The sequence below is a fragment of the Lytechinus pictus genome, chromosome 3, assembly GCF_037042905.1.
Source record: "Lytechinus pictus isolate F3 Inbred chromosome 3, Lp3.0, whole genome shotgun sequence".
In the NCBI taxonomy this organism is placed as follows: domain Eukaryota; kingdom Metazoa; phylum Echinodermata; class Echinoidea; order Temnopleuroida; family Toxopneustidae; genus Lytechinus; species Lytechinus pictus.
In genome coordinates this window covers 60323204-60462162 of record NC_087247.1, presented here as the reverse complement: position 1 = coordinate 60462162, position 138959 = coordinate 60323204, and the positions used below count along the sequence as shown (strand labels likewise).

The window sequence follows — 138959 nt, the reverse complement described above, 5'->3', positions numbered from 1 at the left end:
TGGCACTGCTGTGTTTTACACACAATAACTTTCTATAGCTTCGAGGTGGGATCGCCAAACTCGTAACAGAGGTCCATCTAAGTCATATTATACAGGGCTCGACACTAGCGCCGGTCCGACGGTCCCAGACCGGTAAAAATTGCTGTCGGGCCAGTAGATTTTCAGAAATAGGAAGATTTACTGGTCCGACATGACCAGTAAAAAATATCATTGTCGGGCCAGTAATTTTTCCAAAAATAGCAAGATTTAAGGGTCCGACATGACCAGTAATAAAAACCATTGTTGGGCCAATAACTTTTCCAGAAATGGTCAAATTCACTGCAAACCATTTCCCCCCCGTTAAATTCTGTCATTCACACACAGAATACACACAGAATGAATCGCACGTAAGTGTTACTAGAGTAGCATACAGTGTACATGTGGCCAGCCACACAACACACGTGGTAAATTCTCTACTGCTGCGCGAGCGAAGCTTGGCTAAACTCTGGCAGAAATCTCTCACAGAACTGTCAAAATTCACGATTCATACTCATGAAAGGCTCTTATAATGTCCATATTTCCTAAAATTTGGAGTAACTCTGTCATTTGTAAGCAGTAAAAGGATAAATTTTCACTTCTGTTTTGGTTCAAACAGATCGGGTTTCGGGTGATATCGTCTGAATACATAATAGCCCCACATATGCATTTATGAGTGTGTTGATACACTTGGTTTCTTTCTTTCGTAGCTATTTTAATTGAGCCAAAAGAAACTGATAAATTATTTGATAGTTTTAGCTTTCTTCCTCTGTTTTCTTCCTATCTTTCTTTCCTTCTTTCTTTTCAATCTTTCTTTGTTTCTTCCCTCTCTTCTTTCATTTTTGTCTCACCTGCATAGCAGAGTGAGACTATAGGCGCCGCTTTTCCGACGGCGGCGGCGACGGCGGCGTCAACACCAAATCTTAACCTGAGGTTAAGTTTTTGAAATGACAGCATAACTTAGAAAGTATATGGACCTAGTTCATGAAACTTGGCCATAAGGTTAATCAAGTATTACTGAACATCCTGCCTGAGTTTCATGTCACATGACCAAGGTCAAAGGTCATTTAGGGTCAATGAACTTAGACCATGTTGGGGGAATCAACATCAAAATCTTAACCTAAGGTTAAGTTTTTGAAATGTCATCATAACTTAGAAAATATATGGACCTAGTTCATGAAACTTATACATAAGGTTAATCAAGTATCACTGAATATCCTGCTTGAGTTTCACATCACATGACCAAGGTCAAAGGTCATTTAGGGTCAATGAACTTTGGCCGAATTGGGGGGTATCTGTTGAATTACCATCATAACTTTGAAAGTTTATGGATCTGATTCATAAAACTTGGACATAATAGTAATCAAGTATTACTGAACATCCTGTGCAAGTTTCAGGTCACATGATCAAGGTCAAAGGTCATTTAGGGTCAATGAACTTTGGCCAAATTGGGGTATTTGTTGAATTACAGCCATAAATTTGAAAGTGTGTTGGTCTAGTTCATAAAACTTGGACATAATAGTAATCAAGTATCACTGAACATCCTGTGCGAGTTTCAGGTCACATGATCAAGGTCAAAGGTCATGTAAGGTCAAAGAACTTTGGCCACGTTGGGGGTATTTGTTGAATTGCCATCATATCTCTATAAGTGTATTGGTCTAGTTCATAAAACGTGGAAATAAGAGTAACCAAGTATCACTGAACATCTTGTGCGAGTTATAGTAGTTTTCAAAATCAGCTCTGCTGCTCTATTGAATCGCGTGATGCAGGTGAGACGGCCAGAGGCATTCCACTTGTTTTGTTACTGTCTTTCTTTTTTAATTTCCTTTTTTTTTCTTTAATTCGTTTCTGTCTTGCTTTCCTTTTGTCCTTCATTCCTTCATTTTATTTGGGGGGGGGGGGATAACGAAAGGCTAAAGAAATAAACTTGCGCCTTTTTTAATGTTTTCTTTATTTTGGGGGACCAGTAGATTTTAGGTTCGGACCAGTAAAAATTTGAAAAACTGGGTATCTACTGGTCCGACATGAATAGGTTGGACCAGTAGAAAAAATGGGTTAGTGTGGAGCCCTGTGACATATAGTATACATGTAGTTTTGACATGCAGTCTCTTCATGACTGCAATATGCAGGCGAGACAATGCTTGGCGTTTGCCTTGTTTCTTTCTTCTTTGACGATGTCTAATAAGCTTATTTTGATGTTAGTGAATGTACTTTTATTAGGTACTTATTAAAGTGACAAAGAACTGTAGATTCCGGCTACTCCAACATCTCTGTATAGCTTACAGTAAAATCAAAATTTCATACACCATGTTCTGACATTTTGCATGGGTTATATTTCCAGGATTTGTTTGTGTCTGACTGGCTTGTTTTTCTTTTTCTGATTTTGAATTTGTTTGAACTACATGTTTAAGTATGTAAAAATCAAGTGGATATTAGCTTATTGAATAAATACCTTTTACTTTTACTACTCCTTCTACTACTACTGCTGCTGCTGCTTCTACAACAACAACTACTACTACTACTTCTTCTACTACTACTACTACTACTACTACTACTACTACTACTACTACTACTACTACTACTACTACTACTACTACTACTACTACTACTACTACTACTACTACTACTACTACTACTACTACTACTACTACTACTACTTCTATTCTATTACTACTACTACTACTACTACTACTGCTACCACTACTACTACTACTACTACTACTACTACTACTGCTACCACTACTACTACTACTACTACTACTACTACTACTACTACTACTACTACTGCTACTGCTACTGCTACTACTACTACTACTACTACTACTACTACTACTACTACTACTACTACTACTACTAATACTACTACTACTACTACTACTACTACTACTACTACTTCTACTACTACTACTACTACTACTACTACTACTACTACTACTTCTATTCTATTACTACTACTACTACTACTACTACTGCTACCACTACTACTACTACTACTACTACTACTGCTACTGCTACTACTACTACTACTACTACTACTACTACTACTACTACTACTACTACTACTACTACTACTATTGCTACTGCTACTACTTTTTCTACTATTACTATTACTCCCAATGATTCTGCTCCTACTACCTCTTTTTCTTAAGAGGTATAACTATTTTAGAATTCTTGCATCACAAGATTAAAGTTCTTTACAGTCAATTTGCATAGCGTTGTTGGATCAAGGGATCGCTATAGGGTCATGTATGTCACTGACAGTGATCTCATTTGATTTTTTTTTGGGGGGTGGTGTGAAGTCAAATACAAGATTTAATAGAACCAATGAATGTAATACTACATATTTTCATTCTACACATGGAGCTATAAATATATTACTTTGAATGAGAGAGTAGTATGTGAGAAAAGCAGAATATATTGCTCACAACCTTTCCGCAAACTCCGAAATCCTATCTCCACTAAATTGAATTCATGCATGAGAAAAACATCAATGAAATGTGGCATCCATTTACAGATTTCGTATCCATCTCATGCCCAGCCGGAAATTGCAGAAAGAGAAGTGTTGGTAAGTGTTTAAATTGAAAGGAATGTTGTCATCTTGTTTGTCATCAGGAGATAGAGGATAACCTTCTCTCTGGACTGAAGAGACTGGTTGATAGTAGAAGTAAGCTGGGAAATTACTATCACATATACTTTATTTCTTGCTCTGCCAGTTAAGAAGGGTAGAGCAGGAAATATTTTGTGGTCAAATGTTATTCAAAGGACGAGATTCATATATACAGATGAATGAATGACAAGTCTAATTTCATGAAGAGTGTTTTTATGATTCTATTGGTTTAGTTTCATATGCTTTTCAGTCTAGATTTTTCTTCTTCAAATCTGATTCATGCTGTTGCTCCTTATTGTAGGTATGCATGATGTAAAAAGAAGCAATTTCTTATAAACATATCCGTAATTTTACTCTATGAGTAACTATTCCTAAAGATTTAATTAATCTCTTAACAAACAATACATCTATTCAGTAACAATCAAATAGCAACAAAGGTAAGATTCATAACTGTCAAGTTCACAAAGTGACGACACATGAAAAAAAAAAACAGTCAAGGAAAATGTACTTGCTGTTTTATTTCTGTAGCTTTGTAAGTGTTCTGCTAAACGCAGTATAGTAACTGCGCTATATAAATGGTCCATATTATCATTTTTTATTATTATCATCATTATCATTATTATTATCATTATTGATATTATTACTGTTATACTGTTTGAATTTTTTGTTTTAATACAATTAAATTAGTTTGAAATATTAAGCAATGAACTTGACTTAATATTTACATGTTTATTCTGTACTTCACTTTTCTCTTCTTTTTTTCCATACCTCTTACTATTCTGATATTATAATTTGTTTCCCCTGATAACCGCTTTTCTCTTAATTTCAACCCTTTCCGTCACTCAGTATAACTTTATTTCTACTTTTCCATGTTTCCCGGCCTGATATCATCTTCTATCTCCATTCTCCACTCCTCTGCTCACTGTCTGCCGATCTCTTAATCTACATGTCAGACTGTCTGTCAGGATCCCTTTGTACCCAGTCTCTCTCCATCTGCCTCTCTTTTTCCTTCTCTCCATCTTTTTTTTTCTTCCTATTTCAGTGAAATGAATGATTAATAGGGCTTGCATGTAGAGCACGAAGCTAGAGAATTCAAGTCAATTTCCGGCTCAGCGTATAATTGATCAGGGTCCTGGTGCACTTCCGATGATATTAGGTTGCCTTCAACAAGGTATATCCAAGAGGCCAGGCCCTTTCCACATTTTCTCTCATTACATTTATGTCTGTAAATACATTGAAGATAGCTCCATATGTCTTCATTCCTCTCTACCCCCCCCCCCCCCCCCCTCCTCCACATCAATCTCCCTCTGACTGTTGCTACATTTTCCTCTCTCTCATATCTTTCCAATCACCATTAAAAAAAAAAAGCTTGTCATGTTTATCTGTGCTATCTATTCTGATTTTGTTCTTACCGGAAATTAATTAGCTTTCTTAAGCCTAACCGCATTTATTCTGATTGCTTCTCAATTTCCTGTTTGAGTAATTCTTCCAGATGTTACATCACATTTTTGTCTTCTAACTTGATTATTGTTTTAATGTTCTTAACTTTTTATTCTTTGAAAACAAAGCAATGACTTTGTTCATTTTTTAATTTCTTTGATATATTCAAACTTATTAATAATTTTTGTCTTAAATCTATTGATTTTCACCATCAAGATGTTTGTTAATGTTTGCAGTTATCCTTTATTTCTTTGACATTTTTGCTGTGATCCTCTCTATATTTCATGTAAATCTGTTTTTTCTTCTCTTCTCCATATTTAATATTCTTTGATTTTCTCCTCTTTCCCATTTCTCATATCTATGCACTGACCCTTCTTTTTCTCCTGTACCCTCATCTCTCTCTCTCTAGCTTTCATGATTCTTGTCTCTCTGGTTCCCTTAGGGATGCATGTATATTTCTAAGATCAATCAGTTATCATCCCTGAGCCAACATCAGTAAAAGGTCAGCGGAAGGAAATGTCTTCTAGACCATGTGATTCATGTTGGCTCAATCTGAAGCCCCAATACCAATCCCTTCATTGAAATATTAAGCAAATCATAAAAGCTGGTGAAATGCCAAAATATGAGCTACATGAATTGTTTTGAGTAACAAGCCATCTGATCAAGCCTCACATGAAATTGTATGGGTTGTGATACCAATACATTGTATAGATAGATATTTTGAAAGACTGATATTTGAAAAACAGTGATAAATAAATCACCAACATTGCCATTTTCGGGAGAGAATCATGCTTGGCAACTTTTATTTGGATGTAGGAAGCAGCACTAGGAGTTTGGTGGGATGAACATTTTTTCACTTCTTCCCTGGATTTTGATTTTCTTTTTTCTTCTTCATCTCTTCTCTTCTCTACTTATTTTCTTCTCTTCTCTTTTCTACTTTTTTCCATTATTTTTTTTCCTTTCTTTTGTGTATCCCCTTTCTCTTTTCTTTCTTCTTCTTTTTTTCATTTTCCCTCTGTTCTTTGTTTTCTCCATTACTCCTTCTTTTCTTTATTGCTCTCTTCTCTCTATACCCTTTTTCTTCTGTGTCTCCAATTCTTTTTTGTGTGCAGAGACAAACCTGCTTTGTGTTTCCTCTAAATATCTTCCAGTAGAATTATATGGTTTCATAAACATTGTTATCTCTCTTTTCCTCATCTGAGTCTTTGTTCATCTGAACTCTCAAGATATTAATAGTTTCTCTGATTAGCAGAAGAAGGTAGGATAATTTTCTTTACCTGTACCATTCTATATTTTATTCATTATTTTGCCAGTAAACTAGAACTAATATCCTGTTGTTGATGGAATCCATAATATCCTCTTTTCAACTCGCTAAAGGAAGATGTAAACCTTGATGAGATTCTTTTGGAGGGATTCCAACTGCTGTTTCATAATTTTGGAAAAAAAATATCTTTGATTATTTCATTTACTCTCTTTCATTTCCATTTCACTTTATGACTGTCGTGGTTTTCTGTAATTTCTCTATTTTTTGTTATTTGGGAAATCATTATTGATACACATAATCGTACTAGTGGTTTCATATCTTCATTTGATAGTAAAAAGATACATTTTAACAGTTTTTATGATATGCCTCACGTATAGTTCCTCCCTGTCAGTTTTCCTCAAACCATTTGTGTATACTAATGAGAGCTAGATGGAACTGTTCATTTTTTTTTACTGATACCTTTCTGGTTGTAAGAATATAGATAGATTATGCAAATACAGCATAGCAAAAATCCATTTGGGCACTCTACTGTACCATACGAAGATACAATTGAAAATATAGCCTGAACTTGATGGAGTTTGATCATTTTGTTACATTTAATTTCTACTCTAACCAATGAGCTACAATTTTTTGTATTTGTCAGTCTTATGTGTCCATTCCTATGAGGTGAGTTTACTTCACCTTTATTTATTAACAGATTGAGGATGCTATTCTATGGTACTCGCAATGCGCTGTGAAAGGTAAAATAGTATGAATCAACTAGTAAAGGAGTTACCAAGAAATCACAGCAGAAATGCAGAATAATCAAGAATCAAGACTGATGTCTTGTGAATAAAAAATGTCTTTTAAAGAATGTATGCTGCGAGATCCAATGATGAAAATTATGATATATTGTTTTGAAAACAATAATTTAACAACATATTTTGAAAAAATCTTGATTTGAAGTATTAATGAATAGTGGAATTTCTCACAATTGGCATAAAACATTCAGATATAAGGTCTCTTCTACATCTTTCCTAATTCAAATAATGAAAAGCATGTTAGCTTATACATTTAATGTAAGTCTATGGTTTCCAGCTGTATGTAGAATGGTATTCATGCAAATTTACATATGCTAATCCTTTTTAAAAATATTTCTGCCACAAAGATATTGATGGATATAGAGATGTGGTTGTTTAACCGTATCACCTGACTTTTATGAAGATAAATCAGATAGTTTATTGTGTGAGACTCCTTTGTATGCCCACATATTTACCTCAGTTGTTCTAATGTGTGAGATATTCTAATTAAAATCTTCTGATGAAAGTGATTCTCATGATAGATTCTTTACCACAGTTTGTGTAGGTGCTGTCTTGTATATTGAATCTCCCAGCTCTTTCATTAATTAAGAACTACTGATAACCAATGAATGATTTTGTTTTGCTTTTATGGGGTTCCACATTGCTACATACCCTCACTCTGCATGGAAAAAATACATTTTTAGCTTATGCCGTGGCATCCGTCGTCTGGCGTCTGTCGTCCGTCCACAATTTCAAAATGCTTCTTCTTCGCCATTTCAAGTCCGATTTCAATTCTGTTTGCTTTATATGATAGTACTAGGTGGGGGATACAAAACTTCTACACAGAATTTTGAAATTCATTAAATATGCTAATTTATGCACATTTTTCAAAATGCACAAAAAATGCTTCTTTATTTGTTGACCGATTTTGATTTTTTTCTTCCATCTGGTAGAGCTTCATGAGGTTTAACAAACGTCTACACAGAATTTTTAAATTCGGAGTAGAAAAATATTTATGCTAATTTATGCCAAATTCATATATCACAGAAAAATGCCTCTTCTTTTATACTTCCATCTGGTAGAGCTGCATGAGGTTCACCAAACTTGTACACACAATTTTGTCTAGATAAATATTTATGCCAATTTATGCAAAATTTATTCATAAATCAAAAAAAAAAAAATTTCTTCATTTGTTGATCAATTTCAATTTAGTTTGCTTTGTATGATAGCTCGAGGTGGTGATACAAAATTTCAACACCGAGTTTTGAAACTCATTAAATACCGGTATGCTAATTTATTCATATATTTTCAAAACTCACAAAAAATACTTATTTATTTGTTGATTAATTTTGATTATTTTTGTTCCATCTGAGAGCTACATGAGGTTCACCAAGGTTCTACACAGAGTTTAGAAATTTTGACTAGAATATTATTTATGCTTAATTTGTATGAAAATTATTAATAGATCACAAAAAAATGCTTCTATGTCATTTCTTCATCAATTTCAATTCTATATCCTCAATTTATGTTACCAATATAATTCACTACAGTGTCAACTGGGCTGAAATTAAAATTGTGTTAAGTTTCGTTGCGAGATGCCGGATGAGCTCCACATCATTGATGTGCTAGTTATGATAATTATGTAATACTGATCATAAAGTATGTGTCAGAATATTTCCTTTCATATTTGGTTCAGTGTATGTGTATGCTATGGGCTATATGAGAATTACTTGTTTTGTCAGAGGTGCTGTGTGTGATGTCATCAGTGCGCACACTATACATTACTTGTGACCCCATCTATGCTTTTGACGTCATTCCTTTCCTGACCAAGATGAAACGTTCCCGCTCTGCAAATCTGGAGCGCTAAAAATACCCCCGAATGCAGGGACTAAAATTCATTAAGCCCCTTATTTGCTAACAGAATGATGTCATAGAGGCACTAGCTGGTGAACTTTAGTCCTGCACAAATGAATTGAGGTAAATAATATGCAAGATTTGTGTCTTCAATCACATCTATGGTTAAGTCAACACTTCAAAATGGGGAGGTTTACACACAGAAGAATTAACAAACAAGGTATGTTGCTTGCTTGTTTACACTATTCAAACTTTAATGATTTCATTACAAGTTTTATGAACGCTCATTTCAAGTGTTGGCAGCAAAAAATTGAGAAAAATTATCTGAAACCGACCATAATATGTGAAATTATCTGCCTTTGAAATAATTATTGTCTAAAATAATCTCATCAATGATTTTAGGTGAATTTTAGTCTTATTTCTGATGTTCGATTAATTTTTTCAACTGTCTTTTCGGATGTCCACCAGGGAAATCAACCCCATACCACTTTTCAGATTGATAGGTGTGATCAGATACAGAGATATATCATTTGTTTAAAGCCTGTCTGTAAGCTCCCAAAAGTGTTGGTCACTATTCCAGGTTATGCTTTAAATTAGTGTAATTCCTTGCAGTGGTTTCCTTCAAAGCACGGAGCTATAAGCTTCCGAAAACATCCAAAAATTGAATACGGAATTGTGTTTTGGAGAGCAGCTGAAGTTTAGGCCGGTTTGTGAAATCACTGAGGATGATATTTCGTATGTGCCCTCGGGATCAGTGCCTCTATGTATTAGAATTAACAATAGCATCAATTTGCTAAATCATGTATTGTACCATCTCAAATCAATTAAATTCATTATCTCTTTGGAGATCTTAGTAAACAAGATATATGTTACAAAAAGAACCCATGGATTGAAATGATGTATTCATATCAGATTATATCATTAATTGTCTTGCTTCCTACCAACTTAGAAAATTACATAATAGAGGATGTTGGTTATCACTTCTTGATAAACATCTCAGTTCTTTTCCATTCAATAGTACTTCCCTTAGTATAAAGATTTTTCACAGTCTTGCTCACCAAATGTTTGTCTCATATGCACTGCAGAAGTGGTTTTCTAATGGTAGTGGTGATAGCTATGGCAATAAGATCAAAATATTAACCTTCAATTGAATTTGTTTAACATTTCACCTTGATTTTGAAAGATGATTATCTTCTGAGATATTCAAGGACATTCTTGTTAGTTTTCATGTAATGTTGTATTATTATTTTTTTACAAAGCGTCAATAAATAAAATACAAAAGAGCACTCTAAAATGTATATAAATGATTCACTAGATTTTTTTTCCTTGGTACTAATAATTTTGCTACCAAATTGTTGTCAGGGTAATATCAGTTTTCCCTCGAATTGTCCAGATAAAAAATATGATAATAGTTTTGTTGTTTATGAACAAAACAGTGCTTGGTTTGAGAGATGATTCCTTTCGTAAATTTGCAGATCTGGAGAAATTGAGAGGAATTTCAGAAATGAACTGATTTCATTTTCAAGTGTCACCACTAATGCTCAGGAAGGAATTAAGTGCTTTTCAGGCTATGAGAAATAATTGCTTCGTTGTGTAACAGGTAATGGATATGTTGTGCACAAATGGAAGGCTGAGTCAAAATGTGCACCATGAAAAAATAAACATATTTCAGCTAAACTATAATGTATAAACTCTTGATAATGAAAATTCTAGATTGTTGATCAATATCAGGGGCGAATCCAGGATTTTTTTAAAGGGGGGCCACATTTTCCCCGAGGAAAAATTATTTGACAAGCAAAAAAAAAAGTTTTAACCAAAAATTAAGGGGATTTCGGCCACAAAAAAATTTGACAAGCAAAAAAAAGTCTTTACTTTAAAAAAAAAAGGGGGGGGCACACTTCTGTTTTAATGGGATTTTTACATTTCAAATTTTAATTGTGCCTCTCAAAGGGGGGATGGGTCCGCTGTGCCCCCCCCCCCCTCCCTGGATCCGCCAGTGGTTGAAATTTAATCATGTATACTTGGATTTAAAAAAACAAGTATATAAATAGCTTCATGTAAAGTTTGAAAAAAATCTGGGAGAGTAATCAAAATAATATTTATATTGTGCTTAATACATTTGTTTCTATGTACTTTATATGATTACCCTGATCAGGAATTCCTTCCTACCAAGATGATGTGAAACAGGATTTCATGTCATAATAAACTAAGAAAAAGGAAAGTGGGGGCATGATATTAGGAGTCACCTATTGCATATGATTGCATGCATAAAACTGTTTTCACAAATATTGCTTAAAGATAAAATTCAATATTACCTGTATCAGGTGTGGGAGGGAAGGCCTGTGGGCCATGGCCATTAAGTTGGCTTATTCTGGTGCGTATTCCCTACTCAGGCTACCTGGTTGGGTGAGCAAGGGTCTAAAAGAAATATTTGTATTCTTGCATTGTACATGCTCTCTTGTTTTTTATTTCTGAAAGTGCCAAGTAAAATAGTAATAATAATAATAATATTCAGACGTCTGATCAGGTAAGTTACATAACTGTATTTCCCTAGATTTCATGTATATTGGGAAGGGATAGGTACATAGGTAGGCCTATAATATTTATATTTTCCTTGGTCTTTGTGCGCATACTGTCTTTGTATATAGAGACGACGCAAAATGTACCTTTGTATTTTCCCTGGTCTCACATCTGGCCATCTGAGAATGCGTAGAAATAGTTATGCATCATATTGATCCGTGCAGCAACAATATACCTCATTGTCACTCAAGATGAAACACTGGATACTGCAACATTTCGATTACGTCACAATGGTAAAGCTTAGAGGCACAGCCTGCACGCTCAACATGAATATATCTCAATTGTCGTGATTTTGCTCCAGATATCTGATTTTCTTTTGGAAAACATCAAATATATTGCCTTTTAAAGAACCGTATTGCCCTCGTCTAAAGACTCAGGCCAATATGATTCTATTACAGGCAATACATTTGATGTTCCCCTCAAGGCCAGTCAATATTATATAAATAACTCAGTTTTTTTTCGAACAATTTTGATAAAATTTTGCTCGTTTGGTTTTTGATATATTTGTTTAGATATAATCATTTTCAGCCTAGAATATCCCTTTAATGATTGCTTCAGAAGTGTCCTTTATGTTGAGGGAGCCCTTTCAAAATGCATTTTGAATAGAAAGGAAGTGGTTTTGTCAGACCAATGTTGTTTTGCTCCTGCTCCTGCATTCACACCTCCTTGCTTTGGCTTTAGACAAACAAAGACAACCATCTTGTAGTCTATAAACCAGGAAGGCATTTCTTTTAAGGAAAACAAAATGATGATTTTTTTTTGTTGCCCCCCATACATATTGCATAAATATTTTTTTATATAGTATTATCAGTGTATAAATGTGTGTGGTTTGGATTTTTTAAATGCGCATTTTTATTGAAAATTTTGATACAGAGGGATTTGTTCCATCTCGGAATTAATTAAATTAGACATAATCCTTCTTAGAGCAAACCTTCGAAGATGGATACAATGCAATTACACAAATAATAATATTTGTCATCAAACTTGTCAAAGATTTTTTTTACTTTTGCTTCTGTAGGTAATTGCCTCTACAATACGTCTTTATTCATCAGTTACTATTTTCATACTTAGACTTGTTTCTTAATAGGTTTGAGACTTTGGTTCATTTAAATGAGCATACATATTAATATGTTATATTCAAACAGATGATCTATTGTACTCGTAAATCATCTCTTTTAAATGCATTATATTGAATTCATCACCCTTTGGTGAATACACACAATCTTCCTGAACCATTCAGTTTTTAAGCCACCTTTATGAATATTGACCTAAGAGAATAATAGTGGTCACAACAAAAGAATTTCAGAGTGCTTTTCATTAAAGCAAATTCCTGAAAGCAAGTCTAGTGATTCTTAGAAGAAATGTGATGGCAGAAGAAGTGTTGTTTCTTGACTTGTCACACACAGGTGTATAGTGGCTGAAGGGTCAATTTCAGTTCATGTAGACACAAAGTATTAGTAAGCACCAAATCTGCCACCAAACACAGAAATAATGAGTTGATTAAATGAAGAAAGAATTCAAGTGCAAATACATCTAATCATAGGCCCATGGTGTAAATCAAGTAACCTAAATAAGCTTCCTCTTACCGATCCTTACAGAGTTTTGAATGTAACATCTTTTTGTTCTTTGGTACCATGACAAATTCATTCTTTAAGTTAGGCCCCTTCCCCCCTTTTTTAGGGGTGGTCAAAATCCATCTAATATCATTTATGTATTCGTTAAGGGGGGGGGGGTTAACCTCGACATAAAATGGCTTGCGATAAAAATTAGAGAATATATAAATGGAGCTTTGGACTAAATGCAAAAATTATGCAAAGAATAAAGGTTGTGTTAGCTCTGGTAAAATTTGATTTTTTTTTATAGAAAAGAGCAGTTTATGGAGTTTCTAGCGCAGGACACTTCATTGGTAGAGAATATTTTATATTCTGAAATGCTGTGAGAAGAGGAAGAAAAAAAAAAAAACATTGCTCTCTATCCTTCATTATATGTTTCTCCTTTTTTTATTATTTTGTTAGAATCAACTTGATGACACGTTTTGGACTACCATTTTCCTACTTATTCATTTACTTTACAATTCTGGAAGTTACTGATGGACATTCAAGGACTGTTTCAAAGAATGATCTCCGTTTTAACTTCTTGTGCTTCTTTGCTCTGTATGTCATTTCATATATTCCTGATTCAATTGACAGATGATTGATTTAATGTTTTTGAGAATTACCAAAAAATACCAAGTAATTTTGACATTTTTAACCTAATCCCTTCTGAACATCTTAAGTTCAACTCTGTGTTGTAAAAAGCATGGACCTACTTCTATGTAAAAATCAACAGTTGTCATGATTAATTCATCTAGATTTCCTTCTTCATAATCTTGTTTGTGCCATTCCTTGCGACCTCAAATTCTTAAAACTGACCACAAAAGCAAACAGCAATACCCATGTATATACCATATAAGGCCTATCTACACCAGCCCAAGTTTTCAAGTCATGCTGTTACTTTTGATGTAGCAAATTATCCTGATCAGAACAATCTTGAGTTTATCGTAACTGAAACAGAATTAGCAGGATATTTCACTAGCATAATCTTGAGATTACAACCTCAAGTCAACTTTGGACTATTTGCAAAATTGCAAGACAATTGGTGACTGATACGGCTATTTTAATAAAAGATCAAGTCCACCCCAGAAAACAGTTGATTTGAATAAATAGAGAAAAACCAAATTAGCATAACGCTGAAAATTTCATCAAAATCAGATGTAAAATAAGAAAGTTATAATGACATTTTAAAGTTTCATTTATTTTTCACAAAACAGTGAAATGCACAATTCAGTGACATGCAAATGTGACAGTCGATGATGTCCTTCACTCACTATTTTTTTTTTTTTATTGTTTGAATTATACAATATTTCATTTTTTACATATTTGACAATAAGGACCAACTTGCATGAACCATATAGTATTAAACAGTGCTAAATCCACAGGTTCAGGGAGGAACTTTGTTTTTTCACTTGACAATGAGGAGAAAGTTATAATATTTCATATTTGATATAATAAAATACAAAAGAAATAGTGAGTGGATGACATCATCAGTCTCCTCATTTGAATACTGACGAGGATGTGCATGTAACTGTTTTGTGAAATTAAGCAAAACTTTAAAGTATTGTCATCATAAAGTGTTATGGATCTAGTTCATGAAACTTAGACATAAGAGCAATTAAGTATCCCTGAACATCGATCCTGCCTGAGTTTCAAGTCATATGATGAAGGTCAAAGGTCATTTAGGGTCAATGAACTTTGATAATGTAGGGGGTATTTGTGGAATTGTCATCATAACTTTAAAAGTTTATGGATCTAGTTCATGAAACTTGGACATAAGAGTAACCATGTACCTCTGAATATCCTGTGTGTGTGTTTCAGGTCACATGACCAATATCAAATGTCATTTCAGGTCAATGAACTTTAGCCATGTTGGGGGTATTTGTTGAATTGGCATCATAACTTTGAAAGTTTATAGATCTACACATGTAGTTAATGAAACATAGACATAAGGGTAATCAAGATGTTTTGCACACATCTTATGTCACATAATCATGGTCAAAGGTCATGTTGAATCAATGGACATAGTATTTTAGTGTCATATGAGTGTTTTCTTTATAGCTGTTTTCAAAGTCAGCACTGCTGCTATATCAAATTGTGTAATGCAGGCGAGACTGCGAGAGGCGTTCCGCTTGTTTCCTTTTTTTAATTGGATCATAATCCTTGATTACTTTAAATATTTCTTTGTACCTCCTCTATCATATCCCTATCTTCTTACTTCTTACTCACAACTTTGGTGTCTTTCTTTTTTATCATTAAATCCAAATCATAGATTTACACAATTACACTGCATCTTGTAAGTGATGGGGTATGTGAAAACATTCAGATCATGTTGAGTTTGCATGTTCCTTTTCACATTTTTAATAAGTATGGTAAAAAGTAGTATTGCCATTCAGATATCCTAACATTAAAAATGATACTTAAAAAAAAATACTGAAAAATGTAGGGGCCTTGTACTTGTATGTAATGTAATTAATGCAATTGATGCAATTCACACTCTTATAGCAAAACTCAGGAATGTTTTAATCTAATTTTTAATAGAGCTATTTGTAACGTCAAAGATATTTCTTTTTTCAGTTATTCTTTTTATACCTTCCATTTTTTAGTTAGCTCATCCTCTATAAAAGCCATCCTTCAACAGCTTTTTTTTCAACATGAGAGTTTTTATGCTTCTTACATCAAATACTACACTCATCACCATACCCAGAATGAAAAATGTGTCTCTCCTGTACATACATGGCAATCGGAGAGCGAGAGGATAAAATGAGATTCTATTCCGGAAGCATTTCGGGAGAGCAGGAGAGAGGATCTTTAGGATGTGAAGTAAATGAAAGCGGGAGAGAGTGTGTGTGTGTGTGTGTGTGTATGTGTGAAGGAGGGGGGGGGGGGGTGAGAGAGAGAGTATACTGTTGACTAGCAGCCAAAGCATCCAGGCGATGAAATATTGAAAGCTTCCGGCTTGAGTGAAAAAAATACCAGCAAAAGCACATTGAGCACGAAACAGCTATATTGACATTAAGAGAAGGGTGATATAGGAGAGAAGCATTGCTTTCTATAAAGTCAGTCTGTCATGAACCAACATCAAACCCTTCTGCACACTTTTGTCTTTTTTCAAAGTGAGATTATATATTTCTCTCCAACTTCAACTGATAAAAACATCATCTAGTTCTTGTATTCACAATAGGTTTTGCGATTTCAGAATTTTGACATTGTGTGGGTGTGGGACTGTGGGTGAGTGTGATGAACATTGGTTAAGATATTCTTAAAAGTATTTCTGTGCCATATGTCATTGATATGGACTTTTACAGTTACATTTTTACTTGAATTTAACACTTGATATAACATCATAAATAATCTATTTATCAGTCTTGGTCCAAATTAAATTGTGTTTTAATGAAAATATTCCAGTTTGTTTGTGTACATCTACATCAAAAGATTGCTGCTTGCTTTATGATTTAGTTTGGAGATATTAATTAAATTTAGATTTAAACAGGCAGGAAGGGAGCAATATTGATAATTAGGGTTGTATCATGACCAGATGCGGTCCGCATCATTTTTCTTCCACAAGTGCAAAATCATTGATTTAATTGAGTTTGATATCAATGGCATTCCTCTTGATTAAAGCTAGAGCAACAGGAAATGCTCACCATATGGTTTGAACTCTTAACCAGGCTTCTCTCACCGAAATGCCATCAATAATCAATCAACATCCGCAAAATCATCCAGCATGCTTCAAAGACCAATGGTACCCATCACAGTTTTCATTTAGAAATTATCAAACCTATAACAGACCAAAAGCAATAACATTATAATTTATCAATCAGATTGTAATTTATTTGAGCAGTCAAATTCATTTATTTCTATATAGGAGGAGGCATGTAGAGAACAAGTTGCTTGATGTGAAACAATGCATCTGCCTTTAACATTTCCGGATGAATATTAGAGAAGGCACTCTATTTAATATACAACTGCTGTGCAAGCAATAGGGGTGCGGCGAATGCTCTGCATGCTTACTGAATGAAGCTAGTCCTCGGTCTGGTCATAATTAGATGAACATATAGAGGAGATAGCCGCAGTTAAAGGGTATTCTGGAGAGGCATATGCTTAGATGTGTATACACAGATAGCGTTCGGCTTACTTATTAATGATCCTGCTCTCTTCTATTATTCATTACCAACCAGGAAATAAGGGATCAAGATATATATCTTGTTTGATTATATATTATTGCTGATTGAGAGATAACAACAATTAAGAATTTGATTAAGTATGACCCCATTTCACTATCCTATGTCTGCACCGTATAATATTAGCATATCTCAAGCTTTAAAGTTTTATGTTGATAAAAAAACAAATTTAGGTACCTAAATGCTATGTCAGAGTGTGAATGTAAATGTGGTGTTAAGAAACAAGTTCTCTTGCATGCCATATATTTATGTAGATATTCTTTACAAAAACAAGAACATGTTTAATTTTACCTCTTACAATCCTTCAGAGGTAAAGTAAAGAACATTTTCCCAAGATGTTGAATGAAAGCTGTAATACATTGTGTTCATTAAGATTTAAAAAAACTGCATTTCTTTAAGTAAACTAAGTGTATGTGAAAAATAAACCTGAGATTTGGAATTTCAAATAAATACTGAACTCTGGGTTTAGATTCAAATCCTTTTTTATTGCAAATGATTTAAATTTGAATTTGTATGATTTAAATGTCAATCCAGAATTTTACTGGTTGCTAACAAGAGTTGATAAAAATTCATTTCAAGTTCTTGATATATAAAGTGTACAACTAAATACAGAATTATTGATTTGGTGAAAGACAGAATTGTATCATTCTAACAACAAATTGATTCAAAATTCAGCTTCTAGATATGTATTCCAAACATATACTGTAAAAAAATGTGGTTAATCATCATTATGCCCTGATGATCAGTAGTACCTCACTTGACATGTTCACATTTACTTCTGAAAAATGATTTACAATTATTCTTGTATTATATAATTCTTGTATTTTTCATTATTGGGTTCACATCATCATTTCTGATTTTGCATGGGATTCTCATTGTAAAAAGACGATTATTAAATTGATAATCTTTTAGTAAAGTTTGTATTGTTTGAAAGTCTTAAACTGGTTTGATGATACTATAATCTCAGAGTCTGCTAGCACAAAGCTCTGTTTCTTAGACTTTTAATTCAAATTCAACAGTAATTGCATGTAAAAGACAAGATGCAATTCATAATTGGTTTTCTTCATATTAACTTGTGATTTCTTATTGCCCAATCCTGATTATAAAGTCTGAGAAGAAGAATGGAATAATGTACATTACTTTTATATTACATTGATGGGAAGATCTCCACATAACTGTACAACTCATGGATCATTGTATCCCCGAACAGAGTTCGGAGGATACTATGGATTTGGCCTCGTCGCGCCACGTCCGCCGCCGCAGAGATTTCCTTGTGAGCGCTCTATCAGCTGCATTTCTTCTCCGATCATCTTCAAATTTGGCATGAAGGTCGAGTATGGTATAGTGAAGCCGCCTATCGATTTTTGGTGTGGGCGGAGACATCGTTGCCATGGCAACAAGAGTTTTTGTGGAAATAGCAGAGATGTCCTTGTGAGCGCTCTACCAGCTGCATTTCTTCTCCGATCATCTTTTAATGTGGCATGAAGGTCCATTATGGTAAAGCAAAGCCGCCAATTGATTTTGGTGTGGGCGGAGACATTGTTGCCATGGTAACAAGAGTTTTTGTCGAGACTGAGGGATCCAAACGTTGTCCATCCGTCACAAACCTTATGACACATAACTCCACAACCGTAAGTCACTTTTCAACCAAACTTGGATGGTAGATGGACTTGGGGGACCTACATGTTATGCTGCAGTTAGAGGTCACATGGTAAGGTCAAAGGTCATTTTAGGTCAACGTTGAAGTTTACATGCAAGACTCTCTTTCTCCGCAACTGTAAGTCACTTTTCAACCACACTTGGATGGTAGATGGGCTTGGGGGACCTGTATGCTAAGGTCATTGTCGCCATGATAATTGTATTTATTTGTCAAATTTCAGTGTGAGCTCTATATATTGCAATGACGGATGACCCGGTGGGTTCGGGGGATACATGTGCTCGGCTGCGCGACCCGCCGAGCATCTCTAGTTTACATACATTTCACCTTAATGTAATTGAAATTGTTTGGGGGGGGGGCACTTCCATTGACGAATGGATACCATGCGTGACCAAAAAAAAAATGTAAAAAGGATCTCTTTTTCAAGATAGGGCATGTTACATACGTAACATAATAATGGTGTACATAACGCACTAAGGGTGTCAAAAATACTAAAATAATGAAAAAAAGGTATATATTTTGCTGGGAAAACTACTGTATGTGTTTACGGTCCAATTTGTGAGGGTATGAAAAGACTAAAATACTTCATGAAGGATGTACTTTTTGCCCCAACACTATGTGTTTAGGGTCCGATTTGAGCGAGGTGTGTGGGGTGGTACTAAACTCAATGATCACGTCCGTGACATAACAATTAAGATATCGTTGTAGGCCCTACTTGTTAAGGGCGTCAATTCAGGGAATACTTGTCTTGAAAGGGTACCGTTTTGTTTCCAATACTTGCTAAGGGTACGGTTTCACATGCCAATACTTGTTAAGGGGTGCATTTTCAGAACATGGAAAATACTTGTTAAGGGTGCTTTTTGAAACCCCATGGTCACGCATGGTATTCACTCGTCAATGGAAGTGCCCCCCTCGGGTACCAGCCACCTCATGTCCTCAACTATTCATATCTGGTCAGGTTCCTAACCCATAATGCATCATTCATAGCAAGCAGTCTTGTAAAATAAATTCATATGAATTAACAGATTAATTCACTACTAATTGCATCCATAATGCAATAACTATACTACCAAGTAGCTGTAAAAGAGTTCTTTCACTTAGCGGAAGCGGGGGAGGGGGGCTTCAGCCTCCCTCTCGCTTTTTTCCAAAACCATGTACAAAAACATAAAAAATTGCCTAATGAAAATGTGTCACATAGACGTCACTTAGGGGCAAGAGTTAACAATTCTTTATTTTGGAAACCTGTGACTGAGGATGAGGTTTTTAATCATCTTGTAACTCTAGATGAAAAGAAAGCTTGTGGTCATGATAATTTACCAGCACGATTGTTAAGAGATAGTGCTGTTTACATTTCAGGTGTCCTGGCATATATCTTTAATTTATCTTTAGAATGTGGGAGGGTACCAGATGAAATGAAAATAGCAAAAGTTACGCCTATCCACAAAAAGGGACCAAAAGATGAACCTGGAAACTATAGACCAATATCTGTTTTGCCAGTGCTCGGAAAGGTTTTCGAAAAAGTAGCAAACGGGCGATTAGTACAGTTTTTAGAAACAAACAATGCTTTTTACCACCACCAGTATGGTTTTCGTAAGAAGTACAGTACTAAGTTGTCATTAATAAATTTGTCCAACACTCTCTTAAAAGCAATTGATGAGAGTAAAGCTATACTTGGGATATTCATTGACTTCAAAAAAGCATTTGATACGATCAATCATAATGTCTTAATCAACAAACTCTCTCACTATGGAATACGCGGTCTCCCGCTTAAATGGTTCGAAGACTATCTTAGAGGAAAATATCAGTTTGTTCAATATGAAGAGACAGTCTCTAAGAAAATGGAAATCACATGCGGTGTTCCTCAAGGTTCGGTTCTAGGACCAACATTATTTTTACTGTATATAAACGATCTACCATCTGTTTCTAATTATTTCAATTTCAGATTATTTGCAGACGATTCTAATCTATTTCATACCTTCCCAGCTGGACAAGATGAAATTGATGTAAATGAAGTCAATATTAACATAAATAAAATACAAGAATGGTGTGTTGCAAACAAGCTTACTATCAACTCTATGAAAACAAAATTCATGTTGATTGGTAGCAGAAGGAAAAATATTAGACTAGCTGGTAAATTGGAAATAGCCGGAGAGGAGATTGAAGAGGTTAATGAAGCAACTTTTGTAGGTATAACAATAGATAAACATCTAACTTGGAAGAACCATATTAGAATAGTTAATTCATGTATACGTAAAAGAGTAGGAATTATATTTCGGTTGCAACATTTTGTACCAAAATATACATTAGTATTATTATACAAGGCATTCATAGAGCCACACATAACTTATGGAATCGAGGTGTGGGGGAGTACTTACAAGAGTAGCTTAAATTGTATATTTTACACCCAAAAAATGGCAGTACGTGCCATCACATTCAGTGAGTGGCGAGCTCATACACGTGTATTATTTCAGAATTTAAAGATCCTAAATGTATTTGAAATGCACAATTTATCTATATGTACCTTCATGTATGACCTGGGTAATAATAACTTACCTCACTCTTTAGTAGATTATTGCGATGTAATAGAGCATAGATACCCAACAAGACAAAAAGAAGGTCGACAAGTACATTTACCAAAATTACGGACTACTCAAGGACAATTCTCTCTATCTTTCTTAGGAAGTGATTACTGGAATAATGTACCATTAGCCATCAAACTAAAAGTATCCAGAAACGATTTCAGGAATTCATTACAAAATCATTTATTAAATCAATAACTTATCATATTGCTCTGTATATAACATAAAATGTTACACTCATAACTTTTTTTTTTTTTGTAGTTGTTGTGTTAAAAAAAAAAAAATACTTTAAAGTTCAATATTCGCCTATATTACTAATATGTGTAGGGGCCAGGCTCGACTAGCACTTGTGCTATTTTCTGGTCCCTTTTATCAGCTCTTAACATATACATGTATGTTTCATTTCTGTAATATTTATATGCATGACATAATAATGTAATATGTAAACATCTGTAAATATGTTGTTATCGTTGGTGAATAAAATCAAATCAATTTTTTACATGGCCAGCCCCCCCTCCACTTTGAAAACCGTTCCGCGGCCCCTTTCAAGGTACTTCGGTATGAGTTAGTTCTTTAAAATGTTCATTGTGGAAAATGCACTTTCGAAACCTGTACGTAGAAAGAAACATGGTGAGAACAGCGCTGGTCATCTAATAAGAAAGTAGATCGAACAGACAGAAAAGACTCCAATAACCTTGGTTTAAATGTCAAATTAATTTGACTGACATTACTTTTATTACGGTTAGGTCTACATGGATACACAATATAATCATATTGAGCTATGTTTCATATTGTGACTTAAAAGTGATTAAAACAAACCCAGCAGAATCTCGCGGGCCGGATTGAGAAGCTCCGCGGGCCGGATCCGGCCCGCGGGCCGTAGTTTGAGAACCCCTGCTCTATAGCCATCCCAGCCATGTCTTAATTTCCTTCAGCACAAAATTTACATTGTCCTGCACTCAACACAGGTGAGGTGAATGGGTACCCGGCAGGATTAATTCCTTGAATGCATGGGTAAGCAGGGGTAATAATGATAATATCATCGTGCCTCGGAATAGAATATTTCGAGATAGATGGTGCTATATAAATGCCTATTATTATTATCATTATTATACATAGAAATGAAACTACAGGCTAATTTATTCTGTGAATTATAATAGTTATCTGGTACTTTTTAAGACAAGCTATTTATGCACACAGTCTTTGACAGACAAGACACAGCTCCCCCCCCCCTTTATAGGAATCTTTTAATTTACAATGTAACCTATAAACTATATGTTGAACTGTAAACTAACTTGAAAGTCTATAAACTAAACCATGGTTGACCTCCATCTGTGTGAAGGAGGTCAGACACAATTACATGTGGATAAAAAATACAATGTTCAATATGGCTTAGGGAATGTTTACTTCACATCAAATTGAGTATGAATCATTTGTCAACCCCTCCCCCAACCAAGTCCATGAGTAAACACAAAGTTACTGCTGTTCAGTTGAATAAAAGAAAAAAGTCAAGCATGGTAATATACTTTTTTTTTCATTAAAGAAAGGCCGATGAGTCACTTTTGTTAGGAAGGATTAAAAAAAAACTGTCATAAAGAATTTCTATCAAGCATGAAGCAAGCTCATTCATAAAGCAATTATGCAAACATGGTGTAGAGGTGAAATGATAACTGTATGATAATAAACTATTGAAATTGCATGGCTTGGTGCCAAAGGGAAATTACATGAAATAAATGCATTAAAATTATGAGAAATAGAGAGACAGAGAGAGAGAGAGAGACAAAAAGAAAAAAGAGGTTGGCATTTCCTTATCTAAATCTTAATTTTCCTGTTAAATGAATGTTTTGGTAATTTTATGTGCCAGTATATATTGTTTATATTTTCAGGTCTATTAATTTATAATTAATGATATGGGTGTGTTACTTGCAACAAATAATGGTTCATTTCCTGACATGAAAACTTATACCCCTTTCATACTGCCCTCTTCATTTTTCACCGGCGAACTTCTCTGCCTCGCATTCCTCACTTCCCCGGCGAAGAAAAAAAATGTACCTTTCGCACTGACATTTCTTCTCCGGCGAAAGTCAACGGGCGATTGGCCTCATTTGGCATTTCCGCGGAACACAATTATTTATTTCCTTTAATTGTGGAGATCTAACTTGTTAGTAAAGTTGTCAAGATGACCGCTAGATCTAGTAAACAGTGTCAGTATTCCCTTGATTTAGTCAGTGCTCGGCACGTGCAGAACAATTAAACGAAAGAAAATTGTAAACATTACTTCTTACCTATTACAAAAAGGTATAAAAAAATAATTACAACATCTTTTGGAAGTATTACGAGAAAAACAAACAATATCACTTTATTTTATATTTTAGCGCATTTTATACATGTAAAAAGTGCTTGATAAATATTGTTAGTAAAAAAATATGTTCGAGGGTATCTACTTGGCCATAGCATTCAGCTGAGCTTGCAACTATCGCGCGCGGAATCTCGGTACAGGGGACTTCGGGAGAGAAAAAATTGACCTCTGACGTCATTAAAGAGGAGAAGTTCTCCGGTTTGCTTTCATACTGGCCTTTTCACCGGCGAACTTCACCGGTGAAGTTCTCCTGTGTACCTTTCATACTGGACACTTTCCCCTTCGCTGGCGAACTTCGCCGGTGAAGTTCGCCGGTGAAAAGCGCAATATGAAAGGGGTAAATGAGCAGAAAGAAAATTGTTCTACAAAAGTGGTGATGATGATGATGATGATAAATATAATAATAACAAAATATAACAATAATAATAATGATAACAATTATGATGATGATGATAATAATAATAATAGTAATAATGATAATAATAATAGAAATGATAACAATAATGATAATGAATGATAATTATGACAACCAAAACAATTTGCAATGTTTTGATGAATACTCTTGATCTTTAAAAAAGTGTGGCCTCTCTCTTGCTGGTTGGTTGTATTGACTCTTGTGAGTCTTGTCCAAACTGCATGTTGGGCCTGTTGCAAGATTGTGGTATAGAAAGTTAAATTTATTCTAAAATGGGTTTACTTTGATATTAGCTATTGTCCATTGTATTGTAACTGCTGTCATTGACGCATTTCTTTCTGAGTAATTCGAGGTAGTCCATTGTAGTAAATCACAGCAAGGTTTCAATTCAAATTAGATATGCTACTACAATTGAAATTGCAGAAATATTGATTGCTTCCTAGGTAAGTGAATAGGTTGGAAATAGTACATGGAGTCAAGTAGACTGCACGCAATAAGCACTGGAATGCAATGCCCAATGACTGTATGACAAGTCAGTCAGGGCCTTTTCACACGTGAATCTCAAATCATTATTGTAATAATGATTGCAAGTCTTTAGAATCATCGGACCTTTCACACGCTCACTCGAAAACTGTTTTAAATTCGAATTCCCAAGGGAAGGCGGTATTTGTCCTTGGTGACTTGTCAGTTAAAGCACTGCATCGCAAATACAAACTACGATGAGTGCATGACAAATGTATTATTTACGGAGGTACTTGAAAGGTCACGTAAGCTCTGTCCCCCAAAAGATGTTTTGGAGTTCAAGCCTTTCACACGCAAAATTCGTACCATAATTTGAAGTGAAACTTAACTAGAATTCACCTCCGGAGTAGAATTTGTGATTGTGATTAGCGTTCAGGATTCTAATCATGGTCTAGTTTGGTTTCACACGTGCTAAATATTTGTCATTAGTCTTTTTTTTCACTGGAATCATTCAAATTACGATTATTTTTACCATGTGAAAGGCGGTAAGTGAGCTGCATGTATGTTGCATTCTATGCATGATTTTTTTGAAGTGAGGGTCATATTATAAGTAACGGATTGTGATCAGTGACATGATTTAATGAATCACTTTACTTCTTTGGGGATAATAATAATTATATCGATGGCTTTAATTCATGTAATACCAGACATATTCTCTTCGTTAGGGCCATTATTGCTAATTTCTTGTTAGCCAGGCTCTGATCTTTCGGGGCGTGGGATGTGCAGGTGCAGCCCTTAAAATGAAAAAAGTCTAATGTTGTAGCATGTAGCATGCATTAATTGCACACCCGTAAAATGTCAAAATGCATAAGGGCATTTTCACCACAGATGGACACAGAGGCAAAAAAATCAAGTTGATATTCATGTCAAATGCTTTATGTTTTTTAATAAAACTAGACCTGAAGTTACTGAGACAAAAAAATTTCCGACTCTGGCAGCCATTTTTTATTTCAAAATGGCTGCCAAAATATGGATACAAATTAGTGTTGAAAATAGTATATTGATACATATTTTGTTTTGACAGATTTTTAAAGAACAGTTTTGATCATGTTGTTTTCGCCTGTGATTTAGCTTGCTATTATAACACTTTTTAAAATCCCACAGAAAGAAACACCAGTAATTTATTCATCTGATAAAAAAACATTGATGAAGTATGTGATATGGTATGTAATGTCAGTTACCGAAAACATGATTTTTTTTTTCTCATTTCCTGGAAAAGAGGATATATTATATGAAACTTGGTAGATTTCCTCTCTAGGTAACACCCCTCCCTTCTACACCAAAATGAAAGATTACCAATTAAAGATGAAGCCATAGGGTACCATTAAATATATGTAATGTCAGTTACCAAGTGGAAAATGTAATGTCAGTTACCGAGATGTAATGTCAGTTACCATGATAAAACGTTGGTTACCAATATTGAAATGCAAATATGTGGTCAATTTTATGGTGAAGAAATATTGTATACTTGTTATTTAAGTCTTTCACTTTAAAAGTCACACCAGAAGGAGCTTGCTATTGACTTTTAAAAGGTATAGTTCACAAGGAATACTATATGAAATTATGAAGGAAGTTGCATTCCCATTGTGCAAAAAAAAATTACTATGAAATTGTTTTGTACATGCGCTTACCAAGTACCTAATTGTTTGTATCAGACAATTTTTTGTTTGGTTTTCGGGGGGGGGGGGGTAGGGGGTACTTTTCCCAACCTATTGCCTAAATCTGCAACATTTTTTAAGCTTAACATTGTGATGAAGGGGATTTCCAGGGTCCCTTTTTTAGTTTCTAGGATTCTTTAGAGCATTGCCTCGCTAAAAGTAAATTCCTGGTTTTTATACCTGTTAGTATGTGGATGTGTGATACAATTTTGTTTTTGGTTTACAAGTATAGATGAAAAGTGAAATTTGACAGTTCTGATCAATGTTGCATGGATCTAGTAAAACTGTGTTTTCTTTTTCTAATTTACAAATAGTTCAGTTTCAGTTTAGAAGCTGGAGTTTATTTTTTGTTGACAGCTTAAAAAAGAAATTAGCAAAGAAAATGATTAAACAAATTATGAAGAGAATTGAAATCCGACAGATATGAACAAGCATTGCTTGTACTGACCAGAATAGAAATCAATAAAACTACATGGCTGCATGAGATTCGGGGGAGGGGTACGTGAAACCTAGGGGAGGAGACCCTTATTCATTTTGCCTTTTTTGAGGGGAGGGGGAGGTTGGAGAAGGAAAAGGTTTAAAAGGTCAATATAAAACTGATGAATATATTATGGGTGTATAGTCAGAAAAATCCATGTGTACAGTCAATGCAATATTAAATTACTATAGGAAAACATGTAGCTGCTATGACCCCACCCCCCCCCCCCCCCCCCCCCCGAGTAAGTAAAACATACATTTCTTATCTTTTGATAATTAAAAATTGTGAAGTATTATGAAACTTTTATGATTTTAAAAAGCCTTACATATAAGTACCAAGAAAATTATGCTTTTGAAAATCATATAGCACTGGTAAATGTTAATGTGTATTGTCAGTTACCGAGTAATGATAAAAATGTTCACATCAAAGAAAGGAATTAAGAAAAAGAAAAAGTTTATTCATTTAAATGTTCCTAGAAACTTGGGTATACTTCCACATCAAGCTCACTTTCAGGTGAAGCCCTGCACAGAAGATACAATGCAATGATTCCACACATTTGACTTCCATGTGTTATCTCTATGGCATATTAAGTGTAATGTCAGTTACCGTAATGTCAGTTACCAGCATGGTTGTGGAAAAATTATCATAGCCCCCAAAAGACAAAAACGAATTGTTTAATATTTTGACACATCTTAACCTAGTAACGGAGGTATACTTACATATTCAAATTATTACTCTATCTACTCAGGGACATGAGATATTTAAATTTTAATGAACACCCTGAAATTGCATGTCCTTTTGCGTAATGTCAGTTACCGACACATTTTTGCTTGCTGATGCGTAAAAAAATGTGGTTACATAGGAAAACTTAGTATCAGAGTATACAGCAAGGCTCACTTTATTAACTCTATCAAAAGCAAACTCCCATCATTTATTGTTTTAGAGATACACACAATGAAAGGTGTGAAAACATTGTGCCGTGTAATGTCAGTTACCGTGAAAATGCCCATAATTTTTTTTTTTTGGGGGGGGGTGATTGTTTTTTCTGGGACTTAATAAATTACAGTTTGGACTGATTACCTTTTTTCTTTTTCTATTATATTTTGCTTGTCAAATTTTTCTGGGACGATTGATGACTATTTTTTCCTGTTAAACTTTTCAGGCAGATTCGGACCCCGTTAATGTCCAACTCTGGATCCGCAACCGTTACTAATTCTAACTCCGGGACCCATGATAGTATGAATATAGGTATCCAGCCTGCATAATGAGGTGCATTCTTGGATGAATTTCCACCGAGTAATTAGGCCCATTGATGAATGAAAAATTACCCTCTTGTACTCAGAAACCACCTGATTAATATTTATGTCCTTATATTTTTTTATTATCATATGACTAATAAATAATAAACACTCATTCTGCTATGAACAATCCCTTTTTCCTCTTCGATGTCATATGTTTAGTTCTAGTTCTATACCATTTTTTCAGATTGGCAATTTGTGGTATTTTTCAGAGAGTTTCAAAGATAATTACAGAAATCATATGAAAAAATGTCAAGTTGAAGCAAAAGGTTGATGCAGTAAAAAATATATGATGTGGTTTTCAAAAGAAGTTTGTGGTAATAGATAGTATCTGATCAACAAATGAAAGAAAAAGAGAAACTATGAGAGGATGCTAAAGAGAGGAAGCAGTTGACATATAATGGGCAAAGATCAAGATGATCGAAAACAGTGGTTACCCTAACCACACTAGTCTTAATTTAAAAGAGCGAACTCTGTTTCATTTTAAGCAGAAAAATCATGGGAGTGTAGCCAAATGTGGAGGAAGTGTGATTTCTGTGTAGTAGACAGGAAACTAAGGTTGAGTGGGTTTTGAAAATGGACCATTTAATCCGTAGTTGACCCTGTCTCACCTCGCATATCATCAATAGTTCATTTGCCATATTAATCACCTAAAATGGGGGGTAGTTTTCTCAGCAAGAAAAGGGTAGAATAAAAGAGAGCCTGTTGGGGGATACTAACAAAGCATGTTTTTTTCTAGTGTGTATGGGTAATTTGTATTCTTGTTAATTCAGATGGGCTGATGTGGTCATACTATTGGGATTGTTGAATTTCCTGCCATTTTTCTCAGTTGTTAGGTAACTGTATTTCCTTGAAATAAACTACATTGGTAAATCTAATAGGATCATCCGATCATCATATTCCTGGTAGCCATTATTATTATTATTATTTATATACTGCGCTTTTCCCAGAATGGCCCAAAGCGCTTGGGGTCAAAAACAGTCCTTTCACTTAAAAAATAGGATGAAACTCTAAAAATGCAATTTTTTGTCATAAATAATTTCATTGAATTCGCTCCAATTTTGCTTTATGAAATCCTACAACTAAGTTCCCAGTAATTTTCCAGTTTTTGTCTCGCCTGCATAGTCGTATCGCTCTGTTACAGTACACGTTTCCAATGGGATTTGTGCATTTTATTTAAAAAAATTATGGCATCGCCGTGAAAATCCTCTCATATCTCAGAAAATAGAATAAATTGCTGCCTAGAAATTTAGTTATGAATAGAGTAGAACATTTACTTTCATTTTATGCAAAAATCTCAAAATCGATTAAAAAAAAAATTATAAAAAAAAATTGACTGATACGACGACGGTTCGAATGACCGCTGACGATAAGAGCAATCAAGTATCACTGAACATTTTTTGTGAGTTTCAGATCACATGACCAAGGTCAAAGGTCATTTAGGGTCAATGAACTTAGATTATGTTGGGGGAATCAAAACAAATTTTTAACCAAGGTTAAGTTTTTGAAAGTATAATGGATCTAGTTCATGAAACTTGGACATAAAAGTAATCAAGCTTTAGTGAACATCATGTGTAAATTTCTACATAACCAAGGTCAATGAAATTTGGGGGAATTGGTTGAATTGCCATCATAACTTTAAAGTTTATGGATCTAGTTCATGAAATGTGGACATCAAGTATCATTGTTCGTCTTGCACAAGTCTTCGGTCACACGATCAAGGTGCAATGTCATTTAGGGTCAATGAATATAGTATTTTGTTACCGTATATATAAATGCTGGTTTTGTGAATAATTATTCTGTAGCCATTTTCAAAGTCAGAACTGCTGCTATATTGAATCACGTAATGCAGGCGAGACTGCCAGAGGCGCTCCACTTGTTCTAAGCTTTGCAATAATGTATTAAGAAGAGGACAAATAGTAGGAGGGGAAGGGGAGAAGGAGGGGGGGGGGGGGCCTGGAGGAGAAGGAATTAAGGAATGAGGAAAAAGAAAAATGAAGATGTAAAATGACTGGCTGCATGTTGTTAGAAGAAAATGGAATTTAGTTAAAAGGGTGATCAAAATTATAAGCATCTCGGGGCGGGGGGGGGGGGGGGGGATCGCGTTAACCTATAAGTTCAGAAATATAATTCCCTATAGAGCTTTATTTGGAAATAGAGTGATAAACAGAATTAGTTTGAAATGGGGTACAAAAGGATAAATGGTTATGTAGGGGGAAAAAGAATTGTAAATTATTTGTGTTCTTAAAAAATGGTGAAGTGGGACAAAGATGGTTTACCACAGGAAGTTAGTAAATCAGGATCATCTGAAGAGCTTCTTTTAGATCTGGACAGGGAAATTGTTAGTGCATGAAGGTATTAATGTAGTAGACAGATCCTCTTTATTATGTGTAACTTAACAGTTGTGGTTTGACCTTATACCATTGGCAGGTCACTTGTCTAGAGAATCCACCATTCATTGCCCAAGAATTTGTCACCTGACATTCTGATCATTAGTACTTTTATCTTTGTCATTGTGACAATTTTGGTTTCTTTAGTGTGTATAGGCTACCCCTCTTAACATCATCTATAGGCCTACATATTCTATAAGAAAATGTCATAGAAATTGAATATTTCTCTATGAATTTCATTTATTTCCCATTAAAAGAGTTTATTGATAAATATCTTTAGATCATGTGACTAGAAGAGTGTTGAATTCAAGAAGTATTCATCTTTCCTTGTTTTATTTAAAAGCAAGTCACAAGAAACATAATAATACAACTCCAATGCAAGAATAACTGATCCAGACATACAGCTAACAAACAGTGCCACATGATAACTGTGCCTAAAAATTTCATTTCACATTTTTTTACCATGTTATATGTCATGATAAAGCCATACAAAATATAAAAAGAAAAGTGAAAGATGTATGCATAACTGGAAAGACATAAATTTAGAACTCAAAGTGTTAACCATGAAGGAGCAAAAGAGATATATGATGTATATTAAAGGAGAAATATATTGATTATGAATATGGCCTTATGATATATCAGTGGAAAGCTAGTGATGTGGGGATTATCATTTGGTCATTCAAAAATAAAGAAAATAATACATAAGGTGGAAATCGCCAATTAAAAAGCGCTAAAATTGCCTCTCCGAAATGTGCCTTGCATCGGTCTCTGAATTGACTCGAATTTGATGACGTGCATGAGTGTACGAGAGACGTGATTGGCTCTCCCACGTCAAGCTCCACTTGCATGCAAAACCTGTTGCGAGGGTACGTTTTCTCCACACTGTCACTGAATACTTCGATCACGAAATGAAAGAAAACCCTGAAGTTTATCTAGATTTGGATTTTCAAATTGATGATTTTGAAGATGAAGAGAATGATGATGAAGTTTCTAGCTCTAGAACAACAAAGTGACGTGGATGGAGGTAAATTAGGGGAATTACGCCGGTGATGATGAGTCGGACAATTCAACTTGCATGCCGATTCGCTACCAACTCATGCAGCTGCTATAGCTGCACCACGGGTCAAATCCATGAAAATGAATTCCAGCATGACCACATCCAGACAGAGTCTCTTCCCTAGAAAATAATGTGAAGGAAAATAATGATATAACTGTACTTACAAACAAGTGAATATATCCGAACCTGAAGGCAAATCAACTCAACGAATAGCAGCAGACGATATGCACCGACGATGAACTTCACGTGGTTGGGATAGATTGTCACTCGTTCTGTTTGGTAAAATTTCAAATCTCATTATTTTTTACAAAACTGCGAAACTCGGGGAATTATTTTTCTATATAAAAATATAGTACCACCTGGTACTATTTTCTAATTACGATAAAACCTTTCTTGAAGCAAAAAATTGAGGTAAATTAAAATTAGATAAAAAGATCATCCGCCTAGCTCGCACGCGATTGTAAACAAACCATCACAAACACAGGGCTAGCTTGTTCGCCTTGCTGATTGTTTACAATCGCATGCGAGCTAGGCGGATGATCTTTTATATCTAAGTTTAATTTACCTCAATTTTTTGTTTCAAGAAAGGTTTTATCGTAATTTAAAAAATAAGAACGAGTGACAATCTATCCCAGCCATGTGAAGTTCATCGTCGGTGCATATCGTCTGCTGCTATTCGTTGAGTTGATTTGCCTTCAGGTTCGGATATATTCACTTGTTTGTAAGTACAGTTATATCTTCATTTCCATGTACAGTGTACTGAAATGCTTACAGACACTCAAAATTGAAAATAACATTATTGTATCAAGGAAGCAACAAAAATAGGGTGGAAGTTTGAAGAAATAGTAATGAAACATATAATAAGGAATTAAAGAGAAATGCCAGTAGTTGCAGTAAACACTGATTTCATGAGAAAGTCTGTAAAACCAGGCTTAATTGTCAGTATATCATCGAGGATCTAGATCTGGTACAGTTACATAAACTGAACTTTGTGAAATCTTGAAATCTACACTGAAAAATGTTCACACTGAAGATCACCAACACAGATAGGCACATGTGGGACAGTGTATTATTATTGCTGGAATAAAGACCCGACGGAAGTGACCGAATCCGCGCTTATTTTGCTTATTTCTCAGCAATTACACAATTTCTTCCAGAATCCTTTGGCACATATTTTTTATTCATACAAACAGACACTTGAGTGGTCATTATATTAGATTCTGTAAAAAGTCATTTTGAGATCGTTACCAGAACTGGAATTTATCTTTAAGGATGAATATGAATAAGAAATATTTGATCACTAAACTGTTTTCATATGCCTATTCTCCTATGGTACTGCTGAAAAGATAAGTACAATTCAATAGAGGAGAGCTTAGTTTCAGTCGTGCATATTAAAATCATAGTCTCTTTGTGTGTTAGAACGAAGGGAAATGTTGTTTGCCATATTGACAGTTCCAATTCATGACTATAATTGTAGTAATTCACACTCACTAATACTATGTCTGAAGATTTCATTCAAACTATCACCATCTTCAAAGCTTTTAGTTTGCTCTGTAAAGTTGCAAAATTTGAAATAAAGTGTCATTTGAAAATCGAAGTGTGCTTTGATTTGCTGAGGAATTACCATATCTTCCTTCCCTTCCCACTGTAGTGTTATGCTATGCCTGAGAAAGTCAATATAGGAATGAAGCAAGTGAGCTCTTTAAAGCAGGATCTTGGTCTGGAATAGGAAGACTACACATCACATCATAGGTAAGGTGCTGTTCATCATCAACCCCAATTTGAGTTTACTCTAGTACCAAAAACAACAAAGTTGCACAGAATTTCAGAAATTCATGAAAGTTTGCATAAGAGGGGGGGGGGGGGGAGGGGGCAGAATGCAGACTTCTTACCAAAAATAGAATTTATAAAGCAAAGTCCATTGAAACAAATCTGTGCAATGGTTCATGATGACTAAAAATGTTTTTCTTCCAGAGGAAAAGAAATGATTATTTTGTCTGATATATCAAATGCACAAGTAAAATCATTCCTAAATTTAGGAGAAAATTTGCATTTTATTGACTTTGACTTTCAATGGAGCTGCTCACAGGTGACGTCGCAGAACCAAAACTTAAGGAATCCATAACTGTTAATCTTGGATGGATATTTGCCAAATCTTTACCAATGCTTATTTTGCTTTCTGCTTTTTTAAAAATCAACTTCACACCAGAGTGAAATTCCCTTCAAGTTAATCCATGGTATTTGCTTGTGTCTATTTCAGTTCACATGATTATATCAAGGACCTCCTAGCATGATTAAGTCTGAATGAACTGATAAAATTCATGACAATGATCAAAAGGGACTCTGCCTTTTTGTATTCTCTCAATGAATTTTTAAAAATGCATTAATTCACTTTTATGAATATGGTTCCCCCCCACAACCCACTTCCTTGAAGTTTACACCTTGTTAAAAGACTACTTCTAGGATAACTATTCACCTGTTTTTGAGGACACCGAACTTTACTCCCATGGCCTTGAACATTGACATTCTTTGACCAGTTTAGGGATCAAGGTTGAATAAAGCCCTTATCAGATGCTCTACTTTCACTCCTATCTGAACCACTTTTTGCCTTGTGTGTTCGCATACATATAGTCTGTATATCAGACATTAATCATTCCACTTTCAGTTCATAGTCTTAGATATATCTTTGGAATGCAAACAAAGTAGGAGCCAGTAGTTTAGTTTCATAAAAAGACCATACCAATTAGTCAGTCATTTCAAACTACATTTCGTGGAAAGTGACTTGAGGTGGGAACTCTTCAAGGTAATTTCATTTTTTATTATTTTTTTTATTTATAGATGGGTTGAAAAACCCGATAGGGCTAGGTCTAATCTGGAATGTTCAGTTGCATAAGGTGGGGAATTTTGTTATTATTAATTCAATTCAGCTTGGAAGTTAAGAAGCTTTTAATATTCGATAACGTTAATGATAATTTGACAACTGAAACATTTTCTCCCCAAAATATGACTTTGATTAATTTAATGAAACTTGTTATTTTTGTGTTTGGTTGATGTGAACTGTTGTAAGAAATCAAATGCAAATGAAAACATTACTCTCTGTAATGTTTTCTTTTTATCAGATGGATGTCAAAACATTAAAAAATAACATATATGAACTCTAACTCCCAATCTTATCTACCACATTCTAAAGCATAAAACAATATGAGGCTCATAATTCCTTTTCTATGTTTGTATAAAGTCATATAAGAAATCATTTTTGTCTCACCTGCATAGCAGAGTGAGACTATAGGCGCCGCTTTTCCGACGGCGACGGCGGCGGCGGCGGCGGCGGCGGCGGCGACGGCGGCGTCAACACCAAATCTTAACCTGAGGTTAAGTTTTTGAAATGACAGCATTACTTAGAAAGTATATGGACCTAGTTCATGAAACTTGGCCATAAGGTTAATCAAGTATTACTGAACATCCTGCCTGAGTTTCATGTCACATGACCAAGGTCAAAGGTCATTTAGGGTCAATGAACTTAGACCATGTTGGGGGAATCAACATCAAAATCTTAACCTAAGGTTAAGTTTTTGAAATGTCATCATAACTTAGAAAATATATGGACCTAGTTCATGAAACTTATACATAAGGTTAATCAAGTATCACTGAACATCCTGCATGAGTTTCACGTCACATGACCAAGGTCAAAGGTCATTTAGGGTCAATGAACTTTGGCCGAATTGGGGGTATCTGTTGAATTACCATCATAACTTTGAAAGTTTATGGATCTGATTCATGAAACTTGGACATAATAGTAATCAAGTATTACTGAACATCCTGTGCAAGTTTCAGGTCACATGATCAAGGTCAAAGGTCATTTAGGGTCAATGAACTTTGGCCAAATTGGGGTATTTGTTGAATTACAGCCATAAATTTGAAAGTGTGTTGGTCTAGTTCATAAAACTTGGACATAATAGTAATCAAGTATCACTGAACATCCTGTGCGAGTTTCAGGTCACATGATCAAGGTCAAAGGTCATGTAAGGTCAAAGAACTTTGGCCACGTTGGGGGTATTTGTTGAATTGCCATCATATCTCTATAAGTGTATTGGTCTAGTTCATAAAACGTGGAAATAAGAGTAACCAAGTATCACTGAACATCTTGTGCGAGTTATAGTAGTTTTCAAAATCAGCACTGCTGCCATATTGAATCGCGTGATGCAGGTGAGACGGCCAGAGGCATTCCACTTGTTTATTGGTGGCAGCTGTCCTCTGAGCAGAAGAATAATCATATTTGAGAGGATCACCACTTGGTTAAAATCACCAATATATATATTTTTCACTTTCAGTAAAATTTTTCCAACAAGTTTATGTTGATCTTCATTTTTCTAAGAATGTTCGCCTGCCAATAGGCCAGCTTAGTCTTTCCCTCAATCATGGGTGAAAATTTCAAGAATTAAACCTTTTTTTTTATAATTTGTAATATAGGGCCTATATTTATAGGCATTTCAAGATCAACTTTAATATACTGAGAAGTAAAGTCATTAAATTCTGGATAAATCTGTTTATATTCTGTTTTTGTTTTGTTTGCTTTTTCCTGAATGGGTATACCATTATGACAACACTGCTTATCTCCAGCCAATCCAAGAGCAGAATGAAACCATGAATTATGTATTAGTTGTACACACACTGCACTGAAGTATACATACTACCAGAAATTGTGATGGTGAAAATTTGCTGTGTGTAAACACAGATACCATTGAAACTGAGGTCACATGTGTAATGAGGATTCTGTATGGGTGAATGTGGGTTATTCTGTGTGTATGTGTGTACAAGTGCTGTGAGAAAAGTCTACCTGGCTGGCCGGCTGGCATGGGCAGTCTATAATGTATGGGACCTAATCTGTATGTAAATGAGGTTGGTGATTGAAGTTTGTTGAAGCATGGTATGCTGGTCGTTTTATGACCTCATATCCTGTGTGAGTGGGTGATGAGGGGTGAGGGGGGAAAAAGAAGAAAAAAAACCTGAGAGAAGGTTAGCGGATGGAGTGCGGTTGACTGGCTTCATCTGTTCTCCCAGCTGTGTGGCCTGTGCTTCTCCATCAGCTTGTTAGATCGGAAGTCGCTGGGCATTCAGAGAGAATCTTCTGTGTGCTTATCATGCTCCGCAGGGGCTGCCCGATATTTATGACAGCTCAATTGTTTGCATGTGGGTCCTTACACAGGTTTAACAACACGTTTGAACTGAATAGACATTCGTACCAATAAAGCTCCAGGTTTAGCACAGAGAGAGAAGCAGACGTCAGTGGTGGAATTCTTTGGATGTAAGAATCTACATTGTAATTTTGGCTCTTGCCTTCCTCAGCTCAAAACCATCCTGCAGCCAGGACTTCCTGTGCAATTCATTGTAAGGAATGATCACAGCATGAACATCCATGGAGCGTTGAACCTTGCAATCTCTTATTTTGTCAGTGAAATATATCATTGGAATACTTGTCTTCAGCTTTGGTTTGTTGAAGTATAAAGGCAGTAGAAGACGTGCCTTACTCTCTTCAAACATGTATCGGTGATTCATGGCATCCCCAATCTACACAAAAGTTTCTTCCATGTGTCTCCCAGAAAATTTCTGCACCACGTAAGTCAGTTTAGAGATAACTTGATCCTTGAGAACAAATATACGTATAATACTTTTTTTTCAACAAAGACCTGCATATTACATCAATGATGATTATTTAAAATTATGATCTTGGTCATTATTGATACAGGCTACAGCACAGGATTACATCACCATCCGTTCCCTCACTTCCCTGTCTCATAAACCATTTGTACCTTGCATAACACATAACAAAGTTTGTTATTATTTTCTAAAAAAGCATATGACTGCCATTACGGGTAGTTGTTGGCCAAGAATATGAAGAGGAGTAGCAGGTCCATGATGAAAATTTGTTTGCTTCAATTATATGCTTACATATAGGTGTAGGCCTATAGGATTGCAATAAAATACATTTGCATTGTATGACTTGCATTGATTTTGTTGTAGTTTAGTATAATGTCAACTTGGGCATGCATAGGTTATCATATGAGATCATATATTTGAATATTATTGTCAGCCCATTTTGCCATCTTGGGGAAATGATATACATAATGTATACAGATAATACTAATTTGTTTGGTTCACCAATCAGTATAAAAATTATTCTAAAAAATCATTTATATCTTTAATTTTACTGATCATTGTAAAGAATAGTGTACTTTGCAATTTGCAGTCAGCATTACTGGCACTTGTAGGCCTACCACTGGCCAGTGGTGCATCACAACTGGACTTGTATCCAATTCAAATCAAATGAGTAATGATTCATTGTGCTGCAGGTCTAATTGGAAACTGTATTCTGATTTCAGCTTAAAATCTGTAAAATTAGTCATATCTGAATCTTAGGCACTTATAATGCTACATAAATACACATGAACATGTGTATTTATAACCAAAACAATGGTAACAATTGACTGTACTTTGGAGTTGGCTGTAATTGTTAACTTGAATTATCTGAAAGAAGTTGTTTGTCAATTCAAAAACTTCATTCGTCAATTCAAAAAACTCATTCATGTCTATAAAGCTTGATCCTTGTACTTTCATCATGTTTCATGTTTTACTCTGGGCAAAATGTAGACTTTGGACACATAAATTATAACTGTTCATTCACTCATAGCCTACATTGTATACTGAGAAGAAAAAAAGGGTTTCCAAATCAGACCATGGCATGGACCCTAAACATACTGATAAATTGCCAATTCGTCTACTGCCAACTCGTCCACTTACCACATGGTCTACCTTCATTTAGTCTAATGCCATTCTGTCCATCAACATTTCGTCTAACAACCAATTGGTCCAATCATCACTTCGTCTAATCACCAGTTCGTCTATGACCATTTCGTCTCATAACCAGTTGGTCTAATATTCGTTTTATTTTTATTCATTTTGTTCAATGAACACTTGGTCTAATCAGACCAAATGGTATATGGACTAAATGGCTATTGGACCAACTAGTTATTAGACGAAATGGTGAGTGGACAAAATGGCAATTAGACCATGTGGATATTGGACAAACTGATGGTAGACCAAATGATAGTAGATGAGTTGGCAATCAGACGAATTGGCATTGGACCAAATGAAAATAAACCAACATACTGTACGGTGTACCGGTATCACAGGCCTAATTCATTCCCCGTAGACTCATGTGTTAAATTGGCACTTTAAAAAATTCATTAAAAATAAGGATGAAATTCGGGGGTCGAATGTTTACTACCAATGGATAGGATATATATCTGGCAATCCATATCTGACCAGAAAAGGGTCCCTCGACCGGCTCATTTAAAAAATAAATTGGCGTGTTTGAAGACATCGTCGGGGGGAGCAGATTCATCACCTCAAACAGCAAAATAGCCCTAATCCTTCCGCCAGTCAAAATATAGTCCAAAATTGGTGATATTTCTTCCCAATTTGGGAAAAGGAGGTTCAGTAATTACCAAAAATAGAATCAGTGTTAGATGGACAATCATATGCATACATTTTGTCAATCAGCCATATCAAAATTAAAAAAATAGCGATGGGTTGGCTCGAATGAATATCTATGGCCTGCCACTAGTGATTAGGCCCATGCAGCCTACCATCATCAAGACCAATTATCTCCCTTCCCTCGATTTACATCTCTTCATTTCATTTACCTGTGGTTCTATCAACACTCTAAGATATCCATTAATTGATCTATGATTAATATTTTTGGCTAAGATTACTAGTATTTGTGATTGGAAGGGTTTATACATTGATTCAATAATGACATAGACCTGCATTCATTGTGTAGAAATGAAATCTGATCATTCTCTCAAAAGATCATATAGAGATACAATAAACTAAGTGCTCAATCACCTTTTAAAAACATGAGCAAATATATTTGCCTAAGTAAACTATATGTGATAGTCCTAGCTTAATAAGATTATTGTCAACTAAAGGGGAAGTTTTCCAAGCGGGTTTTGATTACCCCTCCCCCAAAAAACTGAATAAGAATAAAATAAATGAATAAATAAAAGTGGGGATTTAGCAAAATCAGTCAAAGAATAATTAACAGAATAAAGAATATTTAAATTTTTTGTTTTTGTAATGTCACATGATTGCAATGCAGTTGCCAAATTTATTATGTGTTAACAGTTCGTGAATTCCTTTTTTGATCATAATTAAAACTGGTTTCAGCCAGATTTCTCAAATACTGAAATTAGCGATCAAAATCAGCTCCTACTGTGCAAGCGCACTAGCAGAAATATGGCCAATGTTGCCCTCGGTTTTTGTATAGAAATCCTATGGGCAAAGCCCGGGGAGGGCAACATGGCAAATGTTTACCTCGTTGGTCTCGGATTGAAAGTAGCGAGCGAAATGATATTTATTTATCTGCTTAAATGCCTTTTGTAGGTAATAATTGAAAATATGTTCTACTGTATTGTCTAACATAATAATAAAGAGACAAATAAAATTTCAATTATTAAAAAAAAATTGATATCACGTGACATGGAAGAGCTGTCTGCATGCATGTGAAGTCAAAAAGTTAATCCATTACTCGTTATTCTCAAATGGATTTTTTTACTAAATATTTGAACATATGTTTCTCTTAATTTTTCTGCTTTTGCTAAAACTAACGCCTTGTCACCTGGGTAAAGTTAAACCCTCCTTTCATTTAAAAATAAAATTATCTTGACTGACAAGATCTTGAAATATGCGTTTGATGATCCCTCTTAGGATGTGTTGCTCAGTATTATTTTGCTGTAGGTTTGTCTCATGAATAAGTGAATTAAATGGTAATGAATTTTCACCAAGTGCTGCTTTACTCAATTTGCTCTGTGGGTGTCTTTTTCAATCTATTCTCTTTTCACTTTCATCCTCCTACCAATGTATCCATGAGGAATGAAGATTTTGATTCCTCCACATTACACCTCAATGGATGGTAATACCACAGACAAGATTAGGCTTTATCCACCCCTCATTACTGCCTGCATTCACAAAAGTACTGACATGCTTGCAGTAAAACATCAGTAAAGAAAGACCCCATATTGCCTCTCCCTCCCTCCCCTTTCCTTTGTTGCATAAAAGAAGTCCGACCTTTTCGGCAGGAGCAAATTTGATAAAACCCGGAGCGCAGGAAAATAAATATTTCTCTTCCCCATATTCCTGTATTGACTTACTCAATCTGGCGGCGAATGTAAAATCAATTACTTACATTTCTGACATTTTGCGAAATTAAATTTGTGCTAGACTGGTCACGGAAATATGTTGAATGAAAAAAACAAAGAAGAAAGAAAATGCTGTGAGGAGGGATTTGTATTATACACTGTAATTTAGTAAGGCATTGTATATGAATTTTGTGTAACCCCTTCTCAAGATACAATATTTAGGGAATTTTTTGACCATTTTCACATGATAAGGAATTAACCTGTCAACTTCTTGAAAATTTTTAAAGCTTTTTAGCTGTCAATATTTTCATAAATTATCCTAAATCAGTGGGTGTGTAGCCCTATGTATGTTGGCAACATGTTGTGATTCAAGCACCTTGCATGATTTTTTTCAAAAAGAATTGGCTTACTTGGAGAGAAATTGATGATTAAAAATTCATTGTTTAAAAGATGCCAGAAATGATGATATGTACAGTTCCTAGTGTTCCGTTCACATATGCTATATATGTTTATCCTGTTTATGAATATCGTATTTTTGAAATGCCACAAAGTTTATTTCTGCATGGGAGACAATTTTTCCAGCCTCATCATGTATTCAGCTTCTCTCAACTAGATAGTGATTGTATTCCTTCTTCCCTGCTTGCCCTCATAGTCCTATTTGGAGGATTATCATGAGCAGGTCTTCCTTCTTGAGAGGGATTTACAGGTGAATGATGATGAAAGGGAACAAAGAGAAGAAAAAAATACATTTGTTGAAAAAAAAACAGTCCAGTCTGCCTTGAAGGAAAACAACAATTTTATCATAATAACTTGGTCTGTAAATTCAGACATCAATCAATTTAGGACTATCATCTAGTTGAGAGACATTACATCAAATTTGTCATATTATTTTCTCAGGTTTTTTAATGGAGAGTGTAGACAATAAATACCTTTATCTTATCTCATCTTTTCTTATCATAAACATTCATTTCTTCTCTCTGTAGACCTTTCCTACATATGCCTTTGCCTGTCTTTAATTTTTGAAAGATATTTTAAAGTTAAATCATTTTCACATTAAAATCTAACAGAATTGAATAAAAATAATCATGGAAAATAAGACAAATCTTGTGAGAAAGATACAGTATTAAAACTGCTTTCATATGGGTCATGTTAACAAATATCTGGAATTTTCACAAAAAATTCAGGTTTCCTGACTCCCTGATCCTGTTCTCATTACAGTACTTATACTAGTTTAATGGAAACCGGTTCAAGAAACTAGTTTGGAAGATTGTTTTCTATTATTCCCATCCGATCACCTGTTTTTCAAAACCACTTCACGTGAAGCAGTCTTGTTGGTACAGGAACATTCTCAGTTGGGTCACATTTTTCGCATTTTCCCACATGGGCAAAAATTGCGTCCTGAAGAACGGTTGTGTCTTACTCTTTACCTATGCTAAATTACAGTGTAATTTAACAAAGCAAAGCGATCTTGAGAACCACTTCACAAGGTGGTTTTCCTAACTGGTTTGGTAGATTGCTTCCAAGACCCATTCGACCGTTCCCATTATACGTTAATCTAGTTTCCACTATAAAACTAGTTTACTGGAAACAAGTTTAGTGGAAACTAGTTTAACATGAAGTGAGAACGGTCGAAGCGATCTTCCAAACGGGTTCAGAAACCACCTCGCAATGTAGTTTTCAAGATAGCTTTGCCTTGTTAAACTGGTTTTAGCGTGAGGACACAACCGTTCTTTGGAAAGCGACCTTCGCACATTTTGAGTGCGCTATTCCACACGACAGATGTAGAATGCCTATGCTTCGGTTTCAAATTTCGCGCGAAACGTGTCACCTTACTGAGAGCATTTCCATAGCAACAAGATCGCTTTACGTGAAGTGATTTTGATAACCACTTTCGTGTGATCAAGTGGGAATGCTAGCAAAGTGATCTTCCAAACTGGTTTCCTGAATCGGTTTCCAGTAAACTAGTTAGAAAGCGTAATGAGAAAGGCCTCTGAATTTCCAATAAACTAGTTTTAGGACTGTCATGAGAATGGTGTCCCTGATAATTTGTCCCGGGGGGGGGGGGGGGCCAGTCAAATTTATTGCTGTACACACGCGTGACTAAGGAGTTTCCAAACACTCCGTAAACAAGTTTTTCTCTGTGTGCAAAATAACCCCCTAAACAATTTTTTCGTGGGCTTTATTTACACATTTTGGCCCCTAAACAAGTTGTCGCCAAAATATGACCTCGGGGGGGGGGGGGGGGAGGAAGCATGGGAAACAATACCTTGAACACGTTTGGCAAGTCTTTTAAAAAAAAAGCTTTGGGGAAAAAACATACCCTAAATACGTTTGACCCCGCGATTGACCATTGACCAGTCTTTCTAAACCACCCTTTTTCTTGAAAATCAGTGTTTTTGATAAAACTGAAAAACACCTCTTTAAAAGCATTTTTTTTTGGTCACGCGTGTGTACAGCAATATATTTGACTGGCCCCCCTGGGTAATTTTTTTTTTTCCTTTGTAAAAACCTTTACTTTATATTTATTTTTATAGTCTTTTACAATCACAGGTAGGATTGTTATTGTGATATCAAGTTCTAGGCACAGTACATAATTTACTTGCAGGCTTTCACATTTAAGCTTTAAAAAATACTTGTTGAAATGTAGTTTAGAATGTAAATGTAGTTCTTTCTTTATCCGAGATTAAATTCATTATTTATCATTAATGGATTCAGGAGTGTAAACCTATTTTGCAAAATGTTTCCTTTGTGTAGAATGACAGTGCTTAACACTGAATTCTATAAACTATACTCAGAAAAAAAGAACAATTTTGCATTGGCTGAAAGGCATGTGTAGATGCATGTTTAGTCGTCAGCAAGGAACTTGATGTATGATGTATTGTGAGCATGACTTCCTACCACCATGGAGTGAATCAATTGTAGCACCCCACTTCAATATCTTTGTACCTCTATTCCCTCATTTTGGAGCTTATTATAGTATGAATATTTCCCATACAGGCATCATATTTCAGTGAAAGGAAGAAGGAGGCCTTATTTACATAAAAAGTACTCTATTCATTGATGAATAATAATAAAAGAGCTCTGGATTTATGTAGCGCCTTTTGCCTGAGGATACAAAGCGCTGCTATAATTACTCCGGCCTTAGCTGCACTGCCTTGGAAGGTGCTCAAGCATTCAAGGAATTTCTTCCTGCTGGTAACCATTCACCTCACCTGGGTTGAGTGCAGCACAATATAGGTAAATTTCTTGCTGAAGGAAAAATGCCGTGGCTGGGGATCGAACCCATGTCCCTTGGATAGAAGAGTAATCAAGTATAGCATCCTGTGAGAGTTTCAGGTCATATGAAAAATGTCAATGGTCATTTAGAGTCAACAATTAAATCTTAACCAAGGTTAAGTGTTATAAGTATATGGATCTAGTTTATGAAACTTGGACATAGAGGCTGTTCTCATTACGCTTTCTAAATCTAGTTTACTGGAAACCGATTCAGGAAACCACTTTGGAAGATCGCTTTGCTAGCGTTCCCACTTGATCACACGAAAGTGGTTTTGAAAATCCCTTCACGTAAAGCGCTCTTGTTGCTGTGGAAACTCTCTCAGTGGGTGACACGTTTCGCGCGAAATTTGAAACCGCAGCATGGGCATTCTACACCTGTCGTGTGGAGTAGCGCGCTCAAAATGTGCGAAGATCGCTTCCCGAAGAACGGTTGTGTCCTCACTTACGCTAAAACCATTTTAACGAGGCAAAGCGATCTTGAAAACTACATCGCGAGGTGGTTTTCCAAACTGGTCTGGAAGATCGCTTCCAAGACCGCTTTGATCGTTCTCACTACGCGTTAAACTAGTTTCCACTAAACTAGTTTCCAGTAAACTAGTTTTAGGAACGTAGTGAGAACAGCCTCATATTCAAGTATCAGTGAACAGCCTGTGTGAGTTCAGGTCATGTGACCAAGGTCAAAGAACTTTGGCCATTTAAGGGGCATTTGTTGAATTGCCATACATCTAGTTCATGAAATGTGAACATAAGGGATTAAGTATCACTGATCGTCTTACTCAAAAGTCTTAGGTCGCATGATCAAGGTCAAATGTTATTTTAGCTTACCCATATGTTTCATCAGGTGATAATTTAGGAATAAGTTTAGAAGATTTATTTTTTGAAATGGTTTGTAATGTTTATTTTTTTCACTTTATAATTATAGGCCTATGTACACTGTTATTTTCTTCTAATAATCCATTACATGACTTTAAATCAGACATGAAGGAAATGATATTCCAGAATTCCAGAGTATGTTTCTGTAATTGAACTTGATTGAATTCTACCAACCAAGCAATTTATGAAAAAATGTTATCTTGAATGGTATTGTTTCTATTAGAATTTGATAGATTATGGATTCTGTACGAACTCATTTTGATATCGTTACCAAAACTAGCATTTACCTTTAACAGTCTGTATACTGCATAGCTAATGTGCATTCCAGGAAGGAACTCACTGCCTGTATTATACACTCCCATCCTTGATACATTGATGGGTGACGATTCTTGAGAGCACTGGACTGGTATACATGTTAAATGTGCTTTGGTTGGGACAGAGACACTTCTGACGTCCTTTCTCTGATAATGTCATTTCCGGAGGCCCTTTGGTTTGGTTGTGTATCATACCTGGATCATCTTAATTCACATTGAATTCTAATGCCTCAGGAATAACTATCCCATTCCTGGAGTGCCAAAGGGACAGCCCAATTTTTTTGTTATTATTATTATTTTTTTTTTTTTTGGGGGGGGGCCTATTTTTCAAAACATATTGCATTGCAACATTACAATCAATGGGGATTTATCCATGGCTCTAGTGAGCATTTCGGGGGCGAAATCACCCCTAGCCCCTACATCATAATGTAATTTTCCCCCCGGAACAGGGAACATGATGGTTTGAACTAGAAATACTATTAATATTTTTTCATGAAGTTTCTTTTTTATTCTGACATTATTTATTTATTAAAAAGAATACTAATAATAGTTTTTTCATTAAGCTTTTTTTCTTGTTTGATAACTTTTTATTGAATTGATTCTTACATGAAGTCCATGCATGCTCAAAGAAAATATGTGAAGAAAAAATGGATTCACTCACTACCACAAAGTGGATTTTTTTTTTTCAAGCCATAGTTTTAAAACTCAGTGGTATTTAATTCATTATATATTTGGGTTTTTTTTTTTTGGGGGGGGGGTTATAAAAAATCTTTTCTGGTTATAATTGCTTCTAAAGTAAAATAAAGTTAACACTAGCATTTGATTTCAATTGATAATTCTTTTTAATTGTGATTTGTTAAACTTTCTTCGACTTTATATTGACTACATATCCAGATCATCTCAAGAGTTTATATTGTCCAATCGCCTTTCATTACTGTTTTAAAGAGTTAATCTAATAGATTAACTTAAAAAAAAACAGTAATTATTTACTTAAAGTTATCAGCAAGAAGCTGTGTCAGGGGAGTTGATGATAATTGAAATGATGAGCTCTTGCAGAGTACAGTACTAAGCTCACTTTATTACATATCAGTTTCAGAATTGAGATTAGGTGCAATGTAGTTTAATGTGTTAGTTAAATTTCATACAAATAAGATGTGGATGATAATACTGGGCATGTAAACAAATAATGACAAAATTAATTGGAAAGGTTTGATTTTATTAGGCCTTCAAGGTTTGTGAGTTCTAGGGAAAATTAGAAAGTGAAAAGCTTACGGTAGCTCGCTACGTCCATCCATGCATTCTTCATGGAAGACATGGGGGAGATGTGATTATTTTCTTTTTCTCAACTCTTTCATTACGATGGAACGGAGATGGATGGTGATGAAGGTTAATTAAGCATGCTGCCCATGTCTGCACGCAGTCCTCTCGACACTACAATCCAACCCTCAGTAATTGGTTAGCTAACCATCTGACGCCTCCTTTTCCAAGAAAGTATACATCGATGGAGGGAGAGATGTGAAATAGGTAGGCTCATTTTATGGGAATGGGTGGAAATTCCCTCATCGCTTGTGACAGAAAAGCTGTGACGTAGGCTTTCTTCAAGTTCAACTATGTTCTGTGAACTTGACCTACCATCGAACTTGCAATCAGAAAAAGTTTGATGTAACATTTTTATTTGCAACTTGAAATGTGTTAATCTTATGCAGCATATTGAGCTTAGCTTGAAGAAAGATGGCAAGATCATGAGTAGAGTGATGCGTGATGTCTATTTCCTGAATTAAAATGCATTGTGAAGATGATAATTGATATTGATTGTCGCATGTGTTGCAGACAGGTATTTGTTGAATATCTTTTCAGTTTGAGCACAATGTTTTTTTTTCTCATGAGCAGTTGATTAGCATTATTATTGTTCCTTTCTCAAGGTTATAATTTTGGTAATATTTGGGTTAAAAATATGAAAGAGGCAAGTCAAGCAACAGTTTCGAGTCTGCAACGATAGTCTCTTCCTACTGTGGACATGTACTGTATATCCTAAAATTATTTTAAGGTTATTATCTTAAAGGGCAAGTTGACCCCAAGAAAAAGTTAGTTTGAATAAAAATGCTGAAAATTTCATTGAAATCTGATTGAAAAAAATGTTATTGTTTTCATTAAAAAATGTCTCCTTTTTACCTATGAAAATAAGGAAACTCTTCATTAAATCACAATAGAATACAAAACAATCAGTTGCACATGTTCAGGAAAAAATAAAACTTTGTTACAGATAAATCAAAAGATCATTGAAATCTGTTATACTTTGTGGAATTAAATACAAAAGAAATAGTGAGTGGGTGGCACCATTTGTTCCCTCATTTGCATACTCACCAGGATGTATAGGCCTAACTGATTTGTGATTTTTAGTGGAACATTAAAATATCATAATTTTGTTATTGTACCTCCTATTCTGATGCAATTTTCATCTTTATGCATGTGAACTATTCAAATGAATTTTCAATTGATGAACTTCCCCATTAAATTATCCTGTATTTACTGACATTTAAATTGTAAATATTGTCCAGAACCTTGTGTTGCAATACATCCCTTTAAGTTTGAGAAAAAATGAGATCAGGGTGAAAAGACTTGATGTGTACGTGCAGGACTTGGAGCATGATATAGCTCTTAAAGCATTGACAGTACACATGAACCTGCTATATAACACTCCCACAAACATCCTCCTGGCATCCAATTACTTCCCGGTCGGAAGTCCGATGACAGTCATACCGGGCCATGTGACACTACCGCATCCTACCCTTACTGAGCAAGTTAACACCTAGGTATTACCTGAGTCAGGTGTCCCTCTTTTGCTCAATCTGTCTTTCAATTCACCATTAGTGATTCTAAAAGTATAGATCAATGTCATAATCTGAACACCGTCACCACATCCTTCATTGTGGTATGGGTCTACACAGTTACCTTCACTTATTTCCCATTCACTAAAATCACTTTTATAAAACAACTATAGAATTGAGACCATTATTTATTTTATCACTTTCTGTTTAAAATGGAGATGGAATGTAGCTGCATTTTACCTTTTTGTAACTTGCGTTCGTCAATGTACCCCCGACATGTAAACAATTTCTATGTCACTACCAATTGTTCATTTTTCATACTTCCATTGAGCAGCTGATCATGACTTCATGTTCATATATGAAAGTGAAAGAGAATCTTGCACACTAATTCATTACCTCCTACAATCTAACAATAAAATGGTGTGGGCAGGTGTATTAAAACATAGACATAAAAAACCTCAGTTTAATATTGTCATACTAGTACATTAAGTAGACAATAGACATCATTGTTTACTTCTGAGGTCAGATGTGTTGACATCATTCCAAAATATGGATTTTTGTGCAACTCTTTTGCTGAATCGTTTGTGTTTGTTTTTCTTTTATTGAATTCAATGATGAAAAGACGTCAGTTCATACAGCAAACACCAGTGGGTATCAAATATCACATATGTCAACATTGACAGTATAGTTTCTTTTTAGGTACATTTTTCTCAGATGACTAGTTCTTGTAATTTATCAGACCCTTTGTGGAAGTTTGGATCATATAGTTACCAAGGTTTTGGTTTATAATCGTTACCATTCAAGGAAATTTGTGTAAATATTGATGAAAAGCATATGTACTTGGTTGCTTCCAGTTTCTCAGAAGGCATGATGATTGTGGGAAATTTTGCCATCAAGGATGGATGATTTTGTTTCTTTTACTCAATTGAAGTTATCATCAGAATGAGTTGTCTTTCCAGGAAATTCTATTGACTTCTAAGATTGAAATCTTTCCAGTTTTAGGAGTGAATGGCACAATGAAGTTTTTGGATGTTTTTTTTTTTGTAAAATACTACTTTCCTATGTTTCTTTAAGACTTACAGATTTGGGAAGGAGGTGGATTTTGTTTAGATTATTATTTGATTATTGTCTACTTGTAAAAACTTACTCACCTATGTTTTAATAATGTGTTTTATATGATTTTTTTTAATTCTTTATAAGAGAATATTGTGAAGTTAAACATTTGTCATGTATAAATTTATCATAAATTCTTTATCAGAAAGCTATATACAAGGATTTTATTTTGAAATTTCTGTCCCATTCCTTACTGGAAGTGGTTTTATATAGAAAAAAGGTGGAAATATAGTTATTATTGGAACCTGATTCTTTTTTATTGGAAATTTTTAATTGAAAATAAATAATCTTAAGTGTATTATATTTACAAAAACTAAGGTGACTACTTAAATTATATAATTTTGGCTTAATACAGACCTTCCAGGAAATAACAAGTTTATAATACTGGTTTTCTCTTGATTTTGGCATTCTGGTATACCCTGCATTGTTGTTCTGCTTCAGTTCTTGTCTTTCTCATCTCAGTTGATTCTGGGCCTCCATTTAGGTCTAGTTTCCCTTTTGTAATTACTTGCAATATACTGTCAATCTGAATTTGATATGCCGGGTACTGAATTAGTCAACCTTTAAAGAATCTGCCTATATTTTATTTTGATGAAATAAATGTGTCATAAAAGAGTTTTTTTTTAATTCAAGAGGTTATCGGTTATGTTCTCATTTCTTATCTCATTACAGGAGTTGCAGCATGTTTAGCCCATCCAAACTGCGACAGCATAACTCGTTGCCTAACTCTCCATGTTCTTTAAGATCTCATCATCATCACCACCATAGTTCATGTGGGCGGGGCAAGCTAGTGGAAGTACCCCTTTGGTTTCATGGTCTAATGGAGCGTAAGGTGGCTGAGGAACTACTACTCAAGAGTCCTTTCAGAGGTCATACCAGTGGCAAAGAAGGATTGTTTTTAGTAAGACAAAGCAGTAATAGAGGAGGTAAGCATGCATTCAGAAACATGTTTCTACCATTCTATGAATTGATTTTTTTTCATTTATCACATTGATGAATGTATAGAATGTCTGTATCGAATACCTTGGTTACCGGAAATCTCTTGAAAATTGAATTCACTGTCTATTTTATAGCATCTTTTTAAAGGGGAAGTTCACCCTGACAAAAAGTTTATTGTAAAAATAGCAGAAAAAAATTAAAAAAAATATTGCCAAAGGTTTGAGAAAAATCCATCAAAGAATAAAAAGATTAATATTAAAATATAAATTATTTGATTTGTGACGTCATATGCGTGCACCTTTACTACATATTGTATGGTAAAATATCAATGAAATGTCATTTTCTCAGAAAATTGACAATGTTTTTTACTGTACATTCAGTATATCAATAGACAAATCATTTCACATCCGTTTGTAAAAAGAAATAAAAAATAATCTCGAACTATAAAAAAATAAAAATTCATGCATTTTATATTACATAAAATGGGGCAGCTGCTTGTTTATGACCACACAAATCCAAAATTGTACATTCTTATTAATTTCTGAATGTCTAATGGATTTTCCTCAAACCTTCACCAATATTTTCAAATTTTTTTATTTTATTTTTTTTTGGCCATTTTTACAACAAACTTAGGGGGTATTCTGTATTTTAAAGTATACAGTGACTGATTGTATTACCGACCAGGCTTGTATTACCGAACGCGCACATCATACGCATCAGAAAATAATTTCATTTGCTCAAAACTTTACAACATCCTTCCAAATGTAACTTGAATAGAAAGATGATAAAAAATTGTCAAAAACACATTTTAACAGTCTTTGTATTCTCAAAATAATAAAACATTGTAAAAATAGCTCTTAAGTGATTTTGTTGTCTTTTCAACTTTTTCCATTAAAAAACAAACGTTAGGTAATACGATACCATTTTCAAGTGACCAAAATATTTCACATGCAAAGAGGGGTCCGATTGGAAGCTGATATCGTAAAAAAGAAAAACTATTTCTGCATAATTTTTACATATATTCAAATTTTGTAGGTATTTGTGTATCTTATGACAACATTGTGTTTGATATGATTGAATTCATGAAATGTGATCTGTAATACGATCCTATACCATACTAATCACTCATGATGAAGGAATGTACTTTAGGTTGTTTGGGGAGGGATTTCCTGAAAAATGAAATATTATCAGCACTGACTGAATTGTTAACTATGGACGATTTCAGTCAAATCCTTGGTTTTATATGAGATTTGAGAAGCACTGATTAATGACTGTTTCTATGGCAATTGTCAGATTGACATCTTGTCAGTGCATCATAAAACCAATTTTCTGAATACATGAGGGAATACATACTATGATGTAAATGTATGTTTTGTCTCTGTCTAGTACTATTCTAGAGATAATTCAATTTTTTTCTCACGCTAATGTAAATGATTTATATCTATTTTGTTTGCATACAGGACATTTTGTGATATCTGTGTGTACCAGAAACCATTGCAATCATTACCTGATCGAGACCATTGAATCAATGTTCTACGTGAGGAGAGATCGGAGTGAGGACAGGGGGCGAGATATCCAGGCTTGTGATTTAAGAAACCTTATTCAGTGCTATAGAACAACTCCTCTTGATGAGTCAGGTATGTATGTAACATATTGTTATTTATAGTAGGTATTTATCGCAAAAAGTTCATATGATGAAAGAAAAACACAAACTCATAATTTTCACCTAGATATTTTAAAATCAAATTAATTATATGTGTTGATGTTGATTTCTTGTTGAAATTTATGTAAAACATATGCAGTACATCTGTGTGATTATGAATATTTTTTTCTTCAATTTTTTATTTCTTTTTTCAAATTGAGCATTTATGAAGTTCTTCATTTTGAAGATATTTAGGTTTTTGATTTATAGCTGTAGATATTATTGCCACAAAAAATAGCACTTTATCATGCAAAAGCATCAATGTCATTGACTTATGTTTGAAATAACACTTGAATTATTATTATTTACTTCAGGTCTGGTTCTTAAAGAACCCTTACTTCGAACAACTCCGGTTACGATCACTACATCTCTGTTGCCCTTACCTCAGCCTAGAGACAATCATAATTATATCCCTCTTCATGTAGAACACAAGGAGTATGTAGCAAACCAGGATTATGCTGCTCCTGATCCAGTTATGCTCTCATTCTGTGAAGGTGAACTCCTTACAGTTTTACAGAAAGACAACAAGAATTGGTGGTTTGGACATAATGACCGTAGGGAACTGGGTTACATCCCAGCTGCTCTGCTTAGGAGCTTGACTGAGTCACAACCTACAGAGAAAAGTGCCTTTTTGAATGCAGGGTATGTTGGCAATGAGGAAGCAACAAAGACTGATGCTGGCATAGATACATCATCCTTACCGCTCACAGACTGTAATTCAAACTTTATGAGTGAGAACCAGAACAAAGGTAACATTCATATGCAGAGGATACACACAGTGCCATGTGGCCTCACATTGCGAAACTGTGGAAATGAGGATATTTACGTTTCTAGTGAATACATCACAAGTTGCCTCGAGAACAGAGATCGATGGATGTCTCCAGAACTACCAAGACTGGGGGTCCTACGGTGTGTCTCTCCCAGGCAGTTGCAAAGACATTTATCAGAACCAACAGCATGGATTGACTTCTCTGTCAAACCTGAAAGGTTGATTGATGTAGAGCCACAAGATCTGATGCACTTCAGTGACATGTCACCAGATGCTTCACCAACGCATACATTCAGTGGTAGGCGCTTTAGACATAAAGCAGCAAGGCAAAATAGTTCACCAGCTAGGGGTTCTAACATATCATCAGCAGAATCATCACCAGTACGAAGGAAAAAAGATTCCATGACAGATTACATGACTACAAGAGACTATGATCCAATCGAAACCTATCTAAGATTATCAGAATGTACTACTGGCCCTAGTCATCAGAAAAAGGGGAAAATAGGCAAATGAATACTTTCTATGATTTTTGTTATTAAATTATATTTGAAAATGTTATTTTGATATGTGTGATTACAAATTATACTAATATCCTATGAGATATTAATCTGTATTAGCATCACAGAGAGGATGCCCATGAGCCTATGTATTTATATTCATTTTTTATATGTTATTACTGATTCAAATACAAAGTACTAAGTATTTATTGAACTATTTTTTTATCATCTACCAAAATGAATGATGAATCATTTAGAGAGGCTGTTCTTTTTCATTTTAGACCATTCTAAATAAAGAACTTGAAACAACTGATCAAAGTCAGATTTATTTACAAGTCTAATGCTGGAAGATTGTAAGAAATGTTATCAAGGGAATTTTAGCTTTTGTATTTCTTTTAGTATTAACTTCTACTGACTTCTATTTAAAAACAGAATTGCCCAGGAACATGAAATATCCAATCAGTTATACAATTACGGTTGACTTTAGTTCCATAGCACATCATGTAAAAAAGGTTGGTCAATTGATTATGTTACAGAGCCCATACTTAATAAATGGGTCATGGTCGATCATTAAAAATTAATCTTTCTTGGTTCAGAAATGACTTGGAAATTAAAGGTAAAAGATAGTAGTTGCTGCATACAATTATTTCATGAGAAAGTCTTTAAAATCAAGGTTAATTGTCACCATATTATCATACATCTAATCTGGTACATTAATGTAAACTTATCTTTGTAGAATCATGAAATCTTAGCTCAAAACCGATAATTCTGATGATCACTAACACAGAAAAGCGTATGTGAGACAGTGTATTCACATTGCTCGGAATAATACCCGACATTTGATGGAATTCCGTGCTTATTTTGCTAATTTCTCAGCAATTACATATTTTCTTCCAGAGCCACTTGGCACATATTTTTTATTCATACATACAAACACTTGGGTGGTAATTTTATTTTATTCTGTTCGAACTCATTTTGAGATCGTTACCACAACTGGTATTTATCTTGAATTGTAATGTAACAATGTACTTTATATTGGAATCTGACACCACAAAAAGTTACTATGCTGAAAACATAGAAGGGGTCTTCGGTATGTTGTTTGTACAGACCTGTTTTTAAACAAAAACATTGGAAATAACATCATTTCTATCCAGTTCAAATGAAAAGAGCAACAGAAATATATCTGTCTATTTTTGTATGTCATATTTCACTATAGTGATGCAAACTAAGAGTATAATGTATCCTAATGAAAGTGCACATCTCAACTGCCACAATAGATACGTACACACTGCCGCATCTACTATTTCCTAGAATTTGGAAATTGCTCTATATTATAATAGTGTATCCATGTTTTTAGAAATTTTGAGATAACAAATTCAATTTGTTATTGAGAAAAATTTGATAGGGATATATTTATAAATAATTGTACATGATTAATCTTTTGCAAAATGCTTATTACCAAGCCAACGTGCTTTCTTGGGTATAACAGTCAGAAAATTTGTTTGACATACATGTGTATATTTTATAAAATAGTGCATACTTATATATTGTATGAAGTCATGATGAAATATAAAGAGATGTGATGCATTTTAAAATGTGTTCTGATGCTATATCAGACAGTCATGTTCTCTTGTATGTAGATCTTTAATGAGTATGTTTTTGTTTTCTTGTGTGAGGTTATTTTGCACTGCCAGCCCTCCACATGTGCTATTTAAATACCTTGTATTGAGATAATTTTGAATCTGATTGCTGATTGATATGCAGCCAAACTTTGCCATGACTTCATATTTGTGAAAGTCACCCCAGGAGAGATCCCTTACACCATACATACATTGGGGTATGATAATATTCGAATATCATCATTATTACCACATGAAAAGTGTTTAGAATGAACAAGTGGTTTTCAACATCAATATACATGTATTTATGATACACCTAACATATCATAAACTTGATAAAAAATTGTGAAAATGTTTCTAGAAATACTAGCAGTCTCATCTGTTGTAAGACCATTCTATATTATTGTTTAAAAAGCAGTACCGGTATTCAGATATTCACAATGTCATTTTTACAAACTGAGAAAAGTGTTTGATACCATTCAAGTACATATACTCTGCTTTTCACTTGTTTGCTTTGGATTACTTTGGTTTCTGGTTACCATGTGCTTCAACGTTACAGAATCATGGCAAATTTTCCATGCATGTTTTAAGATTACATAATATTTTGTGCTTTAAAATGTATGGAATTGGTAGCAAGCTAAGACTACCTCCATATTAAATTTTATTGTATTTATGTTTGCTCTAAACCTTGGAAACTTCTTTTCCTTTACTTTATTTTTCTCAAATTTATGTTCTCACTCAAAACAAAGGTGCTCACATGTTTTAAAACAAATATTACTGCCAAGTCTGGAAACAAGGTTGCTATATTTAGTGCTTCATCTTTTATTCAAGAAATATTTTTCCCCAACTTCTAATCTTTGTTAGCTTATTCATATCCTTTGAAAAATGGTGTTTCATTAAATCGTCTGTCCATATCTAAGTAATACCCTACCTTTCTCTTACTGCTAAGCTTAAATTGATTTCATGCCATTTGACTAGATTAATGTTTTGTAATGGAAGGTGTTGAATGTGCAACTTTCATCAGTTTATTAAAAGTCATTGGTTTCATCATCGTTTCCTTGCTAAAACAATGTGCTGCTCAAGTATAGAGTATATTAACATAGACTTTTATTTAGAGGTACTGGAATACACATTTCTTGCTGCATACATAACAAGCTGAAGGAGTTTAATCATTTTTCTATTGATATCACTTGTATGCTGTTTTACTCTTGGCCATCGGTCTTTGTTACCTGAATAATTTCAAGACAATCTCATAATTTAAATGACAAGCAGAAATGCTCGCTTTTGATTTTGATTGTGTAATCTGTACTTCTGGATTTTAAACCAATATTTACAAGTTGAACTAAAATGCAACTATGTACGTAAGATGATGTTTGCTGTCACATACTAATGTTAACATTTAAAATTCATTTTTAAAATTAAGATACTGGTATGAAAATTCTGCTTTAACTTAATTCAGAGATATAACATATTCTCCTCTTAAATTCAGTTCATAATTAGACAATTTTTTATTTGTGGTTTTAGCAGAATTTATTGTTAAACTAAGATTATTTACGAAGATTTGTTTTGCATGAAAATATTGTTGCATTTTAAATCCTAAAATACAGTAAAGTTGAGGATTTTTGAAATACTTGTTTGTTGGTAAATACTACTTTATGAGTTAACTAATTATCTAAATATGCAAAGCAATGACTCACTGAATTATATGAAATGGGGAAAATACAACTCTTCTTTTATATTTATACTTGCTTAATTATTCATTTAACTAATGTTTTATGGGATGACGTGTATTCATATATCTAATCTACAAATGATATTTTGAAAGGAATCAAGTGTGAGAAACCCCTAATGTGATAACTATCTTATGTTGATACATTAGTTCTAAACATGAATAATATGAAATTGTTTTGGTGTTACAGTGCTCTTTATGCAACTCACAATCATATTTGTTTTTTAAATTGTTAGCTCTTGAAAACTCATCTCTGACTGATTACTCTGTGAGTAGGATGCTTTCTTAGTGGAAGAAAGGATTAACATTGCCAATTTGGAGAAAGTGGGTGACAAAATTGGAAAGGATTCAATATTGTTCTATGATCCACACTTTTATATTGATTTATTTCTGCTCCTTGGTGTTGCAGTATTATTCTTGATTGATGACATGAAGAAAATTAGCTGTTTGCCATATATCTGTATAAATATATTTAAATATATATTATAAGAATACACTGAATGTATGGTTTTATTATTTTTGTGACAAATATAGACATAACGTCAGCCAAATAATAAACTCTTTGTGTGCTGATCTGAATTTCTAGGTGTTTTCATCAACTACTTGCATGAATGAGAAATGACTGCAGAACATGGGAGATCATTAGAATTGAAAATAATTTATTCCAGTTATCAGAACACATTTATACAAGAAAGTTAACAATTTATTGAAATTAACAATGTTAGTGATCACGTTTGTGACCACATGATAGATGACATTGACAGAGTGAAGGGGGGTAGTAAGAGAGCTAGAGAATCAAAACAGTAACAGAGAAAAAGAGAGAATTTATGAAGGAAAGGAAGAGAAGGGAGGATGGAAGAGAAATGTAGGCACAAAAGAGAGAGATAAAATGGTGAAAAAGAAAGTCTTTCACAGCACATGTACATGTTACAAAATTTCTGTCTAGGTCACAAAGTTTATTCAATTATATAAGGGAATATGCAAAAACAAGAGAAGTTGTTGAAAATTAAATGGAAATAAAAATTGCGATGACTCAAATATAACAAGCCAAACATGTTTTTGAAATATATCATGAATAATGCAGGTTCCCATTAACACTAATTCAATTTATTTGCATGAATTGAAATAGCCACAATTTTAAAAGTATAAGATCAAGTCACACTTGATATTCCAGTCATTTTTTTAAGCCATGCAATAAATGTTAATACACCTTCATGAATCATCTCAACAAATAATGTAAAGGGTATTTCTAAAATGAAGAATAACTCAAGTATTATAATCAAACTATATAAATATATGAAGGAATATTTGATTGGGACTATTGGTAATACAGCTAGTAATACTATGAAATATATTTTAAAGGAAACGGATACATGTATATGAAGACAAATTAATTTGAAAAAAAGGAACCCTTGCTTGGAGAGTAAGTACCTCTATTTTTTAGAAATGAGGTGAGAAACTGAAAGTAAATTATTCCAAGAAAATATGAATCTTGCTAAAATGCTCAAAATTTTAAAGGCAATGAAGACAACAAATTTCAAAAGAATCAATCCTTAGAAGCATGAATGATGGAACAAAGGTAAGGCAAAACATGTACAGAAATAATTGCAGATTATTAGAAGAAGTGCAGATAAATATTTATTCCATTGAAAAATGGGGAGAAAACAGGAAAACACCTGGGGGCCGTTTCATAAAGCTGTTCGTAAGTTAAGAACGACTGGTGAACCTTTCTTACGCGCTAAACCGTCGCCAATGGTGTATACCATTTACCAAAAGAGAGGATCACCAGTCGTTCTTAAAGTCGCTCTTATCTTACGAACAGCTTTATGAAACACCCGCCAGCTATTACAATGAGACTTGAAATGAAAAATGATAAAGAATATTAGATCTCAAAAATGTTCTTCTCCAAAATAGAAAATCCAAAGAACAAAATTAGTGAAAAAATTTGGAAAACTAAATTGATAAAGTTGAAGGTACAATGGATTTTTTTCTTATTGCAGTAATAAAAGGAATCATATAGCATTCCCCTAAGCAGCCATGTTAATTTACTAACAATAAAACATCAAACTGTGATAGAATATTGTTACATGGTAAATGTCATTGTTTTGTCCTCTAACATTATTACTTGTGGGAATGCTCTACATTAACTGGATTAAAGAAGATCACATCTCAAAATATTTCTTTCCAAAAAAACAAAAAACCCACTGTAAATAGTTTGAATAAATTGGTAAAATGTGATTATAGAGTAGATTGTTGGTACAATAGACATTAAGAATAAAACATAAAATTATTTATGATACTGGATAAGTTAAATAGACCATTCAGGGAGACATCAAGACATTCAGTGATAGCATTCAGACCTAAGTTAAAACACCTTAGCTTAGCCCAAATTACAACTATTTCATCTTGATCTCATGTCCACATTTTGAATTGTCTTAATGACTTTCAAAGGCTCTTTTAATAGGTCAAACTGCAACATGAAAAGTTGTGTAAATGGACCAGCATGCAAGGCAACACTGTTAAATTAATGGTGTATGACAATTTCAATAAGATACAATGATTTTCATGAAAAAAACAAAAGTCTAACCTAAATCAATTAAAAGTTGAGTTTGAAATTTCAAAGGTAAACATTGTTGAACTGAAAAAATAAATACAAATAGAATATGTCCCTTAAATGAGCAAATAAAATGAGAAAACAATATATTCAAAGGATGTTTGTCTAGCATTATGGGTTGTGTGATGCTCAGGTGTGGTAACAAGCCATGACAAATTTGCTATTCCCAAATTTAAAAAGTTATATTATATTTGCATGATGTGAGTTTGTATAGCAAGGAAGAGAATCCTGTTTGATATGCATAATTCTTTTTTTCTTCTCTAGTTTGATATGCAAACATATATGATGATGCAAAAGATACTAATTTATCAATATGCATATAAATATATGACAGGCAAGCCTCTGGCAACCTTACCAGATTACATAACCATCTTAAATATTTGGTATGATACATGTTATAAAAGTAAAGGCACATAGAGTTGAGTAAATAAAAATGACAAAAACACACATTGTTCTAAGATGGCAACTCAGAAACCACAAATTTCTTTTTAAACAAAGTAGATCCCCCCCCCCAAAAAAAAAAGGGAGAAGATTGATCCCTACCAAAAAGGGAGAATAGAAAAGTAGGAAGAAACTCCTTATAACAAAGAATGAAAGATAAATGGTTGTGGTATTTTTTCAAAAAAAGGGAGAAGGATTAAAAGGAGAAGGGGGAAAGAAAGATGTAAGGTCAAATGTGAAAAATGAATAAGTGTTAAGGTGCTGAGAAAGAATATGATACAATCAAAAATATAACATGTATCACATACATATATACTGGTATAATGATTAAATCAAAAGCACACTTCAAATATAGAATTTCATCTCCATAACAATGTCTCGCAAGGCTTCTTGCAAGTGTCCAATATGGCTAACTTATAGAATGTAACAAAATAAGTTAAACATCAAGATTTAAATTAGATAATAACCAGTTGAAATTTGCTGTACTACATTTTCCAAGATTTATTTTAACGCCATCATTCCGTTGAAATACATTTATTGTAAATTGTGTTATGGAACATCAAAATGGCAAACACAGATACACCTTAAATTGTACTTGTAATATTACATATTTATACAAATACATGTAGATAGATGTTGAACTACTGTAACATAACATCATGGTCTTTCTCTTTATATCATAGACCATAATTTGATCTGCATGTACTTCTGAAAATGACAGTAAAAATCACGGTAGCAGGATGGTGAAAATTTTATCAAACTTGCATAAAAAGAAGTTGAGAATTCATATTCTCACTGTGCTAAGAATCAATGAAATTTCCTAGATTAGCTTCATAACACATTAGTCAATCACATCTTATTCAAAATGTTTGACTTAAAAGGAACTACGAAAATGCTATTTATGATACTTTTTAATTAAATTAAAGCAGGAATAAAAAACTACTTGTTAATGATATCTTATCAAGACAAAGGAGTTTGTATTATTTGCTGACATATATCACTTGTCATAATTAACCAAATTCAACTGCTCATTTGACATTTGCACCAATTTATTACTTGCATATTCCAAGGTTCCATGTACCCCATATTCCTCGTTCAATTTGTTTCAGACTTTCACCATCCATTTTTTCTGCTCGAATAAAAATCTTTATATTACCAAGGTAGGATTCCCCTTTAATTGGTTTTATTTCAGGTGTGATATAACTACACAGTATACATTCTACTTCTAAATCTCTGTCAAAAATATATTTCAAAATATGAAGAGTGTTTTATAATGTTGAGAGAAGTTTGTCAAAATCAACCTGCCCCCAATTCAGAGAGAAGAGGGCAAATTTCAAATAGCAGTCTGATAAGTATTCCCATATAAACCAAATGCTCATCACATCAATTATTATATTTGATGTGTCACCTTACTATTGTAATTTCAATATTGCATTTGCTTTATGCTTGGTTGAGGATTAGTAATTTGTAATTTCTTCAGAACTTGGAAATCTATCCAAAGAGTAAGATACAATGAAAAAGATTTGACCTTTCTCATATATGCAAATTCCTTTAAAAACGTGACTGAAAAATGATATCCCAGAAGAATAACAGATAAATCAGTTACTAAATCAAAATCCTTGGCCTATTAGGTAACTATCAACATTAGAACATTATTTTTGTACATTTTCTTATATACAAATAATGTTTATGAGTGCAATGGACAGAATACTTCATGAGGTGAAAGATGAAACGATCCATTCAACTCGGCTATGCCTCGTTGAATGGATCGTTCATTTCATCTGTCACCGAATGAAGTATTCTGTCCATTGCACAAATGAAAAGAACATTCATTATTTGGTTAATATATGATAACTATTAAGAATAGATTATTTTTCATATGAAATTTATTAATTTCGATGCAAAATATGCTCCGTCAGTTGATTGTCGCGTACATACAACATGCACGTTGCAAACACCTTACTTGTAGTGCCTGCAGCAGTGCGCGTGTGCAATGGACAAAATCCTATGGATCCTAAATTGCACGGTTGATGACGTCATTGTAAAAATTGACTGAATGATCGATATCAAACAACCAATCAAATGACAAGGATCTATCTAGGTGTCATATAAAATTTAATGAACAATTATCATGTTGACATGATGTTCCTTTGAATTTTATATTGTACTTTTTAATATATACCCAATACTCATCCTCAGTCATGCATGAAGCAAATAAATCATAACATCATGAGAAAAACAGACTTTTATTCAAATATATTCAATGATCAACTGATGATTTAATTCCCCTCTCCTTTTGATTTTTGCACCCACCATTTTGTTACATAAGACAAAACATCTAGCGATTACTCAAGTCCAAGCGAGAACAGAAACTACTAATTTAATAGAAGAATATATAGAGCAACTGACAAACATTTAAATCTCTTTCACAATTTGAATTGGAATAAAAAGAGAATTTACAAACATCTGAACTTTTCATAAACACTGTATTAGGATTTACTCAGCCTTTTCATCCCCACCAAAAAAGCTCTTTGATCAATATGTAGTACTGTTTTTGCTAAACTATATAGTTAAATAATTTCAAAACTAACAAGGTACACATAGCACACTAAACAATAGGGACAGAAACAGATACTCAAAATGAGTTGCTGATAGTATTTACTTCACTTGTAAAATGTTTGTTAACTTTGTAGTCTGTTAGAATCCTGCAAATAGTTATTTCATTATTGCACTCAATCAATATGTTAAACATTCACAAGAATATATCAAACACAAAAGTCAGAAGAAAATGTCCCATATAAGTGAATTAATTATTCACATACAAACAAAATAATAAAGATATTGAATTCATTATACATATTATTGCTCTTTACATTTTGAAGGACTGGTAATCACAGAATTAACTTGAGATGGTATGTTTTAACTCCAAAATTATATTCTGAAAATTTTTCTCTGTCATTTAGTCAATAACACAAAATACACAATCTGTGTCCAGCTTCAGAGCAAGGATCTGATTCAATCAATAACAAAAGAGATAGTAATTTGAGTCGAGTATCAGAGCTAAAAATATCAACATTTCTAGATGCTTAACTTTCAGGATCTGATTGACCTTGTTCTTGAGAAGAATCTTTTGTTCTGAATCTTGGAATGAGGATCTGGACCTCTTCTTGGTCTTGGCTCTCATCTGATATTTTAGACTGGTCCATATCTGGGTCTGCATTCCACTGGAATCCATAATTCTTTTGAAGTTTGGCTTGTCGTGATTGAACCTCTCCATCATCCCTCATCTAAAAATCAGTGCAAACAAACATATAACATAGATTTTATCAAATGGTATCATTTTTTTATTTTACCTATTTTCTTCATGGGGTACTATTATTATAACAATTTGTAAAAGTGAACAATAACAATGGATCATAATTTATATAATTTGTTCATTCAAACAGGCAAATTAACTTAACCTGAGCAATTCAATAATAAAATAGGAATGAAAACAAGAACATAGTTGTTTAAACATAAGTTAAACATTGGATAAGGAATGGCTTTCTGTCTCCATCATTATGATGAGTGTGCATTTCTATTATCAAACTTGGAATGAATTGTATAGCTGTGCTGTTACATAAGGGCTTGTGAACTCAAAACTACTGAAGCGAGACCAATGAAATTTTTCACAGGAACTTCAAAATAGATTGATCTCCCCAAATGTGTTAACATTATTTCATATAAAATTTGAATTAATTTAACTCATGACATGTTTTATGAGAGGGACATTTGTTTGGGACATGCTGTGCATTATAAGGGAGCTGATCACATGTGACAATCAAAATGTAGATAAATGTCATTCTTAAACAAAAATTTTGTCATTTATATTTTTCTATAATTTTCTGCTTTTCTTAAATCTAACATTGATTTTAGAGCCAACTACACAAGAAACTGTTAAATAATTTCAGCTTTTGGTACATCTTTCTCTTAATAACATAACATCCATTTTCCATAAACACATAAAAATAAAACCAATACATGATATTTACTCATTAAAAAAAATAATTTGTTCTTCTAGATCTCAATGTATGCTCAAGAAAAAATAATAATTACTTAATTATGAAAATTCATGTATATATAAATATACATATATATATCTATTGAAATTTATGTTGTTGTCAAGAGATAGAAATACCAATGACTTCAATTATTTGACTGTTTCTCAAGCAGAATTCATAAAAGGAGTAGATTTTCAAACATGTTTACAAGAGAATTTGGAATGTACAGTTCTTCACTAATAAAGTTTTTACAAGAATACGAAACAAGTTTTAATCAAGAAAAATAAAATGAAAGCAAAATTGACTTCAGTTTACTAAATGTTTTTATTCACAAATTCTGACTTTGGAGAAAGCCACTGTTTATATTGGATGATGTCACATTCTAGCTTGAAACTATTGTTAATATGAGACATAGACATCAATATGTACGAAATTTTGACTTACCTATATAAATTCTACTTACCACCAAACTAAAGATCATATTCCTAAAATAGCTGCTATCTTCCTCATTCAATATAGTGAATCCTTCATCTTCAGTCCCTTGATCTGGCCATTCCTCTGGTACATAGCTCAAAATTCTCACTTCAAACTGACTAGCACCTTTAAGAAATCACAAAGTACAGTAAATGTTAATGTTGGCATAACAATGTCAATTGGGATAGCTGTCCAATCACATTGAAAGAGTATCCTAAATGTTGATTTATGATTTTAACTGGGACAAACAAAAAAAGTAATTCAATAATTAGTTGTAAGCAACCTGACATTGGTATGTCATTAACGCTCTAAAAGTGGAGAGCTGGTACCAATTGATTTCATAAAGGCTATTTCAAAATTTAAATGCATAACCAGTAATGATGGATCACCTTGAAGAGAGCTATTTGAGGACTTTCAAATAACATCAAAGCTTTGATCAAAACAATTGTGAATGATTTGCAATATCCATATATTTTTCTTGAAACCAGTTTGTCAGACAAAATAATAACAGGGAACGTTCACCCTGAAGAAAAGATTGTTGTAAAAATAGCAGAAAAAAATACGATATATTGGTGAAGGTTTGAGGAAAACCCATTAAAGATTAAGAAAAATATTAGAATCTTAAGTTTGGATTTGTGACATCATAAACGAGCAGCTGCCCCATAATATGAAATGCATAAATTTCAATCTTTTAGTGGTCCATGATGACATATTTTTGTTTTCTTTTAGGAACGGTGTGAAAAGGTTTGTCTATCAACATACTGAAGCTACAAGTAAAAACCATTCTCAATTTTCTGAAAAAACAAAATTTCATGGATTTTTTACCATACGATATGTAGGTAAGCTGCTTGCATATGACGTCACAAATCAAATAATCAAAATTCTAATAACTTGTTTATTCTTAAATGTTTTTTTTTTTATAATCTGCAATAATTTTCTTTTTTTTCTGCTATTTTTACAATAAACCTTCTTTTTTCAGGGTAAACTTCACCTTTAACTAGAAGAGAAAATATCTATCACTTTTGACTTACCATTCTTATTTACCCCAGATTTCTCTAATTGATCTGAAATGGCTTTTTCAATATCTTGATGATCTGTATCTAGAAACTTGACCTCCTGCTCAGATGATGCCTTCTGATTCTTGTCCAATTTGACCCTAGTGACCCGTACTCTGACCCTGTTGCTTACATCACCAGACTCTGAAGGAGTATTATCTGAGGAGGATGAATCTCTTTGAACACCATCTGAAAATATAGCAGCATTTTGAGAAAAAACAATGGTCATATTAAGCAGTAAATTAAAAAACTTATTACAAGAGCTGACAATGACTGAACCATGGTTAAGTCTGGAAAACAAAAACAAAACATCACTGAGACCATGAAAACAATACACACAAACTCAAAGATATAGAAAATTAATAATATCAACATTAGTATATTGAAAAAAAAAACCAAGCCCTTTTCATACAGGGGCGGAAGTTTTCCAGAAGCGAGACACTGGGGGTGCTTTTCTGATGGTGGCAACAGCAGCGGTGTAACCAACATCATTACCTTAACCAATATTAATTTTACAAATGCCATCATCACTTTGAAAGTATAAGAGCCAATTTCATGAAATTTGGACATAAGGGTAATCAAAAGCCAGTGATCATCTGGCATGGGTTTCAAAAGGAGAATCCAACCTTGGTCATAAAATGTTGTGTGAGAGGAGCTGAAAAAAGTAAAACAGAATGGTGAAAGTGTAAAAGAAATCAGACAAGCAATCAGAAATTTATGGCTGTTTTAAAAATGATACATATAAAGATAATCATGTAGAACATCTTCAAAAATTCATAACTGTTATATGGTTTATATGATATTGTTCAAATTTTCACCTATCTACTTGCCTGATTTTCCTTTTTTCCTCGAAAAAAAACTTTATAAAATTAAATTTGGGTTGAATTCCCCTTTAACCAAAACTTAAAGAACATGAATTTTTAAGATAATTTTAAAATCAGCAATAAGATAAATACAATATCAGATTATTGAGTCAAAGTAAAAGGTAATTTCAGTTCAATTAACTGTAAAAAAATATATATGTTTTGTTAATTAAAACTTACTCACAATATACACAATCATATTGCACCTCACTATATGACAGGTCAGACTAGTCTAACGCCGAGGACGTTGAAGCGGGAATTAGCAACTAACTTGGAACAACCTGGCGCAGATAATCTACTAGATTGATGAGCGCCAACTTAACTCCAACACCAACCAACAAACCATCTTCAATGTGCAGTGAGAGTGAACCACTAATTTAGAATTTATTTTATTTTATTGTAACATATTTATTCAGGATAGAGATATTATGGTCCTGACACACATAAAATTATAAACAAAGCACAATATAATAAAAAAGAGGTAATGACAATGTAATGACTAAAATGGCTCACAGTAAAAATAGTTAATTAAATGGTCTGACCTTGAAGAAAAAACAAGAGAAAAGCAAAGAAAAGGATGAAAGACAAGAGAGAGAGAAAAGGAAAAAGAAAGAGAGAGATAGAGGAAGAAAGAATTAAAAGAGGTCAGTCAATTACAGAACAATACATGTAATGTCATTAAAGGACAGATTTGAGATAATGGCATTTATACATAAACTTAAAAACTTTGAGAGAATTTGCATTCTGAATATCAGATGGAAGGTTATTCCAAACCATGCTGCCCGCATACTTTAAAAAATGGTGTTTAGTGATGCTTGGTCATAGAAACCTAATACGTGTATCATTGGCATAATACAGTGAACTTGTAAAGAAGAGCAGCCTTTATAATAGGCAGATGGTCTTAAGGCCACCGCACACCTTACGACTGTTCGCGATCCGATTTTAGAACAAATCGCATTTTGCTCATTTTCTGAAAATGTGAATGGAACATATAATTTTATTTGAGGTTAAAATAATTGAAAGAATACAAATATAACAATTTTAAAAGATTGCAAGCCTTTATTATGGATTAAAGGCCAGATTAGTTTCAAATCGTAGCCAATCGTTCGACTTCTATGATGTCATTACGACTAGATATTAAATTTGCTTTTATTTTAAGAAAGATGATAGCATAGTCACAGATTTGAACGTAGGTATTCGTACAATGATTTCGAACATTACACAGTAAGATATTCCATGTCTCAATGTTAGCATCAAATTTTACGTTTTATTCCAAAATCGGGTTGCAGACCAATCGTAAGGTGTGCGGTGGCCTTTAGGTTCCTTTATTTTATTTTCTATTCAAGGGACACCAAATCTGTGGCCTTTAAAGACAGGTGGTTGCTAAAGAATGTTTGACAATTAGTCAATATTTTCCAATAATGAGTTTCATAATTTTTGATTGAATAATTTTTATTATTATGAAAGTTGGGTTTCATTTTTATTCATACATCCAGTATATTCAAAAAGTAAATAAAAAAAAAGGAAGAGAACATTAGATATTCCAATGTGACTAAGTCAACACTGCTGCTCCATTGAAATGCTTAAAGTAGGCAAAACTACCAGAGACGGTCCAATTGTTTTAAATAGGGCTCGCATTGCCCTAATCATAACTTAACTTTCTTTTCACTTTCAACGATATCCAAAGGTATTTACCATTTTCTTTCAGCTTCCTAATAAGCCTGTTTGATGTTTCAGTCAAGTGATTCTCATCTAACCCCTCCTCTTCAAATTCCTCCTTGTCCTCCTCCTCTTTCTCCTTCATTTCTTCTTTCATTAGACTTTCTCCAGTGACATCTTCATTGATTTCATCTTCTATAATCATGTCATCATTCATGTTTGTTTCTAAGATTGTGACAGGGTCTGTGGAGGGGCTATCTGATGGTATGTCTGATTGCTGCGATGAATCCTCCAAATCATCATCGATTTGCTATAAGATAAAAGAATAAGATACCATTTAGATATTGCTAGTGTACTCTGTTACAAGTACAAATCATGATACTATACAATATAGATATACATATAGTGTTACAATTTATTGATCGAGTTAACAATATACATCAAAGGAGTTGAATCCTCAATTCCATACTTCCCTCTTCATTGTTGTCCTAAATATCATCCCAATAGCACCCCAAACACACCATTTTTTGTGAGAAAATAATCAGATTGGGTTTACTAGACTTTGCTTAAAAAAAACTTGTATCAAATTGCTTTAAATAACACTTTCTGTAAATTTTGACTTGGTTCTGCCTCCTTTTTTCTCAAACAAAATATTCGATTAACTTGAATATCTCAAGTTATAAAACTGCAAATATATAAGTGTTAGCAGGCAGTCACTTACTTGCATAAAAGTTAGTCTTTTACTCACAAAATGGTAAATAAAAATACTGTGTTTATGAGAGCAAAGGTTGATGGGCATTTTCCATATTCTGCAAAGATTTGCTACTAACTACAGATTCTGAAGAGTACCACTTATGCCATGGCAATCAGTCAGTCGAAGCGCATTAGTGCTTAGTGATCGTTCACTCTGACACATTTTGTTTACAGCAAAAATATAGACCACAATGGAGTTGAGGCAGGTAGCACAGGCTGGTCAGCATTTGACATGATTCAGGAATATTTCATTTATTGTTTATATCCCTTTGAATTGTTTATGTTTTATTCAGCCTTTAGCTGTGATGCATGTTTTCATAAACCATTTTTAAATTGAATTGAACTGAATTGGATGTCGAGCCTCTCCAGAGCTACTGTCCCATGTCCATTTTGCTGTACCTTTCCAAAGCCTGCAACTGATACTTGGAACATCTTTAGGAAAACACGTTATTGGGTAATCATATGATAACCTAATGAAAGTGTGGAGACTTTTCTTAATAATTTAATTCATGATGTCCTGAAGAAGGACAGAGGCAACATGACAGCTCTTGCTCTTCTTGATATGACATCAGCATTCAATAAAGTTGACCATGGTGTACTCTTACAGAATTGATGGTATTGCCTTTTATTATGGTTTAAATCCTATCTCTCTTATCATTCTTAGTGCAAGGATGCTGGTGAAGAAAAGTGTAAAGATAGTCATCTGACATACACAGAGCTGCCAACCTTGTGCAAGCAAAAAAAGGAATCATTATGGCCAAAAAAAGGAATTTCCAACAAAAAAAAGGAATGTGTTAAAACGAACCTTAAAACCACACGCGACAAACATCCAATGCAAAAAGTATGTATGCAGTGAACAATTTAAAAAAAGTTAATCTCTAGGCCTAGTCTGGGCTAAGTAACGGAGTGTTACAATTTGACCCTTAGTCTTGGGCCGTTTGATATAATCTACCAACTTTAATTAAATCAGTAGCAAGGCTTGAATTAAGAATTGAGAGGGGCAAGGCCATTTTTAAATGGGCACTTTCAGCTTGGGGCAACCGGCAAAGTGGCCTTGGATGCCCCAAAATTTCAAGGGGTATCAAGGCCATTCTAAAGGGCATGAAGGCCACTTTTATTCTAGTCAAATGGGCACCTAGGCAAATTTTTCTAAAAATGACAAGTAGCCTAGGCCTTTCATTTTGTAGTGCAACCTACTCCGGCACTTATCAAAGTGAAGATCTGTCGAGAAAAAAATCTTTCAGGGGCACCAAAATCAGTTCTGGTGAACATTTTTAGGGCTCCATTTTCTGGGGCTTCCTTTCCACTTCTAAAATAATTCATTGTTTTATGTTGAGTTTCCTGACAAAACTACCTAATTGTAGACTAAGAGAAAAAAAAAAAAAAAGTTGACATAAATTCAGACTTCTCTTCCCAAGTAACATTGTTTTTGCCAAACAGTACCCTTTAAAATTAAAATGTCATAAAATGGAAGTGTACATGTAACATTCCACAAATATAGAAAAATTATTCATAAATCAATCTAATCTAAAATTCAAATAGATCTATAGATAAGAAGTTGAAATCATTCCACAAAAGTCCCATCGTAAATCACTTCACGATGTGCACAGCTCAGCCTCAATCACACTGCACGCACACTCAATCATCCCCAGCAGTGACAGCACTATAGAGCAGACATCTAGGCCGCCAGAACCAGGGAAGAAATCTTCCCATTCCTGCTAAACTGAATGCTAAAGTGCCGACTTTTTTAATGAATTCCAAAGGCAGTAGGACATCTCTCTAGTATAAATCATGTGAAACTATCAATAAATGTTGAATATCACCCAGAATTATTACTTCAGGGGACAATGAAGAGTTTTCCAGGTCTTTTCAAAGCCGAATTCATCGTATTTGTTTGATACGAGTTGATGAAAATTAACCAGACAGTACCGTTATCCGAAGGGAATTGATATTAATCAATTCAAGAAAATAGCCTCAAAATTTCATTTCTTTATCACTACAATTAATTTTAAAGTATATGAAAAATATCTTTTGATGATTCAATCTTTAATATATATGATGAGTATTTTTGTAAAATTTTGCAAATGGAATAATAATTTCCCTCAAACCTCCAAATCCCCCTCCATTACAAATGGACTTTTCTCTTACTACATTTGGGGAATTACCCTACCCAATTCATCGTACTCCTCGCTCTGCGCTGCAAGAACAAAGTTGGCTCCACTCACCTGAAGAGTGTTGGCCTGTGCGTAAAGACAACGTATTAGCAGTAACGTTAGATCTAACATTCGGCGGAAATCTGATTTTCGGATCGTTTTTTTGTACATAAAACATCACTTTATAGGAAAGAAATTACATGCAAATTTAAGATAAAATATATAAATTCAGAAATATCGTACCTTAGACCGCAGTTACTGTTATTTTCTTTCAAATGATGATCAAAACATAATCATCCTTGATCCTTTCGTTTGTCATCGTAAGTTGCCATCTTGGATGACGTCATCATCCTTACAGACGTATTTACCAGTCACTATACATCGCGATTCGTACCATGCATGCCGCTCGCATATTCAACTAACGTATATGTACGTGCACGCTATCAAATTATTAAAGTGCGTTGGAAAACCGGCCGGCGGGCGTCTACGCACGCGCAAGTACCAGGCTCATCTCGGGCTCAACACGCACTCCACATACATACAATTTATTATGTACACACATTATCAAAATTGTCAAAAAACGTAATTTGAAAAGAAAAACCATAATGCCGTAATTTGAATGAAAAAACGTAATGATTACGGCAAAAACGTAATGGTTGGCAGCTCTGCATACAGTGTTCCCCCTCTTTTCAATGTATCTTCAACCTGGGCAGTTTCATCAATGCATACAACATCAGATACCACTATTACGAAGATGACATCCAATTCTAATGTCATTTCAAGGGACGCACTTGGATACGCGTATCAAGGACATCAACAGGTGTATCAGAGATGCCAACCTAAAGGGATGGTTGTCAGGAATATTTACCATATTTGTCAGGAACAAATGGGAGTTTCTCAGGAACATCCCGCGAAGTAGCATCGTTTATGCGCTCAACCACCCAATCGCCATTGACATTGTGCATGCATGAACCGCGGCTTGCACTCCGCACTTCGCTGTGTATTCAGCAGCAGCGCGCGGAGGCGCTTGCAATAGAAATCTCAGTAGAGAAACTCCCGTTGGTTTACCGTTGTTCACACACACGCTGCATGCACGATACATGTATACACAATACACGCATATACATGCACAATACACAATACACGCATATATACACATGCACAGCAAAGCAATACACATGTATTGTAGTTGTTTTTTCTGTAACCTTTTTATTGTTGCCGTAACACCGTAATTGGAGGAATAAAATCAGAACAAATACGGCGAATCCGTAACGGTTGGCATCTCTGGTGTATAGATAAATCTATTCTAAAGCCAAATCATTTAAGTCAAGAGTTGAGTATCATTGGTTAGAGACAAAGGAATTCTGCATCCATAGTGGGAATAGTAACATTCACCCATCTTCTAAAGCTTGTAACCTTGGTGTAATCTTTGACATCAAGCATGTTCTTCAGTGATCAATTATCCTATATATCATAATATATGAGATACAAACTTAGCAACATCAGCGTTGTCTGCAAGTCCCTGATGTGAGATCCAACTGAACTAGTTCAAGTCCTCAATTCTTCTCGTCTTGAATTCTCCAACTCCCTCTTTCCTAGCCTTTCCAACTATAGCTATCCAAACTTTAACACCTTCAGAACTCTGCAATCAGACTGGCAATCCTCATCAAGAAAGCTTGTCACATACTACCTGTTATTCAGTTCCTTCAAATGTAGGTTTCTGACTTACAACAGTCCATGGCTCATCCCCTGCACAACTCAATCCAGGCATGTCATATACTATGATCAGCATCTGCACTATATTCTTGAAGTTTCTAGATCCCAGCACTCTTGGGGTAGCAATAGCTTTTCCCACCTAGCCCTCTCTTAAACAGTCTTCCTCTTTGTTTATGCCAAGCTTCCTCTGTCTCTTCCTTCAGAAGATTACTTAGGATATATCTTTTAATTGTTATTTCACTTTAATTGACCTAGATTATGTACATGATCCTAGGTAGGTTGTGTGAGTTAATCATTGTAATTTTGTATCATTTCATTCAATTATGTTTTCTTGACTTGCCTCCTGGTCTTTGCTTCTTATCATTAAGTTAAAATTTGTACTTCACAAAAATGTAGCCTTATTTTTAAATATCTCATTTACCTGGCACTGTACATAGTGCCATGAGCATCATGCCTGTTGGATTTGTGCTGGCAACTTAACAAAAAATGTTTTGCCTTACAGGTAATGACCCTTACATTGCATGTACTGCTTCTGTCTATAAAAGAATCATATATATTCAGCCTAAATAATCGTGTAGGGTTACTGCATTAAGTATTCTGGTCTCTGGATGATGACTGAACACCAACTTACATCTAGCACCTTCTCCATAGCATCAATACTTTGAAAAGTTTCTTCAATCTCCTTGATTAGTTCCATAGCTTCTGCTTGATTCTCTGTAGGTAGATATTTGACTGCATCAATCAATACCTTATAGTCCATCTTGAGAAGCTCCATATCATCTTCTTCATCATCATCATCATCACTGCTTTGATCACCTGGCGTCCCATCACCTGAGTTGTGAAAAAATAAACCAATTAGTAAATTACAATCTGCTTATCAGGTATTATAGGATAACAAAACCCTTGGAATTAGTTAGCTTGTGTGAAAATAGAAAAATCAAATAATAAGAGTGCCAATTGCAGAATGCCAATAACATTAGTGATCTCAACATTTAAATGTTTATAACTTTTTTATTATATAATCAATTTCCCTCAAACTTTCATTGATTTGTTTCTTTGACTTTTCAATTTTAAACCTGTCATCTGCTTTCATTTTCCTATCTATGAATTCAATTGCTGGCACTGTTTTAACCCCAAGGGGACATTTTGCCCCCCCCCCCCCTCCCCTCTCAACATTTCATGCAATACTTCTTCAAAAAAAAAAGAGATTTCATATAGTACCTATTCAAATCCATTCCAAATCCTTTTTCTGGAAAAAATTACCATTATTTTTTTCCTTTGCTGATTAAAACTAATTCACAGATTAAAAAAAATTGAATAATGTAACTGATGATTTTCATTCACAAAATTAAAAGACAGAAAATACATTTCTAAGAAATATCAAAAATACACAGAAATACATATTTATAGTTTTGTGTATATTTAATCAAGACGTCTAATTTGATGCAGAAATTTTGCAAACATATGGTTCAATACATAAATGCAACACTGATCTAAGACATGAACAGACATATATCTAAACCTCAGTACCATTAAATGAGGTATGCCAAACTATTTTGTACACCAAAATGTGATTGCTTTTAGAATAGTCAATTGAAGTTTAATTCTATTTCTAAATATGAATTGATAAGTAACCTTCAAGTTGAGAGTTGATTTTCTTGATTGTTCCTTGTACTCCTTCCACAACCTTTGTAAGTAAGTTTGCTAGCTCATCAGGGTGCATGGCAGACGAACCAACCTCTGGGAATGAAACATTGTATTCTATGATTAAAAAAAAATGTATTTTCCCAAAAAATATGTATCTTATAATAAAATGTGCACTGCTATGCAGAGAGTAAGCCTGCCAACATATGAAAATAAAAAAATTGAGTCTCAATCACGGTGCGCCAGCCAATCTGGGTCGCCTAGAAGGGCGCACACACAGAACTGTGACCTGCAGGTCTCTCCTCCCAATGTAACTGATTGGGAGAATGCAGGCGGACCACTACACCAGGGTTTCCCCCTACTCTTATTCGAATAGCGCAGTGGGTTCTTAACGTGCAAAGGTGGTGACTCTCCTCTACACAGGGCCTACATTTAACATCCTATCCGAGGGACAGAGTGTTTTCCACTTAAACATAGCCTGCATCTATGAAACAGGGGAGAGAAGTTTACACACAACGCACTGACTGGCTTCAGTCATCCGTCCGGGATGGACTCGAACCCACGATCTTTGGTTCGACAGGCAGACACTTTACCTACTGAGCCAACTTCGCTCTCAATTTGAAAAATAAATTAAGTAATAAAGTAATGTAATTAAAAGTAATTGACAGTAATTTAAGTCAATTACAATTTTTCAATTACAATTACTTTCCCTTTAAAAATTCAATTACAATTTCAATTACTCTAAAAATGTAATTAATTACGTATTTGATCAATTAATTTGTTATTGAGCCCAACCCTGGAATTTTAGGGCTAGAACGTTTATCTGAACATTTTTAACAGAAATATTATGTAGGAACCTGTAGAGTGTTTTATCGGCTCTCTTGTCATGTATCAATTTATTGGACTTCTATTGTAAGAAAGCATAGTAAGCTCTTTTTCTAAAAAAAAATCTTACATTTCCAACAAAACTCTAGCCCTTTTTTATTTTGGTTTATGAGTCAGTACAGCATGAATTATTAACATTCAAACAAAAATCACAATAATCTAACATAAATTGCCTAGGCCCATACTTAAGTGAAAAGGAAAGGGATCTATGCCTGGTCAAAGTATCTGACAAAGGCACCGCTTTCACATAGGTATCATGAGTCATAACTCCTAACAATGAAGCTGACCGTAGTATTGTTTGTGAGGATTTTCTCCTCTCTTTTTTCAATTAACTTCTTGGATCTGCAGGAGGGTGTATTGATTTTGTTTTTACTTGTGAAGAACATATAATTACTCTTCCGCATAGTGGTTTTGAAATAAAATGTATCCAAAACAAAACTACGAAAACTACAGGAAAAATGGGCGTCAATAGGGAATTACAAGGTTGTATGAAAATACGAACAAAACACTTCTAAGGGTGGGTATTGATGCGAACGAAACATATGAAGAGTTAAAAGTATACTGATGTACCTCCTTCTGTAAGGTCTGGTCCAAGATTTGATGCGTCTCCATTGAGATGGTGTTCCTCAAGTAGTTCTAAATCATCATCACTGTCTTCATAATCATAGTCGTCTAGATCTCCAGAGATACTCTCCTTTCCTTCTTCTTTCTCATCATCAGCAATGTCTCCTTCCTGTGCCTCTTTTGAATATCCTAGAATAAAGATTACAAAATTATATATATATATATCATATTCATTTGCACATTAAAAATGGCATATTGACAAACAATTGAATATAAGAAAAATAAAAATACACAACATACGATATGAGGACAATCAGGTGGCGGTCCCCCGCCCGCTAAAAGCTGTGAGGTGTTAAAGGAAACCGATACCCAAAGAGAGATTCAGCCTGGAAACAATGAGCAAAATGAGAGGATCAATCCAAAAAGCAGTCCCACAAAAATCGGCTACAAGCAAGAGAGCTACAGAAGCCTGAAAAGCCCTGCTGCAACTTCCATGGGGATTTCCAAACTGGCAAACACACCCCAAAATGGATGATCCCGCGGACAACCCTCCCCCAATCCCATCCGCTCTGCACACAAATTCTCAGGCCCTCCCCTCTACCTCTAAAATTGCATCTTGCCCCTTCCAGAGCTCAAAAGATGTCATATGAATAAAATAATTCACACCACATACATGACCATCAGGAGGAGATAATAAGAAAGGAAAACCCCCAAACCCATTCTCCATACAAACAGACAGCCACCTACAGAACCAGCCATTCCAAAGCATGCCCGCCAGCCCGAGGACCCACACAAACAATAGACCTTCCAACCCTCTACAACTTCCCCCTTTCCACAACCAATCCCAATGAATACTGTTCTAAATTGCTCCTCCCATTTTACTCCTTCCAGAAAGATTGACTCTCTCTCTCTCTCCTTATATTATTAAAGGGTAAAAGAATACACACAGGAAAGAAAATGGCCATTTAATCTAAAATGTAAGATACAGTAATTCTATTAGTACCTATTACAGATACACCAATTGTCATATGTTTCATTCTCGTATCAATGTCAGATAAAGTGAGGGCGACAGAAAGAGAAATATTTTCTCAATATTCTCAATTGAAAGCAATAAAAAGTAACAACAAAAATTGTGTTTTTATATAAAAGTACATATGCTGCATACATTGAAATAATAAACAATATAAAAAATTACAAAAAAAAATAAACATTAAATTCTTTATTGAATAGAATGATAACAATAAAAAACAAAATCTCTTACTATTTTTAGTCTGTTGATGCATATATTGGTCATACTGTTCTTGCATGAGTAGTGGGTAGCAGAGAATTGTCTTTGGTTTAGCCTTGGCTGGTGGTTTCAGGTAAGGATGATGGCATATCCTCATAGTATGTACTGTAATCACATAGCGACATGATTCTGGCTCATCAATCCTAGTCATTGTATCAAGCTCGTTCTCAGCACATAAAAACTGGATGACAAGAAGTTTATGTCAATAATTACAAAACATAAACAGAGGCAAATTGGAAAATGTAGGTACCATTGCTTACTGACTGCTGAAATAGTTTACTGCCATCATAACAAAAACGATCATACAAAAAAATCTCAATTGTTTGTTTGAAAGATTTTGGTACAAGGATGTAGATCCACAAAGAGGGCGGAAGAGAAATACCAAGAATTTCCCCAAATAATCTTCTGATAATGTATGAGATTTTTTTTACTTTCACAGTATGTAAACGAACCATGTCAAGGGCACTTTGTTGCCCCTCTTTTTATAGTCTTCACAGACTAAAACCTTATTCTAACTATTATAATTCTATGTTACTTTCTACTTGTACCCCAACCTAGTTTGTAAATGTTTTGATAAATGATTTTAAACTGAAGAAAAATTTGTTTTTTTAACTAGATTTTTTTACTTGCATGGGCCAATTTTAAATTCAGGAAATAACCAATGCAGGTCCCAAAACATATTACTCATTTAACATCTTAACTTTGTGAATACTTTCACAATTTCATCATTTCCCAATTAAATATATATATGTGAGATAAGTTTAGATGTGAATATTTGTTTCTTGTATATTAGGCTATATTTAAGACAACATATTTTAAATAGGACATTTGACTGTGGAAATTACCACAACAAAACTAATCAGATCCTTGTCGCACTAGTGGCCAGAGATATAAAGATTAAACAAGTGGAACGCCTCTGGCAGTCTCGCCTGCATTACGCAATTTAATATAGCAGCAGTGCTAACTTTGAAAACTACTATAAAATAATCATTCATAAAAACATCATTCATATGACTTAATACCACGTTCATTGACCATAAATGACATTTGAACGGAGACTTAAGACTGTCAACTACACCCATGTCCACATTTCATTCACTCTATCCATAAACTTTCAAAGTTATGATGGCACTTCAACAATTACCCCAACATGGCCTAAGTTTATTGACCTTAACTGACCTTTGACTTGGTTTTGTGACCTCAAACTCACAGGGGATGTTCAGTGATGCTTGATTACTCTTATATCCCAAGTTTTATGAACTAGATCCATAAACTTTCAGAGTTAGGATGGTAATTTAACAAATACCCCCAACACGGCCAAAGTTCATTGACCTTAAATGACCATTGACCATGGTCATGTGACCTGAAACTCGCACAGGATATTCAGTGGTACTTGATTAACCTTATGTCCAAGTTTCATGAACTAGATCCATAAATTTTCAAAGTTATGAAGGTAATTCAACAAATACCCCCAACTTGGCCAAAGTTCATTGACCCTAAATGACCTTTGACCTTAGTCATGTGACCTGAAACTCAGGCAGGATGTTCACTAATACTTGATTAACCTTATGTCCAAGTTTCATGAACTAGATCCATAAATTTTCTAAGTTATGATAGTAATTCAACAAATACCCCCAACTTGACCAAAGTTCATTGACCCTAAATGACCTTTGACCTTGGTCACGTGACCTGAAACTCGAGCAGGATGTTCACTAATACTTGATTAACCTTATGCCCAAGTTTCATGAACTAGGTCCATATACTTTCTAAGTTATGATGTCATTTCAAAAACTTAACCTTTGGTTAAGATTTTGAAAATAATTTTCCTAACATGGTCTAAGTTCATTGACCCTAAATGACCTTTGACCTTGGTCATGTGACCTGAAACTCAGGCAGGATGTTCAGTAATACTTGATTAACCTTATGTCCAAGTTTCATGAACTAGGTCCATATCCTTTCTAAGTTATGATGTCATTTCAAAAACTTAACCTTAGGTTAAGATTTGATGTTGACGCCGCCGCCGTCGCCGTCGGAAAAGCAGCGCCTATAGTCTCGCTCTGCTTTGCAGGCGAGACAATAAAACAAATGAACCTACTCTAACTTCAGCTTCTCTTGGTTTACCAGTCAAGTCACAATTTGATCCATTGACATAGCGATGACTGTGGTATCGATTCAATCGATGTCTTTTTGCAGCCTAAATATGAAAAATCAATATAGATATATAACATCGTATTAAGAATGTACCATCAAGCAAAAAGGAAAATGTGAGATGGCAGTATCTCTGGGTTGCTATCAATCAATTTCAATTCAATCTTTATTTCGCAAATAAGATAAAATACAAAGAAACATCAAAATAATGTGAGTACGTACAAAAACAATTGTGTGGCTTTTCACAAAAGTTATAAAAAACCTGTAAGGCTGGATTGCCAAAACATAGTAAACACAACATTAAAGTAGAACTATATTGAAAATCGTAAAAATGGAGAATCATATATCAAATTAAAGGAGAAAATAAGGAGAACACGATGGTGTAAATCATTTATCATGGAGACCGATGGAACTCAGTTAATTGATAGTTTAAAGTTCTCTCTCTGAATGCTTCAAACACGCAGAATTACGTCCGCGAAATTGGGGATTTTTTTTATGACGTCACTTTCTGTACGAGAGGCGTGATTGGCTCTCCAACGTGAAGCTCCACTTGCATGCAAAACCTGTTGCGAGGGTACGTTTTCTCCACATTGTCACTGAATACTTCGATCCCGAAATGAAAGAAAACCCAGAAGTTTATCTAGATTTGGATTTTCAAATTGATGATTATGAAGATAAAGAGAATGATGATGAAGTTTCTAGCTCTAGAAAAACAAAGTGACGTGGATAGAGGTATACATTAGGGGAATTACGCCGGTGATTATGAGTCGGACAATTCTACTTGCATGCCGATTCACTACCAACACATGCAGCTGATAGCTGCTCCGCGGGTCAAATCCATGAAAATGAATTCCATCACGACCACATCCAGACAGAGTCTCTTTCTTCTATCAACAACATAATGAGAATGAAAATAATGATATAACTGTACTTACAAACAAGTGAATATATCCGAACCTAGGCTGAAGGCAAATCAACTCAAGGAATAACAGCAGACGATATGCACCGACGATGAATTTCACGTGGCTGGGAGATTGTCACTCGTTCTGTTAGATAAAATTTCTATCTCATTATTTTGACTAAATTACGAAACTCGGAGAATTAGTATTCTACATAAAAATTAAGTAACACCTGGTACTATTTTTTGAATTACGATAAAACCTTTTTGAAGCAAAGAAAATGAGGTAAATTAAAATTAGATATAAAAGATCATCCGCCTAGCTCGCATTTGATTGTAAACAATCAGCAAGGCGAGCACATAGAGTTGGATAAAGCTACGCTCCAACTCTATGGGCGAGCAAGCCACTGAACTGAAAATACGTATTTTCAGTTCAGTGGAGCAAGCTAGCCATGTGCTTTTGATTGTTTGTTTACAATCGCATGCGGCTAAGTGGATGATCCTTTATATCTTATTTTAATTTACCTCAATTTCTTTGCTTCAAAAATATTTTATCGTAATTCAAAAAATAGTACCAGATGTTACTTAATTTTTATGTAGAATACTAATTCTCCGAGTTTCGTAATTTAGTCAAAATAATGAGATAGAAATTTTATCTAACAGAACGAGTGACAATCTATTCCAGCCACGTGAAATTCATCGTCGGTGCATATCGTCTGCTGCTTTTCCTTGAGTTGATTTACCTTCAGCCTAGGTTCGGATATATTCACTTATTTGTAAGTACAGTTATTTTATTATTTTCCTTCTCATTATGTTGTTGATAGAGGAAAGAGACTCTGTCTGGATGTGGTCATGCTGCATGGAATTCATTTTCATGGATTTGACCCGCGGTGCAGCTAGCATGCAGCTGCATGCGTTGGTCGCGAATCGGCTTGCAAGTTGAATTGTCTTACTCATCATCACCGGCGTAATTCCCTTAATTTACCACCATCCACGTCACTTTGTTTTTCTAGAGTTAGAAACTTTATCATCATTCTCTTCATCTTCATAATCATCAATTTGAAAATCCAAATCTAGATAAATTTCTGGGTTTTCTTTCATTTCATGATCGAAGTATTCAGTGTCAGTGTGGAGAAAACGTACCCTCGCAACAGGTTTTGCATGCAAGTGGAGCTTGACGTGGGAGAGCCAATCACGCCTCTCGTACAGACAGTGACGTCATCAAATTCGAGTCAATTCAGAGACCGATGCGAGGCATATTTCGGAGAGGCATTTTAGCGCTTTTTAATCGGCGATTTCCACCTTATGTATTATTTTCGTTATTTTTGAATGACCTAATGGTAATCCTCACATCATTACCTTTCCACTGATATATAATAAGGCCATATTCATAATCAATATATTTCTCCTTTAATAATAACAATAATATTAATAAAACACAAAATCTCCTATCAGTAGTAAATTCAACGTAGGAAAAAGAAGGAGAAAAAAAAATTATCAATTAAATATAATTTTTCTTGATGGCAGACTTGTTGTCAACGAACATTGATTGTTTTGTGGAAGATTTCCAGGTATATAATGACCTATGTGAGTTTTTCGATGTACAAACCTATGTAATCTCATACCTCCCAGCATAGAATGAGGTTACAGACTTCAGGCTGATCAAAAGTACAATAAAGCCTTTTTTCAAGCTGCTAATTTCAGTTTCTCTCAAGCAAATTCCAACCTGGCAAGTCATGAAAATGTGTAAAACTTGTTTTGGGGGTTTTGGGGGCTTTGTAGCTTATTAGCTTTTGATTTTAATAAAAATTTTCTATTTTACTTTTCGCTTTGGTTAAATCTTCTTCATGGAAATGACTACTTACAGAATGGCTTTTGTTTTTCCAGTCCATTTCAGATTCAAAGATGCCAATAGTTATCACTTCCCCTGAAACTTGACTATTTTCTAGGTGAAATTGTCGAACATGTTTTCCATAGCAGAACTCATAAGTCCACCAATCTTTGTTCTGAAAAGCAAAACAGAAAATCAGTTTTTATTATGTCCAAACAGATAAATTGATTATCAACATACATGTATACACCATCTTGGTGACAGAAATCACACACAAAAGACTCAATTATTCTACCAATTTTCTCTTCATTTAAGATTTATATTATTCAAAATTTACTCTTTTTGCATTTAACCAAATGTATAATATTTAGAAGGACATGTAACACATTGATGAAAAGTGTACCAGTGATAATATGTAAATATGTACATACAAGATCCCTGAATGACTAGAAATCACAAGACGAATGAAATATGAAATTGGCACTGTCCTTGTCAGGTTAACGACATACCTCTTTGAGTCTGAAACTTTCTTTAGAACTGAATTAAAGAAATAATTTTTTTATAGGAGTATTCAGTCCATGTAACATTATCGACAAAAAATAGGAAATCGTATGGAAACAGCCATCATTCGGAATATTGGTTTCAGACCAGCAAGACACCATTGGAATCTGAAAAAAATTCCAACTTGACACAGCCTTACTTTTCAGTTTACCTTAACACTGTAATTATTTATCCCAAATAACATTTAAAAAACTAGAACGATCACTGAAGTTGATTAATACCCCCATCCTACACTGTTACCATGGCATCAGTTTCCAACACATGGAAAAAAATATGTCTTACCCATATTTACCCCAAGACCTATGTGTGAGCAAAATATCATGAGAATTAGTTAAAAACTGAATAAGTAGTTAAAACCGCAAGACCTTTGCCTAATTTTTGACAAATAATACATTATTACCATGGCAACACAATTTCTGACACATGCAAAAATATATCCTGCATATCTTATTTCAAACCGATGTGTGAGCCAAATTGTACGAGAATTGGTTGAAAATTGATGAAGTAATTAAAACTGCAATTTTTTAAACCCAATTTTTGCCATATAATATGTGATTACCATGGCAACATGATTTCTGACACACAAAAAATATGTCTTGCATATCTATAAATCAATACCAAAGTGTGTGTCAAATTTCAATAGAATTGGTTAACAAGTGGAACGCCTCTGGCAGTCCCGCCTGCATTACACGATTTAATATAGCAGCAGTGCTAACTTTGAAAACTACTGTAAGATAATCATTTACAAAAACACCATTCATATAATGACATAATACCACGTTCATTGACCATAGATGACATTTGAACGGTGACTTAAGACTTGTCAACTACACCCATGTCCACATTTCATTCACTCTATCCATAAACTTTCAAAGTTTTGATGGCAATTCAACAATTACCCCAACATGGCCTAAGTTTATTGACCTTAACTGACCTTTGACCTTGGTTTTGTGACCTGAAACTCACAGGGGATGTTCAGTGATACTTGATTACTCTTATATCCCAAGTTTTATGAAATAGATCCATAAACTTCAGAGTTAGAATGGTAATCCAACAAATACCCCCAACACGGCCAAAGTTCATTGACCTTAAATGACCTTTGACCATGGTCATGTGACCTGAAACTCGTACAGGATGTTCAGTGATACTCGATTACTCTTATGTCCAAGTTTTATGAACTAGATCCATAAACCTTCAGAGTTAGGATGGTAATTTAACAAAGACCACCAACACGGCCAAAGTTCATTGCCCTTAAATGACATTGACCATGGTCATGTGACCTGAAACTCGCACAGGATATTCAGTGGTACTTGATTAACCTTATGTCCAAGTTTCATGAACTAGATCCATAAATTTTCAAAGTTATGAAGGTAATTCAACAAATACCCCCAACTTGGCCAAAGTTCATTGACCCTAAATGACCATTGACCTTGGTCATGTGACCTGAAACTCAGGAAGGATGTTCACTAATACTTGATTAACCTTATGTCCAAGTTTCATGAACTAGATCCATAACTTTTCAAAGTTATGATAGTAATTCAACAAATACCCCCAACTTGACTAAAGTTCATTGACCCTAAATGACCTTTGACCTTAGTCATGTGACCTGAAACTCAAGCAGGATGTTCACTAATACTTGATTAACCTTATGCCCAAGTTTCATGAACTAGGTCCATATATTTTCTAAGTTATGATGTCATATCAAAAACTTAACCTTCGGTTAAGATTAGGAGTGGGCTATAATTGGGTGATTTTTGGTTTTACTGTGGCAACAGTTTTTTTGTGTTCCTTTTACCTTATCTCAACATGAAATGACAATATTTTTTGTCTCGGGTCCGAGAAAAAAGTGTGCCGGGCCAAAATCCAAAATGGCCGCCAAATCCCCCCAAAATCACATTTTGGGCCACAACTTTTTTATTTGATGGTCTTTTTCTCTGGTTTTGGTGTCTATTCATATGTTTTGGGGGGCAGGCAATTTGTTTTTCCTAAAATTAGTACTTCTAAATAATTATTTGTAGAGTTATAAGGTGATTTTACTTAAATTTACCAATTTTTAATACCCTTTTTTCAGCTAAAAAGTAGGTTTCATCGTCATGTGGTTCTTGGATATTATACGATACCAGTTGAACAGTAGCAGGCAGCTTATATAGAGCTCTGTATTGTTTTTATTCCTCTAAGTTTGGGTTTATGGATATTTGCAAAATATATCTTATCAAATAAAAGAAAATGTCATTTATCCATAGGGGCTATACGGTATACAATGCACTGTACATCTACACTGCTTGCATCCATGCATTGACCACCATGGCATATGACAAGTCCTGTACATGTATATAGTGTCATAGAAATAAGCTTCAAATGTTTAGAATTAGATTGTGAATTTGATTGCTTGTCAGCTGATGTACATGATGAAACCAGCAAACTAAATTGCACATAAATATCACATATATATACATGTATATCACATACGTACATCACATTTTTAGCCATGTATCTTCTTCATTTGGAGGCTTTTTTTACTTGGTTGTGTTGTCTTACTGGCCTATGTTTATGGGGTCAGGTAACTATCATGGTAATGCTGATCAACAGCCAATCAGAATCAAGGATTCCATGCAAGTTACCATTAAGTGAACATAATGGTAAATTTTTATGCAACGGGGCCCAGAATAGCTACAGTGTAAATGCCATGATGTCCCGCATGATGTGGGGTTAATTACCTCTCTCCGCCCCCTGAATTAGCACATTTGACAAAACATGTCCTCAATTTCTGAGACAAAATATATCTTCAATTTCCGAGGCATCTAATTCTAAACATGAGAGCTCATTTCTATGACACTATAGTTTATACAGGCCTTGTTATCTGTCATGGTAGCCAATGCATTAATATGCAGTGCAGTATGTATGTACATGTACAGTACATTGTACATGTATACTGTATAGCCCCAATGGATAATTGACATTTGTTTATTTAATAAGATATTTCACAAATATCCATAAAACCCAAAGTAGAGGAATAAAAGCAATATAGCTATATGAAGCTGCTTGCTATTGTTGATCTCGTACCATCTAATATCCAAGAACCCCAGGATGATAAAACCTACTTTTTGGCTGAAAAAAGGCTACAAAAATGGGAAAATTTAGGAATTATTACCTTTTAACTCTACAAATAATGGTTTAAAAGTACTAATTACAGGAAAAACAAATTGCATGCCCCCCAAAACATATGATTAGACACCAAAACCAGAGAAAAAGACCACCAAATAAAGAAGATGTGGCCAAAGCTGTGATTTTGGGGGGTTTTGGCGGCCATTTTGCATTTTGGCCCGGCACACTTTTTTCTCCGACCCAAGACAAAAAATATTGTCATTTCATGTTGAGATACATTACAAGGAATAAAAAAAAACTGTTGTCATATTGAAATTACAAAAAAAGTATTTTTGACCCATGTATAGCCCACTCCTATTAAGATTTTGAAAATAATTCTCCCAACATGGTCTAAGTTCATTGACCCTAAATGACCTTTGACCTTAGTCATGTGACCTGAAACTCAGGCAGGATGTTCAGTAATACTTGATTAACCTTATATCCAAGTTAAGGTTATGATGTCATTTCAAAAACTTAACCTTAGGTTAAGATTTGATGTTGACGCCGCCGCCACCGCCGCCGTCGGAAAAGCGGCGCCTATAGTCTCGCTCTGCTATGCAGGCGAGACAAAAACTGTAGGAGTACTTTGAGCAAGATTTTTACCTTATTTTGCCAAAATATACCATCACCATGGCAACACAATTTCAGACACATGCAAAAAATGAGTCTTGCACATCTTCATTCCAACATCAACATCTGTTTTAAGTTTCATGAGAATTGGTTAAAAATTGAGGAAGTAGTTCATTGCACAAGATTTGCAATGGACCGACCGCTCGTACGCTGATTCCAATATACCCCCTTCAAACTACCTGAAACTCACATTGCATGTTTCACTGTAATGTTTAAAAAAAAATAGGGGTTAAGTTTTAAAGGCTTTACAAGTTTGGGGATTACTTTATCTCATGAAGAGTGTGAAATACCTTGAGTAAGCAGGGTGCAAGTTCCATGGGTTTGAGAAGATCTGATATTCCTGTTTCAGCAGCAGACTTCTCTTCTTCTTGCACTTTACCAACATCAGCAACATCAGGAAGTTGGCATTCATAACGCTGTCCAAACTTAGAACTCAAGTAAACTACCTCAGTATGGAGTGGCTGCAATAGAAACATTAAATAAAAAATTGATATCCAGACCTGGTGGGTCAGTGGTACAGTGCCAGTCTCTGCCAGTCTCTTGCAACACCCCATAATGGGTGTTGCAAGAAACTTGCGATCAATTGCAAGTCAATTTTTGGTCCCTATTCAATCATATGTCTTGCAGTTAATTGCAAATTAGTGATTGATTGCTAATTTGCTCCTTGAAACAAGAAGTTTAATCTGATTTGCTACAGCTAACGTTGGTCTATCAGTTGTAAAATTGCAACAGAATATTTGCAACTGATCGAAAATATTTTCTTGCAACACCCCCTTAAACAGGACATCATGGGTTTTATTCAATCCCAGGGAATCACACCAAAGACTTTTTTTAATGGTATCTTCTGTGTTCTTCTTAGGTGCTCAACATTTGAAAATGAGAAGGGAAATACCTGTAATAATAATACAGTGCGTATCAAAAAAAAGTTTACACTTAGAAAAAATCCTGTAAAATTATACATTTGTAATATCCTGAAGAATTTACCACATTTTAACATTAGTACAGATCCATTTAAGCAAATGACGATAAAGCTGTCGAAAAATATTTACGCTTGAGTGAGCACCACTTACTTTTGAAAAGTTAGCGAAAAATGATTTGCGCAGAACTTTGAAATAGTTATGTGAAGAAAAGTAGACCTTGAACATGAAGAACACATGGAATTTAGCTAGTAAAATTGATTTGAAGATATCTTTTACCTTTTTAACTTGTTTCCTTGCCCAAAACACTTTGAAGAGTGAATTGCGCCCCACCCCACTCCCTCACACACCGAGGCCATCGTGACAATATTTGCTTTACACTGAGCTGTGATTTACATGACATGGCTTTGGCTTGATTTTTATTTTGTTAATCATTATCGAGCTTGGGAAAAGTGTGGAGAAACAAGTGATAAATGAAAAATGAAATGTAAACCCACTTTAAATGATAAGAAATTAGTGAAAAATGCTGGAAATGTCTGAAATAAACTTTTGTTCAGATTAAGTTATTTTCTCAGATCCAGCTGGCACAAAAAGGGTAAATGTTGTGCTTACTAAGTGCTGAAATTGTTACAAAATGCTTGAATGTATCCGTTTTATTTCAATTGACTAAAAGTGCAAGGGAAATGTATGAGAAATGTTTCACAGGGTAAGTTTGATTTCGCCTTTTCCCCTTGACACAACGTGAAAACAAGCATTTCTGCGCAAACAGATTTCTGCAAGCTTTACAAAAATGGACAGTGCTCACTCAAGTGTAACATTCTGTCAAAAATTTTATTTTTAATTGGATAGATGAGACCCAAACCCAAGAATATATGTGAAAAAATTACCCACATGTTGTATATTTTTTAATTCCGAGGGCTTTTTCAAAGTGTAAACTTTTTTTTGATATGCACTGTATATTATGCAGCCTTTCCGATATCGATTTGTTTATGATAACCTTTTTGATGTGTTTACGATAGGTGTGTTTATGTACATAAATTCCAAAAGTATTTTTTTTCTTTTTGACTGGCAAGATTGCTGCGGATCCAGACATTATTATCTTTCCATTACCCAGAATTTTAAGCATGCTGCATGCATGCACATTGTTAATAATCAAAGCCTGAAAAGTGGAGGACCAGCATTTCCAATCTCCAGATTTGGTGGAGTTTTGTTGGTATGATTTTTTATATTTTTATATTGTTTTGATCCATGCAGTTAGGTGCATGAGATTGCAGGGTTTATGTATAATGTCTATGGGGATAGGCTGTGATACATGTGTGAGAAAAAGATTTTAGGGGATGAGCTTACTGTGGCAGCCCAAACACAAAGTGTTCAGGCTGCGCATAACAATATTCCTACTGAATACAAAAATAAATAAAAATTACATTTAAAACGATGTAATATTACAAATCTATATATACTCACAAAGCATCCCCTAACATGCATGGTCATCATTTAAACAACAAACAAAATAATCATTAATGATCATTGATTATCCAATTGGCATATTCCCTTGTATATGAATATAAATTGCGCACCCTCCTTAGACAAAAAATTCAGAATCCCCGAGTGACCTCCACGTTCGTCGACGAGAAGAAAAATGGACCTTTAAATTTCACCAATAGGTGAATACTTGGGAAAAGTAGATTCACACCGTTCAGTATTAAAGTGACATAGAAAATGTTCATTCGATCTTAATTAATTTTAGTTAGTCCCATTACGTATTATCCCATGGAAGTGTTGCATGCATTGTGCCTTGATTTTCCTGTGCGCAGTGAATGTAATGTTTCCATGGGTGTGTCACAACCAGCATAAAAGGAGGATGTGTGTAAGGCTATGGCAACAACGCTTGTTGCCAAAATTGAAGCAACTCTGGAAAAAAGACGGAAATAATCAAGAAAAGAAACTTGGTAAGTACCAATCATAAATTTTTAGATCTACTCAATAACTGCTAGGACCTAATGTAGACCAAAAGCTTCAGTATCTGTATTTGGTTGTTCTGCTGAACTCTGTTGGCTCCACTCACCAATTACAGAGACCGAAGTTCTAACTTGATCTGTACAGGAACTCAATGGCCATATGTTTATGTTTAAACCAGTGAAGTGGGAGTTGCACCACCTTGATATTTGGGTAGGTGTAGCGGTAGTGAAGTGGAGCCTAAGTACATAAACATCACTTGAGGTAGTCGATACCTTACAACTTCCCCTCAAAATTCTGTCAGGACATGGAAATCATCGGCAATTACTTTCTCCCGACAAACATTTAAAAAAAGACTGCTTCAAGTAATGTTGTAACCCGCAAGTGAAAACCCGAACCGTACCGTCCCGTATAATCCAATAATTTGCAAGCGGGACCCGCTGACCCGTCGGGTTTTAACCCGCAAGTCAATTTATCTTTGAAAAATGAAAAAAATTATTTCTGCAATCCCCACACTATACAGGCTCAAATCAGGAAAATATATGCCAACTACTAACCTAGCCTAGAGTGAATTTACTTACAATTTGCAAATTCGCCTTTTATTCCGGAGAGAAAATGTTTTTTTGGGTGACTTTGTACCACAAAATGGGTCCGCTCTGATCTCGAAATTGAAAGCAGTACGCAATTAACTCCTCTGATTGGAGCCGCAGCTCAGCGCGCGCTAGCTAGCCCAGGCTGCCCAGCAAAGATCGGCAATGTTGTTTTTCAGTCCAGGTCGGTCGACACGGCGACTCACAACAATCATAATTACAATATTCAATTCTATGGGACCTCGTCTGTAAACTAATCAAATTGAAATAAATACCAGGATAATGATGCAGTCAATTTTTTCTTCTTGTATATCTCCATATTATTTCCTTCTGTTTTTGTATTTCTTCCAATTCTTTGTAAACTAATGCAAACGTGCACGAGGGCGCCCATGAACTTACGTAAACAGCTCGTGTAGTGCTTAGCTAGCTTAGCTAGGCTTTTATTTATTTTTAATCTCTCTCGATCGATCGGTCAAGAGAGAGGTATTTGCAAGAAACTTGCAAATACTTAAAGACTTTCAATCAATTGTACATCGGAAAAATTAAGAGATCTAGGCATTCAGGGTGCGGGGGCTTCAGTTTTCATCAGAAAATGTATGAAATAACGAAAAGGAGGGTTAGTTAGCCACTAGACTAGACCAGCTTAGCATGTCTTCAAAAAAATTACAAAAAAGGGCAGCTAACACTCTGACCTGACGGCACGCTCTATCAGGTCATGACCTAATTTGGTAATCCAATAAGCAAACAACTGTCTCACTGCCGTGCACCGCAAATCCCTCGAGCTCAAACAGCGAGCGTTGCCGTGGAAACGGGCTCGACTCGCCCCACTCCAAGTCATAAAGCAATCCTTTCTCTACCACGTGGCCTATCACTCGCTCCTTGCCAGACATGATTACGCAATGTATTCTGGCTTCTGTCTACATTCTCCGAACACATCCCCTCCCCTCTCTCTCTCTCTCTCTCCCCCTCTCCCAGTCGTAAAACATTCCTTTCTATGACTGCGCTGCACTGGCGCTCCTTTGAAAGAGAAACTCGATGTATTTTATGTCGAACTGTCTCAGTCCTGTTCACTGTTCACAAGACAAAAATACGCCGGCATTTTTTAAAAGGAAATATCTACGTCTCTAAAAGAATCCGCCACGTAAGAAGCACATGATCCTTACTCAATTTTCATTGTTAATGTTTTTATCATGCGTCGTTACTTCTTCCTTTTTTGGTATGACGGTCTGCGGGTTTGAGAATGAACTCGGCCCGGCCCGCAATCGGGGGCATACCGGCAGGTTAACCCGTACCGCAACGGGTGCGGGTTACAACATCAGCTTCAAGTACTCTTTCATTCCAAGGACTATGGCAGAATGGAATCTGCTACCAGTACTAGTAGAAACACGTGATCGTGAAGCTTAATCAGTTGCACTAACACTAATACAAGGTTAGTATGCTATACTTATCTTGTACATTGAACCGCGTTTGGCCCTGGATTTCTATGTAGTCGGCAAACATCGCTTCATTACAGAAGTAATATTTGCCGAAACTCCTCGCTACTCACCGGGGCTCTTTCCGCGAAGCGGGCCGGAGCCCTGGACTCGTCCGTGTAATATTAGGCAGCGGGTACTCTCCAAAATGAGGTAGAATGGGGTCGCAATAGCACCCCAAATAAAAGGGGAAAAAATTAATCATGCACTTACCTCCATTATATGGATGAAGGTCTATTATGACATAGAATCTTGACATCGAGGCACAAACTGGACTCTCAAACAAAGGAAAAGTTCTGTCACGTTCATTCTCCTTCTTTCAAAATTGAAAACAAAATGGCCGATCGATACTGAGAACGAACGCGACATGGAGGTCTAGTACTAGTATAGTCACGTATTGTATTACCGGACACTATCATGATTCCGGACGCGCATATTACTGCGTACGAAAACAATTTTGTACCGCAAGACTTCCGCAGTTTAATTTCACAGAGCCATACATAGAACAAGATTGCAAAAACAAGGCGAAAAAATCAAACTTTTACCTTATTTATCTCTAAAATGACAGAAAATGCTTAAAATATCATATAACATAGTTTTGCATTAAAGGAGAATGAAACTCTTGGAGCAAGTTAGCTTTTGTGAAAGCAGAAAAATCAAAGAATAAGATCAACAAAAGTTTGAGTAAAATAGGACTAGCAATAGACGAGTTATGAGCATTTGAATGTCGAGATCACTAATGCTATGGAGATCCTCCCATTGGCAATGCGAACAAGATCTATGATGTCACAGATGAACAACTCTCCCCTTTTGGACACTGAAAATATACCCCAAAACATCTCTTTTTGCTCATTCTAATCATATGACAAACGATTCATCAATGATATAATGTTGTGAAACCTCTGTACTTGTCCTCTCATAAAGAGAACACCTCACCTTGTGATAGACTCTATAAAAGTGAGAATATAAGTGAAATAAGTACTAAAGTAATGAGGGAGTTGTACGTGTGTGACATCACAGATCTTGGTCGCATTGCCAATGAGAGGATCTACATGGCATTAGTGATCTCAATATTCAAATGCTCATAACTTTCTTATTATTCATTCAATCTTCCTCAAACTTTCAACAATGTGTTTCTTTGATTTTTCTCTTTGATATGAATTCAGCTGGTTTCAAGGGTTTCATTCTCCTTTTACAATTGATCATATTTTCTGATGGAAATATGGGCCTGATTTGCCGAATTTCAATCTCGTCCGCTCCTTCAAGGTGTGGTGTATTGTGGGTGATCGTCGACGGCTAGTTCTCAAGGGGTACCGTGCACGGGGTTTACTGTGATTTGAGTAGAGCCATCGACGATCGACAGCCCATCGATAAACTTGATGAGCGTCACGATATGAATGAGCATAATATTGGAAATTGGCATGGAACATGCAGTTAAAAAGAAAAAAATAAAATTAATTAGCAAACACAAATTTATTACCAACATCTGCTCAGATTTGATATAAAAAAGGAAAAAATTTAGAATTTACTCATATGATATATGAAGAAAAAATCACACCAATTCTTTCTTACATCATTACAATCAAGAATATCTTCACCCGTCCGGCGCGCGTCCAGAACTATGATTTAATTTGTCGTGCACGAAAAGTTTTTCGTGGAGGGGTATGCGGCAAGTACGATGCAAAGAAAACGGTTGTTGGTAAATATTAGGCCTGGGACTTTCGGGTATTTTTGTCTTTGGGCACCCGTGGTAATTTTCGGGCGGGAAAATCATGTCGCATGAAATCGACTGTTGGAAAAACCCCATAGGTGACGTCATCCAACCACTGCGCCGCAAGCAAACTTAAGCATGCGCAGTGCAAGCCTCCCGTTCCCCACGCAGTATTCCATCAAAACAAGTCTGCAATACTCTGTCACCTCGTACCAAAATCGACCTAGAATTCCACTTTCCAATATTTCATATCAATTATGAAAGGATCTCTTTTCTCACCGATACCACACAGGTAAGCAAATTTTGATTATTTTTTGCTTTTCCATCAAAATCTTACGAAGTATCGTCGATATTACATCGTGTTCATGAGTTTGTAGAATCTATCGCTACATGCACAAAGTCAATTGATTTCCGGGTAGTTTCGGAGCGCCAAATGCGCCAGCCAATCATGATCGTGTTGCGACCATAAGGTATAGGGGAGACCGGGGTTAGTTGGAACGCGGGGTAAGCTGAAACATTGTATTTTTCTTTAACGTCTTTAAATAAATTTCTGCAATACTGCCCTCAATTTATTGTCATTATCAACAGCCATCTACCATATTACAGACAACACATGTGCAACAAGCCTGGTGAAGTTAGAAAGGAATTTTTGTTTTTTGACCTTCAGAGTAATTTTTTTCTCTTTCAGAAATGTTTTATTATCTCAGAGAAGTTTATAGATCAAGTTGGCCAGTTTGGGGGTATACTAGACACTTGTACCAAGCTACAAAATGAGGTTATTAATATGCCATGGTAGGTTCCCTGTTTTGTGCTGTAAGCTTATGAACGTCAAATGGGCCTCCGGGGTTAGTTGGAACAAATTTGAAGGGGCTAGTTGGAACATGTTCCAACTTTCCCCAAACATAATTATGAATAAAAACATTGGATATGAGAAAAAAATATATGAAGTATTTCACACTCTTCTAAACAAGTATTGTATACCATGCTTGTTTTGTTTATCAGTTGGGTCTGAGTGTGCATTTAAGGCCTACTGTAGGCCCCTAATGCAATATTAACCCTTATCAAACTGGGGGAGGTCAAATTGAGCCCCCCCCCCTCGAGAAGTTTCGTCACTACGCCGCCGTGCGAAATTTTTTGACTACACTGCTCGCTGACTTTCTACTTTCAAGTCTTGCGCATCATTTGAGACCAAATTTGCGATGCCTGTGTGCGCGGTTTCGAAATTACGCATCATTTTGTACCTGCATGTTGGACCCAAAATTGCTCAAAAACATGATTCCATGTACAAGGTCAATGCAAATTGTGTTTTTCAACCAAAAGTTGTAAATGTATGATTATTTTTTACTTTTGTTGGTTTCTGTTTTCTGTTTGTGGTAACTCCCGTAGGAACTCGGCAGGACAGCATTTTTTGCTGGTAAACGCCAAGCTGGTATATAACCAATTACCGTGGAAACATTTTACGTCTAGGTTAATCAGTCATAGTGGCTGACGTAATAGACGACAGATATCACTCTTGGGCCTTTTTATCAAAGTGGAGACAATGGCAGAGTTGGGATTCGAACTCACAACCTTGCGATTTTGAGTCCAATGCTCTAACCACTGGACCGCACGACCCATTGCTGGACCACACGACCCGTTTCAAATAGATTTATTTTATGCTACTTATAATCGCAAAAGGGTCCCGACAAAAGTTCATCAGAAAAAACAAAGGTTCGAAAAACAAAGAAATACAAATAAAAAAAACAAAAAATATATAAGAAATTATATTTTTTGCAATTTTTGATGGATATTTGTTATAAATGTGAAAATTGATACTCTCACCAAAAATTTGCATTCTACTACTACTAGTACTAGCACTCTCACCAAAAATTAGCATTCTACTAGCTTAATAAATAGAGTTAAAGGCAAAAACCTACAAAACAAAAATTTAGGGCAAATTTCATACGCTTATTTGCATAATTAATCAATGAAAAAAATATAAACAATTAATTTTTGTCTTGTAAATTTGATGCAGAAGTACATGAAATTGCTGATACTCATTGATAGTATGATGGGGTGTCCAAACTTCGCGGACTTTTCAAAAATATTCATCAGGCTTAAATTTGTTCACAAAATATTCATAATTTATACAAAACCAATTCAAGAAATATTTACCACATTGACGGCAAGATCCTAAACTATAAAATCATGGACGAAAATGTAAAGTAGGTCAAGGGGTTTCGCCGGTATCGCTATCTCAAAATTTCTATTCCGATCGGCGAATGCGCGCTGTGCTGGAAAACCGTTCTGAAAAGTGTGACCTAACTTCGCGGACCAAAGTTTTTGTGGAGATTTAAACAAAAACTCAAGCTCAAAAAGTGAAATATTTATACCAGATTGACAGCAAAATGCTATAGAATCGGTTAGTACCACATTTTACTCACATTTTTGATGATTTCTGCTTGCAAAATGGTGATATCGTGATGCTTGTTGGACGCGAGCGTCGCGTAACGTTGGGGAAGTACAATAAGAAACAAGATGGCGGCGTAAACATCAGGCAAGTCTCTTCCGTCTTTTCACAATATTTTTTCATTTTTTTGATGAATTCTTGTTTTAAAAATAACAACGAGAGCGTAGAAATGTTGGAAATGAAGTTTTATCCCATGTACATGATTTAGAGCTAGATCTTTTAGAAGTAGAAATCTCGGGGGCGAAAGTTTCAGGGTTTTTTGCGGTACACGCAGATGAATAGGGAGGACTCCCTGGCTTCGCTTAGAGTAAGCCTACGTTAGTAAATGATTTTTACTCTCAAGAAGCCGCCTGGCTACGCCAACGGTGACAAATTTGCCGATCTTTTGTCAATATTTTCATGATTACTGAACTCATCCTAAAGAAACTTACATCAAAGGGTAATTTTAGGTCGCTTTTCACGTTGATGATGTCAGATTTTAAGGACATCGGCTAGTTTTTGAGATAATGACAGTCCGCGAAGTATGGACACGTGCGAAGTTTGGACTCACTGCCATACACTTAATTGCATGTAAAATCAAACGCACCCAATGTAGAATTCTACTACACAGTCTGCTTGCGTAATTTTCATATTTGGAATAGCAAATGAAAATTTTTCTTGATTGTGTTTTCTCAAGTTGTCATTTTTAAAGCCCTGAAATAAAGGTGTGCGGCAATAGGATACAAAAAAAACACTGCCGTAGTACGTAGTATGGTAGTGGATCGTATTACCGAACACTTTTCATGAATTCAATCATATCTCAAACACATTATTCTCATAAAATTCATCAAACTTTCACCATAAATACACAATTACCTACAAAATATAAATATGTAAAAATTTTGCGGAAATCATTTTTCTTTTTTACGATATTAGCTTCCAATCGGACCCCTCTTCGCATGTGAAATATTTTTGTCACTTGAAAAAGGTATCGTATTACCGAACGTGTGTTTTCTATAGACCTTATCGCAAATAGCGTCTGTCGCGTGAGGGCGTCTGTCATCGCAGAGGATCATGGGATGCGAAAGGGGGCAAACGCGGAATCGGCTTTCAGGAAGCCATACAACGCCATATGTTTTGTGTAGTGTCACTCAAAATCCAGGCTTTTTTTTTAGTCTGATTTCTTCGTATTTATATTATTTTGGATACTTTAATGTGGATTTATAAAACAATCTTTGTATCATGATTGCCCAGTGAAAGTATGAACTCAATATTCACTGTATTTTCGAAGTTTTCTGGGGCTAAACTTGGGAAGATTTTGTGGGGAAAGTGAGACGGTGATTGCGGGTCAATGCTGATCGACTTTAGAAAAGAGCACGTCGGCGTTCCGAATTAGATAGCATATTTTTCCATTAAAGAATATTCATGAGAATCATAATGTAGACCATATATATCTCCATATAAATTTAGCTAGTTTTTGTTATTTTGGGTGAAATATAGTCCTTTTTTGCAACTCGGGCTGTTTAGTTTGATCATACAAGTTCTGGTGCATGAGACAAATCTAAAGCCCAAAATAAGCTAGTGTATATATATATATATACATATACATAATATTAAGGACATACAAAATAATAGGCCTATGACATGCAGAATAAAGATGAATAAATCTCTCAATTTAAAACATTTTATGATCCCGTATAGGCCCTATCCCTCCAATCTCTCTGTAATTTTATTTTGTCTGAAACTTAGCAGATGGATATTTAATTCATATAGATATATATTCCATTCTTTTGATAAAAAATCTTATTTCAACATTTACATCTTCAATTAATTTCATCGCATTCAGTCACTTCTCTTACAAATCACCTTCCTCATTAATTTCTTTTTTCTTTTTTTAGCTTAATTTTCTCTCAATATACTTTCATCTATTCTCATTTTTTTCTATTTCATTATGATTATTTTGTCTATGCATGCCAACAATAAAACTTCAGAATGTCCGACCACGATCCTGAATAATATGCAATAATATTATGTAGCCTATCTGTGGAGAGAAAAAGAAAACACAGCTCGGTTTATAGGCCTACTCTGAATAAAATCATGATTGAGATAATTAATTATGAAACATGTATTCTTGACTATCGATTGATATTACAAAAAATATATAACTAGACTAAAGTAATCAAATCTACTGCAGAGTTTGTTTTATTGATCATCATTTTATTATTGCTTGGAATTCCGGGACCAGTTTCCTCCACTGCCTCGCCGACGTACCCCTGGGCCGAGAGTGCATGCCCGCTGTCCGTGCATACAAGCACACTTTGCACAGCAGCTGCACAGATCAAAATACGCACAGACAGTGCGCGAAAATGAAAGAAAATTGCACTTGTCTTCATAAAATCTGTGGTAATTCTTGCAGCTTTATACAGCACATCTATCTCTGCCACCCATGATTAAGAAGAAAAGTGATGTTAGACTCTGGAACAAATATGACGAGGCGTTTACTGGAAGTTAGCAAAATGTTGGCTGCCGGCGTCGATCGTATTTTGATACACTATGGAAATCGTACACTTTATTGTCGGCTGCTTGCGCTCGCATGGTCGCATCCGGACAACAGCGGCGCTATTGCTCCCTTTGCGATCCCATGATCCTTTGCGTGAATCTATTTGCGATAAGGTCTATGGGAAAAATTGAGAAAACAACAAAATCACTGGTGAGCTATTTTGACCATATTTTAATATTTTTAGAATATCATAACTTTGAAAATGTGTTTTGACCATTTTTCATCATCTTTCTATTCAAGTTCCCTTTGGAAGGATGTTGCAAAGTTTTGAGCGTATGAAATTATTTTCTGACGCGTACGATGCGCGCGTTCGGTAATACAACTACAAGGCCGTTCGGTAATATACAATCACTCACTATACTAGTAGTACGCCTATACCTACCTCAGGCGATGTTCGTGCAGGCTCCACTCCACTTCACTACCGCTACACTACGCTCCACCTACCCGAACATCGGGACAGTGAACTAGATCGGATATTCCGAGTCATAAAAGGTGGGATGGCAATCATGGTTATCGTAGAAATTAAAGAAAAAAATATAAAGAAGGATATGAATGACTTAATAATAATATCTTACTTTACACCCGTATTTCACTCCGTGTCCATCCTCCGGTTATCCTCAAAATTGGTGATTTTGGGCCAGTATCTTTTTCCTCACACATATTATTCACGGCCGATTTCAAAACATCGCATGCGATCGGTCGCTGATCGATCGCGATCGCATGCGATGTTTTGAAATCGGCCGTGAATAATACGTGTGAGGAAAAAGATACTGGCCCAAAATCACAAATTTTGAGGATAACCGGAGGATGGACACGGAGTGAAATACGGCACTTACGGGTGTAAAGTAAGATATTAAGTCATTCATATCCTTCTTTATATTTTTTTTCTTTAATTTTTACGATAACCATGATTGCCATCCCACCTTTTATGACTCGGAATATCCGATCTAGTTCACTGTCCCGATGTTCGGGTAGGTGGAGCGTAGTGTAGCGGTAGTGAAGTGGAGTGGAGCCTGCACGAACATCGCCTGAGCCTGAGGTAGCCTATACCATACAACACGTAAAAATATACATATGGGACCGTACATGAACAAATCTCTACTTACTCTTCCATATAAAACAGGATTTTCAAGGATATCTATGTCATAATGGATGCTTTTGAGTTCTTCTATATCCAAGAAATATACTGATGTCCCTGCCAACATGGTAATGTTGGTTAAAAACAACGCGAGTGCGATGTTTTCTATTCGCTTCAATCCCATCTTCTCGTCTCACGTAACGAGCTGAAAGTCCTCGGTTTACTTTATCACTGCATGCATGCTTGCACCGTACGCGTACCGCACCAAAGTTCGACTGCTATGATGATTTGCTTGCATGTGATTGGCTCGCGCTCGTTAGCTGTATACAGTGCGTTTCAAAAAAAAGGTAATCCAAATCTAGAGGGCTGATATTAGGATCATATTTAATTTTGTGAAATTATTCTGCATGGATATATATGAGAAACTCATCAGCTTTCAATTGATACCCTATTTGTATCATTTTGTGCCACGCATGACCAAATCAATCGCTTTTAAAGACAACAGGTGCAGAGACCATTTTTTCCAAGTTTTGGTAAAGTGGGTAAAATGTGAACTTGATAGAATAATATGTTTTCCAAAGTAATTTTTTGGAATGAAGTGTTACTTGAGGCATTTCTCTGAAATGATGAGTGAAAAGTGTATGTCTTATCATGGACCTGGTCTTATTTACCCACACCTTCAACATGTCATCCTCTCCTTTGAAAACAAAACCAGAAGCGTTGAAGGATATATTGGACAGCTCGTCTCACCAATGGCAATGCCGGATCATTGTCCAAAGCATCCACCTCATATCGAATTTTTATTTTATTTGTCTTCCAACTTTGAGTTCGAATACATGACAAACATACAAGTGTGTATGAAACAATAAGTACATGATAAAACATACAGGTATACATAAAACAGAGTATGCAGAAAACATTGTTTTTAAATACATTATACAGCTTAAGACAGAAAAGAAATAATTTTAAAGGAAGACGAGGAGACCCTGCAAGTCATCAAAATCGTGGGGAAGAGTTGCAAAAACCTTATTTTTAAGTGTCCCTAAGGGAAATAATCAAAGGGCGTGCGGTCAGGCGATCTTGGTGGCTTTTTAATGCCATGGTTGAGGGCAACAACGTAATGTCCAAAGAGTCTATATCACGAATGATGTTGGAACGATGGGCAGGAGCTCCGTCCTGAATCCACCAAAGATACCTGTACACTCCTCACAACTGTCCCTCAACAATATGTTGGTCCAAATGTGGTACGATCTCCTCGTTAATGGTGTGCAAGTACATTCACTTATTAACAATCCTTTGTAAGAAAAAGGGTCCAATCAAAAGATTTTTGCCAGCTCAGACATCGATGAAAGTATTTACATCAGCATCTGTCTTTTCATCAAGTTTTCAAAAACTTGGAAAAAGGGGTCTCTGCACCTTTTGTCTTCAACATCAATTGATTCGGTCATGCGTAGCGCAAATGGCATAAAATAAAATAAAAAGAATATAGGTAACTTTTGCTTAAATTTCCATTATTGAGGTAAAAATTACGCATTTTCATTATCCAAATATGCAGGCATCCGCAGGTCCTTAGGCATGGCCGTGTGACTGTAGTATTAGCGAGGATTCAAAAGATAGACCAATAGGACGCACAAAAGACAGATAGTCAGGTCCAGATTTTAAAAAATGTGCTCAGAAAAAGTGCTTAATAGGCATTTTGTGTTAATGCTTATTTATCGATTGTTTTAAGGTAATTCAGGGGTGCTGAATCCAAAAATGCTGTTTGCCAAACTTGATTTCGACGTTTTCATCCTCAAATCGGCAAAAAAAAACAAAATGGCGGCATTTTGAATGCAGTTTCCCATAGGCCTATTAAGCGATTTTTATTGGTGATTATATTTCAAAAATTGGGGTCTATGCCTTATTTTTTATACCCTGGGTTGCAAACACAATGCATCCGATTGATTCGTTAGCCATCTTTAATTCCAAGATGGCTGCCATGATTCACAGCTGCTGATTGATAAATAATATGGCCAAATATTTGATGATTTTGGGGCGATGCTGGCATAATCATGTTGTGATATTTTAACGTGTCCTTCATTTTTTACTCGCCTGCATACCAGAAGCATGACATGGACGTCGCTTTTCCGACGGCGGCGATGACCATGGCGGCGGCAAGGTCAACATCAAATCTTAACCGAGGTTAAGTTTTTGATAACTTTTAGGGTATAGATGTCTATTTCATGAAACTTAGTGTTAAAATCTGTTGAGACAGGTTATAGTTACAAAAGGTTGTCCAGGGTACCTGGAAATCCAACATAGCATCCAAAACGGCAGTGTTTGTACCATCAACTCCAAAAATTAAAGTAAGTCATCAAAATCAAAATCATAAAAAAGCTTTCAAGGCAAATAATGAATCAGGACATGTTTACAAGATAGTCAGTGAGTACGTTGTCAGAGAATCCAAGATGACCTTCCAAAATGGCGTCTATATAATGAACGTTGTAACTTTGAAATGGTCCAAATTCTTATAATATCCACCCGGTAGAAATAATTTTGCGGTCTACCGAGAAAAAAATAAAACATAAAAAATCATGGTTCCAAGGAGAAAAATTACATTGGAAAATTTTCAAGGAGTATCAGTGGTGCTGTTTTGCAAAAAAAACATGATGGCTTAAAAGATGCTTGCTATTTCTTAAAGAATTGCTGCATAGTGCACATACTATATAGGCCTACCTAGAGACATTTTTGTATCTTTCTCATGATTTTAAGGGCCAAATAATATAGGTGAAGACGAATTACAGGGATACGCTGTTGTCCATTTTGTCAAAAAATTGCAGAACACTCCAAAAATTGCATTCGAATTGGCCAACATTGATACAAAAATGGCAATACTTCATATCCCATCTAGCGCCACTATTTTGGTGCCTCTGCTATGTATTTAAGACTCATAAAAATATGTTTTACAAGAGTTAGTGACAAAATTAGATGGTGGTGCAACAACAAGTAAACATCCGAAAACAAACTTTAAGAAATACGGTACACTTTCACCTAAAAAGAACCATAATTCGCTGATAAGAATTTCAAGACACGTCATTAATAGTGCTTAGGACTATCCTATGTGGTTTCATGATTAGGGGACAGCAGTTATTTTTACGCAATTTTAGAAGTCGCTTTGGACTTTTACAACGAAAAGGACAATACTGACCATCCTTGTTATTTGTCCCGATTTATTATTTCAGCCTTGCAAGCCACAATAGTGTAGATTATTTCATCTAATTATATTTTTTAAGTGATGGAAGTCTTTTTAGACTCATTTTGAAAGCCATCTTTGAATAATAAGCAAAATGGACAGCTTCACAGAATTGTAACTAATCCAAAAGTATTATTAAACCCTTGAAACCATGGTGTAGACACCGAAATCATATCTCCCAGATGGATTCTAAATGGATTATGTCAATTTTTAAGTATCAGCACCCATTTTAGACTCCTGTATTGGTAGTCATCCTGGATTTTTGGACAGACAGGACTATTAATTGCCCTTCTTACTTATCCTTTATGTATTACTTGACCTTTTAAACCAAGGGTTAGATAACATAAGCATATACCACAGGCGGATATTAAACAAACTATGTCAGTTTTAAGGTAACAATAGCCATTTTAGACTCCAATTTTGGAAGCATATTTGGATTCTTGGACATGCTGGACCTCTGACTGTCCTTGTATAACTTATCCTACTTTATTATTTGACCCTTTAAGCCATGGGTTAAACACCAAAATCATATACTCCAGGCTGATTTTAAACAAACTATGTCAGTTTTTTGGTAAGAACGGCCATTATAGACTCCATTTTTGGAAGTCATTTTGGATTTTTGGACATGCTGGAACCACTAACTGTCCTTGTTACTTGTCACAATGTAATACTTGACCCTTTAAACCATGGGTTATACTACAAAATCATATTCGCCAGGCGGTTATTAAACAAACTGTGTCGGTTTGTAATTAACGACAGACATTTTATGCTCCATTTTTGCAAACCATATTGGATTTTTGGACATGGAGGACCACAAACTGTCTTTGTTCCTTGTTCCAACATATTTTTGACCCGCTTAACCATGGGTTATAGGTATCAACATTATATCCCCAAGGCAGATATTAAACAAACTATGTCGGGTTTTAGGGTTTTTAGATAAGAGTTATTTTAGACTCCAATTTTGAAAGCCATCTTGGATTTTTGGACATAGTGGACCGTTGAATGTCCTTGTAACTTGTCACAGTTTACTACTTGACCCTTAAAATCACCAATGAAAAAACAACAAATAAAAGGCATTCATTGTAAATTTTTAGGCCATGGCAGCCATTTTTACGAAATCTTGGATTTTCAGGTATCCTGGAGTGCTTATTTTCACTCTTTCCTTTTACCCTCTATACACCGTTGAATGCAAGTCGTGTATGCACCAAAAAAAGGTCTTTATAGGGCAGATAAAGAGTCAGTTATATTAATTTTGAGTGCAATGGCGGCCATCTCAGACGCCATCTTGAAAATAACCACTTTCCCGGATGCGAATTTTAGTTGATTTTTAGTATGTTATTTCTGAGATCAAAATAAAATAGTACCAAAAACAGTTGACAAACATTTTTTTAATACAAATTTTGGGGTTCAAAATAGAGCAAAAAAGGATGTAGAATGGCGGCCATATTGTTTTTGCCAATTTGATGATTTTAACATCAAAATCAAGGTTGGCAAACAGCATATTTGGACTCAGCGCCCTCAAATTATGCTGTAACACTTTTCAATTCTGCATTAACACGATTTGCCTAAGGCAGTCTACTTTTCTCAAATCTGGACCTGACTAAGATCCTATGCAGGTGTCTAAAAGATGTGCACACAGGGATTTCATTAATCATTCAGACATACCCTAATATAGGCAAGGCCGTAGCAAAAGTGGAGGGTGTAGGATGCGACACCCCCCCCCCCCTTCGCGCTCGCCCCACCGTCAGTAAATCTGCGAGCATGTCGGGAAATTGATAAAAAAAAAAAGGGCGAGAGGAACTGAAGGGGAAGGGGAAAAGGGGAAAGAATGAAAGGTGAAAAAAAGAAGAAAGGGGTAAAGAGAAAGAGGGGGGGGAGATGATAAAAAGATAAATAAAGGATAAGAAGAAGAAGAGAGCGAGGGAATGGAAAGAGGAAGACGATATGCGGAGCCCATAATGCTGCCTGTCGGAATCACGCAGTGCTGTTCCAACATTCCAACTGCTTTGAGTGCCATGTTCGTTCTTGATTTCAACCACATTTTGTCGGTATCAATCTCAAATTGTAGGCCATACATTATTTATCGTTTAGGGTCGTGAATTTGATGCAGTTCTGTACTGATGACGATGACAGACTTGGGAGTCGTATACGTTTTATCCGACAAGACCCGATTTATCCGACAGTCCACCTTAGCATGGGCGGAAATCCCAGGGGGGACGTGTCCCCCCTACCAAAAATAGTAGGGGGACACAATATCAAATGTCCCCCCTACTATTTTTGGTCTTTTATGATGGAGAAAAATGCATCATTCACATTCGAAATAATACATGTATTTTGGACTAAATGACCTTACCTTTGTTTTTTTTTTTTGCTTGTCAAATTTTCCAGAGTGAATAAAATAAGATGAGGGGAAAACTTGGAAGATAAAAAGGAATCTTTCATGTCACTATAAAAAATTTTCGCTCGCGCTTCGCGCTCGCATTGCCTGTTAGGTAATTTTTCAATTAATATGGAGCTTAAATATCATGTTTGGAAGTCAATATACATTATACATTTCACCTCGGAAATCGAACTTTCATTATTTTGTGTGATTTACAAACAGATTTTTTTTTAAGTGATCTGTAAAAGTTTAAGCTTTATGGTCTGAATATTGACATTTTCTACTCGCACTGAGCGCTCGCCAAATTCGATTTATTCAGTACCTATTATTTTTGTGTATTCCATTTAGTTTGAAAATATCCCTTTTCAAGTCTGATTGTCAAAACGCAGCAGATAGTGCTACTCGTATTTTGATTGGCGATTTATGTATGTCTCAATATTGATTTTCATGACAGTTTATCAAAGATTTTGGCTCGCGATTTGCGCTCCCATTGATGGTTAAAAATATTTTAACTGATGCATTCTATTCCTAATTACAAAAGTGCTTGAAATGTCCAATTTTCAGGCCATAATATCATCAGATTTCTCGCCCACATTATGCATTAATAAAAAAGATATAAATTTAATAATTAAATTGTCCCTTTTGTTTCATCTCGCGCTTATATAGTAAGAGGAATAGGAAGATAGTCATCATTTTCATATGACTTGTCCTAAGGATGTCCCGGTCCTATGTCAAAACTCAAATAATAATGAAAAATATCAGCTCTTTATTAAGTGCGATCCATATCCACCTCACAATTTTCCTACAAAGTGCTTGAAATATAAAGCTGAAATTGACTCTTTTTTCAGATCGGAATATCAAACAGTTTAAGCTCGCGCTTGCTGATAGATGTGTAAAATGCCGAGATTCTAGGTCTAAATCTGAAACACGCTAATGTTTATTCAGATATTCAATTTGTTCTCTATTTAAATCATTATCCAGTTTCAGATCACAATATCAAAAATTTTCTGCTCGCGCTTTGTGCTCGCATTATTAAAAGATCCCCTATTACTCATCCTTTTCATGATTTACAAAACATGAGTAGAGTGTCCCGTTTTTAGGTTTAAATCTCGAATTTTTCTGCTCACGCTTCGCTTACATCAACTGTTTAGTTATATAGCTACCCTGTTCACGATTACAAAAATTGATTGAATTTTCGATTCTTTTTGAAATAATGTCAACAATTTTCAGCTCGCGATTCGCGCTAGCATTGATTGTTGAAATATGTATTCATGGCTAAGTGCAAGCAGTCCTTAACAAGTACCTTTTCGATCAATTCAAATTAAACGTATATGAACATTTTCTGGCTGCATTTTGCACTCGCTTTATTAATGTAAGGACCGGGTGTAAGAAAGACCCCAATTACTCATCCTTTTCATGATTTACAAAACATGAATAGAGTGTCTCGTTCTTAGGTCTAAACTCAAAACTTTCCGCTCGCGCTTCGCGTTCGCATCAATTGTTTAGTTATATACCTATTATATGTTTAAATTACAAAAAGTGCTTAGAATTTCCAGTCTTTAGGTAAAAATTTCAAAAAATTTCAGCTCGCGCTTCGCGTTCGCATTATTTGATTGTTGAAATATGTAACGTCTTCATGGCTAATTGCAAGCAGTCTTTAACAGGTACCTTTTCCATCAGTTAACCTCTGCTCGCACTTCGCGGTTGTAGTAAATATTTAGTTGTATATACATCTTTTTCAGGATAACAAACATTGCCCAGAATGTTCAAATTTTAGGGAAAAAATACATAAATTTCCCCCCCCCAAAAAGGACAATGATATCATATATTCATGTTGATTTATAAGAATAAAGCTAAAAAGTGACCATGAGGTCTACTCCTTCAATGAAATAGACAAAAATTACCTCCGAGCGGCCGATCGGGGATTAACATAATTATGGCTGAAAATGTTTTCGCCCCCCCCCCCCTATTGGCGAAGGCTGGATCAGCCCTTGTTGTCCCCCCTACCTTTCGGGACAGATTTCCGCCCATGCACCTTAGCCAATCAAAATCAAGGAAAGTTGTCACATCCGACAACTTGTCGCCTGTCGGATAAATATGTTGAGGTAGATAGAGACTTTCATGTCATTATAATACATAATTATTTTGTTTTCGTCTATGTTCTTCATGTGCACTCTCCTCTCCTCCACTTTCTTTTTTTTTTTTTACTTTACTAAATTTTCTCTTTCTATTTTGCAGTCCTACCCCCCTGTCTCACAGATAATCCCCCCCTCTCTCCCCCTCCCCCTCTCTCTCTCTCTCTCTCTCTCTCATTCACTCTCTCTCTCTATCTCTCTCCCCTTCCTCCCTCTATCTCTCTTCCCCTGTGCTTATCCCCTTTTCCTATAATGTCCCATATGTATTATGAATAAATAAATAATAATGAATAAAAATATTCCCCTCGCGCTTTGCGTTCGCATTGCCTTTTGAGGGAGATAATAATCTGCTAAAAAGGATGATAATTTGTTTGGTTAAAACAAAAATTGCAAGTCAATATGAATAAAATATACTGCTCCTGATTCCAGGATTCATTATAATTGTGTTTTGGCGAAAAATGCATCCAGATCATGATTACAAAAAAGTGATGAACATAAAAAAGAATCAGCTGGCGCCACGCGCTCGCATTATTTTGATTAGTGAGATACGTATCCTATTCATTTATTCCCACTAATAGCTTTTTAATTGTCCCCTTTCAAATTAGTATATCTATTTCAGTTCACTCTTTATCATTCGCATTGTTTCGCATCCTGTTCACGATTACAAACAGTGCATTAAAACAAATAGATGGAAGGTAAGGTCTAGAACACGTTGGATGGAGCTAAGAGAAAAGCCCTCTATTTGTTTAAACATGGACAAGATAAATATGTTGAATAACACTATTGGTATTAGAAACTCAATATCATTATCATAAAACTCTACTCAGAAAATAATATTAGAGAAATTGTTGATGTGAACGCAGTGGCGTACCTGGTATACTTCGTCAGGGGGGGGGGGGGGGCGACAAGGATGAGCAAGGTGGGGGGGGGGGGTAGTAGGCATGGACGTATGCGCACAATCAGTTTTTTCAAGGGGGGGGGGGCTAATAATCATTGCCCAAATATCAACTTCACAGTGTTTAATTTTCGAGCGAGTGAAGCGAGCGAACATTTTTTTCAATTATTATTTAGCCTTTTTACATGATGTGAAACGTGCAGAAATTATACATTCGGTGATAAAATTACCAATACACGAGGATATACTCGCAGTCCTCGTTGCCCTGCATTTTGCAGCCCCCCCCCCCCTATACACGTTTGGATGTGTAGGTCTGGAAGTGGCACTGAAGGTGGGAAAGGTTACCAAGGGGGTGCCAAATAAAACATTTAGGATCTTGCTACTACTGATATTTGCTTTCGGGTGATTGCACTTTATTGTCGAAATTCCAGAAATAAAATGTATTGGATCATGATCGATATAATCAAGTGGTAATTGCAATGTTTATATTAAAATACTTCTTTTATTCCTCCTTGAAGTTGTTTACATTATATTTCCTATTCTGCTCATTTAGAGACATTATAAAAGAGATATTTGACATTGAAATCAGTTGCATTCATGTATTGATTTGCATTTGTTTTATTTCCATATACACAGTTAAAACAAAAATAAATGCATCCATTCACTCATAAAAAATAGATATGAACGTGAAAATATATGCGACAGTAACTTGATATATCACTAGATATGGGGAAAATCACTCTCTCACTGGCAGGAATGTCAGAAGGTTGTGGGAATTTAAATTGGAGAAAGATATATAGGCGGACGAAGGGATCGGGTACATAGGATAGAAAGGGGGACGGTAATAACCAGAAGAATGTGTAAGCAGGGGTATAGCTAGGGATAGCTAGGCCTTTTCCAGTGGGGGGGGGGGGGGGGGATGGTGGAGGACCTTGATTACCGACATATATCAGTACCGATTACCGACGTCCGACGACCAATACTCATCTATATCCAACCCAGGGGCAGATCCACGATTTTAAAGGGGGACATTTTTGTTTACAGAAATGTTGACAAGCCCCAGCCACCCCCCCCCCAAAAAAAAGTTTACACCTTCACTGGCACGTGCCTTACAATTTACACTGAAATAATATAAAAATAATAATTGCGAGTGCGAAGCGCGAGCTGAATTTTTTCTGAAAATTTAGACCTAAAACGATACATTTTGTACACTTAATTATGAATAGGATGGGTATCTTCCTTAATAAATTATGCGAGCGCGAAGCGCGAGTTAAAAATTTTGATATTCCTATCTGGACACTAGACATTCTAAGCAGTTTTACAGAGTGATTATCTAAACAGTCGTGCGGGCGCGAAGAACGAGCTAAAACTTTTGATATTCCGACTTAAGAACTTGATATTCTAAGCACTTTTCGTAAGGCCATGAACAAATTGGTTTCAACTGAATAATGATGTGAGCGCGAAGAGCGAGCTGAAAATTTGAGATATTCCCCCCAGAAAATTGACATTCTTAGCACCTTTTTTCTTTTTTTTAAACTATGAACAAGATGGTAATTAAAAACAATTAATTGGCGTGAGCGCGAAGCGCGAGCTGAAATTTTTTGATACTTCCACCTGAAAACTTTACATTCTAAGCACTTCGTTTAATTAGGAACAGGATGGAATTTTATGCGAGTGCGAAGCTCGAGCTGAAATTTGTTATATTCCAATCTAAGAACTTGATATTCTAAGCAATTCCTGTAACCGTGAACAAATTGGTTTCTAATTATATATTTTTGATTTTTTTATTCCGACCTGAAAACCGGTCATTCTAAGCACTTCCTTTAACTATGAACAGGATGGATATACCAGTGATATGTGAGCACGAAGCGCGAGCTGAAATTTTTGATATTCCGGCCTAAGAACTGGATATTATAAGCACTTTTTGTAACCGTGAAGAAATTAGTTTCTAACCAATCAATTGACGCGAGCGCGAAGTACGAGCTGAAAATTTTTGATATTTCAACCTGAAAACTAGACATTTATTTTTAGGTATCCAACTAAAAAAATTGATGCGAGCGCGTAGCGCGAGCGAAATTTTTGTTGTTATAATTTTATTACCTAAAAGTTGTTTTCTACATTTTTCCAGTCCCTGGTCAGCCCAGTCCGTCCTCATTATCGGTACAGATAGCTTTAAATGTCGAATTGCGTAAAAATCACAGTTTACCGATAAAAGTGTACAGTTTAATTGACATTTACCGATAAAGATGGTGGAACTAAAAAACCGAATCATTTGGAACAGCCCCGTGTGCCCGACAGTTTATCATTTTTTCCGACAGTCTGCAGTCTAGATTTGTTTTCCCTTTCTCTTCAACTCTTTCCTCTTTTTCCCCTCCCCCTTTCTCTCTTTCCTTTTTCCTCTTTTCATTTTTCTTTCACTTTTTTCTCTTCTTTTTTTTTTGCTTGTGACTCGTCAGGGGGGGGGGCAGTCTGCCCCCTGCCCCCCCTTAGGTACGCTAGTGTGTGAACGCTATTTTTTGAAAATCAAGTGCGCCCACTTTGTCAAACGAACTGCGAAAATCTATCTAACATTATAGGGCACTAGAACTATATACTTTCAGTTTTAAAGAGTCAGAGTAGAAACGGGAAATTTTCATTTCGTTAAGTGGGTTAGAATAGACTTTCTTACGAATTTTATGAATTTTACTTATCCGATTTAGGTCGGTTCTTTATTCTTATGAACTCTGTACAATTATCTATTACGGAAAGGATGGGCATTTTATCCCATATACCTAATAGGATCGAAATCTAAAACCGAGTGAATTCTTTAAATAAGTGGATCGCCTCTGGCAGTCTCGCCTGCATTACACGATTCAATATAGCAGCAGTGCCGGTTTTGAAAACCACTATTGAATAATTATTCACAAAAACGCCATATGATATAAGATACGATATTCATTGACCCTAAATGATCTTTGACCTTGATCATGCAACCTAAGACTCCTTCATGACGATAAGTAATACTTGATTACCCTTATATCCACGTTTCATTAACTACGAGACTCATAAAGCTTTCAAAGTTATGATGGTAATTCAACAAATACCCCCAACATGGCCAAAGTTCATTGACCCTAAATGACCTTTGACCTTGGTCATGTGACATGGAACTCAGACAGGGTATTTAGTGATACACCATTACCCTCATGTCTAACTAGATTCATATACTTTCAAAGTTATCACATTTCAAAAACTTAACCCTGGTTAAGATTTCAATATTGACGGCGCCACGTACCACCGCCGCCGCCTTCGGAAAAGCGGCGCCTGTACGAGTTCGCGCTCTGCTATATATGCAGGCAAACCAAAATGGAGGCTGATTTCGCTTGAGAGTTTCATATAAACCTGTATTGCTGTTGGAGGGAGAAATAAATCATATCTACCAAACCAAGTATCATTAAAAAATATCAAAAGCGATCGACTTATGGCTGGTAGTTTTAATGATAAAAAAGGGTATCCTTTTTTTTTTTTTTTTTTTACTTCCATGCATACTGCTGAAGATGATAATAGCGTTTGATTCAGTTTTCTATTTTTTTTTCTCAAAAATTCTTAATTTAAATTTGTTCGCTCAATACAAAAATGGATTAAAATATTTTACATTGACCAATCACAACCATTAACAATGATTAATGGCTTCATATCAGAGGCATTCGAATGTCGACAGGGCATATAATATTGTATCTACCCAGATTACTTTTAAAACATCACAACGTGATGATTTGAAAGTAAATGGGTATTAAAGTGTAGATCAAAATTTAAGAATCTTTGGTAGGCTTATACTTTTTAAGCTACTTTAGACGTTAAGATTTTTCTTAGTTATCATAAAGTGTTGATGTCAATATAGTTACCGAAATTATACAGCAAAGAAAATTGATCAAGCAGGAACACTAAACATGCTAAATATAGGTCGTTTGGCTCATCCGGAATCAAGTTTTTCTGATACTGTTATCTAAAACCAACCAATAGAAAATTACGCCATTACATATAACTTCACGTTTGCTTCCTTTTCTCTCTTATAATAACATTGTCTTGTTTGGCTGGTGTAATTTGCTTTTACCGTAGTACAGATCGTGTATGGCCCACCTGCCTAATTGGTTAGCCAACTATATCTGCCATGTCTACATACACCATCTAATTCCTATTTTCATGTCAAAACGCAGAAATTTACTTGATAAACAAGTAGGCCTAATCGGAATTTGTTATATTAAAAACATGAATTGAATTGTATGTTATTATAAATCTGTCAAGGTTGTAATATCTTATTCTTATAGGTGTAATGATGATCATTCATAAATTATTTTCTCCGCATATAGAGCAATGTGGTAAAAGGAAATTAACGAATTTGTATGTAATATCGTTCATCATGCATTGCTTTGAATACCAAAACATAGTAAACGGAGCCGATTTAAAGTAGACATTACATCTTTGAGATATCGTTAATTCATGCGATGTTTACTTTTGAGTCTTTATTCCATTTATTTCTATGTAAAATTGTATTAAAATGGTTGGAATTATTTCATTTTTAATGTGTAGAATACAATAATGCATTGAAATACCATCATAAACATCAAATATGCTTTTAGTGAAAAAGTGCATCCCAACATGAAATGTTCTCTGAAAAAGAGAAAGATCCTTATTAAACAGCTTTAACGCTGATCAAAATCAAAATAAGAAATTATATATAATAAAGTGTGTCAAAAATTGAATATCCATCTTTTCCTCGTCTTTGGAATTCTCTAAATCCAACTTTGTAATTGTAACAGCATTGAGACCTTCAAATCTGAAGGTCTCAATGTTGTTACATGCAATTAGACCTTCAAATCTGAACTTAAGACCCATCTTTTCCAGCAAATGATGTGTGACATATTAAGGAGCCAGCCCCTTTGAATGTGTTTTGGGTTTTTTTTACAGCTAAATGGCGCTATACAAATGCTGTTCATCATCATCATCGAAGCCAGAAAAAACCAATTTAAGATTGTTATTGGCTCGTGCAAATAGAAATTTGGTAGGCCTACATCTTACTAAGCAAATTATGATTATGATGGCGAAAAACTACACTAAATTACGATTTCATTTTTTCTGGGACGGACTGCATAATGCTTAATTTCACAAAATAGCTTTATGCACATCATTGTGCAAATGGGAAAACCGATGACGTTACTCATTGATTATTTATATTGTATTGGATTAAATGAAATATGAAACATTTCTATTTTCTCCTTATCAAAAATAATTGATTACATGTTTATAATTGTCACATATTGTAACCTATTGTGATTTGTCTCCTTATCGTCAAATTAAAGCATTGTCAGGATTCATACAATAAACTATACAAAGAATGTTGTGTGACATCATTAACTATCCGATGATCACCGCTGATTTTTTAAATGAAACAAGCAAAATCTAAATGCCATAACTTTCTTATTTTACATCCAATTTGAAAAGAAATTTTCAGCGTTATATGCTTGTTTGATTTCTATCTTTTTGTTCGAGTCAACTATTTGCTGTGTGGACTTCCCTATAACATGTATATACGTAACCATTTGTCGAACGGATATTGTTTCGGATAAAAGATGGACCTCACCTAAAAGCAGGTTTATTTATCATGATTACAATTGTGTCAAAAGGAAGGAAGTTCTAAATCCCAGGGTATACGACCTATATGTTCAGGGCTTCAGGCAATAATAGTACAAGCAAATGGGCGTGTACACCCCAATCCTTGGTTTTATAAGAGGAAATTAGCTACCATATTACCATCATATAGTGTGTTCGAGCTTTCTTACCATCATTTTCACTCCGGTCAACTGCGACGGCAAAGAAGACAATGGAGCATCTCATCTTTTGTCTATGTGCCATCCTGGCTTTACAAGCTAGGAGCGAGCCAGTACCAACTGGGCCAATGATCAATGTCAACGAGGGTACCCTACAAGGATTTACAGCTCGTTATCAAGAAGACACCCAGCTTCAAGTTGACAAGCAAATTGATGTATTTTTGGTAGGAAATTATAGTTTGCCATCATAATACTTTGAGATACACTGCATAAATTATGATATCTGTTTTGAACAGACTACGAAGACAAACTTTACTCCAGACCATGTAGGCCTAAACCGTAAACACTCAATACATTTTGGAGAAGAAAAAAAATCTGCAATTGTTTTACGTCTCTCTAATGAAAATCGGTCGATCTCTTAATTTGTAAAGTCTCACATGCTATAGAATACAGCAAAAGAAAATTATGAGCAATCAATGTTGATGTTTCTTTTACAAGGGGGTGCCATTCGCTGATCCTCCTGTAAGATTTGCGGCTCCAGAACCCAAAACCCCATGGACCGGGGTGTATGACGCCACTGCATTCAAACCAGCCTGTCAACAAGCACCATCACCTATCTACCCTGATCAAAGTGAGGACTGTCTCTACCTCAATGTATATGCACCAAGTCCTAAGGTAATGGCAAGTTTCATAGCTTGGTATTATAACACAAAATTAAAGGCCTATATAAATAGGCCTACATTTATTTTCCAGACGTAATTTAATTGGGATCGTGTTTCCCGTGACTAGAAAAATGGAAGAAGAGGGAGTTCTTCGATGATGGCTCCGATCTCTGGAAGGGAGGGGAGGGTATGCCGGGGATGTCGTTCCAAGCATCTGTTGCATTTTGTACGGTATTGGAGAAAGCCGAGACGTTTCCCTGTTATGAGAAGAGTATCCACATGCTGACTTAAGTTTTGACTGAGCCCTGCACACAGGATGCGTATAAAGACCTATCTTGATCTTTTCAGTTTGGTATCTTTGGCCATAATCTACGTTTGATATTATAAAAATCATATGTTATCATCCATGTTTAATGAAAGCATATTATTTCTAGCCGTCTAAAGCTGCCGTAATGGTATGGATCCATGGAGGTGGTTTTTCGGAAGGATCTATCATGTCAGTCGGCTTCTCAGGTGGACCTATCGTGAGCGTTGGAGATGTCATCCTCGTTACCATCAGTTATCGGCTTTCTATATTTGCAACCTTCACAACCAGTACGTATATTATTTATTTAAAAAAAACATAGATAAATGAGTGCAGGGACCAAACCGAACCTGTTTACAATAATACAACATAATCGTGTATGAATTGAAAATAATCGAATTATTGACATTGAACATACATATATTATGAAGATAATTATATCAAACTAGACCACTTTAACACCGAATACCAGAATATTGTCGATATTGAATGTTGGTCCTTAAAGTTATATACTCTATTTTCTCTTTCAGTAGCTTATAGGAGGCGTAATTGTACAACACTACTTTTGGCTTAGCCCCCCCCCCCCCCCTTTGAAAACCATTCCGCGGCCCCTGACTACTACTACTTATAACAAGGGGCGCTGGAAGCTGCCAAAATGAAATCGGAGGCAGCCACACTACTACTACTACTACTACTACTACTACTACTACTACTACTACTACTACTACTACTACTACTACTACTACTACTACTACTACTATACTACTACTACTACTAGTAGTAGTAGTAGCATGAACATAGTAGTCACACTTTTACCCCTCTGTGTGTCTCTCTCGCTGAGACTTTATTCGCCTCACCCTTTTGAATCCCCCTCCTTTTATATTTTCCTATTTCTTTTTCTTGTTTTACCTTTGCCTTTTTAAATATCTTTCTTCATTCCGCTTTCCGTTTTAATGAGTTGCGCCCCATTTCCTTTCTCTTCATTTCTCTTCCTTTATTTTTAACCATTTTTTCATCCATTATAAGATGCTAAGGGGTGTGACTTTTTTTTCGGGAACGATGGTTGTGAACTATACGGAGCCCCTACAAGTTGACATCCCCCTCGACTTTAAACTCATTCCCTCGACACTCGTTGCCTCGACTTATACTTCTCTGCATGATTATTCGATGGAATGAGGTCATGGGAACTAGTTAGTAAATCGTGAGAACGACTTAGAGAAAACAAGAAACATGTCATGTCACCTTACCGGCTCTGTTGTGAACTATTGTGCACACCTGCGCACAACTTTGTTGAGCCAAGTATATGGCAAGGGTGTCATAATAGTTTACGTCTAATTTACGACTAGTTACGACCTGTTCATAGATCACGAATTGGTTGCGCATAAATTCCCGCACGTCTCAGAGTATTTCGCCTGCTAATGAAAGCACGGCAATCCGCTAATCATCATTAAGTCTGATTTAATGTTCAAAATGAATTATGTGACAATGCATGAATTATTCGCACTAATGCGTGAACATGTCGTGCCTATTCGCAAGGTTGTCGTAAATATGACGTCAAATAGTCGGAAACATTGCACTGACGAACCATTGACAAGCAGGCACTTTGTCAAATTGTCATGAACTGTCACGAATCTTGCCTAATGATCCACCGACCACCATCCCTATAGTTATGAACTTAGTTCGCTTATCTTTTTTTTTTTTCTTGATTGAAATTGAGGCGTGACTTCATGCAAGTCCAAGATTTATACCCTGTAAAGCCCCCATCACACTTATTCCGAATCAAGCAGAATTGGCCTGAATGAAAGGACTATTGTTTGACCACCAGTTGGTCATTTAAATCTACTTCGAACATCGTTCGAAAATATCCCAGGAATGTTTTGAACATGACCAAAACCTTCGGGACGGCCAAAAGAAATGACAAAATATTTCGAATGCACTCAGAATGCAGTCAGGATATTTAGAATGCCCCGAGAATGTCCAAGAACGTAGCACGAGTTATCAATCTGACTCCATTGCGGTTAATTTTGACTAGTGTATGATGATACACCTGGTCAATTTACTGAATTTCAACTCCAGTTTGGTGAATTCATAAGTTCCTCCCAAAAATTTCTAGATTTTTTGAATATTTTTTCTTTCCAGCTTCTGCTTGATTCCTGCTGATTCCGAATAAGTGTGATGGGGGCTTAAGGTTAGCCTGGTTTAAAGTATTCATGATAGATTTCCTGCTTCACTCGTTTACTGAAATGGCGCGTCCTGGAGCACGATCAGTAGTCTTTCAGATATGAAGAGCTCACTTGCAAAAGGGGTTAGGTCCATTTTTCATCAAATTTGATTTTTATGTCTTAATGTAAAGATTTTTAATGCTCTATAAGATGATACCAAAGAAAAGTTGAAATTCCTATTAAAAAGAGAACTAAAAGGGCAAAGAAATATCACTTTTTTTTTCAAAAGGGGTTAGGTCCATTTCAGTTTAGTTGCAAAAGGGGTTAGGTCCACACAGATTTTTTTTTGGAAAAGAATATCTTAAAGAGTATGAAGACTGGTAGATTTCTCTTATACCCAATTTCATGTTCTCATGGTAGGGTATCATGAAAATTTAGTTTCGCATACGAATATTGCAATATGGGAGAATTAAAAAATGATTTTCTTGGAGTGGACCCCCTTTTGCAACTAAACTCTTTTGAAGAACTCATTTGTCAAAAGGGGTTAGGTCCAATTTTCATAAATTTTATTATTTTTTGTTTCTAAACCTCTAAATTTTAAGTCACTCTGATGATACGAAAGACAATTTGAGATTCAAATGAAAACGTGAATGAAAAGGGCAAAGAAAAATCACTTTTTTAATAAAAAGAGATTGGATTCATTTCAGCTTAGTTGCAAAAGGGGATAGGTCCACAATGATAATTTTTCAAAAAATATATAGAAAAAAATTGAAGACAGGTAAATTTCTTTTATACCCAATTTTATGTTCACATGATGGGGTAGTACATCATGACAATTTAGTTTCTCATAAGAATATTGCAATAAGTGAGAATAAAAAACATGTTTTTTCTCGGAATGGTCCAAAGTGGACCTAACCCCTTTTGCAACTAAACTCTTCATATATTGCAGTTGATTGAAAAATCTTGGTTAAAAAGTTTGATGATGAGAGAACCTTATTGTCTATTGTGAAAACCCCTGATATCATGGATATTGTCATTAGTTCAAATTCAAATTAGTTTGGTTTGGTTTTAGTTACCGTATAAAAATTACAACATAAAATACATTGTACAAAATATTAAGAATATATATATAAACACTTAAAAAGATGCGGATGGATCACTCTTTTCAGAGCCATTAATATAATGGCTCTGTTCTTCCTAGAGTATTGCAGAGAGCTTTAGTATAACTGAGATTATGCCTTTTATTTATTTTTTGTTATACCTTGGTCACATTTGCTCTACGGCGGCCGTACGGCGGCCGTAGATACCTGAATTCGAGAGATTTCTGTGGCGGCCGCAGAAAATCTGCGGTGGCCGCAGGGTCGACGTACGGCGGATTCCTACTTTTTACAGACCGTAGGGGTGGCCGTAGAATTTTAACTCGGAGTTATAACATTTTTTCTTTTCTACGCTCGCCGTAGAAATTAGACTAGCCGTAGGCATGGCGTAGAACGGTCTACGGCGGCCGTACGTCGAGCGTACGGTGGCCGTGCGGCTGCCCTCGTGTTTTTCTTCCCTCCTTTCCCCTTCTCCTTTTGTGTGATCTGCTCGGGAGCCACCAGGCGCGTGTTTAGAATTTTGCACCTCGGGGGCCCGACCTATAATTTTGGCCCATATGCATGTGTACTTTTCAAATAAAAAATGGCGACCCTTCCTTGTCAGGCAAACAGGTGCCATAAATGCATGATGAATTATCTTATTTCATTATCATATGAAAAAGGGCAACTGCAGACCACTTTTTTAATAATGACTTGATAAAAAGTAATCTATCCATGAATATGATGTAATTTAAAGAACAAATGTGACCAGGAAGCACAGATATTGCCCTTTCACCAGCGGCTAACTTGGGTAAAATATGACGTTATTATCATTATTATTATTAGTAGTATTATCATGGGGAGTTAAATGCTGATTTTTGTTGTTTCCTAGGGTGTAGTTCTTACTTAAGACTAACGCGTTTATTAACATCTTAACTTTATTCATACAAACAAGTTAACATGGTTAAGGGAGATTTATTTCATAAGTCCAAATAAATAATGCGAACGTGATTTTCGATAGCTTGTGTATAGACCTGAAAATAGAATATTCTGAGAAGTTTTGTAAGCATGAGCAGGATGGGTATCTCTCTATATGTCAGGGTGAGCTGAAAATTGTCTATATTCCAAAATGACCCAAAGTTTGGAAATTCTAAGCATTATTGGCAATCATGAACAGGATGGGCACTTAAAAATTATTCGATCCGAGCGCGAAGCGCGAGCTGAACCTTTTTTATATTTCGTTCCAAAACTAGACATTCTACGCAATTTAGGTAATCACTAGGTAATCATTAACAGGATGTCCATCTAACTAATCATTCGATGCGAGCGCGAAGCGCGAATCACCCCAAAGTTCGATTTGCCCCCCCCCCTTCCTAGGTCGAACATTACTGATCATATAATATTCAGATCAGTGTCAAACATTAATTTGGCGAACCCCCCCTTCCTAGGTCGAACATCAATTTGCCCCCCCCCCACACACACTTTTATTACTCCCCCTTTCCCCTTTTCTCTTCTCTCCTTTTCTCTTCTTCTTGTTTCCTTCTATCTTTCTTTTCTCCCTTTTCTCTTTCTCTTCTTTCCCCTCCTTTTTTATCTCCCTCCTTTTTATCTCCCTTTTCTTTTCCTTTCTTTCCTCCCTCTTTCTGGCGCCCCCTTTCCCCGACCCTCCCCTCCCTCCCAACCAGAATACGGGCATGGGCATGGTGCGACACTTTGAAAACTTTCTGAAATGAAATGTCTAATGTAAAATATCATGATGAGTGTGACAGGCAATTCATGGTATACTCACTGTATAGTCCCTCTGCAGCCACCGTGAGGGCGCCTTGCGGCCACCTTGCGTCTGCCGTAGTATTTGTCAAAAACCTACGGCCAGCGCAGGGTCGCCCTACTGCGACCGTACGTCATGATTTCAAGGACATGCGTCAGCCGCATATTTTTTTCTCCATAAATTAAAAAATACGCCGTGCGGCGACCGTAACATAATGTGACCGCGAGAGTAAATGGCCGTGGAAATTCTGCGGCGACCGTAGAATTGCTACTCGCCGTAGAAATTTTAGAATCTACGGCGGCCGTAGCAAATGTGACCAAGGTATTATCAATGACGAGTTATTTCTTTTCTTTCACTTCAGAGGATGAGGCTGCCCCTGGAAACGTTGGTATGCTCGATCAAGTTGCTGCACTCAAATGGGTGTACGAGAATATCGAAGGTAATATTCACAAGGGCGTTGGCAGGGTGAGCGGCCAGAAAAGGGAGGAATCGAAATTTATAACAGAATAGAGATATTTGAAGTACCATAATAATTCTTTGACTTTACTGCAAACATAATTATAATCTGATAAACCAAAATGCACCCATTCATTATTAGAATTGTGCCTAAATTGCAGCACATATGATTATCGATCGGACAATTTTCAAATGTAAATGGCGACTCCTCAGCTGTATATTATTGTTGTTTATGCGTGAATGCTGCCTGTCACGATATTACGTCTACAGACAAAACTGTATTTCACGATCAATGAATCCGCGGTTTTCTAAAGAATTCCTTTAGTTTGATTTTCAGCATGAAGAACATTATCTTAAGTGGTTGGCTGTACCAGCGGTATAATTACGTGAATATTGATAATTATTTTTGCTATGTGCATTATATTAAACAGCATTTGGTGGTGACAAGAAAAGGATAACCTTGGTCGGAGAGAGTGCCGGAGCCGCCAGTGTGAGCTTCCATTTACTCTCCCAGCTGAGCAGGGATTATTTCACTCAGGCTATACTGCAAGTAAATACTAACATACAACTCTTATTTTATATATTTTCTTGTATAGCACCTTTTAAATAATAATTTCAAGTTCCTTTCATGCAGGGGCGGATCCAGCCTTTGCCTTTTTCAGTCACATTTTCCCCGATCGGCCGCTCGAAGTTGATTTTTGTTTGTTTATTTGAAGGGTATAGTCCTAATAGTCACTTCTAAGCTTTATTCTTATAAATTTACTAAATATATAATAATTTCATAAACCTTATTTAAATAGTGCGAGCGCGAAGCGCGAGCTATTATTTTCATGTATTTTGTCCTAAAATTTAAACATTCTGGGCAATGTTTGTGATCCTAAACGAGATGTGTATCCAACTAAGTAATTACTGCGAGCGCGCAGCGCGATCAAAAAATTTTAGAATACATTTTGATCTGATCCAAAAAGGAATTGTTAACGCCTGCGTGTAGTTAGCCATGAAAACGTTACATATTTCAACAATCAAATAAAGCGAGCGCTAAGTGCGAGCTGAAAACTTTGACATTTCTACCTGAAGAATGGAAATTTTAAGCACTTTTTGTAATCGTGAAAAGGATAAGTATACAACTAAACAATTGACGCGAGCAGAAAAATTTGAGATTTACACCTAAAATAGGACACTCTATTCGTGTCTTGCAAATCATGAAAATGATGAGTAATTGGAAATCTTCCTACATCAATAATGCGAGCGCAAAGCGCGAGCAAATAAATTTTGATATTGTGATCTGAAACTGGACAATGATTTAAATAGAGAACAAGCTGCGTTTTTTAATAGACATGCGAGGGCGTGTTTCAGATTTCTACCTAGAATCTGGGCATCCTTTATTGATTTGCATGTTCACAAAATGTCCGGTAAAGGGGTACTTTTTCGCGGGACAAGTCTGGCCCGCGAATTGTTAAAAAAAAGTGTATTTGACTTTTCACCCGGAGATTTCTTTAAAAAGGTTTTTTTTTTCTATCTCTCTCTCTCTCTCTCTCTTTGGACTCCTGAGAAGGTATAGAGGGTTCACACAAGCAGCCATATTGAAGGACAAACAATAAAAACCTGTGCATCAGACTATGAACAGTCATTGTTTTCATAGTTTTGCTATTGTTTTGTCGTTTTGTCCTCCATCATTACTTCAGGGAACCTCATGCTATTGCACATGAGATGAAGGGGGGGGGGGGGTTGTCTGTCCTGAGATAGGGGGTTGGAATGAGAGCTCACCTGAGATAGGGGTACATTGAGCAGTGTTCCGGATTTAAGAGGGTCTCCAAGGCAAGAAAATCCCGCGAAAGGGGATTCAGAAATTTTGGCATACATGAGATAGGGGGTGCTTTCAAAGGGAGGGAACGAGCACAGGCGTACCCTAAATAACTCTGAGTGGGGGGGGGGGGGGCGGCGAGAGTTTGCGAACAGAACTGTAGGAAAGAACGCAGTTGGAGCGGCGAAGCATCTTTGAAGTTCACATGCCACTTAATCATTTTTTTTATTCGGGAAAGATAGTATAAAAACATGCAATGTTAGTACAACTCAGTGTCTTATTTTCAAGAAGCCACCTTCACAATCTTACTTTGAAGGGATTTTGCCGCTGACTCTATTAAGTTGGAAATGAAAAACTGACCCGTAATCATTCTTTAACTTTTTTTCAGAGTGGATCCTCTCTTGCACATTGGGCTTACAGAGACGATGATGAATCTGAAATGGCAAAGGTGGAGAGCCTTGCATCAGCAATGAACTGTGAGGCGAAGAACTCTACAGCTTTGGTTGAGTGTCTAAGGTCTAAAGATGCAGAAGAATTAAGATTAGCATCAAGCACGGTAACCTCCATTTATTGCTTGCACAATTTTATTAAAAATATATATACCTGTTTTTGAGAGCACTTATATCTTATCTGGTTCACGTCTATATAGTTTTCTTAGTTTTAAGACCAACACGACAAAAGGACTTATTCAAATTGGCGAATACAATATACTTTGTTTCTCTTTAGTGTCTCTCTGTCTCCCCCGTCTCTTCTATGTTTTTTTTTCATTTGGATTATCAATTCAAAATTAAGATAAATGCCGTTTTCTTATGACCACAAGCTTTTATACATCGCTAACTCAAATTACGTCTCTGGTTATAGGTTTACACTGAACATTACGTAGTCGTCGATGGTAACTTTTTAGAAGCCAGTCCCCCCGAGCTCTACAAAAGGGATGATTTTAAGAAACTTCCGATGATGGCAGGCTTCACAAAAGACGAAGCATCTTTCTATGCCCTTTTTGATTTCATTCCTGAACCCCCTATCTCTGGGAAAGTCTTTACGGAGCTAATAGCTGGCACCCTCCAAGAAATTGGTATTGACGGAGAAGACGTCGTGGGTGTGGTTTTGCAAGAATACGTTGATTGGACTATTGCCGATGATCCAGAAGCAGACTACTTCCAAGCCATCGTCGACTTCTTTACTGATACACATTACGCCTGCCCAGCGGATGGGGAGCTCAGGTTTCATGCCGATGAGGGTAGTCCTCTGTTCGAGTACTACTTCACCCATGTTCCTAGTCAGTAAGTATTGAATGCAAATGAATTAAATTGCATTTATTACCAAATCTCATTGTCAAGTACATTTACGCGAACAACCACTTCTTCTTCGTCTTCTTGTTTAATTAAGAAGAAGATGAAGAAGAAAGCATGCATATTTAAGCCCTAATAGTGGGTAAACCCTCCGATTCCTAAGTTTCGAAAATGTAATGATATTGGATATCAGCTCTTTTGTAAAGATATCATTACATGAGTCTAATATTTAAGTAGCAAGAAGTCACAATTACCCAAATAGTTAAAAATGCCATATTTGGCGGATGTCGGGAGAAAGAACTATACCAAGGAGCTTTGTCATGTGGTGCAGGCACTAACTAGTTCAATTCATGCGTCGCCAACCTTTTTTATGCTTTGTTCTGTCTTTAATTTGACCATATTTGATTTATGTCATCTTTGTTTGGGACAATACCCACAAAATTCAGTGGTGTAACAGGCGAGGGCAGTCTGCCCCCCCCCCCCCCCGGCGGATTTCGTCGGGAAAATTAAAAAAACGGGGAAAATGGAAAAGGGAAAAAGAAAGACAGGGAAAGGGAAAGAAAGGAAGAAAAAGAGTAAAGAGGAAAAAAGGAAAAGGGAAAGAAAGAACATACACTGCAAAAACTCCGGTGTTGATTTACTACCAGCCCGGAATCTATAATGTCCACACCAGAACACCAATTTGAATTTGGTCTGACACCAGATAGGTGTTTATACCATACCAATAAGTATTTAAAAAGCATCGGTTTGATTCCAAATTGGTGTTGTTTCAATACTTCTCTGGTGTGGACATACATACCGGGCTGGTGTTAAATCAACACCGTTGTTGTTGCAGTGTAAAGAGAAGAAAGGAAAAACGGAATGAAAGAGGGAAATGAAGGAAATAACATGTGAGAAAGAAAAAAAATCGTCCCAAAATACTAATAAATGAGTGGAAGGGGAAAATAAATCAACAGATGCATGGCAAAATGGAAAAGTATATTTATGGCGGGAAAGGGAAAGAAAAGACGAAACAGAAACGGAAAGTGAAGGTAGAATGGAATGAGCTGAAATGCTAGGGGAAAAGGAGAGTTGAAAAATGAAGAAAGGGGAAAAAACGAGAAGAATTTGATAGGATTAAAAATAATGAACGGGGAGAAATAATGGGTTGGCGTATATGAATTCGATAAAGGCTTACTAAATTTCATGCAATACAGTCGCAAATTGCACAAAAAAATACTGAACTTCGTTCCGGAGTTACCGCACGAGCATCGACTAATATTTCTGACCAAGGGCTATAATAAGACATGCCCCTTTAATTATATCATTATAATTTCATTTGAAAAGACCAAACATTTTCTCGCTCCCTTTGATCGCTCGCGACGTTTTAGAAATTTTCCCACATTTGCCATATTGTGCCCCTTCAAAATGTTTGGTTTATTACGCCACTGCGTTGAGGTAATGTTTTGTTTATAAAATACCGGTGAATTTTGATTAAAAAACAGCGGTAATCATTAGGTTTAAAATGGCTGAATCTCGAGAGGTTCCGGGGCTCCGCCCCGTACCCCCCATATAGTACTGGCGTACAATTGGAAGGGTTTAAGGGCATGGCCCATAAATTTCTAAGATCAAGAATAAAAAAAAAAAGGAGAAAAAAAAGAAAATTAAGAAAAGAAAAAGTGTAAGATATAAATGTTATTTTTATGAATATCATGTCAATATTAGTGGTGTGCAGATAGGGGGGGGGGCTTAGGGGCAACTTACAATTCATTCAAAGCACATACGTCATCATCTCATCAAATTGAATACCGACATCGGTACTTGTTAAACTTACCGTATATTCAATTCACTTCAAATAAACATTTATTTTCTTCCATTTTACAAATTTCTACATTTTTTTCGTAAACATAAATTCATACAAAAATGAGTTTGTCATGAAGAATATGAATAATACACATTAGGTTTATAAAAGAACTAAGAAGGTGTATACCCTAAAAGCAAATGCTTGTGGCGGGATACGCCTATAAAGACATGTATCTGCCTACTTACTTTCTTTTTCAGCTTTGATGGTCTGCTCTTATCTTTCTTTCACTGTCTTTCTCTTTAATTTTGTTTCTATTTCCTTGTCTCATCGTGTTTGCTCGCTTTCCTATTCTTTGTGTTTTTTACATTCATTTTATTCGTAGGCATATACTGCAACAATTATTTTGATTGGTCCACCAACTACAAGCAATTGCTTTTTAGTGGATCCCTCCATTTCCACAGATATTGATCAAAACTGAATGATGCGTTACTTTGCTATTATATATTTTGTCAAGCTTACTCGTGATTTCGATTTAACATTTTTTGTATTACGATGTATTACGCGTATATCATTGTAGGCATAATACTTCATATTTTCTGTTCAAAATTGAATGAACGAATTTAAACTGAAAATATGAAATTCAACCAACGTCTAATGAATTGATTCTAACAATTAAACCCGTATGTGTCTGTAACGATATGATCATTTATATTTTTGATCGACAGGAGTATTTTCACTATCGGACAGGAAGCCGTACCTTGGCTTGGAGCTGGTCATGCAGAGGATATCCCGCTTGTCTTTGGTTGGCCATTCATAGAAGAAATTGTAACATATGTTGGGTTTAACCTCACAGCCGAAGAAAAGGAACTCTCTCATAAAATCATACAGTTCTGGACCAACTTTGCAAAATCTGGGTAAATTCCGATTTTAGAAATTATCAAACTTTCAAAGTACTCGAGAAAAGAAATTGATAGAAAATACTGATAGATCAGCAACTTGAGCGTGATATTAATGCAATTATGATAAAAGTTTCTTGTAAAGCAAGTGAAATGGATTGAATGATTTTAAAGAATTAAGAAATGATCAATTGCAATTGTATTGATGATAATGAAGATAACTTTAATGATAACAATATCTATCAATAATAATAACAATAATAATAATATTAACGATATGTAACCAATAGTAACCAACACATTCGATAATATTTTATTCGGTCCAATTAGTCTATATATTACGAGCTGGCGGATAATTATTCTAATTTATAACAACTTCCACGATTCTTATTTTTCTAACTATCCAGTGACCCAAGCAAAGCTTCCGAAAATGCTGCCCCTGGTGAAAATGAATACAGTTGGCCGGCCTTTGAAGTTCCTGGTCTCCGTTATAAGGAATTATCAACAGAGCTTGGAGAAGGCAGAGCCATAAAGGCTAGGAAATGTGCTTTTTGGAGAGAATACTTCCCTGAGGTCTTGAGTACTTTAGGTGAGCCCCCCCCCCCCCATAAATAGAGCACAACAGTGATTATGACATCGATATATCAGGGACGTGAGAGGGAGATCTCGTGATTGCGTTAGTTTGGGGTTTCTTTCCAAACTGATCTGCGAGTAGAACAGAAGGAAGGTAACAAGAGGACAATATACTATGAAACTTTCCCAGTGATCTTCTAAGGATAATGAATAAAATACGTTTAAACTTTGTGCACCAACTTGACTTCGAATCCATGCAAGTCATAGGTTGACATACTGCTTTTCTAACTTCACCTGGCCGGCTTCATAGAATTTTCAAAGTGATGACCTCCACCCCCTTTCTGGAGAGATGGGGTTGGGATTAGTACGGTTAATAAACAAACAATAATATCTGATAAATTATATACTACAGCTATCACAATGCTCACATAATGTTCGATTTGATTTGATTTGATTTATTTCATTTAAACACGGTAAAAGGCCCTCGATCAGCCAATAGCTGGTTTTCAGAGAGGCCGTGCAATATACAAACAATACAAAGAATAACAAATCATAACAAAGTAAAATAAGTAAAACAAAAAAACCTATATACAAAACCAAAGAGGAGGATGAAACAAAACAGAAACAAAATCAAAACAGAAAAACAACATCAAAACAGATAAACAAAATCACAATTGTAACAAAATAAAAGAGTTTGGTAAAAAAAAGGATAATCAAGATTTCAGGACTTTTTCAATTTCAGATTCAAATAAATTTAGATTTGGTAAAGTGCGAATACGTTCTGCCGAATTAAAATCAAGTATGGCAAGATATAGGCTGCTATTTCGTGCAAGTCTGTTTTGGGTGTTTTTAAGTTTATTATATTGTTTGAGTTACGGAGTGTGTGGGTAGAAAAATGCAGTAAAAGCTTATTGAGTAACATAAATATTAATACAAGTGTTTGTTTTTTCCATCTAAGGACGATTGGTTCAGCATTCTCAATTTGGTGTATAATGCTGATGTGCTGAACAAGGAATCAACTTTTAGCACAATTCGTAGGGCCCTATTCTGCATTACAATGAGACGATTAATTTGGGTTTTCCCTGCATTTCTCCAAATTATGAACAATAATCAAAGTGGGGTAGAATAAGACATTTATACAATGACATAGCAGTATCTTGAGATATATATATGGTCTCACGCGTTTTAAACAGTATAGACTTGAAGTACTTTTGCTTTTCATCTTATCAATTTGGTCATTCCACGTCATATATTCATTTAGTACCACACCGATATATTTACATTTGTGCATACGATTTATAGGAAAATTATTTATCTTGATCTGAATATTGGCAAACTGACGTTATTTGCGTTTTGACGAAATGATCATAAATTCACACTTGCTTGTATTCAATAATAATTCATTGCAACGGAGCCAACTGGCAATATTATTTAAATCTTCATTGATTTTACGTTCAAGTTCAACTGGGTCATTACAAGCAAGATAAAGGCATGTATCATCGGCACAGTGATAATGTACTGTGCCGAACAACTTTGGCTATATCATTCAAATACATAAAAAAAAAACCATCGGACCAAGGATACTTCCTTTCAATCTTTATATAGCCTAACTATTATTATAAATATAGGCACACTAATTTATATTGGTCTACGACTGGTTCTGTCATTGGAGGAGAAGATAATGATGTGACATCACAGCTCTTGCAGCCTTGTAGGTGCCATAGTCAGAGGTAAGTTGCAGGGGCGGAGGTTGTAATAGAATATAGGATATTGGTGGTAGATTAATAGAAGATGGTGCTACTGGAAATTGAAAGAAAATATTTTATATTACCTTCAATGTTTTCTGATTTCTTCCATATTCTAGGGACGCCAGACGCTGAAGATGATGACGAAGAGAATTTGGATGAGCCAGGATCGCAAGAAGTATTGGCAGAGTATCGAGAACTCTTAGGGGAATGGCGACGAGAGTTTCAAGCATATATGCAACGCAGGGGCAACCGCTGTCCTGCAGAATAACAAGGCTTTTTAATATCTTTTAAGCCTGTTGATTGATTTGATATCTATTTTGCAATAGAGAATTAGAGGATAAGTTATATGGTTATATAAAAAAGCTCTTGATAAATTATCTACAAAATAGGCAATGTCATGGATAATATCTGTTTGGCGCAAACAGTTTTGTAGTCTTCATGAAACAACTTAGTTTTGCGTAATAATATTGTGACAAGCTATATTTTACAGGCCTCTTTTCAGTTTAAGATATTTGAAACATGAATATGCATACATTGTTCATTATTATCTATTCAATGATAACTAACATCCGATAAATGGAATTTGAATACAGCTCGATATTTTGAAGGTCTGTAGTCTGAAATTTCATTAATCCAATTAAGGTTATTACATTCCGATGGTTCGTTATTCCGAAATACGAAATAAGGTTCGCTAACAATTATATATAGGGCCTAATTAAAAAATGGAATTAGCTTCGCAATGTTTGGTACTTAACGTACCTTATTTTTTATTTGATTTATTTTATTTCCACATTTCAAAACAAAAACAAAGAATATACAAGTATAATATTTTTTTCAATATTACATAATAGGCAAATATTTTTTTAAACATAATGAATAATGCACATAAATCATTATAAAATATCAACTGTACTGTGAAATTATATCTATATATACATTTTCTTTAATTACTGAACATATATATATAGAAATGTGGGAGACCTCCATCTTAAGCTTGGAGCTTGAAAGTGATGGAGGCCTCCATCTATCAAACTTTCGTAAAAATGAGCCCTTATTTCATTTCCGGATTAACGATTCTTTCTGCATAACAAACATCTTTTGAATCAATTATAGCTATCAAAATTGTGTTTCATTGTAACTGATATTGGAAATGTATTAACATCATAGCAAATTGCATTATAATACAACTACGTTGCACTTTCTAATCATTTTGTATTCTTAGATAAACTTGGTAAAGGTTAATCTTCGTAATTTATGAATCAATTACTAGGAATATAAAATATCATACCTATACGAAGCGAAAAATATATTTAACTTATATAATGCAATAATGTCAGTAATTTATTGCCATCCCGGTTTAACAGTTTCAGGTTGATTTCGTTTTGAATGATTATTCAGTGAATATTTAGTAGCCTATATTCTCTAGTTGCCACTGATGCAAAAAAGACACTTCAGTTCTCTGTCTCAATCTGAATTCGAAAATTGCTTTTGCTATTGTTTAATTCCACACTAATATTTTTGGTTCATAACGATAATAATGACTGTCCATTTTTTTTGTTCGCTTTACAACGCGTAATATGCGCTTTAAAGCAGTAAACAACTTGTCTTGTTCAATTCAAATAAACGTCTATTTGCTTCCATTTCACAAATTTCTATTTTTTCGTCAACATAAATTCATACAAAACTCAGTTGGTCATGTAAAATATAAATATGTACATGCTAGGTATATAGAAGAAGGCGTATACCCCTAAGATCTTGCCGGCTCCTTACGGCGGGATATGCCTATATAACATCTTGCCGGCTCCTTGTGGGCGGGATACGCCTATATAACATCTTGCCGGCCCCTTGTGGCAGGATACGCCTATAACGTCTTGCCGGCTCCTTGTGGCGGGATACGCCTATATAACATCTTGCCGGCTCCCTTACTATGGGTCTGTTACTTAATGATGCACTTGTTTATTATTTTCATTTCTCACGTATATAGCTTTCGGTGAGTAACGCTAGAAAAGAAACCCTGTCACGATGGTAAACGTGGTAAATAATCATGGTGCACAGGGGGTGGGGCTGATCGGGAAACCCCCATTCCACTGAGAACAAGACCGCTGAAAGACCTTTGAAAGACCATGAATTCTGGTTGATCTTTCAGAGGTACCTCAATGAACCTACAATGGTCTTTGAGGTCTTACACGAGTCCTGACCAATCTTTCAGTGGTCTTCATGGGCTCCAAAACTTTTTGAAACGGTTCAAAACAGTCTTACAACGGTCTTATAGGAAAATGGTCTTTCAGTGGTCTTTCAGCAGTCTTCCAGCGGTCTTTCGATGAACTTTCAAAGGTCTTAATAGTCTTTCCATGATCTTTCGGCAGTCTCTCAAGATTTTTGCGGAGATTACTTTAAGACTCATGAGAGATCATTGAAAGATCATTCAAATATCATTGAAAGACCAGACAAAGTCCATGGAAAGAATACTGAAAGATCACTTGTTGCATAAAAGATCACTGAAAGACCATTGAAAGATCTCTATAGGACAAGTCTAAGACCAGTAAGACAAGAATTATCCAAAAGTCACAGAGATGACAAATTTCAGTGATCTTGAAGACCGCTGTAAGACCTCGCCAATTTTAAGTCTTTCAGTGGTCTTTGAATGGTGTCCGTTCTGTGGAATGGGGGAGACCTTTGAAGGACCTGAGACCTTTGAAGGACATTTCAAAGACCAAAAATTGGCAAGGTCTTACAGCAGTCTCCAAGATCACTGAAATATGTTATCTCTGTCGAATGGCTCAGAAAGACCCCTCAAAGGACTCTAAAAGACTGATGGATATTTCTTGTCTTACTGGTCTTAGACTTGTTCTATAGAGATCTTTTAATGGTCTTTCAGAGATATATTTATGCAACAAGTGATCTTTCAGAATTCTTTCCATGGACTTTGCCTGGTCTTTCAATGATATTTCGATGATCTTTCAATGATCTCTCAATCTCCGCAAAAATCTTGAGAGACTGCTGAAAGATCATGGAAAGACTAATAAAAGTTCAATACAGCCACAGGAATATTATCACTGTTGGCATAGAACAAAATATCTCTAATGAGATTAATGTTGTCAGAAATAGAACGACCTTGGTCTCTTCCAATAACCTGATCAATGCATAATTTTAGCCTACTGGCAAGCAGCTTAGCAAAAATGTTTAAGTTTGTATTGAGGAGGGAGACGGGACGCCAATTTGAAATATCAGCGAGTGAGCGAGGTCTCCTTTTTGGGGGAGCAAAGTAATGACCGCCCTCTTAAAAGAGTATGGTAAAAATCCAGATTCAAGAGAGGTGGTAAGAACTTCATGAAAATCATTTTTGAGCATGGGCCAAAAGACATGATAAAATTCAGAGGTACGTCCATCGATACCAGGAGACTTATTTCTGCTTATAGCTGCTTTACAGCATTATCAAGTTCTTCTACAGATATAGGATTCTCAAGGTCCTTTGATAAAGACGGATCAAGCGTCTTGATTTTTACAAGTAAACTATTGATGGCGCTCTCGTCAGTGGGCTTTCGAGTATAAAGAGATTCATAGAAATCCCGAACATGATTTTTTATCCCTGAAGGGCTCTCCGAAATACATCCCGAAGCGAGCCGAATGCGGGATATACTTTTTGATAAAGAATTCGTTTTTTCTAAGTTGAAGAAATAATAGGAGCATGAGTCTGTTTCATTTGTCTATTTAAAGCGAGACCTCACAAGAGCTCCACGTGCCTCATTTTTCAATAACGAGTTGAATGCATTTCTATGCTCGTCTAGAGCATGTTTATTTTGTGGGCTAGATTCTGTTGCGCTCTGAAGTTTATCAATCTCTTTGTTAATTTCTATGAGAGCTTGCCTTTTCTTTTGTACTTTACATTTGAGTAATTGATTTTATATGAACCTTGCCGAAATCCCACCAAGACGCAAGATTCGTGAAGTAATTTTTTTCTTTCTGCCAGTCTGACCAAAACAAGCGAATAATATCAATATACATGTGTAACTTTCATCTTCTAAAAGAGTTATTGAAAATCTAATAGGCACTTTTTCCTTTAGCTCGTATTGGGAATTTCAAAGTTAGAGAAACGGCAGAGTGGTCAGATAAGGAACAAGGTATAATTTCACACGTATGAATAGAAGAAACAAGACACGATGGTACATAAAATCGATCGAATCTAGACTTTGAAAAGCCCTGTGCACTGGCTGGATTGTGCCGTCGCCAGGTGAATTTCTTTTCATTTGGATTTAGATGTCGCCATGCATCGCAAAGAGAAGATTTATTCATAACATTTTGCAAAGCCGTAACAAGTTTAGGTCTGCGTTCTGTGAGCGTGCACAAACGATCAATCGCAGGATTTTCAGTGCAATTAAAATCACCCACAATCACAATAATTATTATCTTCGCAACAGGTGGAGATATGACATTTAAGGGCATTAATAGCTTTAACTGCCATTTCATCAGATTGAGGAATGAGTGTGTTATATACATGATAATACAGTTATTATGACAAAGCTTATTATACAATATATAGCCATAAAAACAATACAAGTAGACAAAATATCAACTTGAGAATTATTGACCAACGTTGCCACTCCTGACCCTCGAGGACCAGGTCAGGGGCGTCGATCCATTTTTCAGATTGGGGGGGGGGGGGGGGGGAGCAATATCATGAATCAACGTTCCAAAGGCGCTCGATCAAACAAAACACACACACACCCTCATACACATAGGCCTATATATGTGTATATATATATATATGACTCATGAGAAAGAGGCACATATCTCACCAACAAATTAATGCGAGCGCGAAGAGCGAGCTGAAATTTTTTAATATACCGACCTGAAAACCGGAGAAAGGTACCTGTTTAGGAGTGTTTGTAGTAACTCATGAGGAGGATACGTATGTCACTACACAGATAATGTGAGTGCCGAATAAATTTCTTTATATTCTGAACTGAAACTTGATATTCTAAGCATTTTTGGTACCAATAATTAAGATGGGTATCTAAAACAACAATAGATGCGAGCGCGAAGCACGAGCTGAAAATTTTGATATTTCGATCTAAAAAAATGACAGTTCAATGGACGTTTTCAATAAAGAACAAGATATATATCCAATCCAACAAAAGATTATTGCAAATCGAAGCGGGAGTTCTTTTGAGGTTTAGAGCAGGAAACATTCTATTCACCTATTTAATCATGAAAAAGTATAGGTATTTGCTACAGAAAATTTTTATATTCCAATCTGAGAAGCGGACATTTTGAGCACGATTTTAAATAAAGAACGAGTTGTGTATCTCAATCTTGCTTGCTGATTTCTGTGTAACATTACAATCTTATTTTATTTTTGCACATGCGGAATTATTGGGGGGGGGGGCAAAACGATATGTTTGCCCCCCAATATTTTCATTGGTGGGGCGATCGCCCCCCCCCCTCAGGTCAGGATCGACGCCTCTGGACCAGGTACTCCAACAAGGATTGCTCTCTTTTAGGTGATAAGTTTCCTGTAAAAATACAACGAGTGGATTGTGAGCAATCTGCTCCTCGTAAACTCTGAAGGAGGCGTTCTGAGTTTGGGAGGAGCATCCTCCGGTGTTGAGGGTCAGCATTGACAGTGTCATAATGGCTATAGCAACTTGAGCGGACGTAACGAATGGAGAGAAAGTTAAAATAGTCCAGGATAGAAGAGGCATAACCTTGTTTTTTTTATATATACAATATTTTTTGTGGTTTCTTGTCAATTCGAGGGTGCTGATTACGAATCTGAATGATGCCACTCGTGTAACCTTGAGCATTTTTCCGCAATTTGGCAAAATCCAATATGGCCGCCAAAATATGCAAATTACCCATGAAAATCATAAAATTGTCCGCACATTGGCTATGAAATGCATGAAATTGTGTGGCAGGAGTGAAATACTATCTGAAAAAAAAAAATTTGACAAAATATTTATTTTCCTGATATTAAAAATGGCCGCCATATGCCCTTGTATACTCTATCATGAACAATATGAATAGGGAAAACTAATTTTCACAAAAATGAGCACTAAACTGCAAAAAATCGCGATATATGAACGAAGTAATATATGCAAATCATCATTAGTAACAAGATATATCATTTATTATGTCATATATGGGAAAATTGCTGTATTTTGATATCTAAAATAGCCGCCACTGGCCCAAACAGTATTGCATACAATGGCAATGGGGGCCAACAAATTCACAAGAGTGATCACTAAAATGCTTATTATGAAGATTAAACGAGTGGAATACTGACTAAAAACATAATAGTTAACTAAATATATTATTGATATGCCATGTATGTAATGAATGTTGTATTTTTATATTCAAAATGGCTGACAAGGGCCCTAAAAGTTTTATGCACAATGAGAAAGAAGAGAAAAGAAATCACAAGAGTGAGCACTAAAATGCATATACAGTGCGTCTCAAAAAAAACTATACACTTTTGAAATGGCTGCCAAACACAAAATATGTCACTTTGGGGAAAATTACCTATATATATGGAAAGCCAATAAAGTAAACTTTCAAATGACTCTCAAAAACTGAAAGAAATTGGAAGGCTTATTCCTGCCCACCCTAATTTTCATACCCTTTGTTTAAGTGGGTAGTGCTCACTCAAGCATGAATAGTTTTCCAACTTTTTGGTGTCATTTGAAAGCTTACTTTATTGGCTTTCTATATACAGTATATAGATATTTTTCCCCAAAGTGACATATTTTTTGTTTGGCAGCCATTTAAAAAGTGTATAGTTTTTTTTAGACGCACTGTATATGTGATAAATTAATTGGATACTGTCTAAAAACGTAATTTCTAACGAAATATATCATTCAGGTTTCAAGTTTGTGTTAAATACTGTACTTTGACTTTCAAAATGGCCGCCATAGACATTAACTGTATTATGTACAATGCAAAGTGGGAAACCAATATTCACAGGAGTGAGCACCATAAATGCACGTAATAGTGATCTATGAGTAAAATATTGTCTGAAAGCATAATTTCTATCAAGATATATCATTTATTCTGCCAGTTAGGTGATAAATACTGTTATGTTAAAGTCAAAATGGCCGCTACAGGCCCTTACGGTATTATGCACAATGTGAATGGGAACAAATCATTTCAACAGAATTTGGCTTTGCTTGGCCAAATGGTGATGTATGAGTGAAATATGTCTGAAAACATGATTTATAACAAAATATATCATATCTTATGCAATTTAGGTGATAAATACTGTATTTCAACATTCAAAATGGCTGCCATATGCCTTTTTTGTGAACATTATTTGTCTCCACTCAAATTGCATATTATACGATAAGTGCCTATGGTGGCCATTTTCAATTTAAAAATGCAACATTTATCACCTTAATTACACAACATTATGATATATCTCGTTAGAAACCATGGTTTTAGACAATAGTTCACCTTTACAGCACAATTCACATTTGTATGCAATATTTAGTGTCAAGCAAAGCCAAATTCTGTCAAAATTATATGTCCCATGTTACAATGTACACAGTACTTTTAGGACCTATGGCAGCCATTTTGGATTTCAAAGTACAGCATTTATTACCTCCACGACCAATATGTGATGTATTTAGTCAGAAATAATGTTTAAGACAATATTTTTACTCGTACATCACAGTTATATGTATTTTATGATTCTCACTCTTGTGAAAATTAGTTTCCCTGTTCGCATGTTACATAATTTAGTAAGGGCTTGTAGAGACTATTTTGAATGTCAAAATACAGTATTTATCACCTATATGGCAGAAGAAATGCTATAAAAAAAATGTTTTCAAATAACGTTTTACTCATACAACAGGATTATATGGATGTCATAGTGAAGCAGATCCAAATTCTTACAAAATTATATGTCCCCATTCACATTGTAGATAATACTGTTAGGGCCTATAGGGGCCATTTTGAATTTCATAATACAGCATTTATCTCAAGCATGACAAAAGAAATGATATGTCTTGCTATAAAACATGTTGTCAGACAATTATTTATTTATTTATTTATTGGTATATATGCACATAAAAATTGACCAGCAGCACAAGCTGAAAGGGTCAATTTACAAAAATTCATGAAGTAGAATATACAAATATAACAAAGCAAATGAATAAAAACGTAATTACAGTATTCTACGTCAAAACTTATCTCCAATTAAAAGATGTATCTCATAAATAAAAGTTTGAGAAAGAGAGAAATAAGCAAAGGGGAGGAGGGAGAGAGAAGAAGAAGAGAGAGAGAGAGAAATGAGAGTAATGGAAAGAAAGAGAGGGAGAGAGGGAGTATGTCCTCCAAATAGAAAGATAAAATTGAGTGAGGTAGAGAGAAAAACAGAAAGTGGTGAAGAAGTGGAGAGTGACATGGAGAACATAGAAGCCAAAATACTGTCAATTATGATTGACACTACATAAAAATATGAATATCCTATATGAGATACAAAATGATTTATATATATAAATAGATTCAACATAAGATCAAGTAGTATAATACATTTTAGCAAGACAATAACTGTAATCATTTCAAATTTTCCATGTACGTAGGCCTAACCTACAAAAAAACCGATAGAAAGCTAAAGAAAGGATGTAAAGAAAGAAAGAGGGACAGACAAGAAAATAAAAAGAGAAAAGTGTAAGAGATAGGACTCAAATAGGTAAGGAAAATAGTACTATAGGAAAGGGAAACAAAGAGGAAAGAGGGAGAAAAAATAAGGTAAGAGAGTAAGTTTACATTGTAACAACACTAACAAAAAAGGAGAGAGAAGGATTGTGGGCTGAAATGGTGACTAGGAATGGCTATATATTAATCAAAATACAGGAATTGCGGAAAACTACTTCAAAATCTTTGCAAGGTGAGGAATGGTGGATTTACGGTATCTTTCAGTATTGCATTTGATTGTGGGGAAACCAGTCATGTTGCGTAATTGTCTAGTACAAGAAATGGACCTTGGTGTTGGAAGTAGGTGTTTATGACTGTATGATGATCAGAGTTCATCAATTTCTGTCCAAAGTTTAATAAAAGTGAATCCCTTCTGGAAGATAGTGAAGTGAGTTTGCTAATTACCAGAGCATCAGAGTAATGAATGTCATATCCTACAATTATTTTGAGTGCCCGCTTTTGAACAAATTCCAGTTTATCAGATTCTTTGATTGTGATAGAAGTGTGCCAGACAGGGGAAGCATATTCGAGAATTGGCCTAATATATGTACAGTCACCATATCAGCCAAACTTGCCTTCGATCTCCTTAGAATACAGAGGGTGTACAACCTACGTGATGCTTTGGAAACAATTTCTTCAATGTGTAGGTTCCATTTGAGATCGTTTTGAAGTGTAACTCCTAGAAGTTTGATACTTTCGACAACATTGAGTGGGGTTAAGTTAAGGTGGAAATCAATACGGGGTACAAAGTTTCTGAGGAAGGATATTGGCATAAGGTTACATTTAGATGGTTTGGGGAGAACATCATTATCAGCACACCATTTTGAGAGACAATCAAGTGACGATTGTAAAGAGGGATTTCCGTTACGTTTAACTATTTCTCCCAATGTTAAATCGTCAACGTACTTCCATCTGGAATCCCACTCGCATACAGCATCATTTACAAGTATAAGAAATAAAACGGGACCTAACTTGGTACTCTGCGGTACCCCACAGGATACTTCTACCGGAGGGGAGTAACACTTATTAACCTTGGTACATATTTTACTCGTAGATCACAATTACATGCATTTTATGTTTCTTACTCGTGTGAAAATTAGTTTCTTCATTCGCATTGTACATAATAAATATAGGGGCTATGGCGGCCATTTTGAATTTCAAAATACAGCATTTATCACATAAATTGCATATTAACAATTATGTTTTTAGTCAGTATTCCACTCGTTTATCTTAATAATATGCATTTTAGTGCTCATTCTTGCCATTGTACATATTTAGTAATACTCTTATGGGCCAGTGGCGGCTATTTTAGACATCAAAATACAGCAATGTTCCCATATATGAATATATCTCGTTACTAATGATGATTTGCATATATTACTTCGTTCATACATCGCGATTTTTTGCAGTTTAGTGCTCATTTTTATGAAAATTAGTTTTCCCTATTCATATTGTACATAATAGTGTATACAATGGCCTATGGCGGCCATTTTGAATATCAGGAAAATAAATATTTTGTCGAAAATTATTTTTTAAGATTGTATTTCACTCCAGCCACACAATTTCATGCATTTCATAGCCAATGTGCGGACAATTTTATGATTTTCATGGGTAATTTGCATATTTTGGCGGCCATATTGGATTTTGCCAAATTGCGGAAAATGCTCAAGGTTACACGAGTGGCATCATTCAGATTCGTAATCAGCACCCTCGAATTGACAAGAAATCATCAAAAAATATTGTATATATAAAAAAACAAGGTTTGGTAAATTTTCTATGGGGCCTATCCTGGACTAAAAGGAATTACTCCCCAGAGTGCTGATCAATTTGTATATCCTCTGCTGCATGTTTCGTTTTACTAGGGGACTGTTTTTCAGGGGCTTTAATTGTTTAACTAGCCCTTGAATATTTGATGTATATTTCCGTGCAATCTGGGCAGGCTTTTCCCGCCCTTTTACGTTTGACAGAAATTTTACAATTTGGCCTTGAGTCAATGGGAGTGCATCTTCCTTCGGGATGTCTTCATCCGTCTGGGCATCTTCCCAAGTCATGGAGTCAGTGTCGGTGGATGATTCTCCCACTGAGGAAGATGGGGTAGGAGGGATATTGGGGGGTTGGGAGTCAAGGACTTGTGTTAAAGTTGGAGAGTCTACGGTTTCGCATTGGGAGGGAGGAGCTTTCCTGGCCACTTTTCCGAAGAGGGGAGGGGGCCTTCATCAGTGTAATAATAGTATTGTTTTCGTTTGATTCTGTGGTTTAATTAGCTGCTTACGTTTAGAAACAACCCGCAAATTGGTATCAGGCGCGATGTATTAGCATAACACGACTTGCACAGCAGAGGTTTGTGTGTATATCAACCGGGTAACTAAATAACTAGTCAAGATCTGAACGCCGGCAGCCGTTCCTCGGCGGAACCCCACGGCCACCCGTCCCATACGGCGCGTGCACCAGACCCGCCCAATCCTCCCACCCCTCGCTCTCTGTCACAAGAGCGAAAAGTAGGAGGGCAATGCTCCTGTGAACGTACCACGTGGGACCGGTGACCGTGGGTCTCCCCAACGCCCAGCAACCAACATTCAGATCCTGACTAAGGAACAATACAAGCTTATTTCAAATTACCGTTTAGTAAATTTATAAAGTA

At 35.4% G+C, this 138959-nt stretch overlaps 3 protein-coding genes across 3 annotated transcripts; 2 read left to right on the top strand and 1 right to left on the bottom strand.

Moving 5' to 3' along the window:
* The first annotated feature begins 46822 nt into the window (after window positions 1–46822).
* LOC129255447 (uncharacterized) lies at window positions 46823–56843 on the top strand. The gene is made up of 4 exons (XM_064097503.1): window positions 46823–46912; window positions 50002–50255; window positions 51729–51905; window positions 52285–56843. The coding sequence occupies exons 2-4, from the start codon at window positions 50012–50014 to the stop codon at window positions 53250–53252; spliced, it is 1389 nt and encodes a 462-aa protein (XP_063953573.1). The 5' UTR covers window positions 46823–46912; window positions 50002–50011; the 3' UTR covers window positions 53253–56843.
* A 383-nt stretch (window positions 56844–57226) lies between these two features.
* On the bottom strand, window positions 57227–98936 carry LOC129256873 (protein OS-9-like). The gene is made up of 12 exons (XM_064097502.1): window positions 98686–98936; window positions 86236–86406; window positions 81645–81785; window positions 78829–78927; window positions 76707–76914; window positions 75452–75634; window positions 73988–74092; window positions 72984–73183; window positions 67767–68040; window positions 65185–65397; window positions 64143–64279; window positions 57227–62926 (listed from the first exon to the last, which is right to left on the bottom strand). Exons 1-12 carry the CDS (start codon window positions 98839–98841, stop codon window positions 62726–62728), a joined length of 2088 nt encoding a protein of 695 aa, XP_063953572.1. The 5' UTR covers window positions 98842–98936; the 3' UTR covers window positions 57227–62725.
* A 13991-nt stretch (window positions 98937–112927) lies between these two features.
* LOC129256874 (cholinesterase 1-like) lies at window positions 112928–129276 on the top strand. Its single transcript, XM_054895076.2, has 10 exons — window positions 112928–113327; window positions 113602–113778; window positions 114200–114359; window positions 119437–119514; window positions 119963–120081; window positions 121724–121891; window positions 122197–122618; window positions 125136–125324; window positions 125714–125895; window positions 127744–129276. Exons 1-10 carry the CDS (start codon window positions 113157–113159, stop codon window positions 127893–127895), a joined length of 1818 nt encoding a protein of 605 aa, XP_054751051.2. The 5' UTR covers window positions 112928–113156; the 3' UTR covers window positions 127896–129276.
* The last annotated feature ends 9683 nt before the right edge of the window (window positions 129277–138959 follow it).

What these genes read in the sequence shown, in the direction of transcription:
- LOC129255447 (XM_064097503.1), top strand. Translation starts at nt 50,012, where the DNA reads ATGTTTAGCCCATCCAAACTGCGACAGCATAACTCGTTGCCTAACTCT. An exon ending in ACAAAGCAGTAATAGAGGAG is followed by an intron (nt 50,256 to 51,728) that starts GTAAGCATGCAT and finishes GTTTGCATACAG; the next exon opens with GACATTTTGTGATATCTGTG. An exon ending in AACTCCTCTTGATGAGTCAG is followed by an intron (nt 51,906 to 52,284) that starts GTATGTATGTAA and finishes TATTTACTTCAG; the next exon opens with GTCTGGTTCTTAAAGAACCC.
- LOC129256873 (XM_064097502.1), bottom strand. Translation starts at nt 98,841, where the DNA reads ATGGGATTGAAGCGAATAGAAAACATCGCACTCGCGTTGTTTTTAACC. An exon ending in CAAGAGAAGCTGAAGTTAGA is followed by an intron (nt 76,915 to 78,828) that starts GTAGGTTCATTT and finishes CTTGTCATCCAG; the next exon opens with TTTTTATGTGCTGAGAACGA. An exon ending in TAGGAAGCTGAAAGAAAATG is followed by an intron (nt 65,398 to 67,766) that starts GTAAATACCTTT and finishes CTATATTTTCAG; the next exon opens with ATGGTGTTCAAAGAGATTCA.
- LOC129256874 (XM_054895076.2), top strand. Translation starts at nt 113,157, where the DNA reads ATGGAGCATCTCATCTTTTGTCTATGTGCCATCCTGGCTTTACAAGCT. An exon ending in AGCAAATTGATGTATTTTTG is followed by an intron (nt 113,328 to 113,601) that starts GTAGGAAATTAT and finishes TTCTTTTACAAG; the next exon opens with GGGGTGCCATTCGCTGATCC. An exon ending in GGTGTACGAGAATATCGAAG is followed by an intron (nt 119,515 to 119,962) that starts GTAATATTCACA and finishes TATATTAAACAG; the next exon opens with CATTTGGTGGTGACAAGAAA.